The sequence below is a fragment of the Phascolarctos cinereus genome, unplaced genomic scaffold, assembly GCF_003287225.1.
Source record: "Phascolarctos cinereus isolate Bilbo 61053 unplaced genomic scaffold, phaCin_HiC Scaffold_9;HRSCAF=440, whole genome shotgun sequence".
NCBI lineage: Eukaryota > Metazoa > Chordata > Mammalia > Diprotodontia > Phascolarctidae > Phascolarctos > Phascolarctos cinereus.
This window is the reverse complement of record NW_027556402.1, coordinates 1,148,190-1,292,368: the sequence shown is the minus strand read 5'-3', so window position 1 is coordinate 1,292,368 and position 144,179 is coordinate 1,148,190. Positions and strand designations below refer to the sequence as shown.

The 144,179-nt window shown below is 45.6% G+C and overlaps 1 protein-coding gene and 1 non-coding gene across 4 annotated transcripts; one reads left to right on the top strand and one right to left on the bottom strand.

Annotated features, from left to right (window-relative positions):
- Window positions 1-38,403: 38,403 nt before the first annotated feature.
- TUSC3 (tumor suppressor candidate 3) lies at window positions 38,404-107,009 on the bottom strand. 3 transcript variants are annotated; one of them, XM_020976764.2, is made up of 11 exons: window positions 106,704-107,009; window positions 92,299-92,468; window positions 83,673-83,790; window positions 82,399-82,539; window positions 82,140-82,280; window positions 71,591-71,680; window positions 57,814-57,877; window positions 52,530-52,604; window positions 50,844-50,934; window positions 45,911-45,936; window positions 38,404-38,876 (listed from the first exon to the last, which is right to left on the bottom strand). In XM_020976764.2, the coding sequence occupies exons 1-10, from the start codon at window positions 106,887-106,889 to the stop codon at window positions 45,930-45,932; spliced, it is 1,083 nt and encodes a 360-aa protein (XP_020832423.1). In that variant the 5' UTR covers window positions 106,890-107,009; the 3' UTR covers window positions 38,404-38,876; window positions 45,911-45,929. The 3 variants fall into 3 exon arrangements, with proteins under 3 accessions (XP_020832423.1, XP_078004867.1, XP_078004868.1); XM_078148741.1 differs by lacking the exon at window positions 45,911-45,936 and having other exon boundaries at window positions 106,704-107,008; XM_078148742.1 differs by lacking the exons at window positions 45,911-45,936; window positions 50,844-50,934.
- Window positions 95,712-95,814, top strand: LOC144455571 (U6 spliceosomal RNA). The gene has a single exon (XR_013484284.1). It is a non-coding gene; the product is annotated as a U6 spliceosomal RNA (small nuclear RNA).
- Window positions 107,010-144,179: the final 37,170 nt, after the last annotated feature.

Below are 144,179 nucleotides of genomic sequence, written 5' to 3'. Positions count from 1 at the left end.
GGGTTCAACCAGATGCCTTTGCTCATAGCATCCTCACCGCTGGAGGTGACCTTAGAGGTCGGTGGGTCCAACCCCCTCATTTCATCAAGGAGGAAACTGAAGCTCGAGGAAGGGAAGTGACTCCCCTGAGGTAGTGAGCATGGAAGGCAGAATTTGAAGCCAGGACCTCTTCTGTCTAGCTCCCAATCAAAGAACTGCAAATCTTACAGTTAGAAAGAATCTCAGAAACTAACTTGCCCAACCCATAGCTAAGCAAGAATTCTCTCTACAAATCCGATAATTTTATGACCCCAAGTCAAGTGGGGAAAGTCTGCTGCGGTCCAGAAAGAAATGAAAAGAGGGAGGGAAGAGGTGATTTTCCCTCCATTTCTAACTTTCTAGAGATACATTCATACCCTCTACTTCCAGAAGGGGAGTGGCAGTTTCTTATGCAGCCCAGAATGATGCAAAACAATAGCGTCATCCTTGAAGAAATGGATGGCAGAATTGGAGCTGTCCCTGAGATTCTGTTGAGAAACATTCCCAGATATGGCTGTTGTGTGGTTGAGGAAATCCCAATGCAGTTGAACCAGTGGCCAGAATGGAAGACCAAAAGGTCTTAAGGGGCCAGTCAGGCCTCCTCTTGCTGGAGCACTGGGCTGGCCAGGCAAGTTGTCCATCCGTCTCTGAAGCTACTCCCCTCAGAGGGATTGGCCAGGGTTCAGTTCTCTGGATTTGGCTTTCTGAATACAAGCTATATCTTTATGACTTTGTGTTTGGGTTCAGTGAGACCCTCCGTTTCTGGAGCTCTCATTCCCCTCAGAGTGACCTCATGGGTGGGCTTGGAACCAGTCTTAGAAGATGGGTTCATGATCTACCACTGCTACTGAACAATGGTGTGACTCCTGGCAAGCCACTTTGTATCCCTGATCCTCAGTTTACTTACCTGTAAAATGAGGAGAATAAGTGACCACAAGCACTCTTTTCTGCCTGGGACCTGTGAGGAGCATTTCCTCTTCACCACCACTACAAGCTCTATCACACCAGCACTCTTCCTCACCCCAGGACAGTCACCTAGAACTGTGGCCCAGATCCAAGCATGGGCAAAGCAAGAGAATCCTGCCTCAGCACTGGCAAAGAGATCCCTGCAGTACCCCTCTAATCAACCACTCAATTCCCCCTCAGTCTGTGGGCCAGAAGTTCAGGAAGCAGCCACTGCCTCAGAACCACATGGGACTAGGGCTGGGACTGAGTTTCTCTTTCACAGCTGTCACAGACTTTTCTTACTGACCTTGAAAGCTGTCTTTGGCATTTGTGGATTCTGAGCCATAAGGAACCCTGAACTTGTGACACATTGTTATTGTTAGCTGCATCTGTCCTTCTCCCTTTGGGAAAAAAATTACACGAGCACCAGTTTCAACTTGTACCAGATGAGGCGAAATGAATATTATTGATTCAGAGATCATGGTTGGTGTTGATGAAGCTCAAGGTGCAACCTCGCAGGAGAGCTGAGGCATGAGCGCATTCCATGGGAACAGGCAGAGACATGGAACGAGCTGGGGAAACCTCACAGGCAGCCATTTGGGAAAAGCTTCCTAGAAACAAAGGTAGGCAGGCATTCCTGTTTCACAGGGCGGTGGGGAGAGATTCTGGCTAACCATTTATCAAAGCTGACCTGGAATTCTAACTGTGCTTGTCTTGTGACACACTGTCAAGTTTTCCACCAAGAGCCTGGCCGCCAGTCTCCCTGTCTCAGGAATACAAGCTCATTAAGGAGAAAATTCTTGGCATATGTCATGTGAAAGACAAGTTAATACATGTGAAATGATAAGATTAGTAATAATGGAAACTAGTGAGCCTGAAGAAAGATGAGCAAGGTCTGAGCTCAAAAGAAATGTTAAAGAAATGATGCCCGTTGGCTGTTGTGTTTGCTGGGTTATGGCCTAAGCCAGTGAGGTGTTATATGCATACGAGAACCTAATTTGTTTCCTTGAACATTTGCAAATGATGCTGCTGAAATATAGCTTGGAAATTTATACTTCCAAAAGATTTCAAAGACTGTTTTCATTCTGCATATCGATGTGTTAAAAAAAAAAATACAAAATTTCCATTTGCCTGATAAGAGATGGGCCCTGACTGTGTTTCAGGAGGGCCTGAGAGAGATGACAGTCACCTGAGAAGCCTTAAGGGTATCAGGGGAGGACTAGGGAATCACAACCAGATCAGAGGCAGCTAAGACTTTAATTACACACTGCAAAGGATTCTAGAAAGCAGTTATCAGTGTTAGGATATCAAGAAGCTTTTCTGGGATAGCTTATTTGGAGAGTGTTCATGGACAGGAGATTACTTCAGTTGTTAATGGGCAGGATACCACAGTAGCAAGGTGCTTGGGCAGCATATTTTTTACTAGAATTGCTGAAGGACCAGAACAATTCAGAGTCCCTGGAGTCTGCAGGCTTGTCAAGAGGAATAGTTAGCAGTAGGTAGTGACCATAAGTAGAGGCTAAGCCTGAGGCCGTGTTCATTAGCTTGGACATATTTTAGAGGCAGGCACAGTGGGCATAGTGACCTTTAAATCTTTATGAGGCTTTATATAGTTTCACCAAATCTCCATCCTATGTGGTTTGACCAAGCCAAGTCTAGATTCTTGTGGCAAACCAAAGCTCGTGCCCACTACAGGCCAGGGATGCTCCATGGAGAGCTAAAATTATTTTTTAAACAAAGAAAATACGTTTTTTGGTCATTTCATTCTGTAAAATCAGTGGGTGGACCTGGATGATGTCCATCTTCTGTCTTTAACTCTATGATTCTATAATTCCTGGACCTGTTTCCTCATCTTGAAAATGAGAGGGTTGTAGGGCGGAGCCAAGATGGCAGAATGAAAGCAGTGACTTCCTTGAGTTCTCCCCCCAAACTCCTCCAAATACCTATAAAAAATGACTCTAAACAAATTCTAAAGCAGCAGAATCCACAAAAAGACAGAGTGAAACAAATTTCCAGACGAAGACAACCTGGATGATTGATCAGAAAGGTATATCGCTTCGGGTTTGGGAGCAGAGTGCAGTGCGGCATGGGCGTGGAGGCCATAGCAAACCTGGAGCAGGCCTCAGAGGACTGAATCACTGGTAGCTGTGGCTGATTCCAGACTTCTAAACCCATGAATGCCAAAAACAACTTAGAAGGTCAGTGGGAAAAGTCTGTTTCTGTGGCGCTGAGAGAGGAGCGTAGGGTCTCAACTCCAGTTCCCCAAGAGCATGGCCCTGGGGGAGGGGGGGACAGTTGCCTCATGAGCTTCTGGCCCATAGACTGAGGGGGAATCCAGTGGCTGATCAGAGAGGGATTGAAAGGATCTCTTTGCCAGTGTTGAGGCAGGAATCTCTTGCTTTCCCTGTGCTTGGATCTGGGTCACAGCTCTGGGCTGCGGTCCTGGGGTCAGGAAGAGCACTGGCATGGTGGAGCTTGTAGTGGCTGTAGACAGGAAACCCTTCTCAAAGTTCCAGGACAGAAAGGAGTGCTTGTGGTCACTAATAGACCAGAGCACAGGCCAGGAAAGGAGTAAACACCTCACCCCTTATCATACCACCTTGGAAGAACTGAAAATTTACAGGTCCCTACAAGTATCTCTGAAAACAGCTGTACAAACCCCTGAAGCTTGGGACAGTACATTCTCCACATTGGAAGCAGACTCTTACCTTAACAAAGAGTTTAAAACTCAAGTAATTGGCTGGGATCATGAGCAGGCGAAAAAGAGTCAGACTATATTATCTTACTTTGGTGAAAGAAGATCAAAATATACAACCAGAAGAAGACAACAAAGTCAAAGCTCCTACATCCAAAGCCTCCAAAAAAATATGAATCAAGCCTTAAAAGGGATTTTGAGAAGCAAGTAAGAAGTAGAGGAAAAACTGGGAAGAGAAATGAGAGTGATGCAAGAAAATCATGAAAAACAAGTCAACAGCTTGCTAAAGGAGACCCAAAAAAATACTGAAGAAAATAACACCTTAAAAAACAGCCTAACCCAAATGGCAAAAGAGGTCCAAAAAGCCAATGAGGAGAAGAATGCCCTAAAAAGCAAAATTGGCCAAATGGAAAAGGAAGTCCAAAAGATTACTGAAGAAAATACTTCCTTAAAAATTAGAATAGAGCAATTGGAAGCTAGTGACTTTATGAGAAATCAAGACACTGTAAAACAAATCCAAAAGAATGAAAAATAGAAGACAATGTGAAATATCTCATTGGAAAAACAACTGACCTGGAAAATAGATCCAGGAGAGATAATTTTAAAATTATTGGACTATCTGAAAGCCATGATCAAAAAAAGAGCCTAGACGTCATCTTTCAAGAAACTATCAAGGAAACTGCCCTGATATTTAGAACCAGAGGGCAAAATAGAAATTGAATGAATCCACCAATCTCCTCCTGAAAGAGATCCCCAAAGGAAAACTCCTAGGAATATTGTAGCCAAATTCCAGAGTTCCCAGGTAAAGAAGGAAATATTACAAGCTGCCAAAAAGAAACAATTCAAGTATGTGGCTCTGCAGCAGGGGTAGTCCCAATTCCTGACCCCAGGACAGGACCCTATTAACATCATGCTTGAACATTTCTCGGCATCCCTAGCTCCCTTCAGGGCAACCCTCAATGATCACTTCCTATTCAGCATCTTTCTGGACATCTCCACGTGCTTGCTCCCACCCCAAGTTACATTGTATTAACTTTGAATATAGCCTGAATTTACTTCTCTGTGTATGTGCTGTTTCTTTCTAGTGGAAACTCATCTATTTAAAGTCAAGAGATGTTCTGTTTTTCTGCCAATGACTAGCACAATTGCTGGCACATCTAAGCACTTAGTAAGTGCCAGTTTAATTGCCTCCTATCATGGCTGCCGTCTTCTGGATATTGAACTTGTTAATGAGGCAACCCAAGCTGATCACGATGGTTGAAATGCGGACTGACCTGGGCAGACAGGAGAGGGCCATTGCTTCCCTCACTGTGTCTGTTTTCCCAATCACCTGTCCTAAACTAGCATTATAGGAGATGTTCAGGAATGCATTCTAATGATGGGATCTGTCCTCATAAGGTCTGCATTGAGATACTGTCCTGTAATTTAAATATATTCAGCCACACACATGGCCTATGCCCTTGGCAGCACAATATGCATCACATAAGATACCAGCTTTTGCTTGAAAACAAAATAACAACAAGCAATCATCCATACTTTGTGTCTTGCTGAACTTTTCCCCTATCCAAACCTCTGGAATCTCCATCTGGGTAAGTTTCCCCAGGGAGTGCTGAGGAAGTCAGAACATTGCCCACCCTCTCTGGGTCCCCTGGTCCTGAGTGTATCAATCTCGCTGTAGTTTCGTTCATATTGAAGTGCCCTGAAGGGGTCCATGCTTTTTATGGAACACTGAGCTGACTCCCAGGAAGCCATTTATACACTGGGAGAATCTGGGAGTGTATGGAACTTGCCCCGGCTTTCCTGAAACATAAAACTGAGAATGTTTCACAAAGGAAAAATCATCAAGCTGTTCAGCATGTCTAAGTCTACAGTAAAGTGACTAAAGGCACTTTTATGACCATTATTATTTTTTGGAAAGGAAATTGTAATCTGTTTTGTAGAGTTCACTTAGAAAGAACTGCATTTTGCATATTTTATAGGAGTTTTCACTGACTTAACATCTTGAAGACTCAGGAAAAAATCAGTGCCAAGCATAATGGGGTGACTGGCCAAGAAGGTGTCTGCCCTTGAGTTCTGTGTGGCTATGCCTTATTGGTAGGGTGGTCAGAGCACACATTAGGTTTTCTTTACCTCCTGTAAATATGATGTGTGAAACTGATAGTCCAGTTTCCAGTCATGAGTGATTGAGGGGCTGCCAATGTGTGATGCCTCAAAGTCTTCTGGTTGACTGAGGCTGAGAAAGGAGGGACAATGCTGGAGAGGGTAAGATGGGCCTGAGGATGCATAGTAAAGGCTAGAGAAGACCATCTCTTGTTTTCTTCCTACCACACATGTATGTGGTAAGGGCCATCCCCCCACACTTAGCCTGGGGGAGTCATTAAATGGATTGAAGACATTTCTAGCCTTTTCCCTCCAACCCTTCTCTAAGAGAGACTTTATTTCCTTCCAGAAGGGGAAGCAGGAGGTTGGAGACAGAAGCTTGGCCTCTGACTCTTCTCAGAGAGAGGTGGTACAGGGCTAGAATTCCATCTATCTGCTTCCTTAAATATTGGCAGTCTAGGAGATGTGATTTTTAGGTTCAGGATAACTTCTGATTGCTGTTTCATTACTGGGAAAGAGGAGAACTCTGAGCTTCATATGCAAGTCTTAATCCCTTTCCCATAACATACTCGTTCCGCAATGAACACAAATAATAAAAATAGCATAGAAACCCATTTATCCAAATCATAGCAAAATACAAGTCAGAGAAAGTCTACATAGAAGAAATATACCAGTTAATAGTGAGTGACAGAGTTGGGAGTGAGATAACTCAGCTCAATCCAGAGAGTGACAGAGTCCCAGATCTCACCCAAGGGGAAGTTACCTGGTGCAGCAACGTGAGAAGAGGGACATGATGGAGACAGCCAGCTCCTCCCATGGTGACTTCTGCCCAGAGCCTTCCTTCAGCAATCTGAAGTGGGTGGTGAACGCCATCTCTCTCGAAGCTGGACGTTATAAATGCCCAAAGTCCAAAGAAACTCAGTGACCCAAAAAAGATAAAGGATTTCCCCTTCTCCCCAACTCCACCTTGTCTCTCCTAAAGCAGGGAGGACATTTATCAATGGGCCTTGACACTCGGCTTATGTGTGTGTACTTGTGGAGGTTAAATGAGATAATATGTCTTCAAAAATGCTTAGCACAGAGCCTGGTACATAGCAGGGAGAATATAAGTGCTTAATTCCTTCTCTTTCCCCTTCATATACAGAGAGAGACTGAGAGAGACAGAGACAGAAACACACACACACACACACACACACAGAGAGAGAGAGAGAGAGAGAGAGAGAGAGAGAGAGAGAGAGAGAGAGAGAGAGAGAGAGAGAGATCACTAAGAGAGCCAGCTGATTAGAGAAGGGAGAAATACAGGAAATCAATTTTAAATTTTTTGCTGCTCTGTCGATCTGTAATAAATACTATCTCCCTGGATAATTATTAGGTAAGGTAAGTAGAAATAAGATGTTAGCTTGAGGAAGCTGACTGCCCAGATTTGCCTTCATGTGTCTGCCCTGAAGTACAGAGAGGGAGCAACCCCAGCCCTGCCACCTCTCATTAGGATTTTGGAATCTTAAAAATAATAAAATAATAAAAATAAAAATCTTAAAAACAAAATAAAATACAAAACCCTAATTCCAAATGAACCTTTCTCAACAAAGAGCTAACCCCTTAACTCTGAGGCTCCTGCAAGATTTGTTTTATGCTCTGAACATTCAGTGCCCAGAGACACAGACATATAGTCTCCTCATCCATTATTCAAACATTTAGCAACAAAGGCATATCAATAATTCTTTTTTATCTCTTAAGAAAAGGTGAAATCTGGGGATCTGATCAACTATTTCTTTATGTGCCCCAAGGGAAAATGAAATGAGGGATCATATATGAAATGATACTATCCTTGTGAGTTGAAAGTCGTAAAACTTTTTAAAATTTCAGTCAACAATTTGCTGGATGTTAGACAAGGATAATAGCTGGTATTTCTATAGTACTTTACATCTATTATCTCATTTTGTTCTCACAACAACCCTGTGAGTTGGGTTTCTCATTACTCCCATTTCATAGATTAGGAGACTGAGACTGGGAGTCTGAGGCAGGATTCAAACTCAGGTCTTCCTAACTTCAAATCCAGCACTGTCTGTCATACCATCCAGATGCTTAGACGGCTAAGTGAGAAAGAGGAAATGATACTTCTGCCTTCAAAAAAGACTTTCTGGAGATCTGAGGGTTCTGTATTCAAGAAGACTGTTCAACAAATTCAATCCCATTCCACAAACTTTAATGAAGATTCTGCTGTGCTCAGAGAGTCCTCTATTACTGGGGGCGGGGGAGACTGAGCAGGGAACCTGAAGCCTTGAATATATCTGCACAGCACCCACACAACAATCTGGAAGAAACATCCTGTGGTTTGGCCTCCAGAGACCGCAGGGGCAGGTGACCAAGAGGCTCACATAGAATTGGCTAGTTCCTGGACAGGGTTGAGCAAACATCAGTTACTGAAATGACAGGCCACCTCACCTTCTTGTAGGACTTCAGGCCCTGATGAAAGAGGCAATGCTCAGGAGAGAGAATTAAAAATGAGTTTATTCAAAAAAAAAACACACAACAAGGTAAGAACACATTGGACAATCAGCCCCAGGCATTTGAACGGGGCAGCCTTTAAAGACAACTTTTCACAATAAGAGAAAGACAATCTTATAGGTAAATGGTTCCAAAATGACATGGGCCACTACATCTGAGTTCCTCCCCAATTGTAGGAAATGAAATTAGAGATGAGGGGGATGGGCTGAAAGCTCCTGTGACTACATGCTAAGTAGCAGGGGATCCCAAGTACATGCCTCAGACTAGCTGCCACCTCCCCTGGCAGAGTCCCCCCCCCCTTCCCGACAGACCTATTAACAGTTATCGGAAAGACAAGCCAGATGCGAAACAATGGGAGTTGCCACGTAAGTGTCAATGGGATATTCCTCAAATACTTCATCCCCCTCTTTGAAAATCCTAAGGTCATATCCTTTAGGACGGGCCTGAAAAGATAAGCTATCGTGACCCACTCACTTCATATGGAAGAGACTTCCCCAAGATAATGTGGGTCTACACTGACCCTGTGGACCATAGCACATCAGTACTGTCCAGGAGGTTTTCTTGGCAAGGAAGCCAGAATGGTCTATGTGTGTGTATGTGTATGTGTATGTGTATAGCCAGTCAGTTGTAGATATCATATGACAATGTGGTATATTGTGTATATGTGTGTGCGTATATAAATATATATATATATATATTCATATATATTCATATATAGTATATGTGTGTGCGTATATATGTACAGATGTATTATATATACATTTATGTAATGTATGTATATATGCATATATATACACACACACACACAAATGTATTGTGTATAACATGGCCAGTCAATTGTATATGTCATATAGGCAATGTGTATGTATATGTATGTGTGTGTGTGTGTGTGTGTGTGTGTGTAATACGTTTTACTATTTATTTCTAATTGTGTCTGATTCTTCATGACCTCATTTGGGATTTTCTTGGCAAAGATACTGGAGTGGTTTGCCATTTCCTTTTCCAGTTCCTTTTGCAGATAAGGAAACTGAAGCAAAAAGGAGTAAATGACTTACCCAGGGTTACACAGCTAGTAGGTGTCTGAGGCCAGATTTGAACTCAGGAAGAATGAGTTATCCTGACTCCAAGACTGGCTCTCCATCCACTGTGTCACCTAGCTGCCCTATGTAATATATGTTATATATGTATGTGTATATATGTGTGTGGACACACACACACACACAGACACACAGACACACATGCACGCACAAGGTAATTTGGGGGGATGTAGAGGCCCAGAAAGAAGGGACCAACCATACTGTGCTAGACAGAGGAAAGTGCCAAATGTATATCCAAACATACACATACACACACACATATACCAATAGATGCCTATACTTATACACCATGAATGTCTAGATTTATATTTATGTTAGTGACAGAAAAAATGTCAATAGAATGACAGAAATTATAAATACCAAATGTAATATAGACTGCCACTCCCTTAAATTATCCTTGGAATGTCAAAATGTCAGTAATGTCTTTACATTCCAACTCTTAAGATAATTACTCTTCATTATGTTGAGCTGAGCCACACCTTAAGGGATTTCACCTTGTAAAGGAACCTAGCTTGAGCTGGACCTCTGCTTCTCATGCTCTTGCGCCTTTCCATTGGGATTCATGGTATGAAGGGCAAAACAGCCAGAATGAAGTGTTTTTTCTTGCCCAGATTGCCAAGGGTGACTACGGTGTCATAATCAGGTTTTGTTACCTCATACTACTTTCTCCCCTTCTTCTCCTAAAAGTATAAGAACCTTTCCCTTCTAGTCTGTTGGGGGGACATCCCCCAGTGTGGCGGGTTTGCTACCCTGTTTTCTCACTTAAAGACTCATTCCTCAACTCATGGCTTTGATTTATTTCAGGACTTGACATTAAGTACAAGATAATTACGTACGTTAGATAAAAGGGAACCTCTCTTTTCCCTCTCTTGAGATGAGTAACTCTATTTAGTAAAATTCACTTTATCTAGCCTTCGTGTCAGCATCAGCGTAGGAAGCCACATCACATCCTGCATTTTGGATTCACTTCCACATAGAAGGCAATTCCTGAACCAAGTCTTGAAGGGAATTAGGGCTTCTGAGAGGCTGAGGGGGGCAGCTGCACCACCTAAATATGAGGGTGAAAGGGACGAAGATACAAAGGACAGCCAGGTGTGGAGAGCAAGAAGGTCCCATTGACTACTGTAGAGTGTACAGAGGGCAGGAATGTATAAGACTGAAAAGGTAGGTTGGAGCCAAGACACAGAGTTTCAAATGTCAAACAGAGGCACTCACTGGTAATCCTAACAGCAATGGGGAACCACTTCAGTTTGTTGAATAGAGGGATGACATGGTCAGACCCGAGCTTAAGGAAAATCACTTTGGCAGCTGTGTGGATGATGTTTTATAGTGGGGCAGGAAAAGAAAGAAAGAAAAAGAAAGAAGAAAGAAAGAAAGAAAGAAAGAAAGAAAGAAAGAAAGAAAGAAAGAAAGAAAGAAAGAAAGAAAGAAAGGAAGGAAGGAAGGAAGGAAGGAAGGAAGGAAGGAAGGAAGGAAGGAAGGAAGGAAGGAAGGAAGGAAGGAAGGAAGGAAGGAAGAGAAAGAAAGAAAAAAAGAGAAGAGAGAGAGAAAAAGAGAGAAAGAAAAAGAAAAAAGAGAAAGAAAGAAAAACAGAAGGAGGGAGGGAAGGAAGGAAGAAAAGAAAGAAAGAAGGAAAAGAGAAAGAGAAATTATCCATTTAAGTAAAATTAATTGGGATAGAGAGGATAAATAGGAATGGGCAAAGCCTATGAAAACAGACTAAAATTAAGTAGTACCACTGAACCTAGTCTAAGAGACAAAGTCCCTACTTAAAAGAGGGTGGAGGAGAACAAATACAAAAGAAATCAGCGGGGGAAGAACCAACCTTGAAGCCAGAATGTTGAGGTGACCAGACGACTGGTCACATACAATAAAACTGAGGCAGGAAGGCTGAACCCACAAAAGCCACTAATTCACTCTCTGAAAATCGCCCAATTTACAAAGACCCAGTACACATGAAAACGAATATCATTCTGTTGGAGAAAGATCACTCTATCAAGTGAGAGAAATAGAGAAACTCCATTGTGCTAGAAGAAGCCATGGACATGGGTCAGATCTCAATCCTAACATATATGAACCGAAGAGTGTGGCATATTCGTTGATAGAAGACAGATGAACAGAATAGACAAAAGACACAGCAGCATAGTGTAGGGGAAATTTGATTCCCTCTCCCCAATGCTCTTGAGGTAGTCATGGGACATAGTCCCAGAAGAGGAGGTGTGGATGGCATATTAAGGGATAAGCATCTGATGACTCCCTTACAAAATGTAAACAACTCTTTCTGATTGGTGCAGAAGGGGCAATGTGTTCAGATAAGCTGAAAATTGACTACACCCCTGGGGAGTTTTAAATACCAAGTTCCTGAGGCAGACTTTAATATTTCTGATGGAGTTGAGGCACTGGAAAAAGCAACAGCTAAGTGGCCCAGTGGATAGAGTGATGAATTTGGCAGGAAGACTTGAGTTCAAAACCAGATTCACATACTTGGTAGCTCTGTGACGCTGGGCAAGTCACAAGGCATTCTGTGTGCCTAAGCTTTCCCATCCATAAAATGAGGATAATAATATCACCTCCCTCCTAGAATTGTTGGGAGGATAAAATGAGATGATGTTTATAAATCTCTTTGCAAATCTTAACATGCTCTATACATGCTAACTCTTCTTATTAAAATTGGTGGGAGATGCCAGGTGCCTTTCTCTTGAAGACAAAGAGGGGATTTTCTGTCCTTCCTTCCCAGTCAGCTATAGAACTCCTGAGCCAGAGCAAGACACCCCAGCCAGCAGAGAGTCAGTTTGAGAGGGCTGAGGCACACTTGGTGACAGCCATGCAGCTGAGGAAGAACCTGGTGTCCTTCCTCATGGTTATCCATGTTTGGTGTGTCTCTTGGGCTCCTGGATCAGTCTCTAGCATTGGACCATGCTGTAGCTGTCCAAGGTCTTAGGGAGAAAGCCCCCCTCCCCTAAGTCTCAGAGATAGGCGCATGCTTAACAATATCCTTGAAATTCTTTCTTGTTCCCTTAAGTTGCCTGTCAGTGCCAAAAGATCTGGATTCCCAGTTTATCCAGGTATGGTCCTGCAATAAAAAGCTTTTAGGTGTAAGCAGAAAGGACATCGGGACCACTCATGATCATTGCAGGGATATTGCTTAGCATTCCCTTTATCCCACAAAATTGTGCTCAGGTAGAATCAGGCCCTGGGATAAATTGGTTCGCACACTTTGACTGAGGCTCCTAGGGCAGTGATCCAGAGTAGGTGTTATCCAAATTCCTGATGAGACAGACATGCTTATCTAAGTAAGCAGAAACAAGCCATTACTTACTTAGGCTGTAGAAAAGCAAGAAATACAAAAGAAAGATAGCGTGAGAAAATTTATCCTATTCTACTCTCCATGTATTTGGGGAAATCACAGAGGTCAGTCCATCTGAAGTGAAATTGATTTGGAGTGCCTCACCCTGGGGAAACTACCTTTGTGATCATGGAATTACCCCCTGCAATATATAAAATATTTTTATAAATTGTAAGACACTGGAAAGGTACAAAAGATGATGCTGAGGACACAATAAATGACAGTGGTACCACTGCTGTTTATAAAGCCTCGTCCAACCTCCATTTTGCTTTCTTGCTTTTCTTTTTCTTTGGAATATGTTTTGTGGCTGCCTCCTGCACAATATTGTGAACCTCTGTCCATAGTTCATCAGGCACTCCATCTACCGGATCTAATCCCTTCAATCTACTCATTACTTCTATTCATATTCATGATTTAGGTCATACCTATATAGTCTGATGGTTTTCCTACTTTTTCAAGTCAGAATTTTGCAATAAGAAGCTCATGATTTGAGCCACAGTCAGTTACAGGTCATTTTAACTAACTGTATAAACTGTCTTCACCTTTGGCTGCAAACTACATAATTAATATATAATATATAATATATTATATGATTATATAATAACTATATAATGAATCTGATTTCTATATTGACCATTTGGTGATGTTCATGTGTAGAGAGACCTTTTGGGTTTTTGAAAAAGAGTGTTTCTTACAACAAGTGAGATATCTTCACTAAATAGTCTCTGTCCTGCTTCATTTTGTACTCCAAGGCCAAACTTGCCTTTTATTCCAATTATCTTTTGATTTCCCACTTTAGCATTCCAATCCTTTGTGATGAATGCAATATGTGTGTGTGTGTGTGTGTGTGTGTGTGTGTGTGTGTGTGTGTGTTATTTCTAGAAGTTGTTGTAGGTCTTCATAGAACTGACCAAATTTGGCCTCTTCAGCATCAGAGGTTAGAGCATAGACTTGTATTCAAAGAATAGTTAAATAAAATCAGTTACTAATTGTTTTAGTATATTACCTAGTTACAAACATGGAGCTTCTTTGGAATACTTAATTTGGACCTGGAATGTAAAATATTTAGAAGTTGAGATGCTGATTACCCAATATGGAGATGCACAGACATTGCTCTCTGTGGGCTTAGGATTTATAACATCTCAAGAGCAGAGGAGCAATAAATTGGAATGCTACCTGCATGTCAGTGGTAATGGATGCCAAGTTGGGGAATGATTCTGATGAATGGAAAACGTAAACAGAAAACTTAATTGGACTAAAGGGACTCCCAGCAGTGGTAATTGAGTCAGGAACATGGGCAACAAATGCCCCTCAGAAACTGCTCTCCACAAAATGGTGGATCAGGCAAGTCTCTGGCTCTATCACAATCCCTTTGTGAGGGGACACATTCCTAGAAACTGTCCTTGTACCTTTATTAATGAGGCATTCAGTTATTATGTGGGTACTGACATTGAGGGAGACTAGTTGAGGACATTGTCAATTATTTTCAAGTCAAGATTATTTTATACACACACATACCATACATATATGTATATATTCACATGAATATTATATACAATGAACTTAATCATTCACAAGTGCAAATATTTCAATAGACAAAGACATTTTTAAGGGATTACATATGAAACTGTTACGTATAGTTTGATTTGGGGGGGAAGTATATGTTACATATTATCACATTTGTGTACTCTTTTGAATTGTCTTTTGTTTTCTTCTCTGTGTATTTGATGTTATCTCCTCTTTTTTATTTTGCACCCTTATGACTAACCCCCTTCCTTGAATCAGATAAATCAAGCTCAACCAAAGCAGTCACCACAGAAGCCACGTGGGAGCAGGGCTGTCTCATTCTGCACCTCCAGCCTGTCACTTTTCTGTGACAACAGGTAGTGATGAAGCTCTAGCATCAGTCTTCTGAAGTGACCATTGATGACGTCATCAAAGTCCTAATTGTCGTTTATATTATCATGTAAATGTATGCCATCATGAAAGCTGTTCTCTGCATTGTGCTCTTTTCGCTCTGCATCGATTTATATCCATCTTCCCAAGTCTCCCTAAATCCATAATATTTGTCATTTCTTCAAACACAAGACTATTTCATTAAGTTCATGGACCACAATTTAGGGACTCCAAATACTCTGGAAGAGAGAGTGTGGCTGATTACTGGGCAGCTCTGCCTCACTTGAATCCAATTCACACATGAGTCAAGACATTGCCAGTACTGACTCTGGTCTTCTTCAAAAATGAAGGAACAAAAACAACTTTACAAATACAAATTGGCTGGACTTATTGACTTGAATTGGCCAGATGTGTGCACACGTGACTGAAGAGACTGAGAACCAGGCCAGCAAAGCAAGCTCCACTTTGGACATTGATGGATGGACAAAAGTGTGCACACCTTCACAGACTTAATCAGCTATCTCACTCATGTTCCTACATATGATCCCTACACAGACCCTAGCAAAGCAAAGCTTTTGTCCTCTGCACAGATGCCAGACTACAAGGTTTGGAAGCTGCCCTGTGCCAAGAGTGTGGGTGACCAGAGATCCAGTATATTCACCTGTGGGCAGCGAATCTCTCTAGCTCACCTCACTGAGAAGCTTAAAGACTTCGTGAAGGGGCAGGAGCTCTGCTTTTACTCCGCTCCTCTCAGATCCTAATGTGTCTCTGTTCAAGCCCTTTTACCCAAGAGGTTGTTTCTCTCTCTGGTTCCCTCAGAACTCTGTTTCTCCTAGAGCTGCTTTTCATGTGTTTCATAAAAGGTCTTCTGCTGCCCTTTCAGTAAATGAAATGTCTACATGAGAATTGGCCAGGGCCAAGGGCATACCTGCATGGGTAAATGTCATGAATGCATTAGAAATGAAAGCTCTACCTGCAGGAATTCCGAGAGTTGGGGACTCCTTCCAGCTGGGGGGATCCTCATCCTGGCCTCCCAGAATGTACTCTAGGCTGTGTTGTCTTTCTTTTGAAGACCAATTCTATGATTTCATGGGTATGGGGAACTCCTGGGGAGGAAAATGCCTCCCCCAGTGCAGGTCAGCCTTCTGGGCAACTTAAGAGTCTTGGCTGGTTGGCAGGGGCACAGAAAGCTTCACAGACTTGCCCAGGCTCACTCAATCAGTACATGTGAAAGGCTGGACTTGAACCCAGGTCTCCCTGACATGGAACCCACTATGTCACACTGCTTTTCTAAAACTTGCAAGGAAATACATACCCTGACCAGCCCACTCAAATGGCACATTGGCCTCCTTGGGAGCATCCACATGGGAAAATGAACGGAGTAAGTCCTCATGCCATGCTGCAGGTGCACCTAGCTTTGGTCCTGAAAAAAGAGGTTGTGAGGTAGGTGGGGATGGTAGCGGCCTAGGATTTTGGCATTAGGAGGACTCGAGTGTGAATTTGGTCTGCTACTTACTGCCTGGGTGACTGCAGTTCACCTTTCTCTGCTTGAGTTTCTTGGTCTATCAAATGGCAATCATTCCTATGGCATTTGTTATAAGGACCAAATGTCACATCAAAACGAGTGTTGATTAGGGGCCTACAGAGTGCCACACACTGGGCTGCCCTCTGGAGAGAGACATACATGAACGAAGCATGTTCTGAGCTGATGAGGTCCCCAAGTGGGTGAGCATAGAGAAAGGAAGGAAGGGGGCCCAAGAGAGAACTGCAGGGCACACTCACACCATGGGCCTAGGACCTCGGTCATGATCCAGAAAAGAGGAATGCGGAGGAGTTACAGAAATAGGAGGAAAGCCAAGAGCGAGCAGTGTCACGAAGGTGTCCAGGAAGAAATGACTGCCCTGTTTCTTAGGTCATAAAAACCAATAAATATCCCTCAGTGATGCAATAGAGGACGTACGGATCTACTGCTGTCCAGATGACATCTGGACACGCTGAGATCCCTCACTTCAGTTGTGAGCTGTTGGCTGCCTAGACCAAAGATCCCTCCCCTGAGCCCTTCCTCACATGTCTCTGTGTCAGCCCCTTTCTCTGCCATCCCTTTCCTCTACTCTGTCCTTTCATTGTGCCTTCTGGAAACCGATCCATCATTGACAAACTGACACATTAGAGGTGTGTCCATCCCATCCCAAATTATGGGGAATGTATTTTAGACTTCATTTTCTATGTCCCCCCAGTAGAATTAGGTTCCTCACTATCAGGGCCAGCTTTGTTTTTGTCTCTGTCTCTGGAGCTTAGCCTAGTAACTACAGCATGTAATAGGCCACTAAATAACACCTGGACTAAGGACTAAGAAAAGGCCATCCAGTTGGGAGGGCAGATAACTCTGCAAAGCCACAGTTCCATTTAGCAATGGCATCAGAAGACTAGGAGGACTTGAGATGGGCGGTGGAGACAACAGGCAGACAACACTTTTCTAGGAATTTGCCAGCGAAAAGGCCACTGGGCATACTTGAGGATGGCTATCACATCTCTCCTGAGCCTTTTCTTTGGGCCATCTGTCCCTCATGCCTTCAATCTGTGCTTGTAAGGAAGGGTCTCAAATGCCTCCACCTTCACCTTCTGGATGCCTTACTCGAGACGCTGCAGTTTTATGCATGTCCTTCTAAAAAGGCTGAATGTAAAATTCCAACCATGAAATACTACCATCACAATTGAATATTAAGGGCTCCTTAGGCCGAGTTAGTCACTAAGGTCCTTTCCAACCATAAATCCTGTTCTGGCCCTATAGTGTCCTATAGGCGCAGGTCAGTATTTTCATTGGATAAGAGGCACCATTTTGCCTGGCTAGACCTGACTTCTTCATCAAGAAGGAGATGGCACAGATATTACAGGCTTTCATACAACCCTCCACAACACACACATTAACACTGGCAAGGGACATGAAGAAGCCCATCTAAGATTCCAGGGCACCCCACAGCACCAAGCTCACACTCATCCTTCTCATGCCTCTGCCACACTATCCATCACTAGTAATGTGTTGCCATCTGTTTGCACACAACCAAGTATCCCCATTGCTCTGTTGCTTCTTCTATGACCATAAGTCTCTTTCTCCTAGCTAGGTTCCTCCATGTCTCTCTGGGTCTGACTCTCTTCTCCTGTCTTTCTGCATCTCCCTCAGTCTGTCTGTCTGTCTGTCTCTCCCTCCACTTTTGCTCCCCGGCTCACCCACAGTTCTGATTCCTCAGACACTGTGATATTCCATGATTCATGGTCACACAACTCAAAGAGTATCATTGTTGGAAACAAAAGAGTCTGTATCAAGAAGAAAATTCAGAGTCTTTCCTGCCTATGCATTGAACCCATCCTTCTTCTATTCTAAGCCCAGTTCATTATGCACCTAAGGATCTATCCTGATTGGCCATCTCCACGAGCTGTCCATCCAGTTACATACCATAAGTTGAACAATTAGCACACTCTATCCATTTGGGTTTTTCTGTGGAGAAAAGGATGTGGATTAGTTCTAGAGAATGAACACAAAGGACAACCCACAGGCCCATCCACAGCACTGGTATTGATGTGGGTGGACTCCTGTGGAGGGCTCATGGGAAGACATCCCACACAGGACGGGCAGGCATTGATGGGCTAGGACCTGCCTCACTGGGGAGAGAATGCACATTGGGAGGTCACAGACCCATCAGAGGACTGTAAGCAGACTTCAGTCATCAACAATTCTGTCCATTTATGAAATAAAAATGGAGTTTAACTGGTCAGACTGTTACCATGATAAGCAGGGGCAATGTTTTTGTGTCTCTCTAGCAACCAATCATGGCTCGTTGTTGGTCTTCAGTCAACAAATGATAAGCATGTATGAAACACCTACTATGTGTTAGGAACTTTGCTGGGAATACAATGATAAGAAGCACCTAGCCTCCGCCCTAATTCTGCACCCCTAAGCAGAGCCCATGGCTTCGTCTGTGTCGTCCTAGTTGGCTTCCACCTCCTTTCTTATCCTCAGCATTCATCAGAAAAGATTTAGGAAATGAAAGGTCTTCTTGAATTCAGAGGCACATTTTTAATTACCTGCCAGCAGGGAAGGCTGAATGGTGACAAAGAGCTGAATGATTGGACTCCAGCAGTGCAGTCAAAAGATCTAAGGGCATTCAATTTGGTTAATCCAGTGAGAATTAATGGTGAGTGTTGGACATCTGAAGGTGGTTTTACAGGCAAATGGAGGCACAATTATTCATTTGAAGGTCAAAAGGAGCTCTGAAAAGGCACAAAAAATCTATTTGAAAAGGCTATCCAAGCAGGACAATAGTGTGTGGAAGGAACCCTTCCATATGCCTCTGGATACAGTCCTGTCAATCACTGGTGAAAATGAGGGAACAGCATATTGCTGCACCTGCCTCCATCTCAGGCAAGAGGAGAAAGCTCCCATTACCCAGGGGTTCTTAGTCTGGGGTCTATGAACTTGGCTTTTTAATATTTTGAAAGCAGTGTTTCAATAGAACTGGTTTCCTTTATAATCCTGTGTATTACTTTTTGCATGTTAAAATAGCGACCTAGGAAGACCTAGGAAGATGGGCTTCAGCAGACTGAATGCCAAAGGCATCTATAGACACAAATGAGCATGGGAGAGAGCTTTTTTTATGACAATCTGTGACAAGATCAATAAATCAACCTACGACCCACAAAGATTTATTAAGGCGCCGGCCACTGTGTGAGGCGCTGATGTTACAGAGACAAGAGAAAAACCACCCCTGGCCTCAAGGAGTTTATGTTGTAATGGGAGAGCCAACATCTACATGCAACATACCTGAAAAGGAAATAAAAGAGTAATGGGGGAGGGGCAGACATCCAAGGGAACAGTGTGCTGTACAGGAACAGCAATATTGTTCTCAGATGAAGAAATTAAAGCCATCTACAGTCGTATGGAAAAATGCTCTAAATCACTGTTGATTAGAGAAATGCCAATCAAAACAGCTCTGAGGTACCACATCCCACCTATCAGATTGGCCACCATGACAAAACAGGAAAATGATCAATGTTGGAGAAGATGTGGGAAAATTGGAACACTAATGCATTGTTGGTGGAGTTGTGAAATGATCCAGCCATTTTGGAGAACAATTTAGAACTATGCACCCTTTGACCCAGCAATAGCACTTCTAGGGCTGTATCCCAAAGAGATCACACAAATGGGAAAAGGACCCACATACACAAAAATATTTATAGCAGCTCTTTTTGTGGTGGCAAACAATTGGAAATTGAGAGGAGGCCCATCCATTGAGGAATGGCTGAAGAAGTTGTGGTATATGAACATAATGGAATACTATTGTGCTATAAGAAATGATGAGCAGGCAGACTTCAGAAAAACCTGGAAAGACTTGTATGGACTGATGCTGAGTGAAGTGAGCAGAAGCAGGAGAACACTGTACACAGTAATAGGCATGTTACGTGATGACTAATATTGATAAACTTAACCCTTCTCAGCAACACAAGGATCTAAGACATCCCCAAAGACCTCGTGATGGAAAATGACATCCACATCCAAAGAAAGAACTGTGGAGTTTGAACGCAGATTGAAGCAGACTACTTGCTATTTTTTTTTCTTCTGTTGAGTTTTGTTTCCTCTTTCTGGTGTTTTCTCCTATTGGTTCTAATTTTTACTTACAACACCACTAATGTGAAAATATGTTTAATAGGAATGCACATGTATAGCCTATATCATATTGTGTGCCATCTTGGGGAGGGTGGTGGGGAGGAAGGGGGAAAAAAATTTTAAACTCAAAAGCATATTGTTGATAAATCAAAATAAATTTTAAAAAAATAAATTAAAAAAACATATGGAAGTGATGGTTGATAAATCAAAATAAATTGTTTAAAAAAAGAATGACTTTGAGAGGCAGCTAGGTGGCACAGTGGATAGAGTACTGGCCTTGGAGTCAAGAGGACCTGAGTTCAAATCCAGTCTCAGACCAGACACTTGACACTTACTAGCTGTGTGACCCTGAGCAAGTCACTTAACCCCAATTGCCTGGCCAAAAAAAAAAAAAAGGAATGACTTTGAGCAGCAGCAGCTAGGTGGTGCATGGATAGAGCTGCAGCCTTGGAGTCAGGAGGACCTGAGTTCAAATCCAGCCTCAGACACTTGATGCTTATTAAATATGTGACCCTGGGCAAGTCACTTAACCCCTACTGCCTTGCCAAAAAGCAAAAAACCAAAAATAAATAATTTTTTAAAATGTGAAAAAAAGAATGACTTTAAGCGACTAAGTCATTTTGTCTATTATAAATACCCAAATTCCCTACAAAGGACATACGAAAAAAGACATTATCTGCATCCAGAGACAGAACTGATACATAGAAATTTGTGTAGAATAATTTTACGCACACATACACACAAACATACTCATTTGTGTCTAATGGTAGCCATCTCTAAGGTAGGGGTCAGAGGGAAGAAAAAAAGAAAAAAAAAGAAATTCACATGATAATTTTGTTGTATATTTGAAAGGAAGAGCAAGTTGTGCATAGTAGATTTGCAGTTTCATATGCAATCATCTTTTTTATTGTACTGTGTTATGGAAAATACTTGTTTTATTCCATAAATTAAAAATAAAATTTAATTTACAACAATTCAAAAGAGTAATGGGGGAGAGACACACATTTATGTGTCACCTGCTAAATACCAGATGCTAGGCCAAGTGCTTTACAAATAGCATCTCATTCAATCCTCCCAATAATCCTGGGAGGGAGGTGATTATCCCCATTTTACAGATGAGGAATCTGAGGCAAACACTGGTTAAGTGACTTGACCATCAGTTTGCTCAGTTGTTAGAACCTCTCCATGTGCAGAGACGCTATCCTGAGCATTCTGCATGTGCTAGAGAGCCCTGTTACACAAGGTGATCTTGGGGAGGGGGGAGACTGGAAGCTGGGGGGAATCATGCAGAAAGTGGTTCTTGAGAATAAACTAGGAAACATTTCACAAAATAATTAAACATACAATAAAGCACAGCTAATAATTCATTTTAAAACTAAGTCAATTAGCAGTCTGTAGGGATCCTTGTGTATTGATCAGTGGCCCCATTTCTCCTAAAGGTTGTCTCCATTGCTGGAAGAAATGAGGCATGTGAGGATGAAGACATACTCTCATTCTCTGAGGCAAAGTGGAGCCAGTAGAGCCAGGAAAACACTACACAATGACTACAACCATGGAAAGGCCAGGACGACCACCACACCAAACAGGCAGAAATGAGAATGAGCCTGGCCCCAAGGAAGAGATGAAAGAAGACACCTTCTCCTCCTTGGTAGGGGTGAGCAGGGTCCTGGGGGTGGAAGAAGCAAATGATGCCAGATGTTCTCAGTGGGCTGAGTGGTTTTACAGAGAATTCTTTTTCTCTTCTTCTCCTTCTTCTCTTTTCTTACTAACTGTCACCCTGGGCAAGTCACTTTACCTCTGTCTGCCTCAGTCTCCTCAAGTATAAGTGGGGATAATAATTGTAGCTATTCCGGGAGGTTGCTATGAGGATCAAATGTAATAATCTTTGTAAAGTAGTAGGACTGGGCCGGGCCCACAGGAAATATTTAATAAATTATTATTCCTGTCAGACCACAGACACTCCTCTTATGTTCTCTCAGGACAGACATGAGCCTGTTTTCCCAATCTCTGTTTCTTACCAGGTTTCTCTGTTCCATTATTGCTGTTATTAATTATCCATTAATATATCCATTACAAAAGCCAGTTTCTGTATGATAAAGTGGTTAGCCAGTGTAATATTCATCTACGTGTTTCATTATTCAAATGGAGCTGAGAAAGAGGCAATAGGTGGTGAAGCACTTAAGAGACAGAAAAAGACAGAGATGGAGATGGAGACAGAGACAGAGATGGACACACAGAGAGACATACATACAGAGACAGAGATGGAGGTGGAGAGAGAGAGAGAGACAGAGATAGAGACAGAGACAGAGACAGACAGGAGACAGAGATGGAGATGGAAACAGAGAGACAGAAATGGAGATGGAGAGAGACAGATGGAAATAGAGACAAAGAGACAGAGAGACAGAGATGGAGATGGAAATAGAGACAAAGAGAGACAGAGATGGAAACAGAGACAAAGAGACAGAAAGACATTCATATAAAAAGAAAGAAACAGAGGCAGAAATGGAGAGATGGACAGAGAAACAGGGATAGAGATTTGCACTGCCAGGACCTTTCCTGTCATGTGGGGCTTAGAGTTAAACAAAGTAAAATTATTGATTTGCATTGTTATAACTCCCAGAGCAGTAGAGAGACACACACAAGCTTGAGACACTGATCAAAGAACTTCTCTTGGCTTCCCCCCTGTGACCCACAGTCATCATCCAAACAGGCTCTATCCTTAAGCAAGCCCACTGACTGGCTGCTCTGGCGGCTCTGGCTGCTCCAAGGAATCATGGGCAAAGGTCGTGGTCTCGACATCATTTTTTAGCACAGTCCAAAGTATTAGCCCCAGGTTAACCATTATGAAGTGGGTCTAAACACGTCTTCAGAAACAATCATCTGTAAGATGGTGGTACTGTAATGCATTGTTTCTATCTTTTGATGCAGCATTCCTATTAATGAACCTAGACCCCAAAGAGGAGAAAGATGTCAAAATAAAGACATCATGTTTGCCAAAATATTCCCAGCAGCACTTTTTTTTAGCAGCAAAAACCTAGGGCAAATGGAGGAAAGCGAAGATGTGTGCACAACAATTCACAAAGGGCACCACAAGGAATGAAAAAGATAAAAAATTCAGAGAAGTATTGAAAGAATTTTATGAATTGATGCAGCAGGGGAAACAAATTAAGCAGAGCCTACCTAACTTTAAAGTGGGAATAACACATACCTACCTCACAGGTTTTCTACAACACAATGCCTGGAATATTGTAGGTGCTATATAAATACTAGCAATGTTATTATTGCTTCTACTACTACAAGATGAGGGAAGTGAATATAACATTAAATAGCAACAAAATTCAACAAACAGAAAATATACACGCTTGTATCCAGCTTACTAAAGTAAAAATTCCCTCCCTCCCTTTTTGTTAGGAAATGGTAAACCACAAGGGTGAGAATTCACTTACGCCATCAATCACCATCACCATACTGGACAGCTTTTCTTGACAGCTTTTTTATGAGAAGGCACAAGGAAGACATGTGTTTCCTGGGAAGTGACGGAGGGAGTGACAAAACTAAATACCAGTTCAATCCTGATGATGTAGTGTGGGATAGCTCATAGAGCATGGGTGGGGAGCCTCTTCTGGTTGGCTGTAAAGGACATGAGTGACTGACCAGCACCTCCTATCTGGGTGCTGACTGTTGGGTCCCCATGGTGGGTGGCTAACCGAGGAAAGTGACCTGAGTCACATGTGGGAAAGGTGTGACCTCCAACCACAGATGATAATAGTAATTAATCATTACAAAAAGATCAACGTAGACAACAGAATCTCTATTTCCTCCCAACTCTAAATTACGTGGTCCAACATTTGTGGGCTGATCTAGGAAGCTGACAATCATTTTTTATAATATTTAAGTATATAATATTATAAATATTACATATCATATGATATAAATATCAAATAACATACAAACTAACATTTTTGTAAAAGGGAAAGTACATTGTGAGTCACACTCAACCAATTTGTAAAAGAGCTGTTGGAACACAATCAATACATATTTGTTGGGAGTTGCCTTTAGAAGTAAGTGGGCATAGAAGTCAAAGAGAAAAGTAAGACAGCTTTGAGCAGAGTTTGGCCTGTGAAGGGTATCTTTGACCCTTCCTTTTATCCCCTTTATTTTTCTTTGCCCACCATTTTTCTTAGGCACCTTTATTCATTATTAACACCAACAGCATGAATGAGGAGCCAGCTAAAGGTCTAAACAGCTTCGAGTTTGTATGTAATCTTTTTATCTACAGTCATTAATGATTTAGTTTCTTATTAACTTGTGCTAAAGAATTTAAATGAAGCACTCAGGATTATGAAATCATAATGGAATAAAGTCATTTTGACAACAGAGAAAGTGTGTTCTTTTATTAGGTTTCTGGAGAAACAGGTTTTATTGGGCAGAGGAAATGTGTTGGGCAAGGTGGCAACGGGCATGCAATGAGACCCATTGAGAAACGTGCTCTTCCTAATCTCCAGTAGGAGCAGCAATGCGCTCTTATTTTAATCACATGTTGATAAGCTGATTGATGTGCCTGTTAAAATGAAGCCAGTGTAAACACCCTGGAAATATTCATTGTTATTTATGCCTTTATGCTGCCTAGAGTTTGCCATCAATTTTATTGGAAGCTGGCATAAGGGAAATTTACATTCATAGTCAAATAAAATTCTTCAGTTCTCATTCTTCAATATAAACATTCACATCTCCAATTACAAATGTTTCATTTTATTTTGGAGATCACAGTCGTAACTTGAACAGGGAGGGGTGAATCTTCATCACAGGCTATGGGTTTATCCTTAGCTAGTGTCCTCATCTAACGCCTCAGTAGGCTCTAGAGATGACCCTGGGAGCTCCGGTCATAGGCAGAGCAGCACTGGCTTTGGCAGCTCTATCCATCTGGAAGACTCCAAGTATGGCCTGATGACTGACTGTGCATCTGAAGACCAGACTCATCATCAACCTTGGCTGCACTTTGCCGTTACTGTCCTGCCTGAGGTCACTTTGGTTTCTTGTCCGAATCCTTTCTTTTCCCTTCCAAGAGAAGTGACTCTGCCTCCTAGGTCACCTCCCAGCAGACCTGCCTTGCTCATCTGCAATGGAGCAACGCTCCTGAGCCGTTCCTCAGAAGACATCCTGTGATCTTGGGCTTCTGCTTCCTGTTTCAGCAGCGTAGACTCCCTGTTCACTGAATCTTCTTCCAATTACTGCCTGATGGATGATGCCTGCTCTGAGCATCTGGAGGGCTTTCCTCTAGTTCATGAAGCCGCAGCTATATCAATAGCAAGGCATGATGCACATCTTCATGAGGACTTGAATGATCCTGGCCTAGTCCATCCATTAACGTGTTCCAGTGACATTGCACCCCTGACCACATCCCTCTGTAGCAGCTCCTCCAACCTTGGCCCAAAGTCACAGGCTTTTGCTTCCTCCTGAAGGGAGGGGTTTAGGAAAGCCATTTAGACCTCTTTGGCATTCTGTTACCACACTGGCTCTCCAGCACTTACAAGTACTGAAATGCTATAATATCAGAGCATTATCTTTTCAGTGTATGAAGGACATCCTAAGCAAGACCCCTGAGAATCTCCAATAATTGACCCCCACACACCCATTTCTCTGCTCCAGCCCCTGCCACCTCTGAATCACATCAGTCCCAGCCAGGACTTCAAGGGTTCCTTTATTAGGTGAATAGGGTTTCTCCCATATAAAGAATTATAGTTTTCTGTATTAAATTCCCTACATCACAGCTGGTGAAAGGCTAGTGGCCTGGAATCAGGAAGACCTGAGTTCAAATCCAGATTTAGACTCAGGGCAATTCATTTAACCTGTTATTGCCTCAGTTTCCTCAACTGTAAAATGGGGATAATAATAGCACCTACCTGAGTGGGTTCCTGTGAGGATCAAAATGAGTTACAATTTATAAAAAGCACTTAGCCCTGTTTCTGGTTCCTAGCTGGTTCGATGTACATGTTTAATCCCTTTCTTCCTTCTTTGCTCTGTCCTCAAGCAGGGTGTTGACCTCTGTAGCACCTGGGGTTGGTGCTATCCTCACACCAAGACCTTCTAGAGGGGACATCTGAGTTACAATAGGGGATGCTCATCAGTTTGTCTTCAACCACATGCCAGGAAGGCCTCAAACTTTCTTGCTAATTTCCAGTCCTTGCATCAAGTCCCACAGAGTTTCATTAACAGTTCTTCCTTTGGGATGCTAGAAGGTATCATGGTTTCAGGGGTGTAGGTCTATAATAGCCCCATTCACTGTCTCCACATTCCTTAGCCCATAGCTTACACCCCCCCCCCACAAATACACACAGTATATTCTCAAAGCTGCGCACAGTAGTGCTGTCAGCACAGTCAGGCCAAGCCAGGAGGGAGTCCTTGGGGTGGATCTGTCCTTCAGACAGAGCATCAAGTCGATGACACCTGCCCGGCCATGCCAGCAACGAAACCCAGAGCCGGTTTGCAATTGGCCGATGTGTTTAGTTCAATGACACTGACAAATAAAATCCTTGATTCACTGTCCGTGGCAGAAGTGATATTTCACTGCAACCGCCTTTTAAACAATCAGAAAATGCTCCAATCCTAGTCTGAGCCCCCCACTGGATACCTGCTGCCAATACGGAGGTACTGCATGGGCACCTGCAGCGTAGCACCTGGGCCCCTCTCCCCTTCCCCAGGGGGCTCCCAGAATAGCTCCATTATCTGGGAGTCCACGGCCACTAAGGCCCCCACCGATGCTTTTGCTTCTTTCCTCCAATCAGGAGAAGTACATTGTGTTGTGGTTGTTCAGTTGTTTCAGTCAACTCTTTGTGACTCCTTGTGGGGTTTTCTTGGCAAAGACCTTGGAGGGGTTTGCCATTTCCTTCTCCAGCTCATTTTACAAATGAGGAAACTAAGGCAACAGGGTGAAGTCACTTGCCCAGGGTCACACAGGTAAGTTTCTGAGGCTGGATTTGAACTCAGGTTTTCCACACTCCAGGCCCAGGGCTCTACAGCTAGCCACCTAGCTGCCCCAAGATGCTATTAGTTCAAGGCTAATAGTATAGTAAGGAAAACCAAAATAAGGCAAAATCCATTTGCCATCAGTGCGGCGACAAGGCATGCATGGTGCTCACACATGAGGGGAACGCCTAGAGAGAACACATGTGGCCAGGGCTCATAAACAGAAGGGCAGCTCACTCCCAAGACCTCAGACAGCTGCAGCTAATGTTAACTGCTCAGTGAGCATTTATTGAGCACCTCCCCTCTGCCAGGCACTTTGTAAGCACTGGGCATACAAAGAAAGTGATAACAGACAAATAACTGTGTGAACAAGCTATAGACAGGATGGATAGAAAATAATGAAGCAGGAAGGCCCTGCTCCTTTCTGCACAGCCATGTTCCTCCTCCAGTCCCTGCTGGTGTCACAGCTCCGAGCTTCTAGGCTCCTCTCTTCAGAACGACACGAGCCACTCTGCTTGGGCCGACTCCCAAGTGAAGGATGTGGACAAGAAAAAGGTTTCCCGCTACTACTCCTTTGCTACAGTCTACTCATCCACTGACATCCTTTCTCATCCCAAAGGATGGGAAGTCTTTCCACCAGCATCATTCAGCACCAGGGTTCAGGAATAATGATCAGACAGTAACCTTCCTTGGAATGCCTCTAGGACCAGGACATAAACTGAGAAGATCATAGCAAGAATTCCTCAATGTGCATCATGCCTACATTTTAGAACTATGTATCCAGACGGCTTTTGGAAGCCACGTCTCCCACTGAAGCCCTGTAGAATGCCTGTGCGGCTGACCAGACCTGCTCTATGAGAGGCTGGCCATGGAGCTCTGGGAGGCTGAGAGGCAGCCAAGGCAGGATGGAGCAATGAAGGAGAAAGTGGACGAATGACTTCATTCTATTCTAGATAACTACTCATTATGAACTACTTTGTCCAACATCGTCTCCACTTCAGCCCCTAGTGTGATGGTGGACCAGCCGTGTGTGTCTATGCCAAGCCATAAGCCCAAGATGAGCCACATATCTGTTGTCTGAAGCTCAGCCCAGCCAAGAACGGATAGGGCAGACCACCCAGGCTTGGATCCTAGAAACAGGAAGACTGTCTAGATGTGTGGAGGCTCCTAGGGGAGAGAAGGGGCATCCAGTGGATTTCTGAACCATGCAAACACAGACAACACTAAAGAGACAAACCACTGAAGGCTTAAAGGGACCTGACAGATACTTTTCTATTCCAAACTCCTCACTTTAACCCTGAGAAAACTGAAGTCCAGAGAAGGTGAGTCGTTTGTCCAAGATTACCTTAATGCTAGGATTTAGTATTTATTGAGCACTGAACGAGTGCCAGGCAGGCACTGTGCTAAATGCTGGGCATGCAAAGAAAGCCAAACCCAGACCAAACCGTCCCTGTCCTCTAGGAGCTGAGGGGCCAAGGGGAGAAACCAACATGCCAATAACTCTATACAAATGAGAGAGAGAGCACAAGGTGGGGGTGATGTCAGAGGAAGGAAGGAAGGCACTAAGATTGAGGGCTGGCAGAGGCTTCTTGCAGTCACTGGAGCTGAGCTTTCCAGGAGGCCAGGAGGTGGTGGTGAGGTGAGGAGGGGGTCTTCTAACTCTGAATCTCCTCCCCCAGGTTGTTGGGGCCATGGAGAATTGACTAGAGACATTCCAGTAGACGGGGAAGGAAACTGTTCTCTCCACCACCCACATTCAGAACTCGGCTTCTTTTACTTGGAAATTAAAGCCCAGAACCCAGAGCTGTGCCTTCCCTAATTAAAAGTGTAACCAGCCTCCCCAGAGAGGAATGTAGGATCCATTTCATTCAATTCACCAAGCCTTGATTAAGCCCCCGCGAATGTGGAGGATGCTGATGGCTGGCATTTCTCAGGGCTCTAAGGTTTATAAAGTCCTTTCCTCACAAATCACAGGAGGCAGGTCAAACTAGTGAAGGGCTGGGCCGCCACATGCAGTCTGTGTGGGGCTGGGCTGGGCTCTGAGCCCTCTTGGTGGGTGGGCCACATGTGCTCTGGTCCTTGCCTAAGGGACATTCACGCACCAATAGTGCCTCCTGGTTGGCCTCGTGCTTTGTGGGACCAAAGGGACTTGGGGCAAATGTGATTGGTGACAAAGTTGGGAAGAGTGGCCTGCTCCATGAGCTTTAAGAAGTGAGAAAGTAGGCTCCGTTATGGACACAGCCAACAACCAGGAGGGGTGGGGGACTTCTCCTGCCTTCCCTTCCCTGGCAGCAGCGATGGCGGCACATACGCAGGGCAGGGAGAATGTGTGCTGGTCCAGGTGAGGTGAAGATGGACCTCAAGGCTCTGCCTGCTTCCTCCACTTTGTACAGCTCTTCCTGAGTCCAGGACATGAGCAGTGAAACTCAGAAGTGGCCACTTCCAGCCCTTTGGGCTACCTATTTCACAAAGCCAAAAGTCATCTCAGGGGAGGCTGGCTGTCCCAGGGCAGGCAGGGGTACTCTGAAGCCTGCCCTCTCAGAGGAGGAGATGATCATTCTGGAGTCCAGAAGCCTATTTGACGTGGCCCAGAAGCCCTGGCCCTTGGGTTGCTGCTGTAACAGGGCAGGGTGAGGTGAAAGTGAAATCTCTTCAACAATCCCACAAGTTTCCTGGGAGACTTTCCTAGCTCTTACAGAAGATCAGAACTGAAATGAGGAGTTACTGGTTCTGGTTGGAAGTATGCGTTAGTGCGTGACATTTATAGCATTTCTTTTCATAGCAGAGGAAAAGGCTGTCCTGTCCCTCACATCTATTACTGTGCACATTGACTCTCTTTCTAGAAAGGACACTGTTCATTCCTTGTGGGGAGGCTGTGAGCCACGCTTAAGCCTTCTCTAAGAGATTTTCCCCACAACTTTGGGATGGGGGTTCAATGAACCAAAGAATGAGAGAAAAAAAACTCCTCAGGACTCAACCTGGTTTTTGTGAGACCAGAGCAGAAGCCCCTTTTGGGAGAAGGGAGCCCACGGGGCCACAGGTAACACAAGTATTTTTATTCCCATTGTACAGATGAAGAAATAGAGGCTTAGGGAAGAGTAGTCACCCAGATAGTAAGCATTAGAAAAAGCATTCTCATCTCTGTCTCCTAAAGGATGGGACAGTATTTTTCTTACCACGCATCATGGCTGCCTCAGATATATTCACTCACCCCCTGCTCCTTTCTCCTCCTCTGGCACTAGCATGCAGAATTCATAAAGGCTGGGCTGGTTGTCTGTTACATCAACACTTATACAGCCTTTCTCTTCCATGATGCTCTTATTAAACCCATAACTTTCATTCTTGTCACCAGGGGAAGACGACAGGATATCATTGCTGGGGCTTTTCCCTCACTCAAGAAGTGAACATGCTGCTACGTTTTTGGAAGTCTTCCCCTTCAGACCCAGGACTCCCACACATTCCCCGGCAGAGGGCAGAGGATGAAATGGAGGGTGGAGGCTCTTCTCCAAAGAGCAAATGTCTCCAAAATCTACCTCACTTTTCTCCCTCACCCACAGCCCCCAATTACAGCCATAGCCCTTAGCGCCCTAAAAGCCATTTTTGGAAAGCCCTGTGATATTGATAAGGGGTGGAAACCATGTCCAAACTCGGGGCTTAAAACACTGGGATTTGAATTGACAGCTAATACCCCTCAAGTTATTATTGCTGGAAAATACGGTTTAAGGCTACAACTGATGTGGGGGAAGACACTGGACATGGAATAAGGAGGCCCAACGTCAAATCCTGCCTCTGACACTAACAATCTATGTGCCTGAGGGTAAGAGTTTTCCGCTCCCTGGGTCTCAATATCTTTGTCTGTAAAATGAAAGGGTTGGGCTGCACATTAAGTGAGGTCCCTCCCAATTTTAAAAGAACCTATATTTCTATTATCTGTTATTCCCAGTTCTATTTTTTTTTACTTTTTAATATTTTATTTTCCCATATTCAGTTGTTTCAGTCATGTCCAACTATTCATGACCCCATTTGGGGGTTTCCTTGACAAAGATACTGAAGTGGTTTGCCATTTCCTTCTGCAGCTTATTTTCCAGATGAGGAAACTGAGGCAAACAGAGTTAAGTGACTTGCCCAGGGTCACACAGCTAGTGAATGTCTGAGGCTGGATTTGAACTCATGAAGATGAGTCTTCCTGACTCTAGGCACCAGCTAGCTGCCCTTATTTTTTTCAACTACATGTAAAAAAATATTTTTTACATTTTTAAAAAATTCTGAGTGCTTAAATTCTTTCCCTCCCTCCCTTTCCTCCCCCCCCCATTGAGAAGCCAAGCAATTTGATATAGGTTATACATGTGCAGTCATGCAAAACATATTTTCATATTAGTCATGCTATGAAAAATAACACAAAACAAAAAAAAAACCACCAAAAATTAAGTAAAAAATATAATGCTTTGATCTATACTCAGACTCCATCAAGTCTTTCTCTGGATGTGGGTAGCATTTTTCATCACAGATCTTTCAAAATTGTCTTAGATTTTTGTATTGCTGAGACTAGCAAAGTCATTCACAGTTCATCATACAATATTGCTGTTACTATGTACAAGTCTCCTAGTTCTGCTCACTTCACTTTGCATCAATTTATGTAAGTCTTCCTAGATTTTTCTGAAAGCATCCTGCTCATCATTTCTTATAGCACAATATTATTCCCTCACAGTCATATACCACAGCTTATTCAGCCATTCCCCAATTGATGGTCATCTCTTCAATTTCCAATTCTTTGCCACCACAAAAAGATCATATACATATAGTACAAATAGGTCTTTTTCCCTTTTTAATAATTTCTTTGGGTTACAGACCTAGTAGTGGTACTGCTGGATCAAAGGGTATGCACAGTTTTATAGCCCTTTGGGTATAGTTCCAAATTGCTCTCCAGAATGGTTAGATCAGTTTACAACTCTACCAACGATGCATTTGTGTCCCAATTTTCCCACATCCCTTCCAACATTTGTCATTTTCCTTTTGTCTCATAGTAGCCAATCTGGTAGGTATGAGGTGGTACCTCAGAGCTGTTTTAATTTGAATTTCTCTAGTCAATAGTGATTCAGAGCACTTTTTCGTGACTATAGATACCTTTGATTACTTCACCTAAAAACTGCTTGTTCATATCCTTTGACCATTTATCAGTTGGGGAAAGACTTGTATTCTTGTAAATTTGACTCAGTTCTCTGTATTAGAGAATTAAATAAACTTGAGGTAACATTTTCCCCTTAGTTTTCTGCCGTCCTCCTAATGTTGGCTACATTGGTTTTGATTGTGCAAACCCTTTTTAATTCATTGCAATCAAAATAATCCATTTTACATCCCATATTGCTATCTCATTTCATCATAAATTTTTCTCCTGACCATACAGCTGAGTAAACTATTCCACACTCCCCTAATTTGCTTATCCTATCAGCCTTTATGTCTAAAGCATGTAATCCATTCTGCTTTCTACTTCTGTTTTATGGGTGTTTATCCTATTCACAGTTATGATTACTGTGTATTTCCCTTCATCCTACTCCCTGCTTATTCTTCTCTCATCCCTTTCACCCATCTCTCCTCAAAATTATTTTGCTTTTGACTACCTCTTCCCCCAACTCACCCTCCCTTCTAACAGTACCACCTTCTCTTATCCCTCTCCCTTCCTACTTCTCTAAAGGATAAGATAGGCCTTGGAAGTCATTTAAAACAAAGGTTCTTTTAATCCCCCTTTTTTGTGTCATGGCAGTCTGGTGAAGCCTAGAGGCCTCTTTCAGAATAAAGCTTTTAGATACTAAAATGAATTACAGAGGATTATGAAAGTAACCAATTATATAGGAATAGCTGTCACAATATGCATTTTTAAAAACTCATGGGCCTTGGGTTACCACCCTCTACAAGACCTGTTAGTCACTGGAATTAAGTGGCTTAAGGGAGAGGGCACTGAGCCTGGAGTTATGAAGACCTGAGTTCAAATCCAGCCTCAGATGCTTACTACTATGTCACCCTGGGTGAGTCACTTTCGGTGCTCCCTGCCTGTCTCCTCATCTGTAAAATGAGGATAATTATGGCACATACCTCCTAGGGTTGTAGTGAGAATCAAATGAAATAAAATTTGTAAAGTGCTTAACACAGTGACTGTCACATAGCATGAAGTACAGCAGTGTTAGCTATTATCATCTCAGCAATGTGTATGCTTGACCCAAAGTGGGGGCACTAAAGATTGAAAAGATGTGAATGTGAGGAGGTGACTGGACAACTAAAGAGAATTACCAGGTCAACATGCTACAAGGTCAAGATGTCCTAAGCTATTTGTTGGGCATCTGGTGGTTTGCAATATTGGACTTCCACAGTGGGTGCTACCACATCCTCATGGCAGAGATGGGTCAAGACAAGATGGGACTCATCTATCCAGCAGGATCTGACCCATTTGAGTTCATGTGCCATGGAATCTTGGGTTTGGGAAGCAGAATAGGAGCTGATCATATCTCAATGGCTTATGAGGTTGTGGGAGATGTAAGCAACATGAAAGTGAGGTACCTCATTGTCTTTATTCTTATTATTTTTGCTTTTTTTGATGAGGCAATTGGGATTAAGTGACCTGCCCAAGGTCACACAGCTAGTAAGTGTGAAGTATCTGATGACAGATTTGAAGTCAGGTCCTCCTCACTCCAAGGCAGGAGCTTTATCCACTGTGCCACCTAGCCGCCCCACCTCATTGTCTTTAGAAAGCTTTTTGGAATAAATACCAAACAGGTTTTGTTACTCAAAAATTCTTGAGAAGAACGATTTATTATGATGATCTGTGCTTCAACATTACTTTAAGGTTGACAGTGTTTTCCACACAAGAATCTTGTGTTGCTGGTGATACAAGTGTTCTTAGCACCAGAGAGTGTTGCTGTAAAGAGTGGAGATGGTTGGTGGCATGTGGTCCCTTCTCCTGCCTCCCTACTAGATAGAAGCAGAGTTGAATCCATCTCAGGCCTTTCCTATCATCTCCCTGGGGAATGGTTTAGGCAGGGGTGGGAAACCTGCAGCCTCCAGGCCACATGTGGCCCTCTAGGTCCTCAAGTGCAGCCCTCTGACGGAATCCAAATTTCACAGAACAAATCCTGTTATTAAGGTTTTATTATTTTATATGTAATAAACATATAGATAATAAACATATTTTATTTATTTAATGTTATATTTAGTATATGTTTAACATATTATTCATTATGTTTATTTTAATATATAATATACACTACTTATTATTTAGGGTATGATCCTTTTCTTCCCGCAAAATCAATCAACCATACTGTGTTAGAGTGATGATCTCACTTTTTAGCCTGGGGCAATAAAATGGCTCTCACATGCACTGGTATCTATTTTATGGAGCTGGTATCCTCCATCCATCCCTGCCACCTATTTTATGGAATCCTTATCAGACAAAAAATTTGATATGGATGTTTATTAACATTTATTGGCATCTACCATGTGCCAGCTGGATGCTAGAGACATAAAGAAATCACAATGGCTTGGAGTCCCAGTTAAACAGATTCCTAACATTGAGACAGGTTTGGCTCTGTCCTAACTTACGTTTTTGTGTATCTCCATCTAATCGCTGGCTTCTCCATATCTGAGGCAAAAAAATAGGATGCAGGAAATATAGGTAAAAGAAGCAAGCAGAGCATGTTAGTGTTTGTTACCAGATAGGCACAGGGAGGGAAAGTCAAGGAGAGAGCAGCTCTGTGAGGCTTGTTTTTCCGGAGGCAGGTCTTCCCTCAATCCTCGAAGAGGTGAATTCTGCTGGCAGCTTTGGCCTGTGCCCACGTGCCAAGGTGCCCGCAGATGGCCCAGCCCAATCTCCCTCTTACAATTGCCATGACTCTATATACTCCTGGGTTTCTATTTTCACTTGATCTTACAGCCCCAATTCTTCCCATATTGGCTCCCCAAGTCTCTGACCATTTTGTAGTCCCAGATACTTTCTTTCTCTGTCTCTCAGGACGGCAAAATCCCAAGTCCCAGGGAGAAATGTGAGGAACTGATGGACATCCTGGGATGTGCAGTTCAGAGGGACAAGTGTTTCCTCTGGGCCCTGAAAGCAAAGTGCTTATCAGGGTGCCTGGCCCAGAGGAGGTGCTTGATAAATGTTTATTGACTATTACTTTGATCTGAGAGCTGGGAGACAGACCGAGCACTGCCTGGGAGTTATTAAAGGGATACACACAAGTCTACTATTTATTCTTATTAGTAGGGATTGAACTTGAGGGGAAAAGGTTGTTAGAAAAAACTGCTTAACATGAATAAGGGGATTACTCCCCATCATAACCGGCATGGAGCCACAGGACTGGTGAGATCAGGTCATATAACATTAAGCTTTAAGGAACGAGTAACACGTGTTTAAAAACAAATAGCTGTTTACTATGGGCTGCACTTTCTGAATGTTGTATATCAGGAAAATACAAACAAACCCATCCATTCCCTACGGGAGAAGAATTAGGCTCCGTATGTGCAGTACAATCTGTTTCCCATGGCTCCCATGGAGGACACAGAAGAGCTGGTGGGTGTGGTTTCCCAAAGAGCTGGCTCCCACAATGGTGGTGCTCTCCTCTCCTGGCCATATAATCTCGGCTAGTATTTCTTCTCTTTGAATTCGGCAGTGAACTCTAATCACTCTGGCTCTGGAGTGGAGGGATGCCACATCTCATTAAGACTGCTAGGAGGTGCAGACGAAAGCTACTGGATTTAGGGGCAGAGACATAAGTGTGAATCCTATGGCAGACAGTAAACAGCTCTTGGGTGAGTCTCGTTACCTCTGCCTCAGTTTCCTCATCTTTAAAATGAGGATACCAGTACCTTCATCCTAGGATGGTTATGAGAATACAACGAGATCACACGCTGCCCTACTAGCTCAGGATTATTTTACTCAAGCGAAAGAGGGGGTGGACCTAGGTAGGGTAGGTGGCAGCAGGAACAAAGGGGAAAGGTCACCAGCTCGCCATCTGGCCTCCCTGACTCTGCCCCCCATCCCAGACTGACCTCCTTTGTGGTGGTTCCACCCAGACCTAACAAGTAGGATTGCTGCAGTGCATCATGGGAGTAGCAAGGGATGATGGTCAAAGCACCATGATGGGGCTGGGATACCACAGGTGGCGACTTTGCTGGTGGGAGGAGCTTCAGCGGATTGATAACCCCTGCAAAAGTGACCTGGCATGGGGTGATGGGGGCCAAGTAATGAGAACTGAGATCAGGGAGGTGTGCAAACTGGGTGCTGCACAAGCCTTCCTTTCTTGGAATGTCCTTCCCTTCCCCAGGTTTCCATGGGAGTCTACGGGAAATGAGATGGTGCCTGTTGATGGGGGAAGGGGGAGGATTCTGTTGCTTGATTTCCTGTTTTGCTGACAATTCAATGCTTCCTGTTGGATCTGTAGTTTCTGGTTGGTATGATGGCCAGAACACCCTGGCCCTCCCACCCCCAAAACCCGGAGCAGCAACAAGATCCCAGAGTGGACTGGAAGACCCACCACCTCAGGAGAAAAGATGCAGGGAAGGCTGGCTATCTTCCTTCCCCCAGCTCTTTCTCAGGCAAATGGTCTTCTCACCTGGCCTCCATGACGTACTTGGGAAACGGATAAACACTGAAGGGGCCACTGCATGAGAGGTGGAGGTCACCAAGCCAAACAGAATTAGCAGTGGGTCATGGCAGACCAAAACAAGGGAGAGGCCAGTCCTGCTGCCCTCTAACCTGGTTGGGCCACACCTGGCAGCAAAAGCACTTCCTCGGTCCTGTCACCCCATGAGCACAACCAGGACAGTGGGAGGGCTGGCAATTATTTCAGTGCAGCATGGGGAGAATTGGGAGACATGCTAAAAGTGTGGGTGGGGGTTACACTCAATATAGAGAGCCTCCTAATGTTCCACACAGGCCAGATGACCACTCCCTCCACTGTGGCAGAATGGCTTCCTCTTCGGGTAGGCATAGGACCCAACGACCTCTGAGGTTCTATGAGTCTAAGACCACACTGGGCAGCAGCTCCTTCAGCAAAATGAATTCAGCAGCATTCCCTAGTGGGGCTTTGATGGAATGTGGAAAGCCCTGCCCTGCCTGGACGTGGGTTCTGAAGGCAATCAAAATCAGGCAATAGGCCCCAACACAGCCCTGGGGGTGTTCCACTAAGGTCCCTGCCCCCAACCCGAAGACCCCCAAAGCTCACTCAATTAAGAACCTGCTTTATCATCTGTTCTCTTTCTGACTCCAGGAATGCCAGTGTGCCCAGTAACTCCTCCTACTGAAGCTAGAATCACACACCTCAGCCCTGGAAGGGACACCTCCCCACTCCAATCCCAACCCCCCCATTCCAGGCCCTCTAGTGCAAGCCAGCCCTGAAGGACAAGCCCTTGCACAACCCATGACCTAGCCTTTGCCTGAAGTCCTCAGGTAGGAGGCACCCACTATCTCCCTCCGAGTCTCAAAAAGCCCCAATGGTCAGGAGGCATATTTCTTGACATCAGCCTAAATCCACCTCTTGACAAGCCCCCTCCCCCCACCCCAAGGCTCATCCCACCTCCTGAGGGCAGTGCTGGAAGCCCCACATGTCTACTTGCTCCCCTGCTTTCTCCCTGCCCCTCTGGACTGCCCCACCTTCTCTGACTGAGGTCCAGTGTTCTCAGTCCCTTCCGATTATTCAATGTCCTCCTCCAGCCCCGCTGCCCTTCTCAGGGCACCAGTCCTTCCTAAGAAGTGGAGCCCAGAGCTATGCAGGAGAGTGCTGCATTCACCTTCGCAGGCCTGGGCACTCCCATGACTCCATTTGCTCTTTTGGGCTGGCAGAGTCCACCAAACCTTCCAGTTCTTTTTCAAATGGCCATCTCACTTCGCCTCACCTCTTATGTTGGACTTCTGAAGAGTTTTCTCTTTAAACTCTTCCTCCATCCCTTCATTTCCAGAATTCTATCTCTTGGCTCTCCCTCCCAGTTTGGGTCCCCTGCCCATTTCACAGGCTTACTGCAGAAACCCGCGGATCTCTCTAGTGCGTACGCCCAAGGGAGACACTGGGGTCAACCTGGACCCTAAGGGTGGTCCCGAGGTGTCACAGTGCTGGTCCCAACAAGGTATTCCATCGACTGCCCAGGCCCCTCCACCAAACCACATTCTCCCCAAAGAAAACACTGCTTGGGAGAGCTCGTTGACTTTATCACAGCCACAGGACTAATTCATACACATAGAACGTGGATTTCATGCATATAGCTGATGTCTGGGACACTGGCAAGAACATTGACACCAATTACATTTGGGGTTTTTTGACCAATTCCTGAACGATTCAATAACACTGTGAATTTCATTCCAATCCTGTACCATGCACTGGAAATAAATAATGCCCTCAAATAGCTGTCTGATGTGTCCTCTCCAAAGGCGGTGTTACCTCCATCATGTCTTTCCAAAAATTCCACAGTCTGTTATTTTCACTAGCAAAATGCACAATGAATTCCGTCCAAGATGGGTCTAACTTATCACAGTTACTGGTGGAACCACCAAAGATTCTAGAGAACATAACGTTGGGGTCAGGATCAAGATCAGGTACAGTTTACCTTCCTGGTAAACATTCATCTTGGGCAAATCCTGCAGGGTTTCATTTAATTAAAAAGCTGCAAAAGAGAGGAAAAAATTTTAAATGCTGCAAATAATGACAGCCTCATCCCCAGACCCCAGAATAAAGAAAGCTTTTCAAACTTATTCCATATTAAACATTCCCCCTGCCAAATGTCAAAACATCTAATTATAAAAATATTTATGACATAGTGGAAGGCAATTGTAGACAACAAATAACATTTGAAAATTAAAGCTCAGCTGTTCAATTCAGTGGCAAAATTCTTTTACTGGCTCTGGAAGGGTAAACACGGAGGGGAAGGAGGTGGGGCCAGAGGTCACTGACGGGAAGAGGGGTGGGGAGGTTTGGCTTCGGGCGAAGAGGCCCTGGGCAGGTGGAGAGGCCCCTGACAGGCAGAGAGGCAGCAGGCAGGTGAAGAAGCTCCAGGCAGGCACCTGCATTGGGGGAAGGGCCCCTTGAAGGGGGCTTGTTAGGAATGCACATGCATTTTAAGGGTCACAAAATCTCACTATGGCCTGTAGGTATTTCTTCAGTGATGCGTGGTAGCCAAGGTGAAAGGCCCACGGTGGCCAGCAGCATATCAGAGGCTAGACACAGGGCTTGTTCTGGTCTGGAGCCACCCACAGAGCCGAGACTCTCCACACAGATCGATACAGACACAGAATATGATGGCACTCATTTCAATTTCACACACACCAACTGAGGGCTTGCTTTATAGGAATGGCCTGCACAGTGACAGGAGTACTTAGCCAATATTTGTATTGGCAGGAGTCAAAGGAGAAGGTAACATTTGTGAATTGAAAATTCCCTCACAAAGCATGGATACATGTATAAATCAGAATTTTTGAATTTATGAACTACTAAAAACAAGTTTATGGGAAGGTTTACTCATTTCCCTGTTTGGAATGGATAGCTTTCTGCAGAACCATATAATCCCGATAAAACAGAAAAAAACCATAACAAAGAAGAGACAGCCCATTACTGACTTTCTGCCTATGTTTTGAGTACTTCTTTTTCAAACAAAGGTTAAAAAGTTAAATTTACAGAGACTAATTCATTAAAAATTGAAAGACTAACATCATCTTACGTCACTTATTTTCAATTTCTCCATGTGTAAGGTGAATTTGGATTCAATGAGGGGCTGACACCTTGTTTAAAAAATCTTTGGCATTTCAACATATTTGGTCTCAAAACTTTTTAGTTCTACTTTATTTTATGCCTTTAAAACCACAATTCTGAGAATGGGCCCATTGGCTTCACCAGACTGCCCATGGGGATGGACACACACAAAAAATTGGTGAAGAACCCCTGGCTTAAATAATGTCATTCCAATGTAAAGAAATGGATTCTATACGCTTGAGGTCTTCACTTATGGCATACGCTGGCGATTTATGAGGGTGTGGGGCTGGCCCTGGGTCCCTGCCAGACTGGAGAGGTTGGGGGCACAGGCCTGGCCACTGATCCCATGGCAGGAGGCCCACACTCCCTAACTTCACTCCTCTGGAGGTTGGCTCAAAATACTCTAAAAACATTTAAAACATTGCTCAAAGGATCTCACAAGCACGACAGCATCTCAAAGCAAGAAGAGCTCATCGTGGGGCTCTGTGGGAAGCGGCTGCTCAGCTTTGCTGTGGATCCTAGCAGGGATGCCAGACTTGACCTGGCACCCAGCCATCATTTGCTTTTTCTCTTATTTGTATAATTAACCACCCACACAGGCACCTACCTGCCTTTGGGCACAGAAAGACCCTGCCCCCTCACACAGGCTCCTCCTTTGCCAGGTCCAGCTGCTTGAGGAGTGACTTACAGCCCACCTCTTGGGCAGAAATCACTGGGCACTCGTTACTGAATCTGAGCCTGCCCAGCACACTGATTATTCCCAGCTGCCCTCCCCTTGAAAGACCTACAATGCCCTGCATCCATCCAGCTGGGTGCTGCCCAAAGTCAGCTCCTCCCCACAAGCCATCCATAGGGGCCAATGGGTCCTGATTGGGCTGGGATCGGCCTTCAGGGCCAGTGTGGGAGTAAAGGAGGGGCCACTAGAGAGCCTGGTGAAGTCCGCACGGTGGCAGCGCAGCTATAGGGGTGGCCTATTGGGAGACTTTCCCCATAGGTCTCCTGAATAAGGCTCTGCTGGAGACACTGGAAGCCATCTGTGACCCACTCTGCCTGTCTAGGCTGGGTGAGACCTTTCACAAGCTCACGCTCAGGGAAGCATGGAGGATAGGACTGTCCCCATCTTTTGTCAGATGTCCCAGTCACCCCGCATTCTCTGGTGACACCCCACAGTCTCCTCCTCCTTTCTAGTTTCACGTTTTCAATGGGGGCAGCAGCTCACGCCCACCTGCTGGTCCTTGTTTCTGATTATTTGGAGAGCACAGTGCAGGGATAGGTGCTCAGGGGCAGGGCCCGCAGCTAGGCAGGAGTACGCAGCAAGGCTGACTGGCCTTAGTTAAACCTGGCGTCCCAAGCACACCACCGTCCCCAGCATTTCCTAACCCAGCTCATGTTCTGGTCAGCCTGAAGCTGCCCTAACTACTCACCCTGCTTTCTAGTCTACTTTCCAACCCTACGTTAAGGAGTCTCCTGTGACCCCATCAGCCACGTGCTGCAGCCTGGATGGCCCACCTAACCAGTACCAGCTTCTGCGGTGGGATTTGGGGTGCCATGCCCAGCGCCCGACTCCTTCCCTTAGAACAGAAGTGCAGCTAGGAGGATTCTGAGTCACCGACGAAACATCGATGTCTGGCTCCTTCCTGACTCCACAACCAAGTTTTCCCACGTCGTTGGCTGTTCCTGCCTATTCCCACCTTCGCACCAAAGTAGCCAAGGTTAGAGTTTTTTGTTTCTTTTTTTAATTTGGATGGCTGGTCAGATTCCCCCGGCACCTGTCCGAATCTCCATTCACTGCACTTTCTCTGCGGGGGAGTCTTCTGAGAAGAGCCAAGGCCTGAGGAGGTAGTTCTGGGTGCCTCTGGATGCCCAATCACATCAGCATGGCTGGGTCTCTGCCTGCCTTCTGTGTTGCCGCCACTCCCTTCTGTTCTGGGGTTCCCTTGCCTGTGAAGCCGTCACATTGGACACATCCACGTGGTCACTGCATGAGAACTGTACACTTCAAGTGCCAACAGCAACTTACTGCTTCTCCACAGCTGAACAACTGTGTGGCTCCTGCCCCTCCCCTCGCCCCCCTCCTGCCCTTCTGGCATGGTCACCATAGAAGTGGAGGGGCAATGACGGCCTCCGGGCCATTTCAGCAGCCCCCAGCAGACAGCTACTCTGAGCTGAGCCAGCCATGGAAAGCAGGTGCAGCCTGGTGATGGGACCAAGCTGATGTCCTCCAGGCCAGGAGGCTCCCATGGCTTCTACTCGGGCCAGCCTGGCCTTCGTGATGGGGCACTGAGTAGGCGGGCTAGAGTCTCTCAGGGACATTCTCATCCCCAATGGGAGTGACAGCCTTCAACATGCCTGGACTACCTCAAAATATGGTCCTGGGGCCCTGCTTTCCATTCTTCCCCTGGACGGAGATAGCCAGGGTCAGCAACAGGCCTCCACTCAGAACGAGACCGGCAGGACCCTTGGAAGGCAGTCTGAAGAGGCCCATCTAAATGCCAGCAGCAGACCAACCGCCCGGAAGTACCATCAGGGAATTCTGAAAAGAACTCTGATGAGGGAGTCGGACAAGGCCCTAGGCCTCTGGGAGTCTGAGGCCCGGGTCACACCACCTACTGCTGTAGTGACGGACTGGCTCTCCTGCAGGAGTGTGGCGCCACAGGAAGCATGCAGGCAAGCCCTGAACTGAATTCCAGCTCTGAGTGAACTTCCCCAGGAGAGGCTGGCCTCTGGGGTCCCTTCCGGCAGCTCTGACCCAATGCCCCATGAAAGGAGCCACTGCTGACCAGTCCTTCTTAGGCGGCAGGAGTCATCCAAGGTAACAAGGGAAGAGCACCCTCCAGCACCTCTCTCCTTGAGGGCCTGGGAGGGTCAGATGAGGCACTCTCCAAACATCTTCCAGTCTTGGGTTACAAAATCTTCATCACTTTTGTCTTATTCCTTCTTTCTGGACTCTTAGCTTCAGCCCGTATGCCTTGGCGATTCAACAGTGCTGGGGTAGGGGGCGCAGAGGGGAACCCAGAATAAGGGCTGCATTTCCATGTAGGCAATGATTCCATCACATGGCTGACTACTTGCCTTCCATAATCATCACAAATTCAAGGTGTTCTGATGTGGATTTGTTACATACTGAAGGCACACAACCACTCCTTTCTGTTTACAGGGGCATGCAATGGAAACTTCTCCACATTTACCTGTCTCATCACTGTGACAGATAGACTCTAATAGCATAACAAAAGGCTCTCACGCAGTTATGCTTCTAATATCTCCTAATGTAACGCGTAAAAGTGCATGAAATGGCTGACTGTCACTCAAGCCCAGTAAAAAGACAAGTAAAAAACATGATTTATTTTGAAAGCAAGTCCAGTTGTATGCCATCCTGTTCACGGAGCTTCTTGGATTGGACAGTGGAGGGGAGGGGATGTGTCTTGCTTTTCTGGGCCTCTCGGCTAACTGCACTCTGATCCCTCCTGTTCTCATGGCCCCGACCTTCCCCGGTTTTCCTCCAGCACTACCATCTTTTCACAGGCCTTATGGCCTGAAGGGCCTCAGTCAGTTCTCAAGAGGAACTCTTTCCTGACTCAGGCCTCAATGGGCCCCCACCCTTCAGGGCTTCTGATTCTGCTTTCTGCTCCAAGGCCTCCACTGGGGAGGAGGAGAAGCCACTCCCAGCTGGGCAGCCCCCTCCACTTTTGGGGAACTCTCTCTTCAGAAAGGTTTCCTTATTGTACCTTTTAAACATGTCTACAGCCTTTCCCCTCAATTCAACTCAAGAAACAATTAGGCAGCTATTCTGTACCAAGCCCTAGGAGAGGGGCTGCGTAAGCAAAGGGAAGTCTCAACCTGGCCCAGAGGCTCCTTCAGGAGCTCACTCCCCTCTCTGAGGGCACAGAAAACTCCTGGATGTGAAGGTAAGGGACAAGGTAATTCCAGGAGGGAGGCCCTCTTGGAGGGGGCGGCCTCAGAGCAGCAGTGATGAGGTTGGACTTTCTAATCTCCATTCAGATGGGACCAAGATTAATTCAGAGAAGAGAGAAGAGTCAAGGGAGCAGGAAGGACAGCACGGGGAACCAAAGCTGGGAAGGGAGGCTGAAGGCAGTGTGGAGGGCCAGAATCCTCCCAAAGCAATAGGGAGCCAGGGAGTGGCATGATTGGCAGCTACGTCCACAATGGATGGAAAAGGAGCCCAGGGAGGTTACTGGGCCCACAATAGACCACAAGTGAAAGAAGGCATTTACATTTCCCTGGACTGGATCAGTTCATGCCCACCACAAAGGTCTGGAGGCCCTCAATGCTTGCTGTCTAGTCTCCAGCTGCACCTTACCTCCATGGCTCCCCATGACCATGGTCATACCCTCCTGTCCCTGCCACCATCCTCCTTCAGGGCTTCAAATTTTGATATCTCCCTCCCTTTCAGGGCCTCAGGACCAGGTATTGTATCTACTGTTCCTCAGATCACTTTTTCCATCAGTGTCCCTCAACAGCTGCCCCTGTCCGAGGGAGGGAAGGAACTTCAACATATGTGTTGGTGTCTGCTCACAGGCCCTCCCGGCAGCCTCCAGTGTCCTCAGCCTCCTCTAACCCTATGACCGATTCCTTCCCTCCATCCTGACCACATATTGTAAGTTGGCTCCTCTCATCTCCTCTCCGTCACCCTTCCCTGGCCACCATCCTCACTCAACCTCCAGAACGTCCCAAGCCAGCAGCCCTGGTCTGGCACCCTTTTCCTCTCTTCCAACTCTGACCCTCCAGTTAAGCGGTTCAACACGACAGTTCTCTTCTCTCGAACACCTCGCCTCCCCAGCCCCCCCCACCCCCACCCCCTGGCTCATCCCTAGTGGAACTCCAGCCTTGGGCTCTGAGAGATTCACGGGGTTCAGGAAAAAAAGGAGAAACACTGACACACCACTGCAGTACCTTCCCCTCTTGTGAATGGGGCGGTTATTAAAAAAAAAAAAGAAATGTGAGTGAAATGTTTTGAGTCTGCTGTAGCCCAGCCATGTCAATGACCCCTTCCCACAGGCAGAGGGGCCCAAACAAACTTCTCCAGCCCCCATGGTAACACCAGTGCTAAAACGCTCTCCTTGTTAAAAGAGAGTCTTGAACGAGAGGGTGCATTTGCAGATGAGCAGGCTGTGTGATCTCAATGGATTTCCCTCCTTGTTCTGTATTGATACCACATCCTTTTGACAGCCAGAGAGCTCTCGATGGACTGAAGCATTTCTGTCCCGTTTCTCAGTTTCCAAACAGAAAGACATCCATCTCTTCCTAAGTTTCTTCCCAGTTCTCTCTGCCCCACTGTTACTTACCCCCCCCCGCAGTGGGGGCCACACAGAGTGTCCCCACCCCTAGATGTTACTTCAAATACCACCAAGACAGGCAGAGAGGGACGCGAACCCAGGCCAAGCTGATCCGAGTGAGCTAAGGCCTGATATTCTGCTCTGCCCACACAGTCTAAAGCAGAATTTCTTTTTACTACTGTGAAAGCCAGGAAGCCTCTGTGGGGCAATAAGTGAACAAGGCCTCCTGGCCTGAGTGGCCTGGGCACACTTGAGGGACCTTCTAGTCTCCTCACCTCTCTAGCTCTGACGCGGTCTCAGTCCTTACTTCCCTTCGGGATAATCGGAGGCAGGTGCCATCCTCCTCATTGGGTTTGGGTGCTCTTGGAGTACAGAGCATCTCTGGGCAGCCCTGGCCAGCACCGGACAATGTCAGGAGAGCAGGGTCTGTGGGAGGGCCAGGGCGTCCCTCAGCTTTCTCACAGTGCCAACCTGGGAAGGCTCTCTGAATGCCAACTTCTGGGATGTGAGAGGGCACTTGCCAAAAACCCCATCCCATTCCTCCAATACCCTACTGATGGAATCGAGAACAAAGCCACGATGCTTTCAAAGCTGGAGGGACCTCTGAGGTAATCCTTTGGCAGCCTGAATTAAATAAATGTGACGAGGCGCTACTCACCTAGGGGCCAGGCACTGGGCTAGGCGCTGGAGAAACAAAAGACAAAAATGAAAGGTGCTGCCTTTCAGAGGCTGACCATCTGGAGCAGGTGGGGAGCCATCCACCCCAGGAAGGACGTGAGAAAGAGCAGTGCCGGGGGTGGGGGGTGGGCACTTGAGCTGTTGCTCTGAAGGAAAACAGGCACCGCAGGTGCGGGGGGTGGGAGGGCATGCTCTGGGCAAGGGACCATGAACCCCAAAGCACCGTGGCAGGAGATGCTGTCCGGTGAGCCAAGGGTCAGCATGATGAGCATAGCGCTGCATCCGACAGCAGGGTTATGGAGCATCCGAGGCACTTCCCAGGCAGTGGAAGGACAGGCAGATGGGGGTGTATGCTGGCAGCTGCGAGGAGGATGGACTGGAAGTGGGGAGACTCTGGGGAGGCTACGGCCACGGTCTTGGCAAAAGGTGATTAGGGCTTGGACCAGGCTAGAGGCTGCATGAGCATGAGAAGGCAGAACTGGCTGGCCTGGGTGCCTCACTGGGCACGGGAATGAGTCATTAGGCACAGTCAAGAAGGACTCCTCAGGGACACCAGGAGAGTGGCACCCACACCAGAAATGAGAAGCTTAATGCACAGATGAGTACAGGTAAGAAAGAAGGGCTCCACTCTGGAGAGAGACATAAGACAGACACATGGTGTGTCTTAGGGACATCTGGGGGAACTGTCCAGCAGGCCTCTGGGAGAGCAATGAGTGCCAAAAGGGGAAAGTGAGACCCTGAGGAGTAACGTGGCCAGCTGGCCCAGGGCACACCGCTATGCGTGACAGGGCTGGCACTCCGGCCTACGCCATCTGTCTCCTGCTGTAGGCCTCCTAGCACACTATAGGACCACAGGGAAAGGAGAAAAGAAGATCATTCTGGTTCTGGTTTGATTCAAACCCTGGCATTAGAAAAGCGGGTACTGAGGACCTTCGCGGTCTCCAGGGAAAGGGCCGTGAGCATGGCACCATCTCATGTGCAAAAGACAGAAGATGCCACTTAATTCCTCCGCCCTGGGGTTAGTACAGAAATAATGGGTAATTCTGCCATGGTGTGGAGAACGCTCAAGTTTATAAATACCAGAAACTGTCCTCCCCAATGCCTAGATTCCCTCCACTACAGGCAGAAGATGCGGTGATTCACACAACCTGTCCCCGGGACATGCAGTGCCTTTTCCTGAGGTCCCTCTGCTCCTATCTGGGACCTTCTCAGCCTTGGGCTAACCTTGGGCATCTGTGTAGAGAGCAACAGTCCAAAAGTCAAGTCCCTTCTGTCCTGAAGAGCCCTGTGTACAAACTCAGGCTGCCAGGGCTTTTTCTGGACCTCGCTGATGCCCCAGGGGAGGGATGGCTGCTACCCGCAATCCTAAGGCCTTTTGTTCCTTCTTACAGTGTGTTTAAGATGCATGGGAGCAGAGGCCTTGGAGATGCACCTGGGCCGAGCATGGTTGGGGGGGAGGGGGGCGGTTGCAGGAGTCCCAACATTTAAATTCCGTTTTCAGTGTGACTTCTTCCCAGTAACTTAGACTATTCACCCTGGAGCATCTGGAGATCACTGCGCCTATAAGGACTAGACCCAAGTCACCCAAACAGCCCAGACTGCGCCCCTGGTCCCTCAGGTCCACAGCTGAGGCCTCTCAGCTGGATGCCACACTGCCGTCTTTCCTCCCCCACCCAGGGCTGGTAACCTTGGAGTCAGCCTGCAATCTTGGCCCTCCCTCGGCCTACCCTTGTCCAGGCTGGCTGCCTCTCCCACACAGGCCCTGCCCTAGTCCAGGCTGGCCTCCTTGCTGGAGGCTCTCTCCTCCCCATCTGTGCTCCACATCCCCTTCTTACAGAGCCGGCCCCAACACATCCCTCCCCTGCTCAAGAAGTCGGGGTGACTTCCTACTGACAAAGATTTTATAGGATAAAATCTAGACCCTGTTAGACATACAAAGCCCATTTTTCAAGGCTTCCTTTACACAACTTCCACAACACACAATGCTCTCCAGGCTGCCCAAATGATTTCCTGGCTGCTCCCTCCCCTCCCCTCCATCTGCCTTCCTGCGGGGTTCCTATCAGGAATGCCCCTGACCCCCACAGGAGAGGCCACGTCCTGGAACACCCTAAGATGTACTTGGTACGGACTAAGTCGTTTTTCTGTTTCACGGGCTGCTGAGGCCAAGGCTGAGCTTCTGTGCACTCAGCATTTACCCCTCCTGGAGGCTCTGGGAGGCCTGGGCCTGGGTCAGTCTTGCTGCTGCACCCCCAGAGCTAAACACAGCATCTCACACATATTCATAAATGCTTGTTTCACTGAACTGTATGAGGAAGAACATCAGAAGAGATGTTCAGAAAGGAGACAAAAATCCGGAATTCGAATGCCCTGGGCATGAGCGTGAAGCCCAGGAAGGTCAGAGAGGAGACAGCGGCGATGGAGCCCAGAATCTACCTGCAGAAGGTCGGGACCAGACCAACCATGGTCAAGGGGGGTGTCACTGCAGGAAGGAGGTCCCGGGTGCACAGCCCGTGTGGCAAGCTCCAAGGAAGTGCAAGGAGAAGGGAAAGGCCAGGCTGGTGCCAGAGGAAGGGGCCGGAGGGCACCCAACTGATAGGGGCTCCGAGGAGCCCCGTCTGGAGCTCTCCCGGCACGCATCTCTCGCCGTCTGTCTCCCTCTCTTCCTCTGTCTGTAACCCTCCCTGCATACGTATCTGTCTGTCTGTCTCCCCTCCTGTCTCCCCACTCTCTCCTCTCTTCCCTTCCCTCCCTTCATCTCTCCCCCTGCCTTTCTTCTATCTCTTTCTCTTCCAAAAGCAGAGCAGTAATTAGCTTCTTGACTTTCTTTGACAATCACTTCATGCTCTCATAAATGGAGGAAGGGACGGGGGAGTCCTACTGTAGATCAGAGTAGCCTCGTAGGAAGGGGCCCTTCTCTTCGAAATGTTATCATGAGACAAAGCAGGTGGCGTCTGACAAGTGCCCTAGATTTTGGGGAAGCAGACCGCAGAACAGTGAGGGAAAGACAGAGGCTCCTAGGGCCTAGAATTCTGCAGCAGGAGGCAGCCTGGGGGCGACGCTCTCTGAGGACAGACTTTTTGGCTTCGAGGAAGGAGGGAGAGGCCTAACAAACTTCCCATTAGACACAGTCAGCATATGGAGGGATGGGAGGAAATGAGTGGACAAGATGACCTGGAAGGGGGGAGGTGGAGGGAAGCTGCTGTGACAGTGGGACAGGTCCGGGAATGGTCCCAAGGACTGTGTCCTCACCCTCAGCCCAGCCAGCTGGATTCAAGAGAATTACGACCTTCATTATATTGGAAACTTATGCCACTTTCCACGCCCCTCACTGTCTCTCTCTCAGACTAACTTTGTGTGATTCATTCTTTGTTTGTGCACTCAGTGCCTTTAAAAGAATGGAAGTGCTTGAGGGCAGTGCAGAGGTCTTCATGGTCCTTCCATCTCTAGTGCCTGGGAGAAGGCCCTGTGTAATGTGGCCAGCTGGCCTCTAGCGAGTGACCCACAGACGCGGGTGCGGGAGTGTGTGTGTGTGTCCGCGCACGCGTGCGTCTATATGGATGGCTAAGGGGGGTAGATGGATGGATATCGATATACTTTAAAGTTTACCTTTCTATCACTTTTAGTTCAGAACACATCCTTTCCTTTCCAATTTCGCTCCTAGCCAGCATCAAGAGTACAAACCAGGCCAAATCCGCTGGAGTGACATCAGCAGGCTTAGGATTTCCCAGAGCCCCTTCAAATATGTCTCAGGCTGTGAACTCCACCATCTCTGGAAAAAACCTCTGAGACTAGAAAGCCTGGCATCCCTTGACACGCCATCTTTCAGTACCTTTGTTTTTGATATCTCAATTTTACCAGATAAGCTTTTCTGCCCAATCCTATCCTCTGGCACTCTGAGCACGCACAGTGTTCTGCACCCAGAGGCCTCCACCTCAAACAAAGGGGGGCATTTCTTTTGCCCTTCTGGGGGCAGATGGATCACTAGGTGAATGTAACGACCTGGCTCTCCTAGGCTCCCCAGAATACTTAGCACCCCCACCTCGGGGTCTTCTCATGCTGCCAAGGTCTCGGCTGACCCTCCGCATCCGCCATTTTCTCTCCACACTCCTTGGGCCTCTCTGCTTGGCTCGCTTCACTTCTTCCCTGGCACTCAACCAACTACTCACTCACTGAATCTGGTCTACATTCAATGAATACACTTCCAGAACTCATTCTCTTTCCCCCTAAATCCTCACCCCGCTCCTGCTTCCCCTATTAGTGGGGGGACACCACCACTCTCCAAGATGGTGCCAAGGCCTGTGGATTTCCCCTCAGCGGCACCTCCTGTATGCTTCCCCTGCAAGAGCTCTCGACTATGCCCCCTCCTCTCCTCTGATGCTGCCCCCAGCCTGAGACAGGCCCTCATCATCCCACACCAGGACTGCTGTGATGGCTGCTGAGGGGTGGGGTCTGCTGCCTCAGGGCCCTCTGTACTTCTGCTCATCCTCCACAAAGCAGCTGGGATCAAACTGAAGAAATCACAGATTGCCAAAATACTCAGCCACGGCTACTTACGAATTATAAGCTGTCCCCACAGTGGTTAAACAGACATACTCCTACACAGCTCCATGTATGTGTATGTGTGTGTGTGCACGTGTGTGTGTGCGTGCGCGTGTGCGCTTGTGTCCAGTGCCTAGGTACACCCTGGAGTCTCTCTGGTGGGTGGTCTGCAGGCAGGGGTGCAGTGCCAGGGGTGGGCTGGGGTAGGGGATTTGCACTGTCCATACGCCCAGCACATGTGCTCACTGAATGGGCCAGAGTGAGGCTGGCTCAGCATTGGAACAAGCGGGTTTGAATGTCTCGCAGTAGGCGCCTGCGCTTCAAAGCAAAGCCAAGGCCCTGGCGGCGGGAGGGCGGCGGTGCACGAGGCTCACCTGTAGGGGTATCCATGGTACTTGGAGCGGAAGATGGACAGCAAGAAGCTAAAGAAGAACACCACTAGGCCCAGGCCCACCAGGCAGATGACTGGAGACAGAGAGAGAGAGAGGGTACAGTGGTAAGTGCAGGCAGGTGGGGGGTGGGGGGAGGACAGCCAGCCCCTCATGGCCCCCCTTTTCTGAAGGGCAGGTGACTATGGGCCACCTGCCTCCAGGGGTGAGAGGCCCCTGCAACTGAAAAGCAAACAGTCGGAATCTATGCAGCTGTCCTTAGCAGCCCCTTCTCTGGCCACACACTGGCCCAAGCCGCTGATGGTCAGACCTGCTTTCACCAGCTCTGCTGCCTGCCCTGGATGGACAGAGACCCTCACGTCACAAGCCGACGGAGTTTTGTTTCTTCCCACACGACTCACAGAGGCCATAGTGCTAGACTCAGCCAGCCCCATCTTTGAGCCACAGTATTTTCCTCAATCACAGAAGAGGTGGCCTCCGAACTTTCTGCATAATGGAGTGAGAGGGGGCAGCTAGGTGGCGCAGTGGATAGAGCACCGGCCCTGGGTTCAGGAGGACCTGAGTTCAAATCCGGCCTCAGACACATAACACTCACTAGCTGTGTGACCCTGGGCAAGTCACTTAACCCCATTGCCTAGCCAAAAAAAAAAAAAAACCCCAAAATGAACATAATGGAGTGAGAAGTGCTGACACATGTGACAAATGATGTAAGCCAAAGCACTTAGTGAGCACCTACTGTATGCCTGGCACCACGTTAGGCACCGGAGAGCCAGAGACAACAAAGGGAGCAGCTTCTTTCACGTGGTCTGGTTTGTCGTCTCTGGATCTCCTTGGACCTTCATCTCCGTCATTCTGTGACTTCTTGTCTTCACCTGACTTACAACTTTAATGACTCAGGAACGGATGTCCACTTTGTGGGCATTTCTCTTATAAACTTCTATTAGGAATCAGCTCAGGTCTCTGGGAGACTCTCGGGAATGGCAAACCCTCATTTCCTCAAACTGTGGCTGGAAAGTCCCTCTCTCTCACCCTCTCTGTGGCCAGGGACACTGGCCTCCTGGATGTCCCCTGTATGTGGCCTGCCATCTCCCGACCCCCAAGCCCTGGAATGACCTCCCACTTTCCACTGTCCATAGCCCATGTGCACACAGTTGTTGGTACGTGGTGTTCCCCCGACTGTGAGCTCCTGGAAGGCAAGGACCAGCAGAGTGCCAGGCATACAGGAGGCACTAAATAAATGCTTCTCTACTCATTCTACCCCACTGGCCTTACCACAGTGCCCGAGGGAGCTGTCAACCGATACTTCTTGTTACGACTCATTACTACCTCAGACAGGCCGGGGCCTATTTCTACTGCTAATTCCTGTTCCCCGGCATTCCCATGTTGATTCTGTCCTCTCACATGAGCAGGCAGGCAGGGATTCCATTTCCCATGTAGGTCTGGCTAAGGTGCAATCCCACAGGACGCAGGCTCTCACTCAAGGGTGGTGAGGGCCCCAGGCCTGGTTCACTACCCAACAGGGCCTCTCTGGCCATGCTTCCCCTCTTATCACCCGTTCCCACATATGGAAAAAGTGAGGCTAGGGGAGGGCCCCTCCTGAGCTCTGTCACAGATGTACTGGCCCCTGGCCAGGCCTCTGAGCACCAGCTGATTCTACAGGGGATCACTTACTTCTTCTCTTGCCCACATCCCCTTTGGAGGTGGCAGCTTCGTTGAGGAGGACCATCCCCATGGTGATGGCAGCATCTAGGGCTGTTGTCAAGGAAACAGCAGAAAACCAGAGACCAGGAAAAACCATGAGACTCATACGTCACTGACTCTCCCTGACAGCCATAGACCCAGAACAGTAGAGGCTGGAACATTCGAACACATACACATGTGCACGCGCGCGCACACATACCCAGCCAATCCCCATCCATCAGACAATCTGGATTTGTCTGGACATCAGGGCTCTCAAGCCTCTTAGCATCATGGATCCCTTCGGCCTGCCATCTGGGGAAGCCCGTGGGCAGGAGATTACAAAGGAAACTCACCATGCTATAACACAGGCATCAAGGCGCCCATGTCCTGGCCCCAGGGCACGACCCCCTGCTGTACCTGTGTGTACCATCCATACCTCAGAATTCAGAGAAAGGACAGGCTCCCCCGGGTTCCCAAGGCTTGAGGACAATGCTCTCCTGAAGAAGAAATCTCCTGACCAACAAGCAAGCACATGGCCACCTTCCCAAGGGCACGGTGAATAAATATCTGGTGGTGTTCGGCTGATAACAATGGCCTACCAGCCTCAGATATTCTGAATCCCTCTAGTCCGGGGGGTCAGACTGCCTGAGAAGATCTGCTCCTGGCACAGAGAAGGACCTGGGTTCTTGGGTGCCTGCTCACAAACTTTACAGAGAGAAGGCAATGAGCCCCGGGGGGTGTGGGGTGTGGGATGTGGACGGCACAGCCACCAGGGCCCAGCCCAGAACTGTCCACCTGGCTGCTGGAGAACAGAAGAGGGACAATCAGGTGTCAGGGCCAGACTGAACACACTCCAAGAGGGATGGATTCAGGGCTCACACTCAATCGATGAACACACATTTACAGAGCCAGTGTCCAGCCCAGGCCAAAGGAAGTGACGATCCAATGCGGGGAGAGCACAGGACACACAACATCTGAACAGTACAGCTGGGTGGGCAGACACCAGCAGCTGGGGGAATTAGGGAAAGCGTCACGGACAAAGCGGAGCCTGACACAAGACTGAGACTCTGAGAGGCAGATAAGACGAGGGGGCATCCTAGGCATGGGCACCACCTGGGGCCCATGGTATCCACCACCAGGAATCATTCGTAATAAGTAAAGAAAGTAAGTCTGGGGCCACTTGGTGAAGGGCTCTGAAGGCCAAGGTGTCTACTGGATCCCAGATGTATGAAGGGACCACTGGAGTCCGCCAGGCAGAGGAGCAGGGCCCAAGGTGTAGAGGACGATCGGGAAGGGAGAGCCAGGAGGCCAGCCCTACGCCAGGTGAGAGGTGATGGGGGCCTGACCCCTCAGAGGCTGACAGCCTGGGGAAGGGCTGAGACAGGGAGACATCACAGAGGTGGCAATATGTGGCCTGAGGGGAAAGCCAGGGCACAAGGCTGATGGTGCCCCAGAAAGAAAGAGAGGAGTGCGGAAGTGGGGGAGCTTCTGGACAAAGAGAATGTGCTCGGTCTAGGAAGTCTCTGAGATGTGGCTCTGGGGCTGGGCTCAGAGGCCTTCGGGCCGGCTGCAGTGAATGAACGCGTGCCATAAGTTGGCTTGGGAGAGGCCAAGGGGGCAGAAGGCAGATGATGACACAGCAGAGGACTCGTGCTAGGTACCGAGGACACAAAGAAAGGCAAACCCAGGCCTGCCCTCGAGGAGTTCCTGCGTACAAACAAGACACAGACAGCGCGAAGGGCAGGGAAGGGAAGGCAGGTGGAGGGCACGAGCAATGGGGCTCTGCTGGGGGCTCAAGAAAGGCCCCCCCACAAGGTGGGACTTAAACAGGGCCATGATGGGAGCTGGGGAATCCCCCAGGCAGAGGCCTGGAGGAGAAGTGTTCTGGACAGTGATCAGACGGTGAGCCACGGGACCAGGATACCAGCAGGGCAGAGCAAATGTCACGACCGAGGCACGGGCAGAAGGAGCCTAAGAAGCAGAGACAGAAGAGGGCTTGGCATGGCTGTGGGTGGGAAGGAGGATGGCGGCTACTCTCTGTCAGATGTGTACGAGCATGGAGGGAAGGACATACAGGGGGACCAACAGGAAAGGCATTGGGGAGGGGGGCAGAAGGCAGCCAAGGAGGCAAAGAGGGTGACAAGAGGTGATATCAGGTGAAGGGCAGCGGCTCCAGAGGGAAAGGCCTGAGCTGCAAGGTTTCCCTTCTCTCCCTTCTCTCCCTGGGATGGCTCTGACTCTCACAGAGACAAAGGACTGAGGGACCAAGAGACAGCTGTCCTGGGTCACAAAGATGGGTCCGGCCTGTAGGCAGCATCCTTGCTGCCTCTTCTCCAGACACCAGGAGGGAGGGGGAGCTTGGAATCCCCGAGGATCTGCCTGGACGGCAGCCTCACGGGATGCCAGCTCCACAGCTTCCCCCCAAGGAGGAAGTGCTGACACCTGTGGATGCTGCCTTCGTTCTTGGCTCTGAGTTAGCAATCAGCAGGGTAGGGAGTGGAACGGGGGGGATGCCTTGATCCAGGCACGGCATTCAAAAAGCCTTCATGAGACACCACAGGCCAGGCACCGCAGTCACAAAGACAAAAGGAGAATATGCTCCTGAGCAGCTTCCCATCTATGGGCAAACGGCGGGGACCACAACACGGTCCAGGCACCGAACATGCTGAGAAAGGATGCAGAACACCCAGGGGCAGCAGCCAACAGCCAGCAGAATGGGGAGCAAGGGACCAACTGGGAAGCTGTGAGCTTCCAGGAGGAAGGGCTCCCAAGCTGGGAAGGGGAGAGGGGGACCAAAGGTATTCCAACCCCCAACATGACCGATGAGTCAGGGATCCATGTCACCTTGGGGGAGCCAGGCCTCAGTGAGAGCCAGAAGGTGAAAAGGGAGTTCTGTTAATCAGGGAATAAGGAGGACAGGATGTTTGTCAATTATGGAGTAAGAGCTTCGAGAGGGCACAATGCAAAGACAAGCATTTGTTAAGGGCTTTCTATGGGCTGGTCACTGAACAACCCTGAGAGGCAGGTGCTATTATTAGCCCCATTTTACTACTGAAGAAACTGAGGCAGGCAACGGCAAAGTGACTTCCCAGGGTCTCACAGGCAGGATTTGAACTCAGGTCTTCCTGACTCCAGGCCCAGTACTCTACCCACTGCATCACCCAGAGGCCTTAGAAGAGGTGGGAACAACTTGGGTGGGAGGCTGTAGAGCTGGAGTGGTGGCTGGGCTGATGGAAAGGAAGAGGTGGATGGTCCTGTGCTCTACAGGAATAATGCCTGGATGGGCCAGAGGGGTCACTTTCCCTTTTCCTCGAGGCTCTGGACAGTCACCTTCCACTTCCTTTCAGCTCCTCCTCAGCTTCCCCCTCCTCCTCCTGCCCCAGCAGCTTCCCCTCCTCCTTTTCATCCCTTTCCTCCTCAGGCCCCTCTCCCAGGGTCTTTCTCTTCCTTCTCTTAACATCCCTCTAGTCCTTCAGCACTAGCACAACCCAGCCTTTTGTTTTCTCTTCAATTTCTCCCTCACTACCCCCTCCCCAAAATAAATCTGGTATCTTCACAATTTCAAAGTTCTCCAGACTGATCCCCTTCTCTTGTGATTCCTTCTCCTTAAAAACCTCATAATCCTTCTCCTGTTCCTCCTCCCAAACATCTAATTCCCTCAGAAGCTGGAATACTTAACAAATCCCCTGGAACAGGCACCACGGCCCCTTGGAGAGGGCCTTAAAAATGTGTCTACCTTCCCTTATCTCAGTCAGAAAACTGACAAAACTCCTTTTCGTTTCACCATTTCTCCTTTTCTAAGTAAAGAAGAAATTGCCAGCTGAACTCATTTGGTTTAAAAATAATCATTACCATTAGGACAGAAATATAGTTAGCGTTCCCACAGTCTAATCAGCTGTAGTTCATGGGCAGCTATAAATATTCCAATCATTTCACTCCCAAATCCTGTGTGTCATTTCATAGTTTCTCCATTGAGCTTATCAATCACTTCCCTCACATAAAGAAATAAAAATGTGGAGCCGCTCCCACGTCAAACTGCAGCTCTTATTTGCATAACTTACATATCACAGCCAGAGGCTCTGAACCTCCTCCCAAACGGTGACAAACATGTCGACATTACATACAGCACCTCTCTCGACTGCACCAGCTAAGAGGTTACATTCTCTTATCGATGATGAGGGGAAAAGGGTTTTATCAGTTTAAAGATAAGTGAAATTAGATGGTAAAACAACCCTAGACCCTCATGAGGAGACTGAGAGTGATCAGCACGGTCACTGACTTCAACTTCCACCTTTTCTAGCACTACCTGCTCATAGTACAGACGTCCAAAGAAGGAGAATGTTAAAGGAAGAATATTCTGTGAGAACAATCCGCCAGACAGAACCTGGCTCCAGTAAGAGGAGAGCAAACACACTTTCTGCATCGGGCCAAGCACCTTCTCAGATGTGCACGTGTGCACAGGGTTGCATCTGGACATGACCTGCGTGGCTTTGTAGGGTCCTCTCAGGAGGCAGGAAAGGGCAGAACTGTGATCTTGAGGGCAATCTAATCGATTGATTATGTGGCACTTTCAGGGCTATATGCCATGAAGTGGCCAGAGGGCTGGGCCTGGAGTCAGGAAGACCTGAGTTCAAATCCAGCCTCACACACTGACTAGCTGTGACCCTGGGCAAGTCACTTGCCTGTAGGCCTTGGTTTCCTCAACTGTAAAATGAGGGTAATAATAGCAGCCACACAGCAGGGTTGTTATGTGGATCAAACAGTAGTGTTTGTAGAGTGCTTAGGACAGTGCCGGGCCCAGAGCAAGCACTGTATAAAAGCCTGTTTCCTCTGTTCTTGCCCAAACAACTGACCCTTCTGCTCCTTCACTGCATTTCCTCAGCAGCCCCAGCCCAACAAGGAAAAACAGCAGAGAAGAGGGGGCCATGGGAGTCCACCTTTGATGGCCAGGTCACCAGAGACAGAGGCCAGGACCACACTTAACAAGAGGAAAGCCATTCAATCATGGGGTATGTCTGGGGTAACAGCGGTGGGGGTGGGGAGGGGGAACCCACAAATCATCAGCCTCTGCTCAAGGGGCTCAGCTGCTCCTCACCGGGGGCTGCAGGTGTGACCATTATCCCTCACTCACCAACGAGCAACATGGAGGGAGGGGCCTTGCCCCAGGTCAGGTGGGCCCAGTTCCAAGCAGCCAACCCAGGGCTACTGGCTGCAAGGCCGGTTGGGGGCCTGGCTCTGGCCCGCCTTTCCTCCCCATTCCCAGCTTAAAGGATACTCAGCAGGAGAATGATGTGTGACTCGGCCACAAACTGAGCCTGGCTGCTCCCGTGGATGTAACTCTGCAAAAGAAGGAGAGGACAGGTGGGTTAGAAGGAGGGGGAAACTCAGGGAAGCCCCCTGGCCACAGAGACGCCCCACACTCCTGAAGGTGCCCTCCGGGAGGAGGGATCACCAATCTAGAAGAAGTCACAGCAGCCTGCAGTACCCAAGCCTGTCAGATGCGAACATCCTAGGGAGAAGCAAGCCCACCCCCTTTTCAGCAGCTAGCAGGGAATCACTAAGGGAGGGCCTTATTCCGTTACTATCTTCCATGGATAAACGAGACCACATGACTATGCCAGAGCAGCCAAAGTTCCTCTGGTTTAACCATGAGCCAAGAGGCCTGGTGGCTCCCACCCAGCTGCCAGACATGGCCCAGCCAAACTCTGTGTCTGTCCCCTGCTCCTCAGCTCCGTCTCCTGGAGACCCTGTCTCACTTTATGACTAAGCGCAGGTGATGACTCCTAAGGAAGTCTTTCTGATCCTCCTCACTCCCGGCTCTCAGATCTCCCTCCTTCCTCAAGGTGTCTCAGGGTCGGTTATGCATCCATGTGTATAACCTGAGTTCCTTGAGGCAGAGAACTGGTTTCCACTTCTATTTTAATGTATTTAGCAGCTGGGGCAGGGACTTGTACACAGTAGGCCCAGGGAAGTGAATGGCTACTTCCTGCTCCTAACTCCTGACCTTCAGAATGCATAATTATTCTAGAAGGCAGAAAAAAAGAGGAAATGAAGGGACTTTAGAAACAGATGACAGTTTATAACATTTTCCTCAAAGTTTAAGACAGATATTTATCAGAGTCATCGATTACTCGGCCTCTACACTAACTTTAGCAATGAGCCTTCTACTGTGATGCCAGGGTCAGTAGGCACTGAACACACTGGACAGCTGAGCAAAGGCAGGGAGGCAGGGGACACCGGGGCCGGAGGGGCACACAACAGGGGCCTAGCTAGGTCAGAGGAAGACGAGATTGCACCACTGTGGAGCTGTGATCAGCAAAGAGGCCACAGCATCTGCCTAAGCTGCCCAGAGAACTATTCTCCAAAGTGTCCGTGATCTGGGATTCCCAGGATGAAGGAGCCCCAGTGAATCATTAACCAGGACATGGTTCCTGCTGGTCTTTCTCCTGCCCTCCCCCCCCATCCAAGTGATTTCTTCTTCCCTCTCCTCCCCCTGCCCCCCGCACCTCCAGGGCCATCTGGTCGGCTCATCCCTAGAGGGACGGCCACAGGGTGCTAGGCAGGCGATGACACCCACGTAAAGAAGGGAACACAATCACAGATGCTGGCCCATCCACAGACTGCTAGGGAGTCACAGCATCTTCTTTCTGTTATACTTAGAAGAAACTCTAGACTCAGAAATGAAAAACTAAATTAGAGGTGACCTGTTGTTCCAAACACCCTCAGGGTCTCTCTTCCCCCAAGTCCCAGCAAGCTACAAAAATAAAAATGAAAAAAAAACATGCTGGGAGGCTGGCGCCAACATAAACACATCTGTTCTCAGACTCCCAAAAGAACACTCGCCTAGATTTCAGAAACATGGGCTCCTAAATGCTGTCTGTCAAATCCCCTGCAAAGTTTAAAGCCAGATCATCATTAGGAAAACTACAGAGTATCACATCTTCAACTTCTACAGAACACAAATAGTCACTGAACCACCGTGGAGGAGAGGGTAGATGGCTGACCTGGGTTCAAGCCCCACTTCAAACAGGGCTGCTGTTGGCCCTGGGCAGTCACTTCATCTCTCAGTGCCTGTACAAGGGTCTGCAGGGAAGCGAGCGATCACTGTGGGAGGAGAGGGTCCCCCCAGCAGTGCATCCCACTCCATCCCCCAGTAGGCTGACTGTCTCTACTAGCAACAGCGGGCTCGGGGCTTTTCAACTGCCCCCTCTCCACCCCCCATCTGAGAAGCAAAGGCCTGAGAGACCTGGAAGAGGCTCAAGTGAAGAAGACAAGAGCCTCAGTCATCAACAACTGTTTGGTCACGGCATAAGGACAAAAGGTGGACCCATCGACCTGGAAGAATCTGTCAGAACCATGGCGGAGTGCTTGAAAGCGGGCACCGTTGGTGAGTCTGGTAAGAAGAGGTCATTGGAAACACCCAGAGAGTTGCTCAATGCTTGTGTTCTTCTAACTGCTTCCTGCCCCCAGGATCTGTACGTATGTGCACATGCATGGACACACGAACCAATGAATGAAGCTAGTCAAGTTTCCCCCAGGGGCGTAAACACTAGGCTTTTCCATGAACTATTTTAGCAGCATGACTCTTGGTCAGAACATCTCATCTTAAACAAAGACATGATGCTACAGAAAACCCAATTTTAAAAAAGATAGATGGAGAGAAAGCTGAACATTGGGGAGTACAGACCACTCTCTCACAAATACACTAGCTCCTGTTCTCAGTCTCCAATTTCCTACATAGCCCGAGTCAAGGTAATGGAGGCTCATCCTGGTTGGCTGGTTTCAAACTCAGAGCCAGACCCTGGTGGGTGTGCTTGGCGACGGCACCTCCCGGCTGGACACGTGGGAATCTTCACACCCGAGCCCCTCCTGCAGGAATATTCTGACGACCAGACCAGGGCTGACTTTCCCTGTGGCTTCACTTGATTTACAAGTGACACCATCCTGGCTTTACTTCTAGGAAGCTGAAGCTCTCCAATACACTGTAGCATCCCTTCATGGTAGAGCTCAGTCAAGTGGATGAAAGCTTTCCATGACTTCCTGGAAAATCCTTGGGTATCCAAATCTCCCACACTAAGAAGTTCTCCGGGTTACAAAGCTGCCTGCATCTTTCTGCCCCCTGCCTCCCCCGCCCCTCAAAAAGAGGACAGAAAGAGATGGCTGCCACATTGAGTCTACTAGTGAGAAACTACCCGAGTGTCTTCTCCCAGGGAGAAGGGAAGCCATTTTCCTCATCTTCGGCTTATTATGAGCCTGCTCTAGGCTCTTGGGGCTGTGAGGAATTTCCTGATTAACGTGTGGCAAATGATCCCCTGGCAACTGTCACTCACAGGATCAAAAAGTTCTTTGACAGCCACTGAAGAGCATATGGCACCAAGACGTAAGAGTACAAACGTTGAGACAAACAGATAAAGATTAGAAAAGTCTGAGAATGGAGAGAGAAAGTAATTTCTATCCAACTGCCTTCATAGAGCACCATAAACTTACTACTGAATCAGAAGGGGACTCAGAGGCCATTTATCCCAGCCTCCTTATTTTACAGATGGGGAAACTGAGGCCCAGAGACGGTAAGGGACTTACCAAAGGTCACACAGTCTTGCTCAAACTACCAGCCTACCTAGCAGGTGAATCTACAGAAATCTCCAAAGAAGAATTATGAATCTTTGAGCACTCTAACTCCTCTGTGAGGCTCTGCCACCTGCCACCATCTCTCCTCCAACCTCCCATGCCATGTAAACTCCAGACCCTCAGGATGGCTGGGAATAAACTGTTTCCTACATAGTTTCTTCAGACCCTACCCCTCCCTATGCCCCACTCCAATTCTGCCCACCTCTTCCACTGTGCCCTTGGGCAGGTTTCAGTGGGATCTGGCTTCCCCAGGGGATGCCGCATCCCTCCCACCCTCTCCAGCACCAGCTGTCCTCGGATGCTCCCCACACCACTGCTGGCCGTTCCTCCTTTGAAGCTGAATCTGTTATGACTTTTCACCCAGTACAGACCATGGTGGGTCTTACCTATTGATTCCCAGACCTTCCTACCTGACTCAGCCTCTTCCCCAGTAGCTACCCTTGTACTGAGGGACTTCAACCTTCCAGCTTCTCTTTAAGAGGGAGACATCATCAAGCTGAGGAGGGATCGCCTATTCCCTTGGTGCTTCCTACCTCTACTCTCCCTCCCAACTCTGAGCTGTACTTAGATATGGACGCTCACTCCAAGAGTGTAGACTACCCCCCATCTACCTCTTCTCAGTATGAGGGACTGCTGCGCATTTTACCCAACTTGTTGCATAACCTGTAGATACAATTTTAGAATGCTACACAGAGAGCCTTTGTGCAATAATGTGAACATAAGAAAAACATGAGATTCTGAACAAAGCCAGAAAACCTGTTCGCCAATAGAACTGGGGGCTTGCTCCTGAAGGCCTAGGTTGTCCACATGAATTTACAAGGGAATCTCAATCTTTGTTTCAAAAGAATTTTGAATGTTCCAAGAATGAAATATAATTCAAAAATTTTTCTAAACAGATGAGAAAAAGGTACTGTATCGTACTCTTTATGAAAATAATGTGGTTCTGATACCCAAACCAGGGAGAGATAAAGCAGAAAATGTTTGACTTATTTCACTAATAAATACTGAAATGATAAATTTTAAATAAAGCAGTAACCGATTGTAATAACATGCTTTTAAAAAGTCATCACTAAAATGAAGTTGAATTTATATCATGGATAAAAGGATTAAGTAAGGAAATTAAATTAAGGAAAAATTATAATTAATCATATGTGACCTCTGCTTCTATTTTGGCTCAGGTCATAGTGCCTCCTGCAATCCCACAGGGACAGCTGTAAGAGGTTAAAATCCATTTAAGAGTCCAGAGTAAATGTGTGTGATATCGTTAAATCCACTACCCGAAGCTGTAGTTGTTCCCATGCAGCAGGGGGCCCAGGGGCTCTCAGCCTCTTTGGCTCCCGGAACACCCTCCAAGGCCCAACTATAGCAGCAGCCACATGTCTGCTGTTAGTTTTTTACAAAACAGCTTCCTGCATTTTTTCTTACTACAGCTTCCTAATCAACGCTGAGGGAAGATAAATAAGCTATTATAACATTGCTAGAAATTGCTAAAAATCCTCTTGGTTCTGCTACCCGCTTGGCGCATAATTCTCTTTCTCAGTTTCTCTCTCCACTTGAGACTTCTATTGATCACTGCAGTTTGTCTGCAGCCCTGGCACTGTGGCCATTGTCATGGTGATGGGAGAGGCTGGTGACATCTTTGGTGACATCCACGTTGTCGGGGAGGAGGCATGCAGGCAGGGTTAATCATTTCTGGACGGCTGCTGGTCTTTCTCTGGAGTTCCACCCTTACCTCCATCATCAGCCATGCTGAGGTCATTTCTAACCAAGGTCAGCCCAGAACTGATGGCACAAGCTCAGGAAGGGGCCGGCCTGAGAACAGGAGCGCCTGGCTTCTTCCCAGTTGTTTCCCCATCCTCCCCTCTCACAAGAAGAGAGGTTTGCTTGTGCTGGGCCCAGGAGAAGATGAAAGAAGGAGCATCTGAGGGAGCAAGCAGCACCCAGCCTGGAAGCAGGATGTCCTGATGTCACTTACTATTGGGGTGACCCTGGGCAAGTCATTTAACCTCTGTTTTCCTCAATTTCCTCAACTGTAAAATGGGGACCTCCCAAGGTCATTGTGAAGATAAATGAGATAATATCGATAAAGCACTTAGCACAGGCCCTGGCACATGGCAGGTGCTATGCAAATGCTTATTTCGCACCCCCCCACCCATCTTCCCCTTTCCCCTGATGGTATCCCTTTGTTTCTATCTGTAAAAGCCAGCCCTGGATGCTGTGAACTGAGCTCCAGAGTCCACCTTCCAACATGCATGCAGACATCACAGAAGAAGGTCGTTTACTCACTAAATTTCAACAAAAACCTCTGTATAATGGGTAGATGGGACAGAAAAAATGGGGACCCTGACTTAGTAAGGTCACTCAGTGCTGTGCTCCTTCCCTGGGGATTACTGGATCTGCATCATTTTCAACTACGGCAGCCATTAAAACAAAATGCAGACGCGTGCGCACCACACAATATCCTGAGTGGGGCCAAAAAGCTTTTTGGAAAGTTAATAATATTTTAAATTGTAAAATATTTGCTTAGCTGATCTTTATCTCATTCTTTTTCATTTCTATTTTTACAGATAGTTTATCATGTGCATAATGTATTGGGACCACAGTACATGTAGCTAAATCTTTAAAAAATAAATCTACAGTTACTGGGGGGAGCAGGGGCTCATTTGTTTTTCCTTTTTTTCTTTGTTTTTCTCTCTTTTTTTTTTTTAAACTGACAGGACTACAAGACTGGAAAAAGTCTGAAGATCTCACTACGCTAGATAAGGCAGGAACCAGAAGAAAATGAAGGCAGCAGCTCACTATACAATAAACCTAAGTACAAAACTATGGGGAGGGACTTTCCATTAGACAGTGAGTGTTGGGAAACCAGGAAGTATTCCGGCCAACTTCCCACACAATATGCTACAATAAGCTCCAAATAATAAATGACTTTGCCAATCACATTCTTCTATTTTCATGTTTTGTGAATGAATAGGATTACCCACTGCTACCTTTAACTATCTTCTCCCTCGCCCCATTCCCAGTATGCACGTGTACGCGCATGCATGCACACACACACACACACACACACACACACACACACACACACTCACACACACACATACACTCCCTCTCTCTCTCTCTCTCTCTTACACACTCGCACACACACACACCCACCCCAGAAGAGCCAATCACAAGGAACATGCAGTTGTAAAACCAAAGGGACCCACTCTTCCTCTTTTTTCCTTTCCTTCTCCCCTAGGAATCATCCCCTGATACTCCTTATTTTTCACTGAAGGTGAAGGGTAAGGAAGCAAGTAAGTCCTGGCTAGCCAGGACAGGGAAGAATTAACCAAGCTGGAGAATAACGTGCTCAGCCTTGGGCTTTCAGAAAACCACTCTGGCAGCTGAGTGGAAGACAGCACCCAAAGGGCAAATACATGAGGCACAGGCGACTGCAACAGTCCAGGAGAGAGGGGCTGAGCACCTGGACCAGTGCAGCAGCCTTGTTGAGTAAACATGAGGAAGAAAGACAATGCAGACACAGGAAATAACATGATTAGGTAACCAAATGGTTATGTGGGGGGAGGAAAACAGATTAGGAGCTGCAGATGACCCTAGGTTTCAAACCAAGAAGGCTGAAGAACAGCGGTGCCTGCACAGAAATATGGGAGTGAAGATGGGATGGGCTCCAAGGAAGCTAAAAAGCTGTGCTTTGGACATGCCAAGGCTGATTCCCAGGAGACATTCAGTTATATCTGTGAAACCTGGACAGTCTACCAGCGCGTGCCAGGAAACGGAATCGCTTCCATTTGAACTGTCTTGGGAAGATTCTGAAGATCACCCGGCAGGAGAATGTACCAGACACTGAGGTCCCTTCTCAGTGAACTGCCAAATATTTGAACCCCTACTGCAGAGAGTGCAACTCCGATGGACCGGGCATGCTTTCGAACGCCAAAGGCATGTTTGCCTAAAAGGTCATTTTATGGTGAGCTTACACAATGCGAGTGTTCACACAGAGGTTAGAAGTGATACAAAGGGGCAGCTAGGTGGCACAGTGGACAAAGCTCCAGCCTTGGAGTCAGGAGGATCTGAGTTCAAATCTGGCTTCAGACACTAACACTCAACAGTTTGTGACTCTGGGCAAGTCACTTAACTCTGACTGCATCATCAAAAAAAAAATGATACAAGGACACTCTCAAAGTCTCTCTGAAGAACTTTTTCAATTGCTCATGAGAAACAGGAGACGCTGGTACAGGACTGCCCCGCATGGCGTGCCCACCTCAAAGGGGCGTTGTGCTCTCTGAGCAAAGCAGAATTGCGTAGCTCAAGAGAAACATGAGCTGCACAGATCTAGAGCCACCTCCACTCCAAACCTTCACGTGAACGACATGGGCCCAAGCTCACATACTGGTCTGATCAGTCACCGTCAGACACACTGATGGCCTTTTGGTCCTCTCCAAGAATAAAGGCCAATAGGCAATTCAGTCAGAAATGCCCCAGAGGCAACTGGTGGTGTGGGAAAGGAGCTCAAGACAAAGTTGAAAGCTGGATACTTGGGAGTCACCTGGATAAAGGTAAGTAAACCAGGAGGAAGGGATGAGAAGATTGGGGAGATGGGATAGCTGCATTCTAGTCTGGGCAATCTGTCCTGAAGCAGGTCCAGTCCAGAGGCTGCGTGGAGTCTTAAGAGAGCACACTGCACTTGCATTTCAGAAGACCTGGGTTCAAATCTTATGCCTGGGCAAGTCTTCACTTTGTCTCTCTGGGACTCAGTTTCCTCATCTTTAGAATGAGGTGATTTGTCTCTCTGGACTCTGGGTCCCTCTCAACTCTAAATTTGGAATCTTGTGATCCCACTCTGGGATCAGTTCTCTTATCAGCAACATGAAGTGGGCTAGAGCAGATTCATCAAACTCAATGTGGCAGCAGAGCTCCTGAGAGGAGTCCAAACTACATGAAAATGCCAACTGGGAAATTTTTAACAAAATAAATAAAAATACAACAAAGATAATGCTAACTGTGGTTTTCTAAGTCAAAGTGTACTGGCAGAGATCTGGTTTCTGTTAAAGCTTGACACTCCTGGGCTAGATGACCTTTAATTCACTTCAGCAAATACCGAGCACTGACTGGGTGCGCCTACAAGACTTTGAGCCTTGCCTGGAGTCAGAGGCAGAGTGTGGATGATAGGTCCTAGTCCTCAAAGTGCCCCTAAATAGCTAAGACTACAAAGCTACCCAGATTCCCAAAAGAGCAAAGTGACACTGTACCTTACTGTGTTCTGAATAGTCTCCTCACCCTACTTGGCCCTGAGGTAACAGATGCAAAGAGGCATCATCTGTGAGCCACCACCCACCCCGCCCCTGCCCCGCCCAGTAATATACCAACTCTTATCTAAGACCATGTCAAGTGCTGGAAGAAAGCAGTACAGAGAGGATGAAGCTGTACTCCTTCCAGTGTGTCCCAGGGGCTCCAGAGGATGCCTCAGATGGACTTACCACATCCCTTGTTTAAGGACTCAAACCCTAAGAGCCCATTAGAACTAGAAGGGCTCTCAGAGACCACGTAGCCTTCTCTCTCTGTCTCTCTCTCACTCACACACACACACACACACACACACACACACACACACACACACACACGCTGGGACAGTCTGTGTGTGTGGGTACTGGCCTTGTCCTCCATGAGGGCAAGGACATGTCTTTTCCATTCATTCACCCAACAAACACATATCAGGCATCACCTGTGGGTGGGGCACTGTGCTAGGAGGTAAAAATAAACAAGTGGTTCTTCCCAAGAACTTTGGCTCTAATGGGGAGGAGAACAAGACAGGTGAGTGAAGACAGAGAATGGCAGGGAATGTACAGGGGGGTAGGGGAAGGCACTAGATGGGGAGCTTGCTGGAGGCGAGGGGCAGTCTCTGCAAAGGCACAGCAGTGGAAGAGGGAAGGTCACCATGGGAAATGAGGGGCAGGCCCATTTGGGTGCAACACAGAGCACCTGAAGCAGAGAAATTGCCAGGCAGGCTGGAGAGCCAGAGCAGAACCCGACTGGGCGGGGCTGCCCACGCCAAGGGGAAGCTTCTGGAGTGGGTGCTCAAGCTGGAGGAGCTGTCCAAGGGGGAATCTCCCTGGGCCTTGGCTGTGGGGCTGAAGGCAGAGGGACAATGCAAATCCCAAAGTCTCTTAGGAATCTCCACAGCAGCTGATGATGGCGACGCTGCTGCTGTGTAGCAAACCTTCTCTGAGCCCCAGGCACTGCAGTATTGCCACACAGAAAGCTACAAAAGCCTTTACTTCTATTCACAAACCATTTCTTCTGTCACTGTGTTCAGCATACTGGAAAGGGCTAAACGTCCTCATTACTGTCAACACCTACAATGCAAATTCTGCAGTGATTTGCCTTTAAAAAGGCAGTTATAATATGCAGAACTGAAAAGAAAATTACCTACTTCCAAGCTACCCCTCTAAATTTCAACACTGATTTGATGAAGAAAACAACCTTTATTAGACTCTCCAAAAGTAACTGCTATTTTGAAGCACTAAAGGGAACAGGAATTCTGCAAGGGCATCCACATGTACAAAAAATAAAATAACATCAATCTTACGCTCTACTGCTTACATATTTTGAAAAAAAACCCATATTTGTTTATTCAAATTTGGTCAATGAGGCAAAACTCAGTTCAAACAGCCTCTGGTTTTTGACCTCTAAGGAGTCAGAGTACACAAGAAGGGTTAATTAAGCCAAGCAAGCTAGCCCTGCCAAGGCCCCACAGGAAACCGGATGTCGGAGCCAAGAGGATGAGCCCACAGTATCTGACGTGACTGGACTAAATTCTGGAGCTCGTGCTCAGCGGCAGGCTCACCCTTTTCAGTGTGTCTGCCCAGGTGCACACACATTGCCCATGCCTACTTCAGCCACATCTACTTGGTAAAAAACAAGCAGTGGAGACACTTTTGCTCTCCGCTGAAATCCTTGGGTAGTCCTCTGTACCAACTCCTCACTGTCTCCTGAACTATAAAAATGCTTTCCTAGATTTAATTTGTACATATTTCTTATCCCTTCCATTCCATCCAACGGCCCCGAAGGACCCAGTCAGCTTTTCTGCCTGGGAGCCCCCATCACTGCAGTCAGACTCACAAAGGCCTATGGGTATTCATGAGCAGAAGTCTCCTCCTTTTCAGACACTCAAAGCAAGCTGGCTCCCCCCAACCAGTTCCACAAACACTCCTTTGCCCAGTAGCCCTATCATTTTCATCCACAGAACGAGGAGTACACAAAGATAGCAAGAGAAAGGGGTGAAAATGTTTGGGAAGTCTTCCTTCCGGTCTGAGCCTCCCCAGTACAGGAACACACCTGCCAGACTGTCAAAGCTCATGTCAAATACCCCCACCTCTCTTTCCCATGACTTCAGAGAATGAAAAGCTCTGTTCCAAAATGAGGTGGCCCCCCTCTCAGGTGCACCCCACTGCTGACTCCCCCATTTTACTTGAACCAAAGTTCAAGAATAATCTTAGTTGTAACAAAACCACAGCATCTCATTCAAAGGCACTGGACATTTCAAGGAGTGACACTACTGAAGAAAGAGCCATAGTTTAGTTACAAGACAGGGCTTGGGTCGGGGCGTGCAGAGATCCCCACAAAGTCTCCATTTCCTAAAATCACGATAAAGAAGGAACCAAAAGGATTGAACCTGAGGCTCATCAGAGCTAATCCAGGTACTTACTGAAGCCCTGACCACAGCTACAGTGACATAACATTACTTATAAATGTAGGCAGACTGAGGTTCTTCCCAGACTGTTGGCTGGTGACCAGTAAATACAATAAAGAAAGGCATGTAGACCAGGTGAGGGGAGGACAAGGACCTTCCTTGCCTAGGCTCAAAATCATTTATAGTTGGGGTAGAGAAGAGAGGCAGACTTTAGCTAAGGACCTCTCAATGACATAAGGCCTCGGGCCAATGGCCAGACTTAAGAGGTCATGAGAACAGAATTAATCTGGGGCCACTCCTGGCTCTTTTTTTTTTAAATTAATCTATTTTGATTTATCAACAATCACTTCCATATGCTTTTGAGTTTAAAATTTTTCTCCCCCTTCCTGCCCCACCACAATCTGATGTACTGCCTGGCTTTTGATAGCCTGGTGTGGCAGCTGTTATCAAAAGAACAGTCCACAGCATGTCTGGGCCAGTGCTAGCCTCCACCCTCTGGCCAACTGAAAGCCTAGCAAGGCAGGAAAGGCAGGAAGCCCACTGTGGGCAGGAGGAGCTCCAGTGGAAGGATGCACCAGGAGAAATGATATGGCCTTCACAGGAGGCATAAGCAGCCCCTTCCCTCAGATCCTCCCAGGCACAAATGGCCCTGTCACAAGGAGCCTCCAAGGTATTAGTACTGAAGTCCACAGGTACGAGGGTAGAGTTAGCCATACATCTGCTCCTTGAAGGTAAGGAACGTGGAAGAGAAAGCCTGGCTAAGGAAATGGTTTCTGAGAAGAGCATTTGGATTCGCGGACTGTGCCTGACAAATGTACAGCTTGAGAAGAAGCCCACCCAACAGTGGCGGGTAAGGAAGGATTTGGCGGATGTCTTGCAAAACTAATAAAAAATGGTAAAAACCTAAAAAGACCTAAAAGAATCTGTCAAAGTAGGAGCTGACAGACTTAGGACAGGTTTTCTATTCTTGAGTTCTCTGTCAAAGTTCGGTTTAGTTAACCAATGAACAAAACGCATCAAGTCCTGACTCTGCACCAGGAACTGCAATAAGCCCTAGGAAGACACGCTCCCGAGTGAGACAGTCCCTTCCCCCAATGAGCTACATAAGAGGGGAAGACAATCCACGCACAGGAGGGGAGGTCAGGAAAGAGAGGGTACAGGGAATCTGAGGCTGGGCTCAGGTCACTGCCACACCTTTCTCGGTACAGGGTAATAGCAGGGTCATCCAATCACAGGAGCTGATGAGCTCACCACCAAGTGAAGTAGTAAAGAAAAACGGGAGAAGAAGGCCCAGGACAGAGCCCTGTGGGGCACCCAAGGTTAGAGGGCTCGAGCGGGAAGAGGGCCCGGCAAAGGAGACTGAGGAGGAGTGGCCAGAGAGGTAGGAGGAGAATCAGGAGGGAAGGAATGTCCTGAAAACCCAGAGAAGAGAGGGTCAAGGAGGAAAGAGGGATCAATGGTGTCACAGGCTGCAGAGGTCAAGGAGGAGGAGGACAACAGAGAAGAGGCCACTGGACTGGGCAATTAAAAGACCACTGATAAATCTGGAGGGAGCAGATCTGTTGGCTGATGAAGCCAGGCTGCAGGGACTGGAGGAGAAAGTGAGAGGAGAGGAAGTGGAGGCAGACATCTCCAGAGTAGCTGAGAATGCACAGATGGAGGACGTGGGAGACACTGGCGCGTGTCTGCAGGTCACAGCAGAGACAGACAGGGAGAGGCTAAGTCAGAGAGAAATCTGCTGCAGGAGCAGAAACGCAATCGGGTCCCTTGTGCACAGAGAGGAGCTGGCTTTGGCCAGGGGAAGGGCCACCCGCCTATTCAGGTGGAGACAGTGGTGCGTGTGAGTAAGCAGAGTGACACTGATTTGGGGAGGAGCCAGTCAGCGCGAGGGCATGAACTCCTCCCCCCCGCCCTGCTCAGCAGCCTCTGTATAGGGACAACCGTGACCAATGGGGCAGTGGCCTGGTGCTTCAACAGGATAAGAAGCAAGGGACTCGACTCAGAAGAGATGACAGTGTAGACTGGACTGCCAGAGGACACCAGAGTGCACAGAGAACCAAGCCTGAAGGCAGCAAGACCAGAGTTCCAATCAGGCCTCAGATACTAGCTGTGTGACCTTGGACAAGTCACTTCCCTCTGTTTGCCTCAGATTCCTCATAGGTGGTTCACAAGAGACCCTCCCTCCCAGGGTTGTTGTGAGGATCAAATAAGATCCTATTTGTAACGTGCTCAGCACAGGGCCAGCACACAGTAGGTGCTTTGCGAATGCCAGATTGCTAGCCACAGAAGGTCAGAAAAGCAGCAACGCAGAGGAGGCGTTCCCCTCAAGCTGGCAGCACAAACTCCTTCAAGCCTGAGCCTCTGAGGCTCAGAACGGCAAAGAAGCCACCCTGTTACGGCACTGAGAATGGCCTTCACAGTCCATATAAAACAGGCACCGCTCCCGCCATGTCATGTGATCTGCTTGGGAGTGCACCTGTTTGGGAGAGATCTTTGGAAGCCAATTTCCAGGCTGGGGTCAAGCGCTCATAACCTTGGGAGAAGAGGAGCAGCTGAGAGCGTTTCCAAGTCCCCCGCCTCTCTCTAACATTACAGAGTCACCAATCCAATCAGGATATTGGGGGGAGGGAGGAGGAGGGAAGGATGACCATTTTGTAACTAATAACACACATAGAATTCTTGTTTCTATAGGCTAAACACAATCATATTTGTCAATCTTTGCACAGAAACTTACCACTTGTCCATTCTGAGGGTTCTTGTGAGCATACGGAGGTCCCCGGATATGATTCCACATTTGTCCTGACGTCATAGCAAAGACCACACACTGAAAAAGAGGGTAAATTCAAATGACTGAAACTCAGAGAATATAAAACACAAAATGCTACTTGAATACAACCAGTTTATTTAGCAAATTCCATTTTTTACAAATCTGTAAAAGATTTAAGATACTTCCTACTAGAGCCAACCACTGCTTCCACGCTTCGCCTTCCCAACCGCTCTGACATCATGTGGACTGAAGCCACTGGCAGCTGCACCACGTATGAGAGTCCTCCTGTCCCTGGAAGGACGCCAGTAACAGGAGAGGGCATGCATTATTTCACTGATGTCGCTGCAATTCTAGGGTCTGGAACAGCATCTTCTCAGGGAACATAAGAGCCTCATAATAAATGGGATTTTTTTACTGAATTTTAGACCTAAAAGAATCTAGCAGAGTAGGAACTGACAGACTTAGGACAGGTTTTCTATTCTTGAATTCTCTGTCAAAGCTCGATCTAGCTAATCAAGCAAACAGCATTAACTGAGTGCCTACGTATACCCTCCTTGACTTGCAGTAGATAAAATATAGATTAGAAGGGACATGCCCTTGGAGAAGACACCATTTAATGGTAAAAGCATGGACATTAAGTAACAGAAGCGCACATGTAGCTGCATCTCTGGAAGTGCCATCATTGAAACTGCCCAAACCACAGAGGAGCCCAGAGGATGGCCGGCCATCCACCTGTTTCAAGGGATGCTATGACCAGAATAATTATGGTGGTGGCCAACTTCCTGCATACTTGGCTGGGCTGACTGTGCCAGATCACACCGGGGACCGTCCAGGGCTGCTCATGATCGCCATCTGCTCACTGCCATGAAAATCTATTACTGGGATAAGAGTATTCCCCCAGTAAAGCCGCAAGGCTTCCCTTCAAGGCACCCCATGATCTCACTATAATTAAAAGGGTAACTGACTCCAAAGCAACGGGAAGGTGCACAGTGGCCCTGAGAATCCTCAGCATGATGCCAACTCAGACATCCTCACAAAGGATGGTCTAAGATGTATTATGGAGGGCAGGCATGAGCAGAAAAGGGGGCAAGCCAGCTACATGGGCAGAAAGGCAACTGATGGACAGGCCTGATCCTTAAAGAACAAGAGATGAGTCTCCATGGTAAATCCTCTGTCCAAAACTGAGGAGGGAAAATAGGTAAAAGCCCCTCGAGAGACTGCAAGGCAATGACTGGCTAAGGGGCAATGGCTCCGAAAGTGAAGGAAGGAAAGACACTAACGGCCAGGTGCACTTCAAGGAGATGGGTTTTCTTTGATCTGGACACTGAAGGAGGGGGTGGGGTTGGCCTAGGCAGAAAGGAACAAGGAGAGCACATGGAAAAAAGGCAGGAAGTGGAAAGTATGTGCCAAAGGTGGGGAACAGAGTAGTTTAACTGAAGCAAAAGGGATGCAACGTCTGTAATCTTAGTGACAAGTTCAATAAACAGAGAGTTGGCCGAGAAGAACGACCCCAGCTCTAAGAAACCCAGTGTGCCTGCCTTCCACTGTCCCTGCAGGAGAGGGTCTTCAGAGCGTGCCTGAGAAGGCTTCACGGAACCTGACGCCACAGAGGCAACCTCAAACCAAGATGTCTCCAAACAAGCCTTGATTCTATGACATCTACAACAAATATCCGGGCAGGAAGCACCAAGAAGACACGAAGCAAGGAAGAAGACAAGGAGAAAACGTCAACACAGCCTCATGTCCTAGAAGGCCTCTTCTAGGCTCATATCACAAAATGTGTTACCAGGAAGCCAGGTGCCTTCTAAACCGAATAACTGACCGAAAAGGACAAGGAAGAAGTAGAACGAAGGCTTTTGTGAACAGAGAAATGATTTGTAATCACTGTCAAATACCAGATTTATCTTCATTACCCAAGGAGATATTTTCCCCAGGAAAGACTTTTAGGTTCCTCCAGGGCTGTTTGGTTCATTAGAGATATGTCAGAAATATGAGGAAAAACGGGAGGTCCTCAAAATACTTATTTTTAAACTCATATCTATCTAGCCTGATACTTTTATCTAGACACAGGAATGGACATTTTTTATTTCTTACTAGTCTTTATTTCTAAGGTTTTATAGACATAAGATTATTTCAATCTCACCTTTTCTGTTAATTTTGCCTTGCAACATTATTTTCTACCACTTCACTGTACTTTTCTGACCTGTGTGCTCTCTTTCCACGACTATGTTGAAGCCCCAGCCACCTCTGGCATCTTCTCTTTCTTTCAGGACAGAGACATCAATCACAGTAATAATAATAATTTTTAAAGGCTCCAATTTCAATGTGCTACCTCCAAAAGTCACAGGGTGGTTACAGGGTCTGGATTACAGTTTTTCAGATGCAGAGTCTCTAATACCCTAGAATATATATGCTTTGATTAAATGACCCAGATGATTAGAAAGCACTGATTTAGATGTTCCTTCTAACCATGCCCATCACCACCCATCCATGCTCACTAAATAATGATAATAATAATGATGCTGATATTGACATTGATTATGATAACAATAGTAGCTAAAATTCTTACAGAAATTATGTGCTCTGGCGCTGTGCCAAGCACTTCACTCCTTTGGTCCTTCCAACCCTGGCTTGGTAAGGAAAGTGGCTTGGTGACTTTCTCAGGATAGCTAACAAGTACCTGAAGCTGGATTTGAACTCTGATCTTCCTGACTCCAGGCCCAGAACTCTTGTCTACTGTGCCACTCATCTCCATGCCCTCCCCAGCGTGACTGTGGGGGATGAGGAAGGTTCATACGACATGATCATCCCCTCTCCCTGTTTAAGCCTGGGCCCGCGTTGGTGGCCGTTTGCACTATCCCAGATACACACAATGACAGTCTCTAGCTCATCCACCCAAATGCAGGCCGCAGACATTCCTCCTGCATTCGGCCTTTCTGGTGTGGCCAGACAAACTCTATGCAAAGCTCTGGGACAAAGTTCAACTTGCACCTTACCACCTATCTACAAGAATATCTGGAAGGCCTCATTCTCCACAGGGAATCCTTCTCCAACTTGTCCTCTGTAATGGACTGAAAACATGATTCTGAGAAAGGACCACAGGCTTCACCAGACTGGCAAAGGAGGGCAAAACACAGATCAAAATGAAGGACCCCTATTCTGAGGCAGTCAAGATGGCAGAGTCAGCATTTCTGCCCAGCTCTCCAACACACCCCTTCCACAACATCTCAGAAAATGCACCAGACCAAATTCTGATAGAGAAAACTCAGAAAGAGGACAGGGAGTCATTTTTCCAGCCCAGAAGACAAGACAGGCCTGTGGACACTGGGGAAGGGTGAGGAGCATAGAAGCTCCCGGGAACAGTCAGGGGCCTGAGACTGACCACCAGGGCAGGAGGAGGTCCCAGGGGGCCTCTGAGTCAGACCTGGGAGTGGGAACGGGTGTCACTTGGCATTTTACCCAGTTCCCAGTCACAGACCCAGACCAGAGACAAGTGGTCTGGATCTCCAGGTGACTTTCCGTCTCCTACTACCCAGGCCCAGGTCACAGTTCCAGGGTGGGACAGAGAGGTCACAGTCACCAGTGAGAAGCTCCAGCTATGCACGGAGCAAGGAACAAGTCCCAGAACCCCAGCTGAGAGGCTCAGGGCCGAAGAGCAGAGCAGAGACTCAGTCCCAGCCTTTAGTACTGCTCATGTCGCTTTACAAAACCTTCCAGGAGGCTAAGAGTGACCGAGTCCAGCAGCCAAAAGACCCGAACCAGGCCAGGAACTTGGAGAACACAGGCCAGGAGGGCAGGCCCCCCGACTGATCTGTGAAAGCGGCAGATGCTCAAGCCCTCTCAGAGGCCAGCAGAGCCCAACGCTAACAAAGTGCAAAGTCAGTGAATGGGCTGGAAGAATGAACAAACAGAAAAAGAACCCAACCACAAAGAGCTACTCTGGGGACAAAGATGCCCAAGACACAAACCCAGAAGAAGACAATGACCCGAAAACATCTACAAGCAAAGCCACAAAGGAAAAATGCAGATATGACAAAAGCCCACAAGAATTCCTGAGATAAAGAAAGAGATTAAAAAAAGAAAGAAAAAAAATATTGTAAAAACCAAATAAGAGCAGCAGAGGAAAACATGAGAAAAGAAATTAGAACGACGCAAGAAAGTTATGAAAACAGAATCAGCAACTTGTTAAAAGAGGCACAAAACTTTACTGGAAAAAAAACCAACTCCTTGAAAATCAGAATTGGTCAAGTGGAAGGTACAACTGCATGAGACATGAGCTCTGCAAACAGCTGCTAGACAAAAGAGGAAAACCTTTCCCAAAGTCTGGAGGAGGCTCATTGATCCTTCCCGAGCTCCCATGCATTGAGAAACCAAGCTCACCATTGGCAGGACAAAGGCAGATACGGCACACCATGCAGAGAATCTCCAGGAACCTTCCATCCATGAAAAATATTCTACATCACACAATAAGGCACAGGGGTCACCTGGGGCCAGCCTATTTTTATCACTGGGAGCCATAAGCCCCCTTTCAAGTTATAAACCAAAAATTAAGTTTAGACAAATGAGGAAGTATAATGACTGCTGTTCCCCTGTAAGAAAAGAGATTAAAGGGACACATCAAAGGGTCCCTCATTGTCATGACAGAAATAACGCAACAAAAGAGCACAAAAATCCAGTCTTGAAACTCAATTTGCCAATGCTTTTTCGAGGCTGATAAAAATGAAGGGCTGGCTGAGACATGCTGGGTTGTGGCCAACCTTTCCAAAGAATAAGGCACAGGGATTTTTTAAGAATTATAATGGACCGTGAAACTATGGCATTGTTCATAGGAGATGACAAGGCCTAGAGAAACACAGGGTGTGATGAGCCATGGGAAATGTATATAGGTCTTGAAACATTTCCTCCATTGGTGTAAAGACTTACATTTTGTTTTTATTTAACATCTTGAAGGTTTGGGTCTGAGCAAGCATAGATGCTGCCGCACTCTGCTGCTATCAGGCAGCTGGAAAACTCTGCTGGTTCAGAGTGGCAGAATTCTGGGCTCCCCTTTGGTCTAGAATTCCCTAGTTATTCTTCTCATAGGCTTGGCTAACTGTTGGAAGCGAGACCCTGTTCTGGGCCTGGGCTTTGAGCCACACTGCTGCCGCTGCCACTGTTGCTGGTATCTTCTGAACCTCTTTCTCCATACACCAGTCTGGCCCTCTCTCCCGAGGGTGCCACCCAGCATAGGTCCCTTTCTCAATCCACCCTGGATCTGTGACCCAAAACTGCAAGCTGCACCTGCCATTGTCCCAGTGCCCTGGCTGGGTCTGGTGCTGCTGTTTATAGATCTGAGACCTCCTCTTGTGGTGTGCCCAGCTTCTCCTTGGATGCCAGAATGCAGTATGCATGGCACACTCCTGGCCTGACCCCATCTGCAGTGCCTGTATACCTCTCTCTCTGCCTCTGTTTGCCATGCTGGGCCCCTTTCTGGATGTCTCCATCAGGATTCCATCTTCTTGTGCATTTTATAGATCTGCTTGGAAGAGTCTATGGAGGGGAGGTCAATGCACTGCTGACCATCACTCTACCATCTTGGCTCCAAGCCTTTGTCTTTATTTATTTAGCATTTTTTTTTGCCCCAATCACATGTAAAAACAATGGTTAACATTCATTTTTTAGAATTCTGACTTCCAAATTCTCTTCCTCCTTCCCCTACACCCTGATTGGAAAGCAAGCACTTTGATATAGGTGATATACATTCAATCCTGCAAAACATATTTCCATATTGGTCATGTTGTGAAAGAAAACACAGACCAAAAAGGAAAAAAAACCCAAGAAAAATAAAGTTAAAAAAAAAGTATGCTCTGATCTGCATTCAGACTTTATCAGTTCTTTCTCTGGGGTCCATCCCTTTACCTTATGAAACCCTGATGAGACTCACCTGCTCAGGAATCCCTGGCACCCTTCATGTGGCTATTAGTGAAGAAATGAGTAGGCTTTTTCAAGCAATCTTCTAAAATGGACATCTTTACATTGAGCAACTGACTAAAAGATGTAGCGAATGCTAGATCCCACATGACCATCAATAGATTACGAAAAGGCTCCCTTCCCACAAAGTTCCTTTCATCCATACATCAAAATCATTCATGATTCCTAAAAAAAGTAAGAGAAATAACCTTGTTTAATAACTTTCTAACCCTGAACTTCAGCCAAAGCATAAAACAGATGTATATTTGCCAAAGTGTGCACCCCTGCAATGGAGGAAGACAAACACAGAGTCTAAGTAGCAGAGAGCCTTCAGGGAACTGACTGGGGATGTGCTACAGCAGTCAGTCTCCTGGAAGACATTTACATCCATGCAGAAGGGTCTGGCCTGACCATTTACCCAGCAGAGAGTCCCTCAACAAAGAGCATCTGTGGCCCAGAATATAACACACGCACCTAAATGGTCAGCCAATCCATCCTGTGGGCAACTCTGTCCATTAGCAGGGATATCCGAGGTAGAAAGCAGATGGACAGGTTAGGCCCATAGCTGAACTGGATCAGGAGAGCCAGCCAGAGCAGCAAAGCTCTTTTAATGACCCCAAGCTTCCGCCGCAGACAAAAGGCCATCTTTCTAATACCAACATCCTACCCCTGTAGCTGCGTGCCTCTGAAAGACTGAACATGAACATTATCCAGAGGGTAACTGAGAGAGAGCCCAAAGCACCTGTGGGTAAGCTACTGCAGAATCTGCAAGGATCGTGAGAGAACGGGAGTAAAAGCTATGAGGAAAATGCATGTTGAAAAGAGAAGATGGATGGGTGGCACAGTGAGGAGGAGGGATGACGGGAGAGGGCTGGTCATTCTCTGGGAGTTTCATATGGTCAACAGCCAGTGAGGCAGGCCATTAGCATGCTGGGTAAACCTTGAAGCAAGTTTACAGGCAGACCTGAAGAGTCCCACAGACTGAGCAGGCAGAGAGCATGTGAGTATTTATTCTCCTAATTAATTCTTCAGTTGAGTCTCCTGGGTTGTCTACATAAACCTTCAAAAACCTCCCTTTCAGAGAGAGAGAGACAGAGAGAGATTTTAAACTCTTACTTGACTATGACAATTCCTTAGTTTCTTTCTCTCAAAGTTGTCAAAACAAGCCTTTCCAAAATGATGCAGACAGGAACGGTAGAGGCCATGAAGTCCATCTTCAACTGGTTCTCTATTATATTCAATTAAACATTTTTAATGTTAAAGGAAAATTTTCTTATTCTCGGACCACCTTTTGTTGCCTTTTCTAAGTGGGTGTTATATTTTTTCAAAACTTTTTTTTTATGCATCTGTAGAGATAAGTTTTTTTAATGATACAACTTATTTTGCTCACTATTTTCCTAATACTGAACCACCTTCACATTCCCTGTATAAACCCTCACTGATCATAATGTATATCTTTTACAGAGGAGGAAACTAAGACTTTCTGAGGTTCAAACAACCAGTTAGTATCTGGGATTGGAACCCAAGAATTCCTGACTCCAATTCCAGTAAACTATTTAAAATACTGGGCTATCTCTGTTAATGAAATTACTCTGATACGGACCTGCATTTCTTTTTCTGGCATATCATTCCTAGGTTTGGACATTAAGACTGTATTTGACTCAGTATTATGAATAGAATCATATTTCCATGTTTCTGAAAACAGCTTGTATAATATATTCATGAATATGTGAATGGATTTATTTGTGACTACATCTTATCCAGGTGTCTTTTTCCCAAGGTATCTATCTTATTAATGGCCTGTTCAATTACTCATTCTGACTACCATCTGTACAGGTTATGTGATTCTTGTCTTCTCCGTTTAGGTATTTAATGCTCTTGTAAACATTCACCTGTTTCTTTCAGATTCTCCTTTTCTTGGGACAGAGCTTTAGCATGTCTCCATGCTAAGTACCTACCCCCCATTTCAGCTTTGCTTTGTGGCCTGTCTTCTCCCATTAGATCGTAAGCTCCTTAACTATCTTTCTTTTTCATATTTGTCTGCCCAGAGCGTAGTACAGTGTTGGGTCTGCTCTTCACAAATATTTACTGACTATTGACTAGATATTTTTTTTCCCCTTTGGTTCTGTCATCTTGTGTCATTCTCATTTCTGAATTATTTTTCAAAATTGAATTTGTTCTCCTGTTCTCTCTTTGAAAACTAAACTTATCAACTGTATTGTTCTTTTCCAAACTGCAGGCCATTTTCTTTATTAAAGTGCTTTTAATTTTTTTTCTATTTTGCTAATATTTCTCTTAGGTGGCTTATTTTGTGCTTCCTTTAGTACATGAATCTTTTTTTTTTTTGGGTGAGGCAATCAGGGTTAAGTGACTTACCCAGGGTCACAGAGTTAGTAAGTTTCAAGTGTTTGAGGCTGGATTTGAACTCAGGTGCTCCTGATTCCAAGGCTGAAGCTCTATCTACTGTGTCACCTAGCTGTCCTGAATTCATTCATTTTTAACTGCAAACTTAAGTCACAAATACCACAGCATTCATGGATTTCTATTTGCTGCTGAACCTTGATTTTTTCTTACTATTTCTTTAATTTGGACATCACACTGATCTTAAAATTTTTAAAAATGTCTGCATTTTGGTGCATACTATGTACTGCTAAGTTATTTCTGGTCACCGCTGGTCTCTGCATCTTTCAATCACATTCCCCTTATTTCGTGTTGGAGACTTGGAGCACTTCTCACAGTTCTGCCTCTTTGAGTTTCTCCCTCCTCTGCGGCCATTTTTGGTGGCTGTCCCTTGGCGAATGTGCAGAACCAACTGCACACAGAGATGCTTCCCTCTGCTACTCCCTTCTCTTAATACAGCCACCAAATCGAAAGATTTCAAAAGCAACAGGGCTTCCAGCAGCTCTCCTTTCAAGCAGCCAAACTGAGAACAAAAGAACTTCTCTTGATGGGGCATACTTTGGAGCAAGAGCCAGTCCCAACAGGAGCGCAATCTCATTTCAAAATTAAAATCGGATTCCTTATTTGGGGTTTACACATAACTGAGATTTCTGCTACAAATGCTACAAAATACAGGCCAACACCTAAGAAAAACATGAACCATCTGGCGGATTATCGTGAGCAAACTGACGCTGCTGAGCAGATTCCAGACTGAGCCCGACCTCTAGGGGCTGCCAAATACCAGGTGAGGAGAATGGTCACCAGAGACAAACAAGAAGAAACAAGACCTGGGGTCCAAGATGGCTTTATTTAAATCCACAAGGGGAGAGAAGAAGCTCCTGCTGTGTGGTGAAACAGAATCCACCTTCCACTCTTGTCCTGATGTTACTACAGCGGGATCAATAATTGTGTTCTCTTTCCTGCTGAACTTAATGAGCTTTGTAGCAGCAGCAATCTGAAGTCTGAGCACTAGCATAAAGAAAAACGACGACCACCCATGCTGAGCACCGGCAGCCCGTGCGTGAAGGGCTCGAACCAACGTCGTTCACAGCTACACGATGTCAAGAAGGCGTCATGAAGATTTCCGCGGCATTGCATGCCCAGCTGAAGGGGATCAAATCATGTGGCATGCGGGACCTAACAAGGCAGTGATTATGAATCTCCTTATGAAGTCTGAAGGCGAACACAGTCCTAGTTCATGATTTTCCATTTCAGAATTACAGTTCAAACTGTCTATATGTACACAAACATGTACTTACAACCCTCCATATACAACATATCCCAGCCCAGATCTGTGCAAACATCAAATGTGTTTACGTGTGAAAAGACAAGGCATTGGGGGAAGGGATGGACAACGCTGGCCCCGAGGCCAGCCTCTTTCCATCTTGGCCCCAAGCAGCAAGGTTAACAATGCTTGAACTTGATGCAAGATAAAGTCACCCTTCCAAAGGCAGAGGCGACTCTCACTAACCAGGTAGAAATGAGAGTTCAAGTAGAAAGGATGGGGACCCTGAGGCTGGGGGGAGGTGGCCACTCCCTCCTTGGGCTGGTGAGCCAGAAGGACAAAGTCTGACGTGGGGGAAGCTGATTCAAAGGGCTACAGTAACTCAAGGATAAAGAAGGAAAGGAAAACAGCCCACAGTCACGGTCAAAGCTGCCTAGGCCCAAACACAAAGGCAGCTCAGCAGCACAGTACAGAGCGCTGAGCCCATGGTCAGGAAGAGCCGAGTTCAAATGCAACCTCAGATATATCCTCGCTATCTGGGCACATCACTTCACCTCTGCCTGCCTCAGTTTCCTCAACTGTAAAACGATGGGTGTCATAATAGCCCCTACCTCACACGGCTGTTACAAGGATCAAATAAGGTTATATTTATAAAAGCCCTTAGCACAGAGCTTGTATGCAGCAAGTGCTTCATAAATGCTTATTCCCTTCTCTCCCTTCCCTAAAGGGAAAGGTTTCACATAAGGATGACCCTGGGTGTTCTCTGCTGTTGGCACAGCACCATCACAGATGGGTATAAAACAGCAGGGAGGGCCCAAAGGGCTGCAGACCCCCAGTGCGGATCCCAGCCCCCGCCAGCCCTGCCCCGCTGACATGCCCTAATGTGCATGCACACACGCTTACCAGGGAAGCCATGGCCCAGCCCGTCTTGTTGTAGATGAACTCCAGGTTGTTTCTCCTCAAGTAGAGCAGGCCTCCAACGAGAGAGATCAGCAAGGCCAAGGCGATGGTGCCCGAGTAGTTGGGGGGCCGGAACACGCGGATCTGAAGAGGGAGGGACATGGAGCACCCGTCAGTGGTCCATGGGGAGGGTCGCCGGCGCCCTGCCGGCGCCCCCCCCTCCTCAGGAGGCCTCCCCCACCCCCAGTTCCCAGGAACTCACATGGACATCTGTCCGGTCAGCAATCCACTTGGCAAGCTGCTCTGCGGCAAACCCGATTCTCTGCAGGTCAAAAGTGTCAGCGCGCTTGGGTTTCCCCTTTGGAGGAAAATGCATGAAGGTCGGGGCCGAGTTCATGTTGAGCTGCAAAGGAAGGAAGCCCGGTCAGCAGATGGCTACAGCCCCACGGTCGGCCCCCGGCACTGATGGCCCGAGGGGGAGAAGCATGAGGGGCATGCTCGAGAGGAGTCTGCAAGCTCATCCTTTTCTCTGATGCTTCCACTTCAGCGGGGGCTTCATCTACTGCAGCCACCATTATCCCAAGGGTCTCTGCTGATAAGCAGCTGCATTATAGCCCAGTGACTGCTGTAGTGTGAACCCCAAGAACTCAGCTCTGCGCCGGCAGCTGACTGATTACAGCCAACTTAACAGGGCTGAAAGGGTAGCTCGCCACAGACATCTTCTATGAAGTGCTACGACACATATTTCCTAAGCTAGCATTAAGCCGAGGCACACAGGGCAAACCTGCTGAATTAAATCATGCGGCCAACAGCTGGAAATCAACGATCAAAAACCAGGTTTAAAAGGCAGGTCACACACCTGCCTGGGAGACAGGCCAGTGCTTGGATAATCAAAGTGGAAAGATCCAGCAGGCCTGGCCTGAGCTCTAGCTGACTGTAGCAATGGAAAAGAAAAGCCAGGAAAGCCAAGAGCCCAGCAGCAGAAGAAGGCTGTCTGGCTGTGGCAGAAGCAATCCTGGGTGTGGGATAATTCACTCAGGCCTCAATTCTTTCCAACTCCTCCCACCCTGGTGCCCCTGAGAACAAGCCTGTCCTCCCCTCAGTGATAGCCCAGACCGCCCTGGGAATATGAAGGGAGGCCAAGGTGTGCACTGGCTGGGGCAGCTGTGGAGAAGCACTGGGCAGGTCACAAATACCAGAATGCCTACGTCCAGGAAAAGACAGGGCACCAGATTCCCATACACAATGAATGCAAAGGGAATGTATCCTTTAATCCGAATCTCAAAGCCAAAGGTGGATGCTGCCTGCATCCCCCTCAGTCTGAAAGGTGGACAAACTGTGAGTGTGCTGTGGTCCTCAAGTCATTGGCTATGGCAAAGGCTAAGGCAAAAGAGATGCACCCTAGTCTCTGTTGGCACCCATGCATGTCACAAGAAACACAACGCTCATTTGAGCTGTTTACATCACAATGGAACTGTTCCCATCTTGGGACCCATTGGACTAGACGCCACAGAAAGAATAAGTATCTGTAGGTACCTGCTGGAAAACATCTGCACCTTCATCATAGTCCACTACGCTGAAGAAGAGCTTGTTGGAGAAGACCGAGGAGTAGCGCCAGGAGTTTGCCAGCACCTGGTACTCTTCATTGGCCTGCCTGTGGGAAGCAAACACAGGATGTTTGAGTGCCTGCTGGCCTCCACTCAACGAACAATGGGGAGCTTCTATTTTGTCCGGTGAGAGACAACAGCAAAGTGGCTTATCAGCTGTTCTCAGAACACAGCAGGGCATGTTTGGTATGTGCTGTGCCCTGCCCCACCGACATTCACTGGGGGTCTTCAAGAGGGCAGCCAAACAGCCTCAAACAGAGTCCACAGAGGAATTCGCCACCGCCCCAGCTCCCACTGCACCTCCACCTCTCGGGATCCTTTGTTTCATAGACATTCTCAAGCACCACCATCTCCAGGAAGCCATCCCCGATCCTCTCAGGAGCTAATGCCCTAACCCCTCAAAATTAACTTGCATTTACTTTGTAAATATTGACTGCATTTCTATCTCATTTCCCTCCAAGCTGCACTCAAGGCTGTCTCATTCATGTCCCAGAAACTATTTCATGCTGGAAGCTCGGTCCAGCCCTGGAATTCACAAAAGGGAAGTACACTCCATCACTATGGCCTCTCTAGAGCCCCCGCTTCACCAGGACACCCAGGCCAGACAGGCCTTATTCCTCTCGAGGCGGCACCTGAGACTTTCCTTACCAAGACACTGACTGGACACCTTTATTTCCCCTTCCCAACCACCCACCCCTTCCACTTTCTTTTACATGTCGTCTTCTCTCATTAGAATGATGTGATTGCTGTTGTTTGTTCATTCTCAAAGAGGACCATGACACCAGGGAGGTGATGCAATTGGATTTAAGTGAGGCAGGGCTGTGCAAAGTCACCAGCCTCACTTTCTTCTCTGGAGCCATCTGGGTCTGGTGGCAAGATATAGATCAGGATGACTGGAGATGGCCCAGGATACAGTGGGAGACCTTGGCTTTTCTAAGCTAAGGTTTTCCCAGGTCTCAGTTTGACTAAGGCAACACCTATTCAGTGATTTAGACTAGTTAAAAGCGGCGGCAAAGAATGGCCTCTTTTACCCAGTCCTCATGAGAATGTAAGCTTCAGAGCGGGAGGAGGAAAAAGAAGGATGTAAGTTTTTTGAGGGCAGGAACTATCTTTCTGCTTGTACTTTTTTTTGGTGTTTCTTTGTTTAATACAATTTTATTTTATTTTCAGGTTCAACCTCTCTCTGGGTCACCTCCTTTTCCTCCTCCCCAACTGAAAAAGCAAGAAAAAAAAATGGCAAACACATATAATAAAGCAAAACAAATTCCTGAACTGATGATGTCAAAAAAAAAAAAGCTTCAATCTAATCTATACTGAGTCCATTACATCTCTACTAGGAGGCAGGCATGTTTCATCTTCAGTCCTCTGGAATCATGGTGGTTCATTGTGTGGACTGTGCCTAAGTCCTTCAAAGTTGCTGGCTCGACAATATTATAAACTGTTCTGGTTCTGCTCACTCATTTTGCATCAGTTCACACAGATCTTCCTTGATTTTTCTACAACTATCCCCTTTATCATTCCTTCCATCATAATCATATACCACATCTTGTTCAGTCACTCCCAAATTGATGGACACCCCCTCTATTTCCAATTCTTTCCCACCATAAAAAGAACTGCTATAAATTCTTGTGTACAAATGGGTCTTTTCCCCATTTCTATTATTTCTTTGGGATACAGAACTAGTAGTGGTATTGCCAAGTCAAAAGGTATGCACCGGTTTGTAGCCCTTTGGGCCTAGTTTCAAACTGTTCTCCAGAATGGCTGGATCAAGTCACAACTCCACCAACAATGCACTAGTGTGCTTATTTTTCTGGACCCCCTCCAGGATCTTTCATTTTCATCTTGTCATTTTTGCCAATATGACAGTTTTAAGATGGTTCATCAGGGTTATTTTAATTTGCATTCCTCTATTATTTGTGATTTAGAGCATTTTTTCATATGGCTATTGATTCTGTTTCTATTTCTATTGCCAACACTTAGCACATTACCTATCATATAGTAAGTATTTAACAAATGCTGGTTGACTTGCTGACTATACACATGGTGTCTCCTGACAGAACGTAAGCTCTCTGAGGGCAAGATTGGTGATTTATAATGCTCAATGACTGAATGACTGATGGAGATGAATTTTGTAGAAAGTTAGGAATTCTATGAGGCTATAAAGTGGAGGTGAGGAGGAAGTGAATCCCAAGCAGGGAATATCATCTGTGTGAAGGTAAAGAATTAAGGAATAAGAAACATTTCAGTGTTTCCCATGTGCCAGTCACTGGCCTAAGCATGGTGCGTAAACCATGCTCTCAGTATTCCTCCAGGTAACAATGGAACACAGGAGGTTTTTATCAGGTATTGCCTTACTCTCAGTATACACCTGGAATACCCTTTTGTCCCATCACACACTCCCTGATGCTCTTTCTCCATTCAAAATATTTGCTGCCCACTTGTACCAGTCCTGTGCCCTCCCACTGGGTTAACAACTTTAAGTCCCTGGACATGACTGATATCTTACTGAACTTGAGCCACCCATTTTAAAAACAAGAATAGCTAGGTATGAGTTGCAAAGCACTTTACACATTACATAGATGATCTCATCTGAGAGGATGCTTTGTTCCTGTCATTGGAAGGTTAGAAAACTGAGGCAGAATCTTATCTAAAAAGGGGTCAAGATTATGGGGCAACACTCCCTGACAGGTCAACATCCTAACTTTGAAGCTGACACTTATGAGGGTTGAAAACTGTCCTCAATGATCTTAATTAACAACTCTATCTGTGCAGGGAGTCTGAAGTTAGCACCTGAGAGGTGAGAAGTGAATCCAGCAAGTGCCAATCTTGGTTATGGCCAGGAAGAGCTAAAAGACTGAGGCTGAAGGACCACCAAGAGCTCAACCACTGGCCTCTCAGATGGATGGAGAGAAAAGGCCCAAGAGCACTTACCTGAGGACAAGGAAAAGCTTCAAGAGAAGCTCTCCCTGCCCTGCAGCCACCACCCTCACAAGAGGGGAGAGGAGAGGAGCAGGAGAGGAGGAGAAGAGGAAGAGGAGAGGGAGGAAAGGAGGAGAAGAAAGGAAAGGAGGAGGAGGAGGAGAGGAAGAGGAGGAACAAGAGAGGAAGAGGAAGAGAGGAGGAGAGGAGGAGGAGGAGGAGAGGAAAGGATTCTCACAAAGGAAAAACACCGGGGATGAGAAGGTTTCCAAAGGTTTTCTGCACGTGGAGCCAGTGTTATGAAAGAGTCAAAAATCACTTTCTGAACAGAAAGACCCAGACTCCCTATTCATCCAAAAGTCAGGATGCTTTATTTAGTTGTTTTTGGAATCACTGAATTGGAAGGGACTTTGAAAGCCAGTCGAATCAGCACTTGACTGCGAATCCCTCTGAAACATCCCCTCAAAAGCAGTCCACGAGTCTTCACTTGCAGATCTCTGTAACAATTCCTGAGGTGGGAATGGGAGCCCACCCACTGGAAAAAAGCAACTGTGGAAAATTCCAGGAAATGGTCAAAACTGAAGATCTCAGACTTTATGATGGCAGTATCACTTGCCCCTCAAGGTTCCTGACATTTCTACAAATACACAACCAGTTGCTACTGATGTCAGACTTTGTTGGAGCCAGACTGTGGATGGACTAAGGCGTAGACAGGAAGTTTATAGGAAGGAAGAAAACAAGTAAGCACCTCGTAAGTGCTAGGTTCTGTGCTATGCACTCTACAAATATCTCATTTGATCCTCTCCACAACCCTGGGAGGTCTAAGGAAACTGAGGTGAACAGAGGCTAGGTGACTTGCCCAGGGTCACCCAGCCAGTGTCTGAGGCCACATCTGAACTCAGGGTTTCCTGACTCCAGCCCCAGTGACCTGCCTCTCTCTCTGTTTCACAATACAGGTCATGGGGAACGAGGAAAGGAGTTCTGGGGCCTGGTCCGGCCTGGCTTGCTTTGGCAGACGTGTGACTGACGAAAGGAGGGAAGCGCTGGAGGGACGCCATTAGGGACTCTCCACAGTATCCCAAGGCAGAAGGTACATTAATGTCACTAAGTACAATTTTGGTGTCCCAATAATCCCGCCTATTTATCCAGCAGTGATCAGGGAAAGCTGGGCACACACGTATCATCTCTGAAAGGTTACTCGCTCTTCGCTTACCGACCTAATTATAAAGCACTAATTAATGAGCAAGCGTTATAATCAGGCTAGCGCTGGGCAAGGCGCTCAAAGCGGGCAGGCTGGGCCGTGGGAGGCGTCCTTCCCTCGAGACCCTCGCCGTTCAGGAACAGCGTGAGAACAGACAGGATGGCCACCAGCCTCTGGCTCTACAAACTGCTCCCGCCTGCTGGGCCACTTCTTTTCAGGCCCTTCTGTGGGACCACTGATGATCCACATTGATGAAGTGTTTGCTAGGTACTACATACTGTGCTAAGTGCAGAGGATACAAAAAAGACAAGAGGCATCCCTTGCCCTCAAGGAGCTTACAATCAGCATCCATTTCCTGCCCCCTAAGCATGCCGCTCCCTCAAGACTCTGTCAACTCTGTCAAAAGCCCACTCCCTCTCTCTCTTTCTCTTTGGTGATCCCTTCAGCTCCCGGAAGACCGCTTATCTCTAGGCAGATGGCATCTCTCCCCTGAACTGCCACTGGCCATCCCACATCTCTACCAAGAAGGGCATCTCAAAGGCAACAGAACTCACATTTGTTCACTGAAATCGCCTCTCCTCCTCATTTCCCTTTCTCTCCTGAGGTACCACTACCTTTTCAGTCACCCAGGCTGGCTGACAAGATCAGAGTCAGCCTCACCTCATCCATCTCCGTAACCAGCGACAGCTGGAGAGTCTGCCCAACCCTTGCTTCTGGCCTGGCTATGCTTGAGGCTCCTCTGCCTCCCCTAGCCCTCTTCAGCTTCCTTTTGGGTGCTGTCTTCCCTCCTTAGACTACAGGCTCCTTTAGGGCAAAAACTGCCTCTCTTTTCTCACATCTGTATCCCCAGGGCTTAGCACAGTGCTTGGCACACAGTAGGTGCTTGATAACTATTTACTGACCACCCTAGCTCCACGCCATCTCACATTCACCCCCTTCTCCCACCCTGATTTGAGCTCTCCTCCCCTCTCACCTGGACTTCTCATCAGTCCCTTTGCCTCAAGTCTCTCGCCACTCCAATGCACACTACACGTCACTGCCAAGGGCCACAGACATGTCGCTCCTCTGCTCAAGAGGCCACAGGGGTCTCTTTCTTCCTCCAGGGATAAAGTGTCCTCTGCACCTCAGCTTCACACTCAAGCCCTCCACAGTCTGGACCCAGCCTCCCTCTCTCAGCTTACCGTACTTAAGTGCCTCAGCACAATCAGTATCCTAGCTAAACCAGCCTGCTGGCTATCCCATTAACCAGGCCCTCGTTCCGTCTCCTAATTCTGTGGCTATCTACCAGGCCTGAATACATTCCCTCCTCACCTCTATTTGAGACTAACTCTACCTTCCTTTAAGGGTCAGCCTTTCCTTGGCTGTTAGCATTCTCTCCTTCCTCAAAATATCAAGACCCCACAGATGCTAGGTGTATATGTGGGAGACTATACCCCAGGTTTATGGGGAAGAGGATTTATTGCACTCTTCTCACTAAGCCATTTCGGTTGTGAGCTAATAGTGTCCTCTGGCTGATTGCCAAAAGGTAAATATACAGGTGGGGGCTCATAATCTATGCTTTTGTTGGTGTGGATCCCAGAGTACCCTGAACCTGGGATATTCACACTCCCAAGGACCCAGCCTGTGACCTAGGTGGTCACCCTGGGCAACACTTCAGTATTTGCATAGTGTATTCTCCCAGTGATCAGAAGTTCTCTAGGGGCAGCTAGGTGGCGCAGTGAATAGAGCTCTGGCCTGGGAGTCAGGAGAACCTGAGTTCAAATCCATCCTCAGACACTTAACACTTACTAACTGTGTGATCCTGGGCAAGTCACTTAACCCTGATCGCCTCACCAAAAAGAAAAAAAAAAGTTCTGTGACCATACTGATCCATCCATTTAGTCCCCATAGGTCCAGCGCACAGCCTGTTACTGTTCATAGAGCAGGCACCTAAACAGGAAAAAAGGCCTGTGTCCATCCCTCAATCATAGGTGCTATGCTTGTATGTGTCTGTATCATCGGAGGTATAAGTCTAAATCCATCTGCCCAGGAATGTAGGTTAACTAATGAATGTTTGATCCAGTTTTTATTAAATAGGCCTCCCTGGCAGTTTCCTTAAAGTCCTGACTAAAATCCTACCTTCTACCAGACACTTCTCCAAATTCCTCTGACTTCTAGTGCCTTCCCTCTGTCCTGTATATGACTTGTCTGTATATATGTGTTTCCAGGGTATCTCTCTCGCCAGACGGCGAGCTCTCTGAGGGCAGGGATTGGCTTTAGTTTCCTTTGTATCCCCAGAGCTCAGCCTGGGACGTAGCGGGCACTCCAAGCGTAACGCCTGCCTGCCTGCCTGATCAAACCCTAACCTTTCAGATACACGTGGATGGCAATTCGGTACCTCTATTCTGCTCCACTGATCTAGTTCTCTGTTATTTAAAAATTCAATATGAGATAGTTTTGTTTCACACTGTGAAAAGGAAGGGGATGGATTCAAGAAATACTGAAGAGGCAGAATCCATTAGCCTAGGTAACAGATTAGACACAGACACCTACTAGCTGCGCTGTTTGCCTCAGTTTTCTCATCTGTAAAATAGGCTGGAGAAGGAAATGGCAAACCACTCCAGTATCTTTGCCAAGAAAACCCTGAAATGAGGTCACAAAGCAAAGAGATGGACTTCATTGAAAATGAAAACGACAAAAAAAAATTCCAGATGAGGAAACTCCCCCTACAAATGCAGCTTAGCCCCTTCTCTCTCTTTACTTTTTTTTTTTTTAGGCAGTTGGGGTTAAGTGACTTGCCCAGCGTCACACAGCTAGTGTCAAGTGTTTGATCTGAGGCCAGATTTGAACTCAGGTCCTCCTGACTTCAGGGCCGGTGCTCTATCCACTGCTCCACCTAGCTACCCCAAAACAGACATTCAATGAAGTAGAGCAATTTCAAGCATTCTTTTTTTTTTAATTTTTCTTTTTATTTTTAGGCAATTGGGGTTAAGTGACTTGCCCAGGGTCACACAGCTAGTAAGTTTCAAGTGTTTGGTCTGAGGCCACATTTGAACTCAGGTCCTCCCGACTTCACAGCCAGTGCACTATCACTATACCACCTACCTCCCCCTTAGCCCCTTGTCTCAAAGTGTGGCCTGGGAGCCCCAGAGGTCACTAAGGGGATAGGTGAAGTCCAAACTATCTTCACAATAATACTAGACTATTTTAATTTCTAATATAGTAACACCAATAGATACAACACACATACATAAAAGCTCTTGGGGGGGGGGGAGGTCCTTCATAAGTTTTTAGAGCGTAAAAGGGTCCTAAGACCAATAAGTTTGAGAAGCAACGTCTTAGAGCATGGCCTAGGGCACTCAGAGAATTACGTGTCTAGCCCAGGGTCACACAGCCAGTCAGGTTCAAAGGTGGGACTTGAACTCAGGTCTTCCCGCCTCTGGGCTGGTGTATCTCTCCCTACTATCTCTCAATTGCATCCCCGCCTCCCTCATCAAACAATGGTCACCTCTCTCCTGGATGCTAATCGACTGTACCCATCACTGGTCCCTATTTCCAGGCCCCTTCAGTCTATCAGGCAGAGGTACCACGATGGGCTTCCTGGGGCCCAGGCCTAGTCCTGTCCCTCCTGGGCTCCCCTCAATAAACTATCCCGTGGTGGGAAGACCCACCCGGGACGTTCTGAATTATGGAGAATCCACAAACTGGCCTCTACCACAGCAGCTACAGCTGACTGCCCAGACAGGCACACCGTATGCCTGGGGTTTGCTGCGCCACCCTGCCCAACCCTAATGCATCAGAAACCTTGCTTTCCTACAGATTCTCTTCTATAAAATGCGCCTCCCACGCGCCATCCAGGCTGTCTTCATTAGGGGACAGGAGCTCCCTTAGCCTTTTTAAAGTGACAGGCAGACTTGTGTGGGGGAAAAGGGGCCTGATACACAGGCATTATTATACACAGGTATATAACCCTTCCCTTTCACTGGGTGCCGTTTTGCAAATTTCTAAATATTAAGCAGCTTTTCCTCTTAAAGTGGGCAAATTGCACTTTCAGATGTTAACTTCAGGGGTCTAATTTGCCTCCTGCCTGGAATATCTGAATGGAAGACAAGCAGGAATGAAGTAGCTTTGCCTGAACAATTCCAGCACTCAGACTGGTAATGGCAATGTAATAGAAATCACGGTAAGCAGACCAGCACTTTTTAAACCATGGAGTTGTTTCATTTGTATCTGATGCATACCATGACCTTCTCTCCGACACCCCTCAAATATTTAATTTAATGGAATCATAACAGTTATCTACTGAATTCAAGAGAGCTGCATGCATCTACCTCCCTGGGAAACGATTTTAGAACACTCTACCTTCCTTCCCCGGAGTGGCTCAGTGTAAGAATTTTGATCAAGAATAAGCAGTCTTCAAAGGAAACGAAAAAGGGAAGACCTCAGAAAATGTTACCTGCACACGGAGCACTGCCTCTGTGGCTGCAGGGCCGTAAACATCACCACAACTGAGTAGTTCCGGGGGGGGGCCTTCACAAACCTCCGGAACTTGTCCCCATTCATTCGGATAACTGAGCGCCTCACACTCCAGTCCATCAGCTGCTCCACTTTTTCAGCCAAAAGGTTCTGAAATCAAATGCAGGGATTCGACGTCATAATATAATCAGCCCCCTCACGCCGGATGTCTGGCCCGGCCAAGCCGCCTGCCAGCTGCCAGTGATACTCCTGGTGCCCAGTGCTGACCGCGTCACTCAATCCCTCCAAAGTAAAATACCAACTTGTCTACATCACATTTAAAGCCTTCGACCTCCAGCCTCCTTTTCCAAAGGTTGGTGTACCCCATTCTCCTTCTGGTTACCCTGGCTGACATGCTCTTCTCACAGTCCGCATACTGTCTCCAATCTCTAAGCCTGTGCCCAGGCCATCGGCCCCAAGCCTACACCATTTCTCCCCTCTTCTCTGCCTCTAGCTCCTAAGTGCCGTCTGCTTCAAGGGGCCCCAGCTCCCAGCTCCCGAAGCGATCCCCTCAGATCCCCTGGTCACCACTCTGTGGTGATCTTCTATTGGCTGATGTGTGAGCTGGAAGCTCCCGGAAGGTAGGGCTGTCTGGGGCTTGCTTTGTGTTCCTACTACTGATGAGCACAGTGCCTGACACATGACGACTGCTTAACAAATACTTGATTGTTTGATTGATAAAAGACCCACAGGAGCTCGGGACACCAAGAGGCCCAGGACAGGTTGGCTGCATGAGGATTCCATGAGAGAGAGCACACAATTCCTCCCTGAACACTTCAGGGATCTGGGAGTGGGCTGGTGGGTGCAGCTCAACTGAAGGGGCCCCACTGTAACCCTCTGCGACTTAGGATGAGCCGGCAGGGTGGCCGTACTGGCTACTTCAAAGTCAGCCTCTCGGAATTTTACTGGGGCCATCCTAAGACTGCAGATGCACCGTCCACTCTCCACAGCCTTGCTTGGGCCCGTCGGCTAGCACCAGCCTGATACCCTAAGGCCATGAGGCTCTGAGAAGCCTCCATAACCAAATGAAGCATCTGAGGAAGACGTGCCCTTGATACACTTATTATTTTTTTTTTAATCAAGTACATATGTGTACACACACAGAGAATCAACTTCATTTGAGTTGTGGTTTAAGTATTCAGATATTGTGGCTATTCTAAGCCTGAGCCAGTATAAGACAAATTGTAAAATTGGCTTAAGCTAGAGACCATTCAAACAGGAATGGAGTAGAAGCAGTGAAGGACCACTCTGCTTGGACTGAAGTTACCAGCTATTGGTAGTGACTCATTATAATCAGACCGGGAGCCAGGGAGACCTGGGTTCATGTCTGGCTTCTGACACATCCTGGCTGTGGGGCCCTGGACCCTCTCAGGTGTTCTAGGTCACTCTCTACAACTAGAACATGCATAGAAGCTGCTGGCCTGTCTGCACTGGTGGGGGGAGTTTCTTAGAACAATACAATCAAAGGTCCAGTTGGCCCCTATCTCTAGACTCTAATCAGCCAGGTTGTGACCCACCATGACTCATTTCTAGGCATCTGACTCACTGTGGCCAAAGGCAACACCAGATTAGAACACAAACTTGTGGAAGGATGACAGACGTGTCTGAGCAACCTCATCTCACAAGGCAGACAGAAGCGGCCCCCACCCAGAGGGTAAAACCGAGCTCAAGGCAACTTGTGAAAGACATGAATGAGCCAAGGACCAAGGTGAAAAGGGCCCTCCGAACAGACAGAAAACACAAGAGAGGTGCAGAAGGACCACAGCTCCGTCCCTGGTGCACACAGGGAGGAGCAAATGGAGTGAGAGGGGATGGCTGCTGAAAGGGAGCCCTTCCACAGTGAAGATGCAGAGCAAGCCATTTCCCAGGTACCTCAGGGAAGGAAGGAGACCAAAGGGCAGGACAAGGGCCCGGCCTGTACTGATACCAAGACAAGGGATGGCTCCCCTGCTCTCCAGGGTCTGGAAGAGGGCCACCCTGCACCAGCGGGGGCACCAGCAGGAGAGGTCCGGGACCACTGCAACAACCATACAGCATCCTTCCCACCTCACAGATGAGAAAACTCAGGGTTCCAGCAGGCGTGCCTCGTGTGGGCTGATTTGAAGAAGAGAATGACACGCTGCCTTACTTACAGCCTGTCTTAAGGCGAAACGGCTGCCCTCCAACAATTCAAGGTCATTGAGGATTCCCCGGGAGATATGACAATGGAAGCGCCCTGCTCAATGACAGTCAAGCTCAGGAGAGGCCTACGACAAGGGCGACATAAGCTCAGCCAAAGTATCTGTACCATAAGGGGGATCCGGGGCAAAGTCCAAGCTGGGGAGGGATTCCCAAGGGATGATGTGGACCTCCGGATGCTTCCACTTCGGGGACGGTGTCTGTCGCATGATCGTCAACACCCAAGACACTGCCAAGCTTCCTGGAAGAGAGCTGGGACCCAACGTCGTGACCTTGGCAGCCAGGGCGAATGACCTATCTGACGTGGCATTCCACACAATCAAATCCTATTTCTTAGGAACAACATAATTTACATAGTTTGATTTTTCTGTCAAACTGGGGGAACTCTAATTACTCTGAAGTCAAGATCACACTTGCTTTTTGACAAATAATGATACAAAAACTCCAGAAAGAGCAAGAAGCCAGTCTTTGCCATGTGCTTTTAGTGAATGACCTGAAAGCCAAAATCAGAAACCATGTCAACTTCCAAGAGCATCTCGAGGACGCTTGTCCAATCAGCATCGGTCAAACATCAACGTTCACTCATTCTGAGAAATTGCATCCAGTCAAATAGATAACAGTGTTCCAAGCTAACAAAGCTTGTACTCAGGACACAAAGATTTCTCACTATGTGGAGGGTCTAAATAACACAGAAAAAAAGTCATTCATATAAATGTGCTGCATAAATTAGCTTGAGGATAGTAATACAGATAGCTTTCAAAACAAAAACAAAATCTAAAGAATATCTGAATAATGTTTAATGCACTAACTTGCTGCCATGTATTACCATAATCCAATACATTAGATGCTGAAATTATACATACATTGTAACTACCTTTTTTAATGTCAAGCAACATGGGGTGGGGAAGAAGGGGAAGGGCTCACCCTCAAGTAAAACAAAACTAACAGATAATGCTCATATCACCTCCAGAGAGCTAAAGCCTACTTTCAGTAAGTTAGTTATTCAGTCACTCATTTAGTCAACAAGCAATTATTAAGCACCGGCTGTGTGCGAGGCACTGTGCTAAGTGCTGGGGATACAAAGAGAGGCACAAACACTGTTCCTGCCCTCATGAAGCACAGTCTCCTGGGGGAGATGTGTAAATAGCTAGGCATGAATGAAATAAATGAATGAGCGCTTCCTCCAGCAGCATATATATATTAAAATTGGAACATACAAAGATTAGCATGGCTTCTGCACAAGCATGACATGTAAATTCTGGAAGCATTCAATATTTTCATCTACCCATGAAATAAATAAGGACATTAAGGAAATGAATAGAATTTCAGAAAAGTTAGCTATGACAAACCTCTGAAGAATACTGAATGGGAATAGAAGTATACTTATTCTCAGACATGGATGGCACCTTCACAAAAATCTACCATATATTAGGGCATAAAAACCTCACAAAAAAATGCAAAAAAAGGCAAAAATATTAAATGCATCTTTTTCTCACCACAATGTAATAAAATTACAATTGATAAAGAGCTTTTCAAGCATAAAGAAATTAACTGGAAACAATATTGTGGGTTATATTTGGTGGGGAGGAGGAAGGCGGGGGTTCTTTGCAACTCCAGTACTTTGCACAGTGCCTGGCCTACTGACCCATTGAATAAAATAGCACAGATCTGTGGTCATTTTCAGAACAATCTATTCTTATCAGCAACAATTCTAGAACACTGTTCAGGAATGTAATGTTTCTTCAATTACACTCAATTTTACCAAGTCATGGCGTATTCTATAGCTCAACACAAGACTAATGTAATTGGCATACACCTGACACTGATTACTTCAGACCTATCCTCATTTATTATTATTATTATTATTTAAAACTACTGCCTCTCTAAGGAACAGTGGATGAGGCTAGAAGGGCTCCAGAAAAGTCTGGGGACCAGCCTTGGCCCATTGCCTAAAGCTCAGCAGCCTGGAGATCGGTGCTTGGAAGACAAGAGTCTATACAGTTAGAAACCCTAAGTTCTGCAAGGGTGGAAGGATGAGACAGGTAGTACACGCTTTCTTTGTTCATATTCAGCTTCTTTCACCACTGAGTCACTGATTGATATGTTTTAGCAAAAGCCAATGGGGAAAGGCTAGTTTCTTAGGGGCCTGCTCTAGGACTCATACTGCTGCTTCTGTTTTTCACTCCAAGGGCTGCAGCCAAAGCTCTCATCCTGGAGTGCAATGGTTTCCCAACTTAGTTCTATGCTGTGCCTGCAGATTTTTTTTGAATAAATAAAAGCAAAGACACAAGCAAAAGCAAAGGCCTGTGAGACTCAATGATTGGTGTCACCTTTCCACAACTCCCAAACCAAGGATGTGTCAGTAATTTCATTAGCCATTTTCCAATTATTTAGAAACTAAGTAATTGGCACCTAGCTCTAAATTCAACCTTTCCAAGCAGCACAGGAAAACTGGAGAAAAGTATATGTGAAACTTGCAAATCATGCAGTTATAAATAAAGTCTTTGTAAAATGTCTTCTTGAGAAAATGAAAGTCACAGGCCTGGCCCTTCTAAAACCAATCAGTGATGCCAATGAATGAAACTAGAGAAGTCACACAACTGGGCTGAGGGTGGGCCTCCTGGGAGCTAAGCAATGCTCTGACTCTTCATTAATTGATGCTTCATCCCACTCCCCAGAAGGTCTGCTGCAAACAAACATCTCACATCCCCTCAAGGTGAGGTCCTGATTTTTGATCTCATCACTCCACTGACCCTGCCACCACCCAATTTCCAATAGGTAATTTAGTCTACTCTTCTCCTCCTCTAATGATAGGCACAACCATCCATCTGCAGTGTCTATCTGAGAGACAGACAGATAAGACATAGATAGATAGACAGATAGATAGATAGATAGATAGATAGATAGATAGATAGATAGATAGATGATGGATGGATGGATGCATATATGCATGCATACATACACAGACTGAATAATAAGCTGTATACATTTCTCATTTAACTTCATGTCACCACATGGATAAGAGCCATTTTCATCCATTTAAGTCAAACCTTTCTGAGTGAATACAGTAGATAGCCTCCAGGATGTTCTACAGTGTTCTGGGCTTTGAGACAATTAGCATGTCAACTGTAAAGAGGTGCATCTCGATGACTGCACCATCTACAGAAAATCTCTTTTCCCCTTGGAATGTTCCCTGGACTTCCACCATGACCATAGTAAATATCTGTGGCAAGCATACATCTCATCTCCCCACCTGAAACCTTGACTGACATGAATTATCAAAGCAGTATCCATAGTTAGAATGCTCCCTGCTCCCTAACGTCACTTCAAGACTCTCCTTTCGTGTCTTCATTTATTTCCTTTGATTTCTACTTGTTAAAAAAAAATTTTCACCCAATTCAAATTATAGGAGCTATATATAGTATACTAATTCCCATGTTATACTCCTTCCTTTCCCAAGGAATTCAGTGCCTGACTCACTACCTTCTCCTCTCCAATTCCTTCCCTTATATACTAGGATGCTTTACTATTCACATAACTCTCCTCCAAATTCCCTAACTTAGCAATGCTTTAACCTCCTCAAATTCCAGGACTCACTCCTTCATTCCACTTTAGCAACACATAGGGAAGGTCACACATGAGAAATTCACATCGGTTTTTTTTTGTTTCTTTTTGGCTAGGCAATGGGGTTCAGTGACTTGCCCAGGGTCACACAGCTAGTAAGTATTATGTGTCTGAAACCGCATTTGAACTCAGGTCCTCCTGAATCCAGGGCTGATGCTCTATCCACTGTGCCACCTAGCTGCCCTAAGAAGCTAGATTTCTATACCCAACTAAGAGTGCATATACAGTCTTCCCTCTTTGAACCAATTCTGATGAGAGTGAAGCTCAAGCATTGACTGCCATCCCCTTCCCCATTTTCCCCTGCACTACAAAAGCTCTTCCTTGAACACCACTTTCACAGTTAAATTTTCCCCAGTCCCCTCTCCCTTCCCCCTTCTCCCAGTATATTCCTCTCTCAGCCCTTAATTTACTTTTTTTAAAATCATCTCATCATAATCACCTCATACCAGTGCCCTCTGTCTATGCAGACTCCCTCTAACTGCCTTCATAATGATAAAAGTTCTTAGGAGATACATATTTCAACTTCCTATATAGAAATGTCAATAGTTTAATTTTATTGAATTTCTTATGATTACTCTTTTATGTAAGGTAAACTTTGTATGCTTCTCATGAGTCTTGTGTTTGAATGTCAAATTTTCTGTTCAGCTCTGGCCTTTTCATCAGGGGTGCTTGAAATCCCCTATTTCATTTAATATCTATTTTTTCCCCTGAAGGGTTATACTTCTTTTCTGGGTAGATGATTCTTGATTGTAATCATAGCTCCTTTGCCTTCTGGATTATCATATTCCAAGCCCTCCACTCCTTTAATGTGGAAGCCACTAAATCTTGTGTGATCCTGACTGAGGCTCCACAATATTTGAAAAGTTTCTTTCTGGCCGCTTGCAATATCTTTTCCTTAACCTGTGAGCTCTGTAATTTGCTATAATATTCCTGGGAGTTTTTATGTTGGGATCTCTTTTAGGAGGTAATCAGTGGATTCTTTCCATTTCTATTTTACCATCTGGATCTAAGATATTGGGGCAGCTGTCCTTGATAATTTCTTGAAATATGATGTCTAGGCTCTTTCTTTGGTCATAGCTTTCAAGCAGTCCAATAATTCTTAAATTATCTCTACTTAATCTATTTTTCAGGTCAGTTGTTTTTCCAATAAGATATTTCTTTCCCCCCCCCCATTTTATTTATTTTTTTGGGAGGCAATGGGGTGAAGTGACTTGCCCAGGGTCACATAGCTAGTGTCAAGTGTCTGAGGCCAGATTTGAACTCCAGTCTTCCTGAATCCAGGGCCAGTGCTCTATCTACTGTGCCATCTAGCTGCCCCTTTTTTCATTCTTTTAACTTTGTTTTATTGTTTCTTCATGTCTCATGGAATCACTAGCTTCCATTTGCCCAATTCTAATTTTTAACTAATTATTTTCTTCAATGAGCTTTTTTTAATCTCTTTTTCCATCTGGCTAAGCCTGCTCTTTAAGGAGTTCTTTTCTTCAGAGATTTTTTTGTGCTTCTTTACTGGTAGGCCAATTCTGTTTTTTTAAGGTGTTATCTTCTTCAGTGTTTTCTGTGCCTCTTTTAACAAGCTATTGATTCTCTTTTCTTCTTATTATTCTTATTATTTTTGCATCATTCTAATTTCTTTTCCTAATATTTCCTCTACCACTCATCACTCTAACACTTGCAGGAATTCTTGTCGGGCTTGGCTCCAATTAGCATTTTTCTTTAAGGTTTTACTTGTACCTGTTTTCACATCATTGTCTTCTTCCGAGTTTGTGTCTTGGTCTTCCCTTGTGGTTCTTTTTTGTTGTTTGTTCATTTATCTACCCTATTTATTGACTTTTATTTTATGTAAAAGTTTGACTCTGTTCACCTGAAGGTGGGGAAGCACTGTCTCAAGGTTCAGGCTTTTTTTTTTTTTGCTCCTGTTTTCAGAGCTAGTTCTGGAGCTCTGCAAGTTCTCAGCGTTTCTAAACTGGTGTAAAGCTGCTCAATGGTATCCTTTTTGTCTCTGCATCACCCCGTGCCTAGCACAGCAGGAAGATAATCCATTTTTTTAAGTGGATGACTGAGTCATCTCTGAAAGCCCAGTATTCCAAATAAAAATACTGAATGTCAAGATTAGAAGGCAAACCCTGAAACTAGACTTTTAGTCAGTCGACAAGCACTTAATGGCTGCTAGCAGTCCAGAACCAGGCCTGCTCCAAGCCAGGCCCAGTGCTAAGCAATGGAGATGCAAAGGCAGGCAAAGACAACCCCAGACCTCAGGAGCTCCCATCTCAGGAACTGAGGCATTAAAGTTCCTTTGTTTTTCAAGAAAGTCATCTGCACACTACTGTGGTTGTCCTTTGTCTTTTATTCTGGGAGTGGACCAAGGATATCAGGAGGGTGATACCTTTGTTCTCACAAACAGTCATCCTGACTTTACCAAGCCCAACTGGGAGAGAGAAGCCAGAAGATGGCCAATGGATCCATTCACCCATCACAGAGCCCATCAATTCTCTAAGCTAAAGAAGAATCATACCACAGCAGAGGTAACGCTGGCTATCACACAGGGTCTACAGAACCCACACTTTGCCCTAAAATCAATGGCCACCAGGCCTCTAGGAACCTGCAATACTTGCCACTGCTGCCACCTGGCTAGAGGGCTTATCCCCCAATGTCATGGGACAGCTCAACCTCAGAAAATCTAAACTGTGGGAGACAAAAGGGCAATGGAAGGGGGGGCGGGTCTGATTGGTGAGGAAGAATTAGCAGTGTGAGAGCAAGGATCCCGCAGGGTAGCAGGTGCACAGCTTGGGCACTGCACGGGGACTCGTGGGGTAGTATCAGAGGCAGGTCTCCTGAGCACTGGTCCAATGAAGGAGGGGGACAAAAACAGCAGAGGACAGATGGGGTGAGGGCTTATTAGCTGTACCACCAATCATTAAATTACCAAAGAATGTACAACATGGGAGAAAGACCACTGGGTCTTTAAAAGTCAGAGGACCCGAGTTCAAATCCAGCTGCTTCGAATGGGTGAGCCAGAAGCTCGGTAAGCTGAGGTCTGATGACTGGTGCTCTGGGGGGCAAGGTCCAAGGGAGATCATTCAGGAAACAAAGACGCAGAATATGCCAAATTATTCACAGTAGCACTTAGCAACTGCAGCCACTGAGAGAGAACAAAGTGGGCCAGATAGATGCCCATCACCTGGACAGTGGCTGAAAGGGGAAGAACAACAAAAGACGCTGGTAAACAGAGGCAACATTATTGTGCAGTAGACACAGGGAAAGATCATTAAAAATAACAGCATGTATTTCGATGGCATTTTATGGTTTGCAAAGCACATTGCAAAAAACGACCTCATTTGAGCTTCCCAGCAACCCTGCCAAGGAGGAGCTATTTATTAATCCCATTTTACAGCTGAGGAAACTGAAGCAGACAAAGTTTAAGTTACTTGCCTAGGGTCATATAACTACTGTCTGATACTGGATTTGAATGAAGGTCTCCCTGACTCCAGGACCAGGGCCCTATCCACGGCACTACCCAGCTGCCTAAGATTTGTATAAACTGATACAGAATAAAAAAGCAGAATCAGAAAACCAATATCCACAAGTGATGGCTCTAGAAAACAAAGAACGGAACACACGGAAGAGGTGGGGAGCTACTGGGCTAACATGTGGCATACATCATCCTGTGGAATCACTGTGTGAGATGTTCTTGCTTCACTGGTTTTCTTTGTTACACAGGAGGATTCAGTCTATTGGGGAAAGGTGTTCCCCCTGCCCCTAGAAACGACTGGGACAAGAATAAAGTCATTGAGATTCAGTGTACTTAAAATCTCTTTTAGACCAAGCACGTTCACCAAGAAGCATGACATTAAGCAGGAGCCAGTGCTTGTAGCAGAGCAGACTGCACACACACCGTGGTCAAAAGTGCATGGAACCCCAAAGCACTGACCCTTCTTCCTCAACTTGGTAAGTAATCTCCCCTAGCCCCGCAGCACACAGAATTCAACACCCCAGGCAAGGAAAACAAGGTGGAATTATGCAAGAAAAGGTCCCTGTTGGAGCCCTTTGATTTGGAGATCCTAATATCCAAAATTAATCAACATTTTTAAAGTGCTGACTATGTGGAGAGAGAGATCCTGAAAACTCAGCAAATGCGAAGACCACTCCCACGTGTACAGCAACATCCACTTACTTGTGATAAGTAACATACACATACAACTGGGGAAGGTCTGAACAAACTGCAGGACATTCATGTAATGGAATACCAAGACCCTATAAGGAAAAAGGAGTAGGAAGATTTCAGATAAGATGCAAAAAATCTGTGAAGTGCAGCTAAGTGAAGGAAGCAGAGCCAAAAGAATTCACCCAACAACTCAATGAGGGAGCCCCAGCAATCTAGATCAAGCCTCCAACTACCAAGGTGGAAGCCCCCTGAGGAAAGGGACACCCTAGCAGCTCTAACAGGTCCTCACTTCACTTTGCATCAAAACAAAATGTCCTAATAAAAAACATCTGAAAAAACACCGTAAGCTGTGGGGTGAGCAGAGGGCCCAGGGCACCCTCCAGGCCTTCCCATCATTTCCTAGTATTCGTCATGGGGTAAGGCCCATGGCAGACACAATGTGGAGAAGGAGCACGTAATTTGCTCTGCCTTGGATCATTCCTCACCCACTGCCTTCACCCTTCCTGGCTTCAGGATTTACTCACAGGTGTTTCTGCACACCCAGCTTCCCAATTCATCCACCTCTTTGGCTATCTCACGTCCACTTAAGCTGCCCCAGGAGCTGCCACACCTTAAACGCGGCCATCCCCAAATGGTTCCCTCTCTAGGATCTCGCCCACTAAATGTCTCCTCTGTGACAGGTTCTGAGGCATCCGCCTTCCACCAGCACATGTTAAATTCTTTAACCACTGAATTCCAAGAGCTGCTGGTGTCAGAACGAGTTCCTCCCCACCCCAAGAGCTAGCAGCCCTGTGGTGAGGACCCTCTCTGCACCTACTAAGCTGGCCCTTACACAACATCAACTCAATCGAGCAGGCAGCTTTCTGCTCAGGCCCTGAACTGGTGGTCCACCGGACAACCCTAGAGCTCAGGGCCTCTCACCCCCACACCCCAACATTACACAGGAATCCCTGTTCTCTGGATTCAAATCTGAGTTCTGAATTTATGTGTAACCTTGCACAACTTAGTCATAGCCTTGGGCAAATGAGAGCCAAACTCTATGACATCTGCACCCGTTCTAACAGAGGAAATGATTTTTCTCTGGTCAAAGGCCCTGGTCACAAAGCCAGGGTCGGAACACATCCTCATTGGCTGTTGTTGATATTACTGGATTGACAGGTCCCCCATGCTCATCATGTGTCACTCCAGCCTCCCTGGTGGTTGGGGGGGGGGGTCCATGCTGTCATCCAAAGCAGAGCGCTCAACCCGAGGCCACAGGCTGGGTCGGTACAGTCTTCTGTGGGCTTGGCACAGACAGAGCTTACTGAATTGCTAATACACAGCAAAGTACCAAGGAAAAGATTTCCATACTTAGACAAGAGATTTAGATTAAAAGCACTTGAAAGGGAGTGGAGAAAGATTAAGCATTATTTTAAATAAGCAAAGGCTCTCTTCCTAAGGCGGGGAAAGGTATTTTCTCGAGACATCACAGTGTTCTAAATTATAAGACACCATTTTGTCCTGGAGAAATAAACTGCCCAAACAGATGGTGACATGTAAACAAAAGGAATCCTCTCTACAGAGGAGTGACCATCCCAGTGGAATGCACACACTACTTTAGAGGTGCAGCCTCCACACTTTACCTTTACTGTTAGGCTTTCTATGTTTTGCTCAGTGAGCCTTTAGGATTCATATCACACACACACATTCTGTCTCTCTGTCTCTCTCTCTCTCACACACACTCATTAGCCCATTTTCAATGGCCTCACAGTTGAGTCACAAGCACTAAATGTTGCAGGGGAATTACAACAGAAGACACACACAAATCTAAACCAAACTGTTGATAACATTTCCTCCCAGCACATGACGGAGCCTGCAATTTCACTGAGAGGACTGAGATCACACAAGTTGGGCTCCTTTCTCAGCATCACTGGCCTCCCCAATTCCCTCTCTCCCCCACACTCTTCTGGTTCATTCCCCACTAAGGCCAAGGCCAAGCCTTCTCCCTGCTGGGTCAAACTCGGCCTCAGGCTCTCTCCCAACAGCCCACAGCCAGCATCTCTCCTTTTCCACCCATCTTCAGTACTGCCTCACCCCCGGCCCCTCTGTTATCTGCCGACAAACATGCCCGGGCTCCAGGCAACCTAACAAAATCTTCCCAGAACCCTTCTAGCACCATCAAATTGCTGCTGCTCTTATCTGTTCCCAAAGCTGTTAAACCTCTTTAAAGTTTTCCTTTTTTAGGAATCACATGACCAGCAACATGGAAGAACAGACCTGTGCAAAGCAAAGCTCTCCAACCCAAACCTTAATGCAAAGGAATTAAATGCCACATAGAGTCACTCCAGAAGGGTCAACCCAACAGGAGGCCAGACCCTGCTGACCACCCTCCCTTCTGATGCCCTCTTCTCTCCAGGGTTTCAGGATACACCACCCCCTCCCCTGGCTTTCCTTGTCCTTCTCTGATGGCTCCTTTTCTGGATCCTTCTTCAGGTTATACCCCCTAACTGCAGGTGGTCCTGGGGCTCTGTCCTGGGCCTTCTGCTCTTCTCCCTCCATACTGCTTTACGTGGTGATCTCATCAGCTCCTGTGGGTTTAGTTATCATCTGCTGATTCCCATATCTACCTGGCCTGCTCCAGTCTCTCTGACCTTCAATCTCCCATGTCCTACTACTTTTCAGACATCTTGAACTGGATGCCCAAAGGACATCCTAAACTCAATATATCCTAAACAAAACTCTTTATCTTTCTTTTTCTTTTAAATTTTTTTTTGGAGGGGAGGCAATTGGGGTTACATGACTTACCCAGGGTCACACAGCAAGTGTCTGAGATCACATTTGAACTCAGGTCCTTCTGACTCCAGGGCCAATGCTCTAAGCACTGCACCCCTCAGCTGTACCATTATCTTTCCCCCTAAACCCTCCCCTCCTCCTGCCTTCCCTAATACTGTCCTCCCAGGCCCTCAGGTTTACAACCAGGAGTCATCCTGGATTCAGCACCATCTGTCACCCCCAACATCCAAGCTGTTGCAAGGCGAGTCATTTTTCTCTTTGACATTTCTTGAATAATAAGTCCCCTTCTTTCCTCTGCTGCTGCCCCAACTCTGGGGCAGACCCTTATCACCTCCCACTGGGACTGTTACAATGGCTGCTGGTCGACAGCCTGCCTCAAGTCTGTCCAACTCCAGCACATCTTTTACTTGACTGTCAAACTGATTAAATAAAGCACAGATCTGACACCTCACTCCCCTCAGTAAACTCCAGTGGCTCTCTATCACCTTCAGGATCAAATATGAAATGCTGTTTGGCATTCGAGGCTCTTCATAATCAGCCTCTCCTACCTCTCCACTCTTCTTACACCCGACCTTTCCCCAAGACCATAGGCTTAAATGACCCTGGCTTCCTTGCTAGCCTTCCAACTCAATGTTCCATCCCCAGACCCCCAGTGTTTCCCTGGCTCATCCCCATGCCTGGAATGTTCTCCTCCCCCAGCCTCCTGGCTTCCTTTAGGTCGTAGTGGAAATCCGGCCTCCTCCAGGAAGCCTTTCCTGGGCCCCCATCATTTTAGTGCCTTCTACTGACTACCTCCCAAGGGAATCTGTGGGTCTGTCTGGACAGGCTGTTTCCATGCTGTTTCCCTTATTACTCTCCGAGCCCCTGGAGAGCACAGGCCCTGTTTTTGCCTTTCTTTGCATCCCCAGCAGAGTGCCTGGTATGTAGTAGATGCTTAATAAATGCTTGTGGAATGGCTGGATGATATTCTGCATCTTTGTTACTGAGGGATTTCACGGGAAAAGTAACAAAGTCACAAAGAACTTCAAACTCATTTTAGAACCAACCACGGAACCATCGGTCCATAGGCTGGTGACCTTGAGAAAGCTGGAGACGCGGGTCATCACAGGCATCCTTGGGGAGAGAGGTCGGGCCGGGTGGCCCACCAAGGGGGAGAGGGCGATCCCACTAAGGAAGATCTCAGACCCCCTGAAATGCTACAGGGACGTGCGACCAGGCCACGAACTGCAAGGGCCCCGCCCCAGGGCCCCACCACGAGGGCAGGGCAGCACAGGAGGTGGCCTCCTCGCACACTGCTGGCGCTTAATAAGCATTCCTGGCCAGATAACTGCGCCACCCTAACCCACTTTCTGAGGGGCAGATCCCACCCCAGGGAGGGGTTTAACAAAAAGGGGTGGGCGCGCGCGAGGACGTCCCCAGCCGTTGCCGTGGAAACCTGAGGACGAGGCCGAAGCGCAGACACAGAGGTGGCGTTGCCCGGCAACGCGGCCCCGTACACCCGGCACCCCACCCCCACGGAGCCTGCACCTGCTACTTCCCCGCGCCCTCTCTGCGCACGCGCACCCAGCGCCCCTCCGCCCGGCCGCGCCCCCCCGCGAGCGCTCCCATACCTCCTTTTTCTTCTGGGCCACGCTCGGGGGCGCGCACAGAAGCAGCAGCAACAGCGGCAGCAGGAGCGCGCAGCTCGCGCCCGCCAGGCCCCACCGCCACCGATCCCGGCGATGCCTGGTCGTGCTGCCGCCCCGCGGGGACGGTCCTGCCGCCACCGCGGCCGCCTCTGACCTCGGCGCTGCCATCGCCCGAGCTCCGGTGCCCCCGCTGCCGCTGCCGCCGCCGCTGCCACAAGAGTCCAGAACCGACCGTCTGACCAACAGCCGGCACTGAGGACCGCCCCGCCCCACGCCGCGCGCTGAGATACAGGAACTGCGCCTGCGCAGTCCAAACCCAGGCCCCGCCCCGGCTCCTCTTCCGCCCCACCCCCTGACAGGGAGGCTCTATGACGGCCCGCCTCCTGAGGCAGGGTTGCTCTCTGACTCCGCCCCTTCCTCACCAACTCTATAGCCCTCATTTCTGGCCCCGCCCTGTCATGGCGGCTCCTCTCCAGCCCTCTTCAGTCCTTCCAGTTCTGACTCCACCCTTCTTTGGGTGACACCCCTCCCCCACCAGCCTAGGTGTGACTCCGTAGATGATTCCTCCCCCCCATCTTTGGAGGTGGCTTTTTGTAGAGAAAGTCCACTAGGCCTGGGTGTGTCTGTGTGTGACTCCTCCCCCTACCCTAGGTGTGTCTCTCTGTGACTCCTCCCCCTGTCCCCTGGGTGTGTCTCTACGCGAATCCTCTCCCCAAGTTCTGGGGGCCACCTCCAATAGTCCAGATCCTTATCAGGAGGCCACTGAACCCATATGGCTCTGGAGGAGAAAGTGAGGCTGTGGACCTTGCACAGCCCTGCCTCACTTAAATCCAATTCACTTGCAAGTCAAGGCAGCACTTCTCTGATATCCCTTCCTGATGTCACGGTCCGCTTTGAGATGGAAGGTCAAACCACAACCTGTGAGTAGTATGGGCTGTCCCTCTGGGGTCTAAACTGGCCACTTCCACTTGGGCAGCACAGCCCTTTCCCTCCTTCCTCCTTTCCTTGTCTTCCCTTGCCTGCACTCTTCCTCTGTCCACATGGGTATCACACCCTTACCTGTGGGTGCTCTGCTCAAACGAATGTAAATCTTAATGGCTTAAACCTAGAAAGATATTTTTAAGGTTTAAGGGCTAGATTTCTTTCTCGAGACCATGCCTTAAGACCTTTCTTGAGACCTTGCACAGCCCTCCCTCACTTAAATCCAATTCACAGCATCACCTTGCTGATATCATGATCCTCTTTGAGAATGGACAAGCAGTAATAACAAAGCCCCTGATTCACATGTAGAAAGCACTGGAGGTGCAAACATACAAACCCGAGGGTCCCAGCCCTCAGACTGAACTGGCTTCAGGAGGCACTGCAGAAATTCTAAGTTACTGAGAGTCTTGCACACATACACCATCTTGTCCCCACTCACATGGCGGCCACCACCCTTGTGCAGACCCTCATTGTATCCCAGCAGCTTCCTCCTTAGCCTCCTGCCTCCAGTCTCTCTCCACTGCCACCCATCCTCCAAAGTGACCTTCCTAAAGCTCAGGCCCAATCGTCACACACACACACACACACACACACACACACACACACACACACACACCCCATTCAGTAAACTGTATTAAAAAAATAGGCGACCATGGAATATTTTACCTGTTAGATTTATGGATGAGGGAAGAATTTATGACTGAATAAGTGATAGAGAACATTACAAAATATAAAAGGATAATTTTGGTTGCATCAAATTTGAAGGTTTGCACAAACAAAACTAATGCAGTCAATATTAGAAGAAAAGCAGGGTGCTGGGGGAAAATTGTATAGCAAGTATCTCTGATAAAGGCCTCATTTCTTAAATATATGGAGAACTTAGTCAAATTAATAAGAATATAAGTTATTCCACAGTTAGTAAATGATCAAAGGATATGAATAGGCAGTCTTCAGATGAAGAAATCAAAACTATCCAGTCATATGAAAAAATACTCTAAATCATTATTGATTAGGGAAATACTAATTAAAACAATTCTGAGGTACCACCAGATTGCTAATAGGAAAGGAAAATGACAAATATTGGAGGGGATGTGGGAATTGGGACAATTTTGCTGTTGGTGCAGTTGTGAACTAATCCAGCTGTTCTGGAGAGCAAGGTGGAACAATGCCCAAACAGCTGTAAAATTGTGTATACCTTTGATCCAGCAATACCACTATTAAGTCTGTATCCCAAAGAGATTAATGTGAATGACTTAACTATTCTCAGCAATACAGTGATCCAAGAAAACTGTGGAGGACGTAAGATGAAGAATGCCATCCATCCCCAGAGAAAGAATTGATGGTGTCTAAATACAGATCGAAGCACACTTTTTTAATTTTATTATTCTTGTTTTGGAGGGGGGTTTTTTGTCTGCATTTTTGTTTTTTACAACATGGCTAATATGGAAGGAAATACGTTCTTCATTTGTACACATACAGTGTATGTCAAATTGCTTGCCTTCTCAATGAAGGGGGAGGGGAAGGAGGAAGGGAGAGAACTTGGAACTCAACGTTTTATTTGTTTTTTTCTTTTTTCTTTTTGATATAAATTTATTTATTTGTAGTTTTCAACATTCATTTCCACAAGTTTTTGCGTTCCAAATTTTCCCCCCATCTCACCCTGCCCCCACGCGAAGATGGCATGCATTCTGAATATCCCTTCCCCTAGTCTCCTCTTTCTTTCTCTCCCCCTTCTCTTATCCCCTTCCCCTTCTATTTTCCAGGGCAGGATAGACTTCTGTACCCCATTTCCTGTATTTCTTATTTCCCAATAGCATGTGAAAACTTTTTTTTAAACACATGTTTTTAAAACTTTAGGTTTCAAATTTTCTCTCTTCCTTCCTCCCCACCCACCCTCATTGAAAAGGCAAGCAACTCAATATAGGTTGTACGTGTGCAGTTATGCAAAACACATCCATAGTAGACATGTGAAAAACTAACTCTATTTCCCTTAATCCTATCCTGCCCTCCCATTTATTCTATTCTTTCTTTTGACCCTGTCCTCCTCAGAAGTATTTACTTCTGATTACACCCTTTTCCAATCTGCCCTCCTCTCTATCATCCCCCTGCTCTCTTGTCCCCTTCTCCCCCTATTTTCTTGTAGGGTAAGACAAACTTCCATACCCAATTGAATGTGTATGTTATTCCCTCCTTAAGCCAAATCCTATGAGAATAAGATATATTCATTCCCTCTCACCTTCCCCTGCTTCCCCCTCCACTGTAAGAGACTTTTCTTTTTTCTTTTTTTTTGTGAGATAATTTACCCTATTCTACCTCTCCCTTTCTTCTTCTCTGAGTATAATCCTCCCTCATTCCTTAACTTTATTCTCCAGATATGACCCCTTAATCTTCAACTCACCCTGTGCCTTCTATCTACCTATCTATTTATCTATCTATCTATATACATACATGTAATTTTTTTCCTCCAACTACCCTAATACTAACAAAGGTCTCATGAGTTATAAATATCATCTTTCCATGCAGGAATGTAAACAGTTCAATCTTAATAAGTCTCTTATGATTTTTTCCTGTTTACCTCTTCATGTTCCACTTGAGTCCTGTATTTGAAAGTCAAATTTTCTATTCAACTCTGGTCTTTTCATCAAGAATGCTTGAAAGTCCTCTATTTCACCGAATGACCATTTTTTCCCTGAAGGAGTATACTCAGTTTTGCTGGGTAGGTGATTCTTGGTTGTAATCCTATCTCCTTTGCCCTGGAATATTATATTCCATGCCCTGTCCTTTAATGTAGAAGCTGCTAAATCTTGTGTTATCCTGATTGTGTTTCCACAGTACTTGAATTGTTTCCTTCTGGCAGCTTGTAATATTTTCTCCTTGACCTGGGAACTCTGGAATTTGGCTATATATTCCTAGGAGTTTTCCTTTGGGGATCTCTTTCAGGAGGAGATCTGTGGATTCTTTCAATTTCTATTTTGCCCTCTGGTTCTAATATATCAGGGCAGTTTTCCTTGATAATTTCTTGAAAGATGATGTCTAGGCTCTTTTTTGATCATGGCTTTCAGATAGTCCAATAATTTTTAAATTCTCTCTCCTGGATCTATTTTCCAGGTCAGTTGTTTTTCCAATGAGATATTTCACATTGTTTTCTAATTTTTCATTCTTTTGGATTTGTTTTACAGTGTCTTGATTTCTCATAAAGTCACTATCTTCCAATTGCTCTATTCTAATTTTTAAGGAAGTATTTTCTTCAGTAGTCTTTTGGACTTCCTTTTCCATTTGGCCAATTTTTCTTTTTAGGGCATTTTTCTCCTCATTGGCTTTTTGGACCTCTTTTGCCATTTGGGTTAGGCTATTTTTTAAGGTGTTATTTCTTCAGTATTTTTTTGGGTCTCCTTTAGCAAGCTGTTGACTTTTTTTCATGATTTTCTTGCATCACTCTCATTTCTCTTCCCAGTTTTTCCTCTACTTCCCTTACTTGCTTCTCAAAATCCCTTTTGAGCTCTTCCAAGGCCTGGGACTGATTCATATTTTTCTTGGAGGCTTTGGATGTAGGAGCTTTGACTTTGTTGTCTTCTTCTGGTTGTATATTTTGATCTTCTTTTCACCAAAGTAAGATAATATAGTCTGACTCTTTTTGCTGCTTGCTCATGATCCCAGCCAATTACTTGAGTTTTAAACTCTTTGTTAAGGTAAGAGTCTGCTTCCAATGTGGGAATGTACTGTCCCAAGCTTCAGGGGTTTGTATAGCTGTTTTCAGAGATACTTGTAGGGACCTGTAAATTTTCAGTTCTTCCAAGGTGGTATGATAAGGGGCGAGGTGTTTACTCCTTTCCTGGCCTGTGACCACAAGTATTCCTTTCTGTCCTGTAACTGTGAGGAAGGGTTCCTCTCCACAGCCACTGCAAGCTCACCACGCCAGCGTTCCTCCTCACCCCAGCACCACCGCCCAGAACTGTGACCCAGATCCAAACAGGGGTAAAGCAAGAGATTCCTGCCTCAGCACTGGCAAAGAGATCCCTGCAATCCCTCTCTGATCAGCCACTGGATTGCCCCTCAGTCTGTGGGCTGGAAGCTCAGGAAGCAGCTGCCCCCCCCCACCACTGCTCTTGGGGAATGAGCTGAGACCCGCCTTCCTTTCTCAGCACCAACAGAAACAGACTTTTCCCACTGACCTTCTAAGTTGTCTTTGGCATTAGTGGGTTGAGGAGTCTGGAAACCTCCACAGCTGTCCAAGATTCAGTCCTCTGAGGCCTGCTCCAGGTTTGCTGTGGCCTGCACGCCCACGCTGCGCTGCGCTGCCAGCCTGGCACGATACACCTTTCTGATCAATCATCTAGGTTGTCTTGGGCTGGAAATTTGTTTCACTCTGTCTTTTTGTGGGTTCTGCTGCTTCAGAATTTGTTTAGAGCCATTTTTTTATGAGTATTTGGAGGGGTTTGGGGGAGAGCTTAAGCAAGTCACTGTTTTCACTCTGCCATCCTGGCTCTGCCCCCCAGAACTCAACGTTTTAAAAAAAGAAGCCTTAGAATTTTTTTCCTTACACATAAATTGGAAAAATTAAAATTCAACATAAAAAATATGAGGAGCAAGTTGTCTTAAAATCATGCTTCAAACTTTGTGAAGCACAGGCCCCTAGCACCATCATCCACAAAGGGGTAGTGTAAATAGCAGGCATCGCTTTTTACCTGACAAAGCCCAGAGACATTAAACCAAGGTGACTCAGCTAATGTATTTGATGACGACGATGAGGATGATGATGACACTGACGATGATGACTACTATTTGTTGACCACCTTAAGGTTTGCAAAGCACTTTATCAATATGATCTCATTTGATCCTCACAACAACCCTGAGAGGTAGGCCCTATTATTAGCCCCATTTTACAGCTGAGGAAACTGAAGCTGACCAAGGTTAAGTGATCCACCAAAAGTCAGACAACTAGGAAGTGTCTGAGGCTGCATTTGAACTCAGGTCTTTCTGCTTCCCGACCAAGCTCTCTACCCACTGCACCACCTAGTTGCTTTTATCTAATAAATCTCACCTAAGAAGTTTTTGATACGATTGACTCCCATAGGTACAATTCTTCTTTGCCGATGACTGGTGTGTGTATAGAGCAAAATCACCAGCTGACTATTGGACGTCTCTAACTACATGTCAGGCAGTAGGAGTCTCAGACTCGTCACTTGGCCCTAGCATCTGTGTCACCCTTAGCTTCCCTCTTTCAGGCTGGGACAGGACATCACACTCTCAGGCTGCTAGCTTCACGGCTGCTACCGCATCCTTGATTTCACACTCTCAGAGCTCTACTCTGCAGTCAGTTGCCGGGTCTTACTGGTTCAGCTTGTCCAGCATCTCTCCTGTCCATTACCCCCTCTTCACCCCCACAGCCCCTACGCTAGTTCAGGCCTGCGCCATTGTACTTTCCTCCTAACTGGTCTCCCTTGCCTCCAGTCCACCCCCACAGCTCCTGAATATCTGTGACAGTTCTGACCCAGCCACTCCCCTGCTCAAGAGGTTTCAGTGGCTCCCTCCGGCCTCAGGATAAGCCACAAAGTGCTCAGTACTTAGAGGCCTTCATAATTTGGTTCCAGGCTAGCTTTCCAGGCTTACTTATCTTATTTGCTTTCACACATTCTACCTTTAGCCAAACTGGCTGCTGGCTGTTCCCATGCATTACATTGCACAGCCTTTCTAGTACTTTTTGTGCCCAAGCCATCCCCCATGGCAGGCATGCATTCCCTCCTGCCCATCCCTCTTCAGAACACTTAGCTGGCCTTAAGGCTCAGCTCGAATGCCACCTCCTATGTGAAGACCACCCTAATCTCCCTCATTGATAATGCTACCTTCCTCAGACCCCTAAATTACTTTGCACGTATTGTGAACTTGCAGATGTGACCCATGACCACAGGCTCCCCCAAGAGATTCCATTCAGTTCCAGGCTGGGCTCCATTTTGAGGGTGCCTGATCCCCAGAAAAAGAGGGTCAGCCTTCCTCTCTTTCTAGTCTGTTGTACCCCAGAAATCTCTTCAATGTGGTTCTTGCCTGGGGTCTCCCCAAAAGTGTGATTGATGGCATCTCTTCTAGTAACAGTTCAGTACACAGTGTGAGTACCAGGTGCAGGACAGTGGTTCCTTTCCTCTTCTATAGAAGCTGTATAAAGCCAGAAGGACTCCTCCACACACATTAACAAATACAGCATATATACATCTCCGAGGGTTCATTGTGCTCACCACACTCCCTTGGAGTGCAAAGACAGCGTTGTAGGACTGTGCAACTGGAACTGTCCATGGTACACAACTTCTGGCCAGGCAGTGTTTGGCTTTCATCCTTGCGCCCTAGAATTCTCTCCCTGGTGGTGATCTTCTCCACCATCTTCTCTCTGTTGTTTATGGAAATCACCTGTCCCTGAGCAGTCAGCAGCTGACTTGGGATCTCTGGATCATGGCACAAAATTACGATCTGATCAAGAAACATCTGTCTCCCTGGATCACTGGTTGATAACCCTGTGCTTAGGAAAGGAAACACAAAGGCAGAAACAGCAGCCCAGGTTTCTTTTGCTGCTGTGTGCTATAGCCACCATTGCCACTGGTGGAGAGGGCAAGAAATCCCCTCTTCCCCCTTTCTGGATGAGAGAGAAAGATGGAGAGAAAGTACTGGCAAGGGTTCCCTTAAGAGAAGAGAGGGGGCAGAGCCATCTCCACTGCTCCAATGGAGGGCTTATCACTGGAATCTACCCTGACTCTCAGGGGCCATAAAGCTTCAACACAATGCCCCCAGTCAAGGAGACTCACAGGAGCCAAGTGGACACCCTCACTATAGCCTTCCTGAAAAGGGGACATCTGGCCCCCACTTGCCTCCAAGGAGGGGAATCTCCATTCTACAGGGTCAATGGTTTAATCATAAAAATAATGATTTCCATATCAATGATGGAGGGGGATAGATACTAGGAGTAAAATGGGGCTATGTTATATTTTAAAATATCTATCTATACTGCCTCAGAAGAACGATTCTGATATTTGTTTCCATGTCCACTCCAGTCTTCCCATAATATGCTTGAGCAGGGTAGCTTTGTCACACAGTTAGCACAGACCTACTCAGCACTAGATGCTCCTGTGAGCTCCAGTCTCTGCTGTCACCAACTTTAAGGGTGAGGATGTGTTACATCATCAGCAGAATGTTTTACATACATTATCTTGGACATTTCAAATCAGCTGTCTCGGAGGCTTCTCAGACTCAACACATTCCAAATAATTCGTTTCCTCTCCCGACTCACCCTCTCCCAAAGTCCCCATTTCTCTTGAGAATACCACCATCTTTCTGATCATTTAGATTTATAACCTAGCAGTCATCTTCCAGTCTTCACTCTCCTTTACCCTCACTCTCCAATCAACTGCCAAATCTTGTCATTTCTGCTCCATGGCGTCCCTTGCATCTGCCTCCTCTCCACTCACATTGAAGCCATCTTGATTCATAACCTTATCATTCCCCACCTCGGCTATTGCAATAATCTCCTATGTGGTTCCCCTCCTCAATCCCCTCTCTAATCCTTCTTCTACCCAGATGCCAAAAGGATTTTCCTGAAGCACAGACCAGGAATGTTGTTCACTTCCACTGTACCCAAATGCCTAGCATTGGGCCTGACAACTAAGAGCTGCTTAATAAATGCTTGTTGATTTACTAATTGATGCTGCACATTGAATCAGAGGTCCTGGTTAATATTTCAAATAATCCTCATGGTTTCTCTTTTCTGAAATAAAAAAGCCCTCACCAGTCTAGTAAGGGAAGACAATGAATACTATTTGCATGTTTATTTGTAAAATCATCAGCTGTATTAAGCATTAAAATGAAGAATTAACCATGATCTGTTTTCTTTTGGGCCAATCCCCCCCCAAAAAAAACACCAACCCTGATCCATGTTTCCCTTCTCTATTCCTTGTCTACTGTATTTCAACATGTGTCTCCAGTCAGGAAGATCCAGATATAAATCCTACACATCACTTAGCCTTTAAGTACCCCAGGCAACTCTCTGAAACTATACTTGTAGAGGAGGTGTTGACCTGCATTGGTAAAGGGGTATCCTCACCTGGGAGTACCTAGTACCAATAAAATAACAATATCCTTATCCCTCTTTCTACTGTCCCCATTATTAGGTGGTAAACTCCTGAGGCTCAGGCTAGCTTTGTTAAAGACATATCCCAAGTTGCATGCTGCTTTCCTTGTGGAGTTTAGAGCCAGTTTCAATGGCTTTCCAACTGTTGATTTTCAGCATGAGCATTTCCGTCTCTAATAAGTACAAACTCTACAAATCAAGTTTTGTTCTATTGTTGTGTTATGTAATTTTTTCCCTGGTTCCTTTTTATTTTTTCCAATTATATATAAAAACAATTTTTAATATTCATTTTTAAGAAAGCTTGAGTCCCAAATTCTTTCCCTCCCTCCCCACCTCCTCCATGAGAAGGCAAGCAATTTGACATAAGTTATACATGGGCAGTCATGCAAAACATTTCCATACTCGCCATGTTGTGAAAGAAAACAGACCAAAAAAAAAAAGAAGCTTTAAAAAAGTATGCTCCAATCTACATTCAGACTCCATTCATTCTTCCTTGGAGGTGGATAGCACTTTTCATCATGAGTCCTTCGGAATTATCTTAAATCACTGCATTGCTGAGAATAGCTGTCATTCACAATTCATCATCATATAGTGTTGCTGTTACTGTGTACAATGTTCTCCTTCTCCCTCTGCTCACTTTACTCTGCATCAGTTCATGTAAGTCTTTTCAGGTTTTTCTGAAAGCATCCTGGTCATCACTTCTTTTCCTTTTTTCTTTTTCTTTTTTTTTAGTTAGGCAGTATGGTTAAGTGACTTGCCCAGGGTCACACAGCTAGTGTTATGTGTCTGAGGCTGGATTTGAACTCATGTCCTCCTGAATCCAGGGCCGGTGCTCTATCCACCGTACCACCTAGCTGCCCCACTGGTCATCATTTCTTATAGGACAAGAGTATTCCATCACAATCATATGCCACAACTTATTCAGCCATTTTCCACTTGATGGGCATCCCCATAATTTCCAATTCTTTGCCACCACAAAAAGAGCTGCTATAAATATCTTTGTACATGTGGGTCCTCTCCCCTTTTTTATGATCTCTTTGGGACACAGACCTAGAAGTGGTATTGCTGGATCAAAGTATGCACAGTTTGATAGCCCTCTGAGCATAGCTCCAAATTGCCCTTGAAAATGGTTGGGTCAATTCGCAACACCATCAGCAATGCATTATAACCCCAGTGTTCCACATCCCCTCCAACATTTGTCATGTTCCTTTTGGGTCATATTAATCAATCTGATAGGTGTGAAATGGCACCTCAGAGGTGTTTTAATTTGCATTTTTCTAATCAATAGTGATTTAGAGCATCTTCTTCTTATGATTATAGATAGCTTTGATTTCTTCTACTGAAAACTATCTGTTCATGTCCTTTGACTATTTATCAATTGGGGGACGAGATTATACAAACTTAAGAAAGTGATGGGGAATTTATTTATAATGTAGACTAAACCTAAAAGTGTGTAGGGCTTCATTTTTTTTTTCAGAGGTGTAGTTGTTAAATATTATAGTCCCTTATTGGACAACGAGCTCTTTGAAGGTAGGAACTGTTTGTTGCCTTTCTTTATATCCCCAGCCTTAGCACAGTGCCAGGCATGTACTATGCATTTAATAAATGTTTATTCATTTCTTAATTTGTTGACTTAATATAGTAATGTCAAGTTCCAATGCATATAACCCTGATACTTACTGAAAAAACTACTAAGGAATATGCTAAAGGGAAACCCTTGGGACTCAGTTGCCTAGGATGCTATTTCCTGAACTCACCTCTCTAGTGCCTGACTTCCATGTGATGTGTGAATAGAGATTTTATGAGAATTTGAATGCTAGTTACATTTTTCCTTCTAAAATATTGAGTGGGGGGAGCTAAGTGGTGTAGTAGAAAGAGCACTGGCCCTGGAGGCTGAGTTCAAATTCAGCCTCAGACACTTACTAGCTGTGGGGTCCTGGGCACATCACTTAACCCTGTTTGCCTACAAAAAATAAAATAAAGTATTACATAGGGAATCATGCGCATATAAAGATGCATATTTTGTGCAGCAATTTTTAGTGTTTTTTTTTCATTTTGCTCTAGAATTTCTCTAAGCTCCCCTTCCTCTAATGCATAGACCCCTTTCATAGTACGCCCAAAGCTGTCATTTATATATGGCTTACATTGGTATGTTCCATAGCCAACCATCCCAACTTTCTATAGCTATTTCATAGGAGCTTGAGACCACAGATCTAGAGCTGGAAGAGACTTTGGAAGTCATCTAGCTCAACTCCCTCATTTTACAGATGAGGAAACTGAGGCACAAAAGGTTGAAGGGAGTCACACAGTCAGCAAATGGCAAAGTGAAGCCAAGTCCTCTGAATCCACATCAATAGTGGAGAGGTATTTGGGATGGTAGGAATGTTGCCCAAGGGATTCATGTCCAGGTACTAGTTGGACAAGATAATTGAAGAGATCCCTAATGGCTCTGTAATGGCTTCCATCTTCAGTGGTCTTCAAGCCGTCCAGCAATTCTTTGATATTTTAGTAGATCAATGGTATCATTAATGTGGAGACTGCCTCCATTGGTGCAGAACACTATCTATCCGTCCTCCATAAATGACCTTAGCGTGATGTGGAAGTAGTCATATGCCCTCAAAGGTGAGGCCAATGGAATACAAGTTCTGTAGACCAGAGTCTATCAAGCTGGGAAGACCCAAGCTGGGTTTTGGCAAAGACTATGTCTCCTGTCTGGGGACTAGACTAGCTTATACATACAACTTTTTTTCACTAAAAATTATTTTCAGTTATGAATTCTATGCCTCCCTCCAGCTACTCCTCCACCCATGAACAAGGAAAGAAATACAATACCAATTATATATATGAAGTTATGCAAAATATATTTCTACATTAGCCAGTGTGTACAGCTTAATGAGAAATAGAGGCTCCTCACCAGCAAGTTGGCTACTAAGTGATGATGACTTTTTTAGGCCATAGTGATCCATTGAAAAGACACAAATCTCAAATGGCCTTCAGCTTTATGCTGTCTCTTTTCACTACCCTGGTACTACTGGTGAGATGACAGAAAGAGGGGGTGCTAGGAATGACAGGTTTTATACAGTAACATTACTATGTTAAGTTTTTGGTGAGAATGTTGTCCAATGACTAATCAAATGAGACATTCTTGGAGAAACAGAAACATAACCATGTGGACATTCCCACTATGCATAAAACCAGAAGACATAAAGAAATTGCAGGAAATTGGAAGAACAACTTTTTTTTCCAATTTTTATTTTACTCTCTTTTTTAAATATTATTAATTTATTTTGATTTATCAACAATCACTTCCATATGCTTTTGAGTTAATAATTTTTCTCCCCCTTCCCCCCCCTCCCCAAGGCTGTGCACAATCTGATATAGGTTTTACATTTACATTCCTATTAAACATTTTCACATTAGTGAAGTTGTAAGTAAAAATTAAAACCAATAGGAGGAACCATCAGAAAGATGAAACAAAACTCAACAGAAGGTAAAAATAAGTGATAGTGATTCGACTTCCATAGTTCTTTCTTTGGATGTGGACAGCATTTTCCATCCCAAGGCCTCTGGAGAAGTCTTAGATCCTTGTAATGCTGACAAGGTTCAGTTTAACAATATTAGTCATCATATAATGTGGCTGTTATTGTGTACAAAGTCCTCTCGGTTCTGCTCACTTCACTCAGCATCAGACCATATAAGTCTTTCCAGGTTTTTCTGAAGTCAGCCTGTTCATCATTTCTTATAGCACAATAGTATTCCATTACATTCATATACCACAACTTGCACAGCCATTCCCCAATTGATGGACATCCTCTCAATTTCCAATTCTTTGCCACCACAAAAAGAGCTGCTATGAATATTTTTGTACATGTGGGTCCTTTTCTCATTTGTCTGATCTCTTTTGGATATAGGCCTAGAAGTGCTATTGCTGGATCAAAGGGTATGCACATTTTTGTAGCCTTTTGGGCATAGTTCCAAATTATTCTCCAAAATGGTTGGATCATTTCACAACTCCACCAACAAAGTGTTAGTGTTCCAATTTTCCCACATCTTCTCCACCATTTATCATTTTCTTGTTTTGTCATGTTGGCCAATCTGATAGGTGTGATGTGGTACCTCAGAGTTGTTTTGATTTACATTTCTCTAATCAACAGTGATTTAGAGCATTTTTTCATATGACTATAGATGTCTTTAATTTCTTCATCTGAGAACTGTCTGTTCATATCCTTTGACCATTTATCAATTGGGGAATGGCTTGTGTTCTTATAAATTTGTCTTAATTCTCTATATATTTTTAGAAATGAGGCCTTTATCAGAGAGACTGGTTGTAAAAATTCTTTCCCAATTTTCTACCTTCCTTCTAATCTTAGTTGCATTGGCTTTGTTTGTGCAAAAACTTTTCAATTTAATGTAATCCAAATTATCCATTTTGCTTTTCATAATGTTCTCTATCTCCTGTTTGGTCATGAATTCTTCTGTTCTCCATAGATCTGATAGGTAAACTATTCCTTGTTCTCCCAGTTTACTTATGGTATCAGCCTTTATATCTAAGTCCTGAACCCATTTTGACTTTATTTTGGTATATGGTGTGAGATTTGGGTCTATGCCTGGTTTCTACCATACTCTTTTCCAGTTTTCCAAGCAGTTTTTTTCAAAGAGTGGGTTCTTATCCCAGAAGCTGGGGTCTTTGGGTTTATAGATTACTATAATCATTGACTACTGTGTCTTACATATTTAAGCTATTCCACTGATCCACCTCCCTATTTCTTAGCCAGTACCAAGCAGTTTTGATGATTGCTGCTTTATAATACAATTTAAGATCTGGAACTGGGAAGAACAACTTTCAAGTTTGTTTATTCATTCCAAAAGGATTAGTGAAGAGCCTACTTTGAACCAGGCGAGGTACCTGCAAGCACTGGAAATACAAAGGCAAAGTTCTCCTCTGGGAGGTGATTCAAGGAGCTGGTTTCCTCATGGTTCCAAAGGTAACAATAAAACTCAACCCATATCATTTCTCATGAATGCGTATCATCCCAACTTGCATTGTTCCTAAGGGCTGTAATAGATGAAGAAGCAAAGAAGTTCTGTGATTCCCTTGACAAAGCCCTCCAAACCAAGTTAACTTAGACCTTATACTTCAGCCTATAGTTACAGAAACTGATGCCAAGGAAAAGGGAAGGATCACTCTTGATGATGCCTGGAAGGCTTTTAGCAATCTTGACAAAATATAGTCAATATGAAGTGACTTCCTGGCCAATGCGTGGAGAAATGAATTTCAGTAGCCAGTTGGCAGTGAGGTCTCCAGCCGTTTTCTGTCTTTCTTAGACATTCCCCCCTATGAAATGTTCACAGCCAGGTGACCTCTTGCTCAACGGTCATTCCTTATGAGCATCTCGTGAACCACCATCTAATTGTGCATGGATGCCCTTCTTTACGTTTCTGTCCCTGTTTCTTCAGACCAAGTCATCTGCCACTGACCAAATGGAAGAAAATTAATGCTTTTGAGTCCCTTTGCCCAAAAACCTTTGTTCATGAACAACATTTTCTTAAAATCAAGCAAAAGCAAAAGTGTCCTGCTAAAAACATCTCCCAACCTAGCTAAAATGCTAAACTCTGATTCATTCCTCCCCCTGGATTCCCCCATTCTAATGTAAAGAATGGCCATGTGGTGATGGGCAGAGGTGGTATGTGGTTGTACTGGTGAAGTCAGGTGGTACAGGAGTTCTAATGGACACTTTCCTTTCTATGCTGGATTGTTCTACTATGGAAAGATGGGAAGATTGAGTTTGTAAGAACTTTCGGCATTGGAAGTCTTTGGGAAAATTCCAGGGTGGTGCCCAAATCAGTAGATATTAACTTCTTCCTAAGATGTCAATTAGCACTATTACCAACCTTATTGTACTCTGTTAGCAAGTGGCCTCTGCTATAATGGTCAAGGGTTAGCCTGGGGAGTATTGGGTAACCTGTGTGATGGTCAAGGGTTAGACTGAGGTGAGAGAGGATAAGAGCTGACTCAGGACCAAGGATATAAAGTCTGATGACACCTGGGGTTTAAGGGAGGGCATGAGGACTGTCATCCCAATTCCCCCTCAAGCCTTGCTTAATAGGCAATGTAGTAACACTCCAGAGACCGATTCCTGGCTATCTTGGACTACGGTAGACTGGGCTGGTAGAGGATGGTATGGCACAGGATAAAGGAGCCTTAGAAATATGCAATAAAATGATATCGTAGAAATATTATTGGGTTTGAGGATCTGAGTACAAAGCTGGCCTCTAATGCTTACTACCTATATGATTGTGACTTAGGCTTTATGGGCCTCAATTATGTGATCTGTAAAATGTAAAATGAGGGGGAAGACTCGGTGATTCCCAAGGGCCCTCTCAGCTGTATGATCCTATTTCCCAGACATTTATAATTTCTTTTGAGGAAAGAATAAAGAAAATTGAGTTACAGAGAATGGCAGGGATGAGTCACAAGCTCTGTCCTCCCAGCTGGTTAAAAATATGTAAGAAAGAACTGATTAGATGAATCTCAGTTCAATCCAGGTTCTCCAATCCATTTGAGGAAATTATATACCTTGAACCTTTGTCATACGGGGGCCCCTCCTATGGAGATGGAAATGTGCCATGGCTAAAGGACAAAGTTAACTCCCCTGCCTGTACCTGCATCAAAGAGGATTGGTCACTGAGAGTCAAAGATCCAGCACCACCCTACCTCCATGGCCTGGAGCAGTGGATCATAAAAACAGTTCCCTGGTATGTGTGTTGTCTTTTTATGGAGGGGTGGGTGGGAACCCTTCTCCCTTTTCATATGCTTTGATTTCCAGCAAGGGAGGAGGATTTCTCACCCTCCACCATGTCCATACCCACCAGCCAACGCCCATGGCAGTGATCTAGAAACATGTCCCATGCCCGTGGGGGGGGCGGCGAGGGGGGCAGTCTGACCCTCAAGTTTCCTGACTGCACTAGCTGCCTTCTCCTGCTCCTATTCTGAATAGATCTGTGAACAGCAATTCTGACATTTCCAGCCTTGGCCAAGAGGCCCTGAGGTCACCATTTGGGCATCGCAAAAGAGAAGCTTCCTTAATACCATGTTTCTCAGGGAAGAAGATGATCAAACAGAACCACTCTTCAAATGGAAGGCCAAACAACATTTCTTCTGTGAGTTGGTTGGACGATGCAAAGCTGCGGTGAACACAACATGTCTGTCCAACTGTCCCAAATAAGGCCTTGGCTTTTTGGGTGGAGTAAAAAGAGTAGAATGGAATAGCTGACTGCTTGATGTTTCTTTTTCTGCAGATGCACACCTGTGCTAGTCTGGAGCATCAGGTTCAGGCCTGACCACCTATTCAAAAGTCTTAAATGATTCTCTTTCGCTTTAAGGATCCAGTACAAACTTTTCAGCCTAATATTAAGTGCTTCCTACAATGTGGCTCCAATAGACCAATTAATAAGTATTTATAAAGTACTTCATATGTACTAGACACAGTTAGACACAGGCGCTGAAAAAACAAAGTAGAAACAGTCCTTACCTTCAAGGAGCTTAGATCCCACTGTGGGACAGGGGGAGGTGGTTACAATATGTACGAAGATAAATATGTGCCAGGAATTTTGAGGGAGAGAGCACAATGATTAGCACTTAAAACCAGCTGACTTTGAGATGCTGATGAGGTGACCAGGTGGAGAGGTGAATGAGGAAGTTGGTGATCTAGGATCAGAGTTCAGGAGAGAGATTAGATATGAATTTGGGAAACATCTGCATAGACTTGGCAAATGAACCCAAATGGGGCTAATGAGATCACCAAGGAAGAGAATGTTGAATCTAAAGAGAAGGGTCTGTGGTGGAGTCTAGAAGGAACCCGCAGGCAGAGGTTGGGAAATGACTGATCAACCAGCAACGGACACCAAGAAGGAGCAATCAAAGAGGAAAGAAAGAACCAAGAATGAGCAGTGTCATGGAAGCTAGGGGAGAAGAAAATGTTCAAGAGGAGGAATGAGCAAAAGCTATGAAGAGGTCGAGAACATTACATTTGGTGATGAGGAGATTACTGGTACTTTGTTGGTAGAACTATTGGGAGGAACGATTCTGGAGAATAATTTAGAACGATGCCCAATGGGCAATCAAACTGGGCATGCCCTTTGACCCAGCAACACCACTGCTATAGGTCTGTATCCCAAAGAGATCAAAGAAAAGACCTATTTGTACGAAAATATTGTAGCAGCTCTTTTGTGGTAGCAAAGAATTGGAAATTGAGGAGATGCCCATCATTAAGGGAATGGCTGAACATGATGTGGTATATGATCATGATGGAATACTATTGGGCTATAAGAAAATGATGAGCCCGGCTTCAGAAACACCTGGGAAGACATATATGAACTCATGCAAATGAAGTGAACAGAACCAGGAGAACATTGTACACAGCAACTAGCAATAGTGTAAGAATGATCTACTGTGAAGAACAACTACTCTAATCAAGATAACGATCCGAGACAGTTCCAAAAGATTCGTGACGAAAAATGCTATCCAGCTGCAGAGAGAGAACTAATGAACTCTGAAAGCAGATTGAAGCATTTTTAAACTTTATTTTTATTGTTTTATTTTGCTTGTGTTTTCTTTTGCAGTATGGCTAATATGGAAATATGTTTTGCACGCCTTCACGTGCATAATTGACATCAAATTGCATACCTTCTCAAGGTGGGGGGGAGGGAGGGAGAGAATTTGAAGCTCAAAATTTTAGAAAATGATTGTTAATTTTTTAAATATGTAATTGGGAAATATTCAATGAAATAAATAAAAATAACTTACAAAAAAGAGAGTAGAAAGTCAGACTCAACATTTCATGTCTGAGATTTATTTCTAGGTTTATTTCTAGAATTAACCAAGGGTAACCTCCATTCTTCCAAGATCCATTATTTCCTCACTGTGTGTTTCTTCAATGTATGCCTATAGTGCTTCATACCTTAGTAGGTCATATTCATGACTCATTGTAGCCAAAATATTCATTCTTTCCCAGCCAAGCTTTAGCTAGTTTGGTCGTTGGACAAGGGATGCTCCTGGGAAATGTCTTCTGGTTTGGTAGAACCTGACAGATTATGGGCTTTACTGGTTTAGCATCCCTGTCCAGAGTCACCTGCAATCCAGAGGAGAATTCCAAAAGAAGTGTTGGGAATTATGCATACAAATTCAATTGCAGTAATAGTTAAAGAGAATCACAGCCTTGGAAGATGCAGTGTAGCCTCTGGAAATATCTGCTATGCCATCTGTATTAGACGGGACAGAGCATGGAAGAGTAAGAAGTACAAAAAAGGATGAGGTGTATTTCTCAAGAATAACTGGGCCGCAGAGAAGGCTCCCAGGGAAGTAAACAGTATTACAATTCAATTTTCCCTCCTGTTAAAATGGATTCTTTTCTCCATTAAAAGCATGAAAGCATTCTGTTACGTGATCCTTTTCCTGGGCACATATAGAATGCACTTCGGTTCTTAAAAAAATAAAATATTTTAATCAGAATGAAAGTTTGAGGAGATAGGAAAAAAGTACCTGAAAAACATTTTAGAGATATCTTTGAAAGCTTAACATATAGAGAGGAAGGCACATCCTATTATATTTCCCAAGCTTCAGAAATCCTACTCTACTGCTAGCTAGATGCTTATCGTGATGAGCTATTGTTTGAACAATTCCCTTGGAAACAGTTAGTCTTAAATCAGTTGTAATCTAATAGGTAGGGCAAGGGAAAGAGTACAGCTGGATCTTCTGGGCCTTTAAGGAAAGGCCTTCCCATTAAGGCTAATCATCTTGATAAGATGCAAATGGCTTACTCTTCTATACGCTTAGATTTATGCTAATGGCGACAAAGAGGAAATATATTTGATCGGAGAATTTTCACCCAAAGCTAGAGTGGTGCCTCTTTACAATAATTTTCTGCAGTGGCATCTATATCTGGGTGCTTAAAGAGGGCACTCAGCACAGTCTTCTCCCCATTTCCCAGTAGCTACACTGCTTATTGATGTCTTTGAAACTTGTCACTACGCTCCTGTGCCAGGTACCTTCCCTTCCGCCCTCCCCACTATCCTTTCCACTCTTAACTTCTTTTTGTGTGTTCTTGTGTGGGGTGTTTGTGATCCCCCTTGTAATAATCAGATGCTTTTCTTAAGAAAGGCAAAAAGGAGTTCTTTCTCCTGAGAAAGGACACTCTCTGTGTCGCTCAAGATGGTGTCAGAGAGAAAGTGCAAGGGCGTGTAGCTCAGAACAAGTTTATATGGAGCCTAACAGGGAACCCCGCACACCCACTGCTCTTCTTGCCATTGACTGGGCTTTGGAGCTCACAGTTTAAGCTCGGGAACTTCTCCCCAGCAAGAAGGGAACAAAGGACAGAAGTGCGCAAAACAAGGAACGGTTTGCTTAACAACTAGGGAGGGGGTCCGAGGAGGGACCGAATCCAGGGGAACAGGATGTGGCTCTGTCACCTGATCTACTTGTGACACTCTGTGACATTCGGCTTTCTCAGGGAGGCAGCTTCTGAGAAATGTAGGGAGGGGTCCGCTCCTATCCCGCACTGAGGGGGCTTCACTATTTCAGCATTCATTCATTCTCTTCCCCTATTAGATTGTAAGCTCCTTGAGGGCAGGGACTGTCTGTTTTTATTGGTTTCTCCATCATTTTAGCAAAATGTATGGGACATGTTAAGGGCTTTATAAATGTTTATTGATTGACCAACTGACTGCCTCCCCATGCCCTTGGTTGAATTTCACCTCTCCTGTGCCTACTGCATGCAAATCTGCATGTCAAGTATTCTAAAAGTGTTCTCTCTCAGCCTCGTTTTTCCTTTGTTTGGCTCTTTTGGCCTCTCACATGCTGCCCTGAACTATGTTTATTTTGGTACATGTTGTATGTATGCCCTCCCCCATTAGACTATAAGCTGTCTGAGGCTAGGACTGTGGTATTTTTCATCTTTTTATCCCTAGTGCTCAGACCAGAATCTTATGCAAGTTTTGCTCAATTTTGTTGAATTGAAGTGAAATTGGAAACAATACAAATTAAAGGATTAATCTTATTTCTATTAAACTAACTGAAAACATGTTGTTCTATAAGGGGGAGAATCTATTGGGGAATGTCTAAACAAATTATGGTGCAGCTATGTAATAGAATATTGCTACACTCAATAAAATAATGACTAAGGAACATAGGAAGACGCATGAATGCATGAAGAAGGAAGTAAAGCAAACCAGCAAAACCATATCACAGTGACTACAATAACAAAAGAGGAAGAAAAATGCAATTAAACTGAACACTCTCTTCATTCATATCCACTGCTGGCCCTAGAATAGATGATGAGACAAGATCTCATTTGCCTTTCATTGCAGAGATTGAGAACTCTGGGAACTAGAGAGTGTTGTATTTGCTGCCAAACAGGGTTCTTATGTTAGCTATCTTTACTGATTTTTTTTCATCCATTGGTATTGGAGAAAGTACTGTGTGTTGGGGAAGGTTGGGATATATTAAGAAATGAATAGGGACAAGTCACTTACCGCTGATTGCCTTCCCCCTCCAGAGAGAGAGAGAGAGAGAAAGAGAAACAATGGGATATAATCTCTTCAGGAATAGAAAAGACTCATCATTGATGTGTATAGGATTTATTCCTGAATCAGTTGACTCTACAATCACATGACCAACCTGTCAGAGAAAAGATGGATATTAGTAAAAAAAAAAAAAAGCTAGAAGAAATAATAATAGAAAGGTATGGCAGACAGTTAAATAATTAAATCCTTAACTGTTTAAATAAGCAATTATGGAAAGTGGAAACTGGACAACAGAAATGACATTTGTAGCAATTATATTAATTTTATATAAAAGCTTACTCAGAGTAAATCAATACCTGCAACAAGGAGAGAAAAGAGACCAGAAATTGCTTTATCCACTTAAGCACTTGATTCATTTGCCAAGCAGAGAGATGCTCATTTTTAAAATATTGAAAACCAAGATCAAGGAGGATTTAAAACAACAACAACAACAACAACAACAACAACATAAAAATGTTTGGTAAGAGACTCAACTAAACGTCGTCATCCCAAAGACATTTAGTAGTGAAAATGGAAAGAGGAATCTCAAAAGATTGACAAAAAGAAAGGCTCCATATACAATAACATATATAACATATTGATGGTGGTACTTTTTGTGGTAGCAAAGAATTGTAAACAAAGGAGGTGCTCTTCAGCTGGGGAATGGCTAAACAAATTTGGTACAGCAATGCAAAATAATGTTACTGTGCTATGTAAGAAAGGGCAAACATGATGAATACAGAGAATCACAGGAAGATTTACATGAACTGATAAGTGAAGTAAGGAGAGCAAGAATAACAATAAACAAATACAACAAGGTAAATGAAAAGAATGACAATCATAAAACAATGCAAGCTGAATGTTACAAAATTATGTGTACCAAGCTTGGTCCCAAGGAAGAGATGTAAGAAGATACATTCCCATGATCCTTGGCAGAAGTGGGGGTGTATGGCTGTGAAATGTCACATACAGTGTGAGACTTTGGAGGGGCGTATTAATTTCTTTTACTGATTTTTTTTTCTCTTTAAAGAAATGTTGTAAGGGAATGGAGAGAGATACAGGATAGGTGATTTAAAAACCAAAGATAGCAATAAAAATCAATTTATTAGAATAATCTTTATCCTCTTCACAAGCTTAAGTATAAAACAGTCTCAGGAGAAAAAAAAAGACAGTGTCTCCATTCTCTTTCTCTCTTTTTGGCAGCCTCTCTTCATCCATGACAGGCAAATAGAATCTTCAAGTTGACAAGTTAAAGTGGCTATTTCCACAAAAATCCCATTTGGCTTAGTAACCATGGACTCAGCAGGAAAGGCTTTAGAAACAGGTGTTACACAAAGAAATTCCAGGAACAAAAATGCAAATGATTTCTGTACTTGGTACTTTAAGTGAAATGCCATTTTCACATCAATTAAATGAGAACCCAGTGCTCCCTGAAGGCAGGACTATAAGCACTCACTCACTGTATGGGGCTCCCTAGCTCTTCCTAGGCTTCCTAAATGATTCAGAGACCTGTCCGTCCTTCATCCCCTGTTCTTCGGTCATCTTTACAGCAGCCTGATCAGCCATCTTGCCACCAGGACCAGGGTCCGTAGCCTGGAGGTTTTAACCATTTCATCTCTGCAGCTTTTATCCTGGGGTGCCGCTGTTCTCACTGGCTCAGGGGCAACCGTTTCAGGCAGGCCTCAGCCATGCTTCTCTTTGTGAGCTACCTCCTGGCCATCTTCTGCAGGAAGCCTTCCCCTGTCCCTCTTAATTCTCACTTTTAGTCTGTTATCCCCCCCCACACACACTGTCCTATATATAGCTTGTTTGTATATATTTGTTTGCTTATTATCTGTTCTTTTTGTGATTGTGACTGTCTTGTGCCTCTTTTTAGGTCTAGCACTTAGCGCAGGGTCTGGCACACAGGATCTACCATCCATAAATATGTATTTATGGATCTTGTGGTAGAGTAACATTCTATTCATTTGTGTGCCCGAGTTTCATATCTGCCGCCTGCCACTAGGTGGTACAGTGGACAGAGCATGGGGCTTGGAGTCAGAAAGAACTGAGTTCAAATTCTGCTTCAGATACTTACTAGCTGTATGACCCTAGACAATAAACCACTGCCTGCTTCATGTTCCTCATCTGTAAACTTAGGTTGTAATAGAACCTACTGGTTGTTACGAGGACCGAATGAGGTGATAGTCACGAGTGCTTGGCATAGCACCTGGCACGTAGTGGGCACTGAGGCAACGTTAGCTCCTGTTGTCGCTGCCCTTATCTGGATTTCTGTTTCCTTGGTGCCACAGAAAGGGTTGGTATGAGTGATTTTAAGACATTTTCTTCAGTCTCTCTGGAATATGTCTAGGAGGGGATCTGTGTCAAAGGATATGGACGTTGTACTCACTTTTTAAAAGCACAATTCCTAATTGCTTGGAAAGCCAATTCTTAGAAAATAGCATCTGCTCTTCTAAGCAGCGTTCAGAAGAGAAAGTGCTGTCTAACCTACTTATGACTGGGGTAGACAGAGATTGTTCTAGTTTGGCTGGAAAGTGGATTATGTGAAGGAAGGGGATATATGATGTGTTCATGAAAGTAGCTTGGAGTCAGACTGGAGAGGGCCTTGAATGTCAGGATTAGTAGTTTATTCCTTAGCTGGAAGGCAATAAAGGCTCAGTGATGATTTCTGAATAGAATGCTAACATAATACAAGCAGAACATTTGGAAGGATTCATAACTAACTTTAAAATATTAATAAACCTCCACATCACAGAGTAGAGAAAGAACCTTCAAATATATAAAAGTGCCCCATAAAATCATGTTGAATGATTTTTAAATTATATATAAAAAGTTTACATATAAAAGGATACACACAAGCTTTCTATGGAGTTTTATGTATAAGTTGGTTATATAAAGCTACATGATTATGTATGTGTATATGTATGAGTGTATGTGTGATGGGGTATGGGCCCAAGCTGAGAATTTTACCCCTTGCCCCAAAAGAATTTGGGTCCCATTTGTTTGAGGGGGAAATCACAGGGTACGGGCTCTGGAAATGTCCCCTAGGCCTTGAACTCTCCTTGAATGTCCCCATGGGGTCAAGTCTTTGGCGTTAGCCTGAGGCATCAACCCTTCCCAGTTAATTAGCTGTCCTTTCATTGTCTGCTTCTGGCCCCACCCTAGACCTCCACTCCTTGACCCTATTTAGACCCCATTCTCCTTTGGCCATGTGGTCCAGGTCCCAGACATTCAACCTCCAGTCACCCCAGCCTACTGACCACTCCCATGAAGATCCTCCATAGACCCCTCCTCCAGTCACCCCTGACTACTTGACCACTCTTGGATCCCTCCAATAGTCTTTCTGTATATAAGATCCATCTTGTCTCCATTAAAGTGCTCAGATTCTTACAATTTGGCCAATGGCTCAGATTCAATCTGGAATTCTTGCATTAGGGATACAAATGCTTAGATTCCTTAAGAGTCTGGCCAATATGGTGGATCTTTACTAAACCTTGCCTTTGGCTGAAAGAAGGCTTGGGTGAAATTTATTCGGGCAGGACCTGTGTTACTATTTTGGAGTCCATGAACCCCTAAACCTCAGCATATGTATACACACACATGTGTGCTGCATATGTGACTTGAGTGACTTTTTAGAGTGTAGTTCAGGGGTGAGGACCTGTGGCCTTCTAGGTCCTTAAGTGCAGCTTTTTGATTGAATCCAAATTATAAAGGCCACGTGTGGCCTTAAAGCCTCAGGTTCCCAACCAGTGGTCTAGTTCCTATTTGCTTTCAATAATGATTGGACTAATTGGCAGCCCCCTAACAGCTGTCATGTTTGCCAGTCTAATAGGTGGGATGAGGTACAACCTTAGAGTTGATTTAATTTTCAGGTCTCCAGATATTAGTGATTTGGAACATTTTTATGTAGTTGTTAATAGCTTGCATTTCTTCTTTTTAGAAATGCTTGTGCATTGTCCTTTGGCCACTTATCTACTGGGGAAGGGCTCCTTTACCAAAACTTTAATAACAATAATAACAGCCAGCATTTATATAACACTTGAAGGTTTATGTAGCACTTTATAAATATCTTATTTTTCCTCAAAACAACCTTGAGAGATAATGCTGCTATTATCCTCATTTTACAGATGAGGAAATTGAGGCAGATAGAGGTTAAGTGAGTTGCCCAGGGCCACACAGCAAGTGTCTGAGCTGGATTTGAACTCAGGTGTTCCTAACTCTAGGCCCAGTACTCTATGCACTGAGCAACCTGATGTTGGGGAATTACTTTGTGAGGTACTGAAAGCAGGAGATGATGGAAGCTTTCTGCTGAGACATGTACATCGCTTGCTACAGGTTCGAACTGTTCCTTTTTGTAGTGTGTCTGCTGTGATTCTTAATTCTTTATGACCTGGGTCATTCCAGACTATGGCTACACAGAAACCAAGACTCCTTGCAATCAAAGAATCCTACTTCTCCACTGTAGACAATGATTCCTAGCCACCCTCTCCAGGATAGGGTGCACCTATTCTCATGACCCTCTACACAGAGGACCAGTTCAAAGAATGGGCATGCTCCTTGTTCCTCGTTGGTATACCCAGGGTGCAGCTTTATCACCCAGGACATGCCTTCACTGGATGGCCTTCTTTTCCAACTGGTGAGTATCTGCCCCAGACTACCATTTCTTGAGGCATCCTGGCCTTGCTCTCTTCATTCTTGGCTTCACTCCTCACTCCCTGACTTCTGTGCCTACTTGCCAGTAACCTCAACACGTCTCCCTTCTCTGCTTTCCAACTACCTTTAATGTGGTGTTTTCCCTCGTTAGACTATAAGCTCCTTAAAGGTAGGGGCTGTCTTTTTTGCTTGTGTCTTAGCATAGTGCCTGGCACATAGTAAGCACCTAAATTATTGATCTGTCCATTTATCTATCTATCTATCTATCTATCTATCTATCTATCTATCTATCTATCTATCTATCTACCTGCCATCTATCTATCTGTTGTCACCTACAGGCTCTGTGGCCACCATTGCTCAGCAAGCTCTCCCCCTTTTAGGTTCACTCTATTTAGATATCCTGGTGGCAATAATCTATCTACACTCAAGTTGTTCTCTTCACTTTTTTTTTCAATGTATCTTATGCTTCCTCTCTACATAAATCTTATATGTTTGCGTGGAAACTTTATCTTACATGCTAATTTCCCTTCAAATATCTGGTGACCCAGCTCTGTGTGTGTGACAGAGCTGCCAGTTGGAACCTGTTCCAGTTCCCTACATATCATCAAGTTCTTCCGTAATGGATGTGGGACCTCTTCTTGCACTAATGCACAGCCTTAAGCCCTAGTTCAGGCCCCATGTCACCCTCTTAGATAGACCTTGTCACTAATGTCTAAAGACCTCTGGCTTTCTATGTTGATCTGGGTTGGAAAAAGTGATTCAGTGTGATTTTTATTTTGGATGTTATGACTGGATTCAGTCTGGTCTGCTTTCTAGGTGTACACTACAGTCATCATTAAGCTTGTGTCTACTAGACATGTGTGTGTATGTATTTCAAGTTCCTACTAATTCTGCCCTTGGAAGCAGAGTTATGAAGTGGTTCATGATGATTCCTCCAGGTGGAGAGCAAAAGCTCAAGCAATGGACTACAGGGTTGAGATCCCAACCCTGTGCTAGGAAAGGTCACTCTCTCCTGGGCGACTCCCAGAACTGGCCCGCACCCTCAGGCTGTCAACAAAGGCCCAGCAGGAAACATAAGAACAGGGTCCACTGGGGCAGCTAGGTGGCGCACTGGAAAGAGCACTGGCCGTAGCAGGAGGACCGGAGTTCAAATCCGGCCTCAGACACAAAACACTTACTAGCTGTGTGACCCTGGGCAAGTCACTTAACCCCATTGCCTAGCCAAAAGAAAAAAAAAAGAACAGGGTCAACCACAGATGTTTCTGAACAATAAGATTATGTCTTTCTGATGTAGTCTTTACCAGAATTTTTTAAAATAACGATTAGAAATCGGTATCAATTGCACCCAGCTGAAGTAAGGCAATGGGCAGGGGTCTGTTTTTCTTTTAGTGCTTCGGCTACTAGAGAAAATATTCATGATAAAAAAGAAAAAGCATATACCACTTCATGTGTGTATTTAGAAGTCACCACACAAGATTACTGTGGAGGCTTAAGTTTTAAACAGATATCTCTGCCACTAGCCACCACAGACTTGTTGCTCTGGTGTGTGTGTGTGTCCCACCATCTCCCTCTCCTCTTCTCCTTTCCTTGAGAGATCCTCAAAACTCCACCTGTACTAGGAGAAATCCTGCCCTCTAGTCTTGATGTTCTGTTAGCTTCTCTTCCCAAGCTGAGAAGAAATAGCCCTCTCAGGGCCCTTTGTAAGGGTGTTTCACAAGTCTCCGTGGAGTAGCTGTGTTGTGTGGGCTGTGGGGGCAGAGCAGGGTTATACCACTCTCTCCTACTCTGCCATTTTGGCTGGTCTCCAACTTCATCCCGTTTCATAGGAGTTGTATAAATAGGAATGTGTGGATCACTGCTCATGATGAAAAGGTGAGGGGTTTCATTTAGTTGTTTTCACTAGGCTGCCTGTCAGACATCATTCCTCCTTCATCCTTCCAAGGCCTGTTTATGTCAGGCCTTCCAGCACCCCTTTTCCAGAACAGAACTCCTTCTTGGCTGGCCACTTGTTTTCTCCTTTTAATGCTTCCTTTCCTTGGACAATCTGTCAGCTTGCTGTCTGACTCAGAAGCAGTCCTCATTATGTCTGAATTATATAACTGCCCATAATATTCCATCAGGGCCAATTTAATTTGCTGTCCAGTACTTGGCATTAAGTTAAGGAAAGTGTGTATAGAAGCTTCCTAGGGATCACTATGCCAAAATGTTCTCTATATAACGTCTATACACTGCTCCCAGCTGTATAATCTCTCTTCCACATGACATCTCTTCAAATGTTTGAGGACGGTCATCATGCCTTCCTATGTCTTCTCTTCTTGAGGCTGGCCATTCCCATTTCCTTCAAACTCATTCTTCCGTGGATTGATTTTCAGTCCCCTCACCATCCTGGTCAGCTTTATTTGGATGTGCTCCAGCATGTCAATATATTTTAAAATATCCTTTCTAAAAAAGGGCCCAGAAAGAACCTCAGTGCTTCAGAGGGAGGGTGAACAAGGTAGGGGACAGACAGTAGGACTTGAATCTTGTTGTTGGGCACATGCTTAATTTTATGCCCCCTAACACTGCAGGACATTGTATGTTTGTTTTTTACTGCCGTGTCACATCCTGGGCTTGCATTGAGCTTGAGATTCAGGCCTTTTTCACCTGGATTGTATCATCCTCTTTCTTCCCATTGTGGTTGACTTTTTGACTTTTTGAGCCCATGTGAAGGAATTTACATTTATTACTCTTTCATTGAGGCATCTAGGTAATGCAGTGAATAGAGTGCTGGGTCTGGTGCAGGAAGACCTGAGTTCAAATCCAGACTCAGACATTTACTAGCTGTGTGACCCTGGGCAAATCCCTTAATCTCTGTTTGACCCAGTTTCCTTATAAGTAAACTGGGGGTCATAATAACACCTCCCTTGCTGGGTTGTCATGACGATCAAATGAGATAATATATCCTTCCACAAAGCTGCCAAATTGGATTCCTAAAGCATAGAGCCTACCATATTCCTCCCCTGTTCAAGAAGCTTCCATGTCTCCCAGTGGAGTGGCACCTCCAGCCTGGGTATCCCCAAAACCTGGTTGGTCCAATTCAACAGCTTTCCCCATCTTTACTCTCTTCTAGTGTCATTTCTATCTCCCCTGCACACACACTGAGGACTGTGATATAAAGGTCCAGGCATGCAGGTTCCACTGCCTTTGATGAAGAAAACAGAATAACTTGCTCTAACACTTTTGTAAGTCTTCCATTTTTCTTCTGCTTGTTGCCCTTCTCCCATTTCATCTCCAAATGTCCTTGGATGTCTGACCAAGCTTTCCTTGGCCTGCTTTTGCCCTCTACTGCTTCTCTCTGTTTTATGGAATGATATTTCTCATAATCATCCACCATCTTTCTTCAGAAGAGTTTCCAAAGTTGTTTCCATTCTAACCCACTGTTTCTTTTGTCAGCCTGCTCTCTTTATTTGGCAAGGAAGTTAGATGTTTGCTGGCTAAGGCACAGTGTGTCCAAACAAAGCTCAATCTTCTTTCCCAAACTTTCCCTTCTTCCTTCTGTTTAAGAAGTCATCATCCTTCCAGTCCCTAGGGTTCACAACTTCAGAATCATCTGGAATCTTTCCTCTCCTTCCCTTCCCATTGACAGTCAGTTGGCCAGTCGTGCTGAGCCTTTCTCAGCAGTGCCTTTTGGGTTGTTTCTCTTCTCTTTACTCACAGCGCCACCCCTGCAGCGCAGGCCCCCATCACTTGTAGCCTACACTATTTCAGTGACTCCCTAAGTGTGCTTTCTGCCTCTCTCTTCCTTCTCCAATCTACCTTCCACAAAGCTGCCAAACTGATATTCCTAAAGCATAAGTCTGACCATCTTCCTCCCCTGTGCAAATTAGTTCAGGGGCTCTCAATTTCTTTGAGGCTAAAATATGAACTCCAATTTTTGACATTTACTGCCCTTCATCATTATGTAGAAGCCTGCATTTCCAGGCTAATTGCACATACCTCTTCTTCAAGCACTCATTCAGAAAACTCGACAACTTAATGTCCCTCCTCCATGGCATTCATTCTTCCATCTCCACGCCTTTGTGCCTCTGGTCTGGCATGCTCCCCCTCCTCCCCGCTGCCTCTGAGATCAGCTCCACATCTTCCACCAGACCCTTCTCCCCCTAGTTGCTGGTGCCTTCACCCTGTCTCCCCTCAGAAAATTATTTTCTATCAATTTTGAATTTACCTTTTTGTGTTCATGCTGTTTTCCCCCATAGAATGTAAGCTGTTGTTTCACTCTTTGTATGCTCAGTTCCTAGTATAGTGTCTGACAAATGGCAAATACGTAAATGATTGTTTAATGATTGGACTGAATCAATGAGTGGATCTTTCCAAGTGTTGATGCAAATAGAAAATAGGTAGGTCAACACTTTGTAATATTTCTATAATTTATTTATATTATTATACATATTTCCCTCATTTCCCTTCCCTCCACTATAGACTCTTGCCCCCAATTTCATTGTCTTAGTTTTCTCCCCCCAACCTGTATCTTCTGTCTCCTAGGAGATTTCTTTTCCCAGTTCTTCCTAGTGGCTACTGACCATGATGTAAATCACAATTATGACATTAGCTACCAACAGTTACATGTATTCTACTGGAGGGAGGGCCCTTCCTTCTTTGAAGGTACTAACTGGACAGTTGACAAATTTCAAGTCTTCTCAGAAATTAATAGGTAACATTTTGTAGGACTATCTAACCCATCCTGGGAGGGAAAATGAAGATGTGAGTCCCAGGTGCCATGTTGTTATTCACCATTGGCAGCTCGCCCTGGTAGGAAGACTGCTCGTACAGGGACTGCTTGGGCTTTTTTCTTTCTCTAGCACTGGGTGCAGCGCCTGACACTTAGTAAGTGCTTAATAAATGCAGGCTGAATGAAGGATTGATAGAGCCATGTGAACAAAGACATATTTTGACTCGTGGCTCGGCTTTCAACTACCAAAAGAGCAGAAATGGAGAAGCCAAGAATGTTTAATGAAGATTTTCATGGTGGGCGTTTAATGATGGCTGCCAGCTGATTTCCTGGGCTTGTATAATGCTGACTCTACCTAACAGTGGAGCACTCTGTGGCTCACTTCCTGCTTTACTAAAGATGAAATCCTTGTAACTGCCTACCTATAGAAATGTTTTTGAAATATTTTATTTTCAAGGTTTTAAAATATCATCATTTTCCCAGCTGGCATTATTTTAATAATTGTTTTTGTAAAATGGTCTTTTAGAACATTAGCCCAGCTTGTAATCAAGCCCCTACACATCCCTTCTTTCCCTAGACATAATTAAATAGCACCATACTGTGACTGCAAGGGAAAGGCCATGACCTTATTTAATGGTATGACAACTGTGCAATAAGCCAACATTAATCAGGAACAATAATTTTAAAAATAGTGTAGTTGGCCACCCCAAGGAGCATTTCGCCAGCTGAGCATCACAGATCCTTGGAAACTTGGAAAGTATCCCCTGATGAAGACCCACTGAGAATTTTCACCTGTGAATGCTCATAATTCCTGCTAGCTTTTTTCTTCCATTAGCAATTCAGTAATGGATTCCTCATTTGTATTCAAGATGCTAGTTCTTAAAGATGGCTGAAAAGAAAAGAGCTTAAAACTGTGATATGATATGCCTTTCTGTCCCAAGTAACCTGCAAAAGAAGAGTTTGATCATAGGATTCATTTACCATAGGGCCTCTACCATGTTTTAAGGAAGCACCGTGGAGGATTCCAGGAAAAAGATTTTGTACCTGCCCTCAGGGAGCTTATAGTTGGAAGGACCCAAACAGAAGGATTCCTAAACAATCATTTCATCTCTTTCCTAGTCTCTGGTATAATAATAATGGCAATAATAGTATCAATTCAGGTCATTGTGAAAAGAACTTACAGGATTAACCATAAGGAGTCCTGACTTAATGATAAATGTAGCTTTTGTGAGTAAATATGATACACCAATGGTCCTGGAATCACAAAAAGCTGAGTTCAAATTTAGCCTCAGACACTTACTAGCAGTGTGACCCTGGACACATCACTTCACCCTGTTTGCCTCAGTTTCCTCATCACTAAAATGAACTATAGAAGGAAATGGCAAACCACTCCAGTGTCTCTGCCAAGAAAATCCCAAATGGGGTTGTGAAGAGCTGGACCCAGCTGAACACAACTAAACAACAGCAACAAACATGTCTCACAAGCACGATCTAGTGGCTGGAATTGAATATCAGAAGCTGTCTGTTTTTCATGGACCTGTAGATGAGAAATATCCAAACTAAAGACACAGAATTCCAAGTACGCCAGAAAGCTCAACAAATAAATTGTTATGGAATGGGTTAGTTGTCATAGGCCAGATTGTTGCCCACCATTGTCTGAAGATACCACCGGTTCACAACAGCTTAAGGACACTGCTTTCCCCAGTGATCGCCATCCCAAGTAGTCATCATGTCCAACTGTCCATCATCCTGGCTGGTCCTTGAGTTGTACTGATGGGACATCCTCTAGAGAGGAGGAGCTAAGCTCCTGATACCTTTATTCACTGGTACAAGCACTTCTTTTCTCAACCTTGCGATATTTGCAGAACACTGTACGCAGGAATATTAGCAGGATGATGACTTGTCTCAACACTTTGTATTTGAACTCCTTTGAAAAAGATATGGAGAGCAAGATCATGACACCACCACTACCAATAAGAGTTGGCATTTTAGAACATTTTAACAAAGAGCCAGCTATGTACAGAACAGTATTCCAATTAAACTCAGGCAAATGGCACACCATCTACACATCCCCTACCACACCTCAAAATAGGGAATTAAAGCACTCTAACGGAGGTAATAGAGGAAGCAGAGAGAGTGCTGCGTCTGGAGTCAGGAATATCTGAGTTCAAATCCAGCTTCAAATATTTACTGGCTGTGAACTCTGGGAAGGTCACTTAGCTTCTGTTTGCCTCAGGTTCCTCGATTATAAAATGAGGATCATAATAGCAAGTATAACAAGGTTGTTATGAGGATCAAATGAGATATTTGTAAAGTCCGTGGCACAGTGCTTGGCACATAACAGGTGTTCAGTAAATGCTCTTTTTCCCTCCCTCCTCTAAAGGAGGCTGGTTTAGTTAGATCTGATTGAAACTGTCTCTGGTGTTTAAGACCTTGAAAAGAAGAGTGACAATTCGGGAAGAGAACTTTGGGATCTAATCCACTCTGAGACAGTTCTGTCTCTGTGCTTTCTTTTTTCTTCATTCATTCATTCATTCATTCATTCATTCATTCATTTATTCACTCATTTATTTATTTGTTTATTTTTAATATAAATTTATTTATTTTTAGCTTTCAACATTCACTCCCACAAGTTTTTGAATTACAAATTTATACCCCATCTCCCCCCTCCTCCCACCCCAAGAGGGCATGCATTCTGAATATCCCTTCCCCTAGTCTGTCCTCTCTTCTATCTCTCTCCCCTTCTCTTATCCCCTTCCCCTTCTGTTTTCCTGTAGGGCAGGATAGACTTCTGTACCCCATTTCCTGTATTTCTTATTTCCCAGTAGCATGTGAAAATATTTTTTAAACATATGTTTTTAAAACTTTAGGTTTCAAATTTTCTCTCTTCCTCCCTCCCCACCCACCCTCATTGAAAAGGCAAGCAACTCAATATAGGTTGTACGTGTGCAGTTATGCAAAACACATCCATAGTAGACATGTTGTGAAAAACTAACTCTATTTCCCTTAATCCCATCCTGCCCTCCCATTTATTCTATTCTTTCTTTTGACCCTGTCCCTCCTCAGAAGTATTTACTTCTGATTACCCCCTTTCCCAATCTGCCCTCCTCTCTATCATCCCCCTGCTCTCTTGTCCCCTTCTCCCCCTATTTTCCTGTAGGGTAAGACAGATTTCCATACCCAATTGAATGTGTTGTTATTCCCTCCTTAAGCCAAATCCTATGAGAATAAGATTCACTCATTCTCTCTCACCTTCCCCATTTCCCCTCCACTGTAAGAGACTTTTCTGTTTTTTTTTTGTGAGATATTTACCCCATTCTACCTCTCCCTTTCTTCTCGAGTATCATCCTCTCTCATCCCTTAATTTTATTCTCCAGATATGACCCCTTAATCTTCAACTCACCCTGTCCTCTATCTATCTACATATACATAAATATATTTTTTTTCCTCCAATTACCCTAATACTGACAAAGGTCTCATGAGTTATAAATATCATCTTTCCATGCAGGAATGTAAACAGTTCAATCTTAATAAGTCTCTTATGATTTCTCTTTCCTGTTTACCTCTTCACGTTCCACTTGAGTCCTGTATTTGAAAGTCAAATTTTCTATTCAGCTCTGGTCTTTTCATCAAGAATGCTTGAAAGTCCTCTATTTCACTGAATGACCATTTTTTCCCCTGAAGGATTATACTCAGTTTTGCTGGGTAGGTGATTCTTGGTTGTAATCCTATCTCCTTTGCCCTCCGGAATATTATATTCCATGCCCTACGGTCCTTTAATGTAGAAGCTGCTAAATCTTGTGTTATCCTGATTATGTTTCCACAGTACTTGAATTGTTTCCTTCTGGCAGCTTGTAATATTTTCTCCTTGACCTGGGAACTCTGGAATTTGGCTAATATTCCTAGGAGTTTTCCTTTGGGGATCTTTTCAGGAGGAGATCTGTGGATTCTTTCAATTTCTATTTTGCCCTCTGGTTCTAATATCAGGGCAGTTTTCCTTGATAATTTCTTGAAAGATGATGTCTAGGCTCTTTTTTTGATCATGGCTTTCAGATAGTCCAATAATTTTTAAATTCTCTCTCCTGGATCTATTTTCCAGGTCAGTTGTTTTTCCAATGAGATATTTCACATTGTTTTCTAATTTTTCATTCTTTTGGATTTGTTCTACTGTTTGATTTCTCATAAAGTCACTATCTTCCAATTGCTCTATTCTAATTTTTAAGGAAGTATTTTCTTCAGTAAGCTTTTGGACTTCCTTTTCCATTTGGCCAATTTTCTTTTTAGGGCATTCTTCTCCTCATTGGCTTTTTGGACCTCTTTTGCCATTTGGGTTAGGCTATTTTTTAAGGTGTTATTTTCTTCAGTATTTTTTTGGGTCTCCTTTAGCAAGCTGTTGACTTGTTTTTCATGATTTTCTTGCATCACTCTCATTTCTCTTCCAGTTTTTCCTCTACTTCCTTACTTGCTTCTCAAAATCCCTTTTGAGCTCTTCCAAGGCCTGGGACTGATTCATATTTTTCTTGGAGGCTTTGGATGTAGGAGCTTTGACTTTGTTGTCTTCTTCTGGTTGTATATTTTGATCTTCTTTTTCACCAAAGTAAGATTCTATAGTCTGACTCTTTTTGCGCTGCTTGCTCATGATCCCAGCCAATTACTTGAGTTTTAAACTCTTTGTTAAGGTAAGAGTCTGCTTCCAATGTGGAATGTTGTCCCAAGCTTCAGGGGTTTGTATAGCTGTTTTCAGAGATACTTGTAGGGACCTGTAAATTTTCAGTTCTTCCAAGGTGGTATGATAAGGGGTGAGGTGTTTACTCCTTTCCTGGCCTGTGACCACAAGTATTCCTTTCTGTCCTGTAACTGTGAGGAAGGGTTCCTCTCCACAGCCACTCAAGCCACCACCAGCGTTCCTCCTCACCCCAGCACGCGCCCAGAACTGTGACCCAGATCCAAACAGGGCAAAGCAAGAGATTCCTGCCTCAGCACTGGCAAAGAGATCCCTGCAATCCCTCTCTGATCAGCCACTGGATTCCCCCTCAGTCTGTGGGCTGGAAGCTCGGGAAGCAGCTGCCCCCCCCCCAGGGCCACGCTCTTGGGGAATGGAGCTGAAACCCCACCTTCCTGTCTCAGCACCAACAGAAACAGACTTTTCCCACTGACCTTCTAAGTTGTCTTTGGCATTAGTGGGTTGAGGAGTCTGGAAACCTCCACAGCTGTCCAAGATTCAGTCCTCTGAGGCCTGCTCCAGGTTTGCTGTGCCTGCCCAGCCGCTGCGCTGCTCCCAGCCCGTGCGATACACCTTTCTGATCAATCATCCAGGTTGTCTTGGGCTGGAAATTTGTTTCACTCTGTCTTTTTGTGGGTTCTGCTGCTTCAGAATTTGTTTAGAGCCATTTTTTATGAGTATTTGGAGGGGTTTGGAGGAGAGCTCAAGCAAGTCACTGCTTTCACTCTGCCACCTTTTCTCCACCCCCCTCTCTGTGTTTTCTAGGTGGAGGACTGGAGCCTCCAATCTTGTGAGTTTTAGAAGATCAGGAGTGTGAGCATTCTGGCTTCCCAGCATCTGGATCTTGCAGTCACTTTAGCCTTGGTGCCCAGAGGACAAAGAAGTGAACTTTGGAGCCCAACTTAGCAGTAACTGAGATAAAGACTTAAGGCAGGGAGCTATATTTGGACATAAACTTGGTGAGATCAGTGCTGTGTAGGAAATGAGTTAAGTTGGAACCCACTCTCTCCAGAGAGTGACTAGTTCATAACAGAAATCCTCCTCTTCACTCCTTTTTTGGTGATTCTTAGAGCCACTTTCCTAAGATTAGGAAGCTAAAGTGATGCTAAATGGGGGAAGGAAGATAATTATCTCAACCTTCCAAACACTTAGAAAGTGAACGGGAACCAGTTGTAATTATGGTCTCACAAGAATAGACTAGCAGATAGACTGAAAATAGATTGTAGCACACTCAGACACACAGTTGTTGTTTTTTTTTTTTGTTTTTTTTGGTGAGGCAATTAGGGTTAAGTGATTTGCCCAGAGTCACATAGCTAGGAAATATTATGTGTCTGAGGCAGACTTTGAACTCAGGTCCTCCTCACCCCAGGGCCAGTGCTCTATCCACTGTGCCTTCTAGCTGCCCCTCACACAGATCTTTTTAAAAAACTTTTATTTAGATGAACTGTTTAGCCATATATATCTTCACAAACACTTACTTGTGAAGCTCACTTTCTAATCCATATTCACTTATCTGCATTATACCTCATTATCTACAATCCACTTTATCTTTTTTTTAAATAGTGTTTTATTTTATTTTTTTCAGTGACATATGAAGACAATTTTAAACAATCATTTAAAAATAAATTTTGAGTTCCAAATTGTCCCGCTCCCTGAAATCATAAGCAATTTGATATAGGTTATATATGTGCAATCATGTAAAAAAAAAGTCTGTATCTGCCATGTTATGGAAGAATAAACAGACCAAAAGGTAACAAAAAAACATGAAGAGAAAGTGAAGATAGTCTGCTTCAATCTGCATTCAGACTCCATCAGTTCTTTCTCTGGAGGTGGATAGCAACAATCTACCACTCTAACTATTAAGAATGCTTTGGATCCTGACTGTCAACCAGTGTTTTGCTTTTAGCTCTTTCTTCCATCTTTGTTTCATCTACACATTGACAAGTATGTCATCTATGTCTTTATACAAATCCTTAATAAGAAATGCTAAATAGTCCTGGGACCCTTCTCTAGAGATCTCCTCCCAAGTTGACATCCAACCAATAGTGACTGCTCTTTTTGTCTGGTAATTCAAGCAGTTCTAAAGTGATCATCTCATTAATATCTCTCCATCTTGTCCATGGATAGAGTAGGAAATGTTTTGTCTAGGGAGCTCTCCTGAGGCACCCAAGAGTCAGCTGGTAAAACAGAGATATAAGGTCCATGTTGATAGGATGGCACCGGCTCTTCTCTTACGGACACTCCCCAGCCACTTCTCAGATCAGATAGTTTAGAGTTTTGCTAGGAATGGCCATTATGACTCCCCTAGAAATAGTTTGCAGACTCTCTTTTCTTTCCTATTTGCAAATGGGGACAATGTTTGCCCTTCTTTTGTCCCCTGGAACTTCTATTCTAAACAGTTTTATGGAAGCTCAGAATCATAGAATTAGAAGGCACATGAGTGGCTACCTACCCTACAATGTCCCTCACATGTGGTGACCTAGATTTTAAAGAAATTTATTTATTTCTTTATTCATTAATTGATACATCCATTCATCTGTTTATTTGTTCATCCATGTATTTATTTAGCACCTACTATGTGCTAAGCACTTTACAAATATCTTATTTGATCCTCACAGCAACCCCATTTTATAGTTGCAGAAGTTGAGGCAGACAGAGGCTGAGGGATTTGTCCAGGGTCACACAGCTGTTAGTGTCTGAAGCATAATTTAAACTCAGGTGTTC

Excerpts from the sequence above, each read along its gene's own strand:
- TUSC3 (XM_078148741.1), bottom strand. The coding sequence starts at position 106,889 with ATGGCAGCGCCGAGGTCAGAGGCGGCCGCGGTGGCGGCAGGACCGTCC. Across the intron at positions 57,878-71,590 it reads ACCCTCAGAATGGACAAGTG|AGTTACATCCACGGGAGCAG; the intron begins GTAAGTTTCTGT and ends CTTCTTTTGCAG. Across the intron at positions 50,935-52,529 it reads GGATGTGGGCAAGAGAAGAA|TCATCTGCCTGGTGGGCCTG; the intron begins GTAAGTGATCCC and ends CTCTGTCTCCAG.